Below are 144,179 nucleotides of genomic sequence, written 5' to 3' on the forward strand. Positions count from 1 at the left end.
ACGACCTGAGAGTTATAATTGACCTGTTTGGCATTGCATTACTACTCGGCCCATATTCAATGACACCTCACTGGCCCAAACAAGTGTACATCATCGAAAAGACACTGAGCTCAAATTATAACTTAAAAAAAGGAGATATACTCTGAACACTAGAGAATGGTGATGCCCTCATTTAGCCCACCAGTAGTTCGAGACAATAAATAGTTCAAAACAACGATATATACAACATTCAAACACTGACTAGTGACTACTACTAACATAAACAGCAAGCCATGATTGTTCATAAGAAGTCTTTCTACACCACCAAAACGCACCCATCTACAGCGCTCAGGCTCTTGTGATCCAGAAGAGAATGACATTCTAAATAGAGGCGACTATTACATAGTAAGTGTGACATAGACGAGGATAACAAAAGAGAGAACTACCCATCCAGAACAAGCACCAAAGACAACAAGTCATTTGAAGAAGGATGATCCAACACCATCATAATTTGCAGCCCCGCTTCAGCCACCAGTGATTCGAAGACACCAAAACTCCACCCTTTTGATGCAACATCCCAATTACCTATCAACTTGAAGGCTTGAACCACATCACTTCCTATCGGACTTGAGACATCCAAGGATCAAAGTTAATCCAGATGCCTTTATCATTCTACCTTCTTTTGGCTGTAGGCTATATCGTTGACAATCAGGGGAGTCTGCTCCCAAAGTCCTAGGGCTCACCGTGTACACATAGCTTTCCCTAGAAAAAAGCCTCTCTTCCATCAAGGTCCTTGCCAATGGTGATCTCCTGGTTAATCGGATAATTGAGTTCGAGAAACAAAGAGTGTGAACCAAGGCTGTTTACCCGCCTCCAACTCAAAAATCCTGAAGGCCCCAACAAGCTGGTATCCTGCTCATAGACGTAACAACCACTGCCTGGATACTCACGCATTTCATGGTGCTTGTACATAGTGGTTTTTTTGCAATACTGGCTCATGTGTGCGAATGATCATCAGTCTTTTGTTGTTGTATGATCGAGCGAGGAACCAATTGTGCTTCCCTGTTTTTGGCAAAGGTGGTGTGATTACAAAGGGCAGTAATTGTAGGGACACTGCATCATATCAAAAAGGATGGGCATTTTTAATATAAGATCGGCATTGTTCAAAGCATGAGTAGGATAATGCAAGAAACATCATTGACCTATCCCTATTGGAACTGATAGGAAAATACAGGGAAATGTATATTGGGTTCGAAAATATAGAAGTGACATGCATGGTTATACTCATGTTATCTCGCAATCGATTCTTCACACGAAAAAACCATGTCATGCATGTCATGTAATCATGTTCTGTCCTCACAAACAAATTCTTCAGGGAAACTAACAGACCATGCATTGTTATATACTCATGTTGTGTGGGCAAAATTTTTGTGAGGATATTATTCTAGCCATTGATTGCTGAAGGGCGAATATAGGTATGTACACATGGTAAGCATTGCAGGATTTCACTACTTCCAAATATAGAGTTCTCCATATGCACATTTACTTCCCTAATGTATGGTTAGATGAAACCTACAGTGTGATGCATGTTTCTACATCATGAAAATGAGGAAAATAACATGTCTATTGAACACACTCATATTTAGTACCCCCTCTGTCCCAAAATAAGTGTCTCAACTTTGTACTAGCTCTAATATAAATTTGTACTAAGCTCAAGACACTTATTTTGGGATGGAGGGAGTAGTATATAGATTACTATAAAGTAAGGAGAATATACGTATCTTCCTAACCGTTTGATTATTCAAGGGTACAAATTGGCTGCAATGACATGGTCACAATCACATGAATTAACTCATCCCAAATATAGTTGATTTACGACGTCTCTAATACATTGCCATAGTTCTACTCAAATTCTGCTCAAACAGGGATATGCCAATCATCAGAAAAAGTTCAAGCAATGTCATGGCGTTATCATTAAAATCAGATGAAAACAACTTACACGTGCCATCCCAGCAATACGTGGTGTCATCTGCTTTGTTGATCATGTAGATGATGCCATCGTGTTCAATAGCCTCACAGAAGTGTGTATCAGCTTTGATGATCCACTGCGAGGTGAGTCGTCTCTAGCTAAAGAAGGCACTGATGGAAAGATAGGCGAGTCCGCGGTCGAACAAGGCAATTAGCTTGAAGTCTACGTAATCCACATATCGTGTGGGCACTTGGCAGATGACAATCTTTTGCAAAACAACGTCCGTCCAACTAACGTGGTAATCTAGATGACTTGGACCGCGATGGTAAAACCCTACATAATACAACAGAGGAAGGATAATTTCATGGGAGCTGTGGAAGTTCACGAGCACCAAATTTTTCCCATCTTCTCTGACGGCAGCCATCCAGTGGGAGTTCATGCCGACCTAGTACATACCAGCCAAGAAGTTTCGGGCGATGGTGATCGGATTGAAGTTGAGGGGCATGATGTACAGCGACCCACTACATACCTGTAAAGAAGTTTCGGCTAATAGAGGTTGGATTCAAGTCGAGGGGCATCATGTATGCCTCCATATCATGGTGAGCAAATCTCACTAGACTAGATAGCAGCAAGCAGGGTTTCTTGAAAAGTTGAGGCCTCGCTTCGACGATGGCTGCGTGCATGTCCCTCGAGCATGCAGCCAGCCGCACGACACTCAACATATCCATACACGAACAACGGAGGTCGAGGATGTCACTGGGGAGATTGCTCCAATCGCGACTCATATGGATGCTGCGCGGTTCACGTTCGGCCATGGTGGAGTTTGGAAGGTGGGGTTTTTGGGGGCTTTATTATGAGGGAGAAGGCTCTCGATGTTGGAGCGGCTAGCGAGGGAATAGTGATACTGGGGGAGGCGAGCGAGGCGAGGGTACGTGGGGGCACAGTGAGATGATGAAGAGTGACCTCAGGATCTCTGGTGAGATGGAGATGGAGATGGAGATGGAGTGGTGCTAGGGGAGAGGGAGATGAGGCGAGGCATGCTATACATCGGCAGTGACAGTGACTGCACAATGCACAAGGTGAGGCTGACTTTGGTAACCCAAACACGCTGCCTTGACTAGTGTCACCTCGGGCGCAGGGTCTTGTCATTTCACTGTGAGGACCAGATGAATAATATTTTGACCACCAAGTGTGTCATAGTTGTACTACTACTAGTAGTAACATACGGAGTAGTACTATATAGCGGAAATAGGTCTCCCGTGCTAGCATGCCTCTGGGTTCACTTAATCCTCCAAGTAGCATCCATATTGCAAGCAAAACAAATTATTGTGCATGCGGAAGCGTGAAGAAGGGCTTTTTCTTTTTTAGGATAACCACATATTCCTTAACCAGAAAAGGTTGTGCGTCGCAGGCACGCGCCAATATCAATCTGAACCAGCTATGACACATTTTTTGTGTGCAAAGAGATGGATATGTTTGTATATCTATTCGTCCACCCAAGAGAGTTTTGTGTAGGTCCCACCTGTCAGGAGGGATGCAGAAATAAAAGTTTATCATAAATTGTTTCGCCATGGTGATTCAAAAGAGTGACCTCAATTAACCAGTGGCACATGTAGCGATAGAAGGATGGGCACGTACACGGACATGGCCCACTCCTCAGTATGCTACCCTCATAGTCTTTTCGTTTTGCTGGTTGGTCTACCTAGCCATCTAATCAACTCTCTGCATGCCACTTCTCCCATTTACTTCTCCATCGGGAACCGATTTTCCTCGGCTATTTCACCTCTCCGTCATTTGCATTCAAACCCCACTAGATTCACATCCTCCTGGAGTAATTCTGAAGCCCCTTTAAATAATCATCTTCTTTAGGTAGACTAACCATTCTTTGAACCATAGCCCTCTGTGCCAGCGGTTCCAAATGGCGAAAGAGATCCATATGCAGGTTTTTAGCATCAAAAATGTCTTCATCGAAGGCTCGTTGAGCATAGTTGCCACCGTCACCGACCACCGAAGGGTTTCTCAGGAGTGGATCAACAACGTATCCAACTCCCTTCAAAAGGTGGAGATGACGGTCGTCGGTCTCAATGCAGAGTACACGGAACGTGCCACTGGGAAGATCCAACATGTCGTCGTCCTTCAGTTGTGCCTCAAAGATGAAGTTTTGGTGTATCACCTCATACACGCACCTTCCATACCACGTGAGCCCCACGATTTCATGTCTCGGGAGGACATATACTCCTGTGGGGCAGCCATCAAAGGGTACAAAGAGAAGCTGGCGTCGTACAAACTTGACTTGAAAACATCGCAGACCTGCAAACCAGAATTCATGTAGATGATTGAGATGAAGAAACACCAACCCTATTCGACATAGCAAATTTTGTGCTCAGAACAAATCTTTAGAAGGGTGACGAGACGCTAGGTCGAAATATGCTGCCCTTGACCTATGAGCGGATAAAATATGCTGCCCTCGATGCCTGAGTGGGTTTCGAGATAGCTGCAAGGTCGAAAGAGCCTATTGCAAAGCCGTCTCCCACAGAAAGTGAGAAGAAGAAGAAGAAGAAGACGAAGAATAAGAAGACAAAGAAGAAGAAGAAGAAGAAGACGAAGACGAAGAAGAAGAAGAAGAAGACCAGTAGCAGGGAATTATAGATGGATGAACTATTTCCTCTCTTGTAAAAATTATATTTCCTCTTTGTGTACATTGATACAGATGAACAATTTCGCTGGTGTGCATGTCTTTGGAACAAGTGTACTCTTTGTGCATTGATATAGGTCCGCTTGACTATCATGAACTATTTATCCGCCTAGTTTTCTCTACTACTACTCCTTGTAGTGAGCGGTATGCAATGCATGTGTCAGTAGACATGACAGCTTGTCTATGGAAGTTGAACCAAAATGACCATCATGTTTCTACCACTACCACACGTGATTCCCATGACACGGCTCCAACCCACGGCACCACGTCTCCCGACATGCACGTCACCCCTCTCGGCCCCACTGCTCCTCCACCTTTGTGTGCATGACATGTGGGCCAGCTGAACTGCGGCGACCATCAAGTTTCTACCACAGCCACACACGATTCCCATGACGCCGCTCAAACCCATGACACCACACGTCCGCCAATCTGCGCCTCACCCCTCTCGGTCCCACCGTCCCTTTGCTTTTATGAGAATGACATGTGGGCCAGCCACATTTAGGGTCCACATTTCATTGACTGAAAGGCAGGTCACTAAGCCGCTGAAGCTCGGTCTCGTGGGCCCCGGGAGGGAAATATAACTCCTGCGCCAAGCCTTGTGGTGCTCCTGCAGTACGAACTCGTGCCAAACTCGGAATTGGTTTATTACTACTACCAATGTGTCGGCCCGTGCGTTGCAATGGATCCAAAGTAGTAGAATTATACTTGTTCACAACCTTGAAATATAAACACTCTAGTTTTGATATACATATATCAGTGAAAATAAATTATGCTGCACTGAAGACACATTCCTCGGGTTGTTTTGATGATGTGAGTGGCGGCTGTGGCTGGTTTCACATGGTCTAAGAAGAAAAATAGAAACGGAAGTAGCACAATATGTTGGAACATGTCGGAGGAAAGATGGCAGGAGTAGTACAACAAACATCACATGCGCACCATATTTTGAGAAGGGTTTAATGTAATTTGTGTGAAATGGGTCTGTGTGGATGTACGAGTAGTACATCCATATCATTGACATTCATGCACACAACAAACATTTGTGTGCACGATTTCACCCTATTTTCATATTCTGTTTGGGAGTGGATTTTATTTTTGTAACCAGAGCTCATTTTTGTAGTTGGTTTCAATTTAGACTATGCATGTATTATTGCGAGAGATAGATATAGAGAGAATATTTGTGTGACAAAGAGGGGGGCGAGGGAAGCGATACCTAACGAGAGAGGGGCATATGTGTGTTCAAAAGAGTGTGTGTTGTAGAGAGAGGAGTGTCCGAAAGGGAGAGAGAGGGTGCGTGCATGTGCGTGTGTGTTAGAGAGAGAGAGAGAGGTGCGTGTAACATCGGGATCGACAAGGTTATGAGGTTGCGGATATGGGAGAGCGATAGTGTGTGTGTGTGTGATGAAGGGAAACACAGACAGCGTCTGTTTCCGTGTGAGAGAGCTGGATACACCTCGCAGCATGGCTGGCTACGGGTGGAAGGTTATGTGTGGTAGAAAGAGATAGTAGAGAGAGAGATGAATGCTTGTTTATTGCAAGGAGACCTAACTACATAGATGGGGGTAGCAATAAGACGAAAATGGTGGTGTGCCTTTTTGTCATGGGATGGAAGAGAGACCAAGAGACATGCATCGTGTGGAGAGGTGTGTGTGTTTCAAGAGAGAGAGAGAGAGAGGTAGGTGTGGACTTGAATAATGAGATGGGTGCTCATGTGTATGTTATAGCGAAGGAATTGTCTAGGTGGTGGTCTTATGATGGCGACCCAATCCTTCAATGAGAGTGGGGATAAGTATCTATTTGGTGGATTTTGACGTTGACAATCCAGCTATATCGTACTCGGTGATACAAATCAACAATTGTTACTAAACAAATCTTAGATGGACGATGATCTTTTCGTATGCACAAATCAACCTGAATAACGAGATCGAGGTCCTCCAAGCAACCAAAGAACCGGCTAGAACTAAGGTAATGCAATAATAATTGCCAATGTGAATTAATTAAGGATAATGGTGGGGTTGCTGGTACTGAACAAAACACGGTAGTCCTACACACACCCCGCAAATGCAAATTATAGCAAAGCAAAACAATCTGCACACAAAAACACGAGTTCTAACCTAGAAAAAGGGTAGTAGCCTTATTTATATCTATAGACTATATTGCTATATTTTTAATTTGTATAGTTATATCTATTTCTATTCCACTCCCTCCGTTTGTAATTTACTCTGAACATATATAGCTTTGACTGCAGCCAAATTTCATAAAGCTTGACCGAATTTGGTGAAAACAATATGAACATTCACACTAACAAATTTACACGGTGTGAAAATAAAAGCAATGGCGAATCAAATGATATATATTTGGTGGTGTATATGTTAATACTTTTTCCTACAAATTGTGAAAAGTATACAAAGTTTGACTTTAGAAAACCCAATTTGCGGTATTATGTATTATATATTATATATTTATTATTTTTCCAGAGTCAATGTGTGTATTTGCACGTACACGATATAAACCGTTGACTGATGTTGATCCAATGATCTAGGTGGCTGCGATTCGGATCTACTATAACCTAATTGTACCCATACATGTTCTTCTCGAACAAGCAGCAAGACAGTGTGATCAATCCACACAAGAAGCTCTAAATAAGACCTCCATACGTGCCATGTGGCTTCATGGGTGCCCCCCACATCATATTATTCATACTATGTTGACTGAAAAAAAGATAAATCACCCAAAACAAGATATTCCCATTTTTTGTTCCTACGATGTTGTGTCGTGCACGTACCTAGTTGTATAATGGTAGTAGTAGTACAAACTTCATAGTAGGAGTAGTACGGAGTGCTCCTACTCTATCAACGAGTCCCATATAACACCAAATTTCTTTGCCTTCGTGTTACATCTAGATCTTCCCCTCCCCATTTGTTTTCCAGCGCGACGGGTGGGGTGTGGTTTGCCGATAGTCGGTTTTCTCAACTGGGGTCCCACATGGAAGTGAAAATGCTAGGCTACACACCGTCCCGAGCTATGTGGCGTGCCAGACGGACCGTGGAGTACTCCCGATTCCCGAGCGTGTGGGGGTGCGACGTGAACACGGTAGGCCTTTTCCTTTTAAACACATATAAATTGTAACATTTGGTTCTACGCGTGATTGATAGATAGAAATAACGATTGGAAACACTAGGGCGGAGCTTTTACCGCCCGATAAGAAGGGTAGTAGCTAGGTTGGCGCATCGTCCATTTGGTCACATGCAGTCCCACATGTTGTAGTGATATAAAACCTAGCCAATGCACGCTGACTGGGGGACCAGAACGACAGTGTGGTATGCAATGGGGAAGGGACATGCTTCATGAACGTCTTCCAGTTTCTCGTCTTGAACTTGCGAACATGACAGGCATGTTGCACGAGTAGTTTTGAATTTATAAGTTCGGTCACAGTTTTTGAACTTACGAGTAGTTCGTATGTCAGGACCCCGATCCTAAGTCACACCGATCTAGCCTGTAACACCTCATATCACTTTGCGGCCTCACGCACGGTATTCCCACGGGTGTCGCCTTACCATGGCCCGGAACCGTTGCGCCTTTTGGCTCATGTATATGATAGTGTTGCTAGCATCCATATGACAGAGAACCCGGGCCGACATGACTAGTCGTGAACCCAAAGTGGCACTAACTTGCGGGGACAGGCATACATGAATCAACATCAAGCATGTCGGTCAACAGCATATGAATCTGGGCTGTAACAACCGAGCTAACAGCACTCTGGTAAACCGGGTTGTAGCAGGCTAGCAGGACTCCGGATGTCTCCGCTTGACATTTCCCGGAAGGGACAGACACAGGAACAGAGTGAATCACATGCCGGCCAGTCTAAGTGTTCCGGAGGAGTAGTGCTGGGCTAGCAGGACTCCGATAAACCGGGCTGTAGCAGACTACCAAGGCTTAGTGGAAGCACCAGACTACATTTCCCCGTAAGAGAGGCTACCAAGGATAGACAACTAGGTTGTCGGATCCCACACATACCAAGCATTTCAATAACATACACACAATATGCCCGATATGTGCAAATACAACATGGCATCACAACATGACTCTACAACTCAAAGTATTTATTCATTAGGCTCCGTAGAGCGAGATATTACAAACTTGGGTCTCATGACCCAACATTCAGAGCATACAAGTCAAAGCACATGCGGATTCTTAACATGTCTGAGTACAGACATCTACAAATGAAAAAGGCTAAGAAGCCTGACTATCTACCAGATCCTGCCGAGGGCACAAGATCATAGCTGAGGTATCAAGCTAAACGTTGAAGTCCACACGGAACTACTAGCGAGACTAAAGTCTCTCTGCAAAAACATAAAATAGGCAAACGTGAGTACAAATGTACACAACAAAACTTACATCAGAACGAGCTACATATACATCAGTATCAACAAAGGGGGTGGTGGAGTTTGACTGCAGCAAGTCAGCTTTGACTGAGTGGCTATCCTAAACTATGACTGCAAGTAACTCTTTGAGGTGGCACACACGAGTACACATATTCACCATATCAATACACCACTATGGATCCGCTCCCATCTCCCTACGGGAACGTCATCCATAGCACTCACGCTTATCTTGCGAGTTTTAGAATATCCACTTTCACTTGTCTATGAACTGTATAGGTAACCAAGTAGTCCTTTACCGCGGACGAGGCTATTCGAATAGATGATGTTAACCCTGTAGGGGTGTACTTCTTCACACACGCTCTCACCACTTAACGCCGTTTACACGACATGTACTCGGCAACCTTCAAGCGGAAGCCCAACGAGGGTGTCGGCCACGGCCGACCTAAACACTCAAGTCTTTAGTCTAGGTTTATTGCCTATCCAGGTTCCATCCGCAGGGAGTCCGGCCGAGGTTTCCACATACGGCCCCGAACGATGCGTACAGGCTTCCTGAGACACCAAACGAGCGACTCAGTACACCGTGCCACGGTGTATCTACCGCATCATAGCCCACCCCTAGGGTCAGCGCTACGCACGGCCGCCAACACATATCCTATAAACACCAGAAACTAGTTGCAACACCTAGACAGAGGACTAGGGTGGTTAAGAAGCCGAGAGGGTCCATTGGTTTCGGGCCCAATGCATGGTAGTAACTGATTCTTAAATCACACATATAGATCTCGGTGCTTAAGGACGGTTCCAATGAAACAACCCACCATGTACTCCTACATGACCTCTCATCGATACCTTTACCAAATCGTGTTCAACACACTTAGCTCACACACAGTAGGACATGTTCACAACTTTCCAATTCATCCCCGAGGAATCAGACCTGACACAACTCTAAGCAATAGCAGGCATGACAAACAAGCATGAATGAGTAGGCACATCAGGGCTCAAACAATTCCTACTCATGCTAGTGGGTTTCATCTATTTACTGTTGCAATGACAGGTCATGCAGAGGAAAGGGGTTCAACTACCGCATCATGTAATAGTTGAATCTTTGTTGTCCTAATGCAGTAAAAGAGAGCAAGAGCGAGAGAGTGCGATTGTATCGGAATGAACAAGGGGGTTTTGCTTGCCTGGCACTTCTAAAGATAGTATAGTTCTTCATCGGTGTCATCGAACTCATCGTCGGAAGCACGTCTATCGAGAGGGGAGAAATACCAGCAACAGAGAAGGAAAACACAATCAATGCAATGCACAATATGATGCATGATCATGACATGTCAATATGATGTGTCTTGAGCTAATGCAACTAAAACCAGGGTGGTTTGAGCTTATTTGAATCAAAGATTCAAATACAAGCCTAAACTATGAACTCATATAAGTGCATTATCATGTTTCATCTAGAAAGCAAGGTTAGGTTGCTCTAACATGCATGAAACTAGTACAGATGGATAGATTGGATTTTTCTGATCATTTTTCATATATAACTTATTTCATTTGGAGTTATGGTTGATTTATAGGATTTTTAGAAGTTTATAACATTTTCTGAAATAAATAAACCATTTAAGATTTATTTAAATTCCAGAAAAGAATTACCGCGTCAGCATGACATCACTATGACGTCAGCGAGTCAACAGGGGCAGTCCTGGTCAAACCTAACCAGTGGAGGCCGCATGTCAGTGGCTGTGGCTTTAATTAAGAAGGTTAGGCATAAACCATGGATTAACTGGGTAGTGGGTCCTAGTGTCAGTGGCACAGTTTTTAGTTAGCGGGAGATTAACCTCTAACAGTGGCAATTAGCACTAATCATAACCCTACACTAATTCAGTCAAAGGCCGGCCCCACATGTCATGGACACGGGGGGTCCCGCCGTGGTCAAAGTGGGTCAAACCCACTGGCAGTTCGCCGTCGGCAAGGTCAAACGCGATGAGGAGCTGCGGTTTTCGTGCTCCGGCGACCTAAAGGGCGGTCGAGGCCATCTACGTGTTGCTGATGATCTTGCGCGTCGAACGGTGCAGGCGGGGTGTGCTGGGGTGGCCGGGAATGACACTGGCATCGAGCCAGGCAGCGGCCGGAGTTCGGGCGAGCTCAGGAGGGTGGCTGTAGGGCACGTGGGGAGGAGCTGGTGGTGGCTACGGGCTCCTGGGGAGTAGGGGAAAACGATGACTCATGCGGGAGCGGCTTGTTCGGGCTCTGGCCACGGTGGCGCCATGGCTGGGCAGCGGTTAGCTTTGGCTTCGGTTGAGACGACGGCTACGGAGATCAGGAGGCATGGGGAGGAGGAGCAAACGACGGCGGAGCTACAAGCGGTTGCAGCAGGCGTTGAAGCGGGCTCGGGGGAGTCCGGGTTGCTGCGAATCGACGAGGATGGTGGCCGGAGCCCGAGGTGGAAGACGACGGCGATGACGATGTTGCTAGCCTCCCAGGAGCGCGTGCTTTAGTGTGCGACTCTACGGCGTCGAGGCGGAGCTCGTGGGGGCATTGGCCGGGCGTGGGGATGCTGGTGGCCACGGTAACGACGAGCGGCGGCGACGGCTCCGCTCGGCTTCGGAAGAGAGAGCGAGAGCAGAGGAGAGGAAGGCCACGAGGAAGAGTGAGAGGGGTCAGGGGGTTGCGTGGCGTCTCCCAGAGGCGTCTAGTGGCGAGTAGGAAGCAGGAGGTGGCCGGCGCGTGCGTGCGGGGCGGGCACACGCCTTCGTCCTCCTGGCAAGAGGAAGAAGACGAAAGGGGAGGTAGAGGTGGGTTAGGCCGGCTAGCTACAGTGCTCGGCCGGTTGGTGGGCTGCACAGGTGAGGCCAGGTACGATTCCCTCTCTCTCTTTTATTTTATGTTTCCTATTTTCTTTAACTCTCTTTTGATTTGATTTTTAACCCAAATTTTCTGAGCTTCTGTAAATTGTTGTATGGACTAGTGACATTAATATAAAGCCCCACAACAATTTCCAGAATTATTGGATCATATTTGAAATATATCAAATATAAATCCAATGCAAATAATTATTGAATTAATTCCTAATGCCGAAAATAAATATTTATGAGCTCCTGAAAATATTGGTTTGAATTTTAGCTCTGGCCAATATTTTCAAAGAGAAACGTGAACATTTTCTTAGACATATTTGAAGCAATTTTTATCTTGGTCATTTTCAGAAATGATTTCTGAGGCTTTCACATGTCCCCATTTCAAATTCATTGAAATTTAAACATGATGCACACATGACTAGCTAGTCTAGGTCATAACAGAACTAGGGATGTGACAACTCACCCCATTGTCTTGCTTTGAGAACTCCAGTCAACATGGCAACAAGAGGAAAAGGAAACTATATAAGGATCGATCTTCTCGAAGATTGAACAACTCAGGATCAACTCGCGGAATGAGACATATCAACATCTCTCGAGCTGAGACATTCAAACACACCTCGGAAGGGATGGAAGAACAGATGACAGGGTTGAATTTGGTAGGCAACAATTCCACGCTTGAGAAGATGGTGAATGGGGTCAAGTAACGAGGAGATAATTGCCATGATTCCATAACGGGACACCTCGGGGGAGGTGACTCATAGAATTATTCCCTTAAGTGGCAAAAAGAATTACTTTTGATATTTAGATCATTGAAACTTTTCACACCAGCCTAGGGAAAATCACAATTGATCGTTTCAGAAAGTTCGAAGAATTGACATACTCAGACTAGGATGGATGATGTGGACTACCTTGTTGAAGACAACGCAATGGATGACTTTTGCCTATATCGGAAATGGATGGGACCCATGGTAGGACCACTTTTGAAGGTGATCCTGACCAGAAATTATGGAGAAGGGTAGTCCATGGTTGAATGGCACAATGACGGTGCAAGCTAGGAACAAAATGCTAATGCTGGGAATGATTCTAATAATTGGGAGAAACTCAACAGTAGAGAGTGATTCCACTGTTTGAAAGGTTATGGCATAATCGAAGAAACTGAGAGTGGATCCCAATTCATGCCGATGATAAATCTTAGTGCTTGCGCGTGCTCTCAAGAACTTGAGCATTTCCTTATTCATCAAGGTTTTACCAATATCCGTGTCAAGGATCCTGGCAACACAACATACTGCCATGATGAATAGTGATGGACGATGCAGATGCAAAGGGAGATAACACCTTCTCAGATTTCTCCTTAGCGAGGCCAGGGAAACAAAATATGATGATCGACCGCGAGACATTTAGCACTTTGCTTCTAATGTTCTCCTTGATGTGCTAGCGTAACCCATTTATTGATATGGCTTGGTATCTAGAACATCAGGTAGACGGTCGGACTTCGGGAGCGCTAGAATCCAAATGGAATAACTATGGAAGTAAATCCAACGGAATCCTTATGGAAGGTGGCCAAATTTCTCAATCAAGATACTACAATAATGGGTCTTTCGGCTGGGTGTGTTGGCCAAGACATCCACTTTACCGGGTTACAAAGAGACCAATATTATAGTTCTTGGGAAACGTTCCAACCATCACACCTGCCTGAGATTCAGATCTGGTTGGTGTCAGGATATTCCAGACTCATCATGTCTGAAAGGAAGGATTGCAACAAAAATCGATGAGATGACGTTGCAAGATTCTTAGGAAATGAACTACGATAGCAAGCTCCGAAACATGAGCGGTTTTGCTATAACAGGTGAACACGCTGTCCTAGACAAGCATGACCACGTAGTAGTCTTATAATAAAATCCTACCAAGTTCAGGTTGGGAACCATCATCGAGGATAATGAAGTCCTAGCATAAGTCATGATTCTTAAGAAGGAACTTCTTCTCCTTGAGAAAATCAATCAGTGGCTTGGTGTGCTAGGGATACATATAGAATGAAGGTTGCAAGTCTCCAAACCACATAATACTTTGCACGTGTGCATGACCGGTTTGGGATGACTCCAGAGGAAGCAACATTGACTTTCTCGAATTCATGGCGGCAACTTGCATCAAATGCACATGAATTATAGGAACTCACTTCTTTCATCCAAACATATACTTCATGAACGGAACACGAAGGCATTGCTTACAAAGTTTTCAACACTAGGTTGATGTTCAACATGAATCATGGGGGAGACAAAATGTTGCTGATGGGTTCAACAACAAATCATAAAGATTTCCATGAAGATGGAATTCCATAACTATGTGAGCAAAGTGATAGAATTGGTCAGACCAAAAGATATAATGGTGTATGCTCAAGGGATCAACCACGAGTAAGACAACATTATGAACATCATTGGTTCTGATTTGATTTGACGATAGCCCATACTCAAGTCAAAGTTTTGACAAGATAATAGATTCAACAACTGATCACGAGGACCAATCGATGAAGATATCATATTTCTTCAATACACACACACGCACAAAAGATATCCCTTAACATGAACTAAGTCAGACAAGCTTTTATCTTCCAACTCTCCAAGTTGTTGTTTGGCTTAACCAACTCGCTCAGGGGTATCCAACACAGATTCTTGGATAATGTGTGGTTTGGAGGAAAACCAACATGACAACGAACTCAACATAACGGTTAGGTGACAACCTGGTAATACTTCCGAGAAGATATTCGGAACATCACGAACCACCGATATGTTACTAAGCTCGAGAAGAATCTTGCTTTTCAGAGCAAGACGATATGATCAAATAAGCAAGGGATTGAATAATCCTAACATATTGATCGAAGAGTGCACCAGAAATAAGGACTAGGTAGCACAATCTATCTTAGAATGATGATTCATTAACCAACATGCTAAGAATGAGAATATTGTCCCTTTACTACCAAGCAACAAGTTGCTCGGAGTATTGATTTCACACATCACAATTCACTTGTCGGCATTCTGGTTGCAACAACACAGAGATCGAGGAATGAAGAATGGTGGCGAGAAGTATCACTTCGTCAAGAATTCATAAGAGGTGGTGCAATTCTCATGACAATCCCGATGTAAAGAGGGTAACACTCCAAGGTGGAACAGAACCAAAAGCTGGATTGGCATTTTGATCTGCAATACAAAACTATTTTGACCCAACCTTGGATATGGATGAGGTACTGGAGTTTGTTTCTCCTAGTCATTCCGGAATAGAATGGCTTGACATACCACAAGAGTAATAGGCATCGATGAACGAATGCACGCATACTCTTGACTATCAATTGATAGACGAAGGTCAGAAGACAACTAAAGAGGGACAACTCAAAGGAAGATATAACTTTCTGAGTTGTGGATTCATGGATTAGCATGTCGAGCAAAGTTCAACATGTTTCTTCCGGATAACCCATGCAGAAGGTAGAACTGGCAGAGTCACAATAGAATGGAGAACTCATCAAGAGCACTCTTGTTGTGACCTCTTGGTTCAAAAGAACTTCTGCCAAGAATGGTGCATGGTATTTGGAAGAATGATATAACACGGACCTCGAGGACTATCGCAAAGGTTACTAATATCCTAAAGGTACGAGCAACACTATCAACACGAGTTAAGTAGAGTGAGTCTTGGGTCCAGAACCCAGGAGTAGAATACCTACTACTAAATGGCATCCCGGGATGCTTTCGAGAATGACGGCCAGAATCATCACACTAGGAATATAAAACATGGCTCGATTACTAAGTGGTTCTCTAAGACACCTAGGGTCATAATATTAGCTCCAACATATATGTCGAGGTAGTGGAGTACCTCAACTCACCGATTAGTGTGGTTGAACTGGCCCAAAGGGACATCGGGAATGGAAAGAAGGGATCTGCATATGCATCGGACTACTTAGAAACCTGGGATGACTCGGACAACATAACAGCTGTAAATACTCAAAAAGATTTGAGACATCCTGCAAGATGGTGGCATGACCACTCGACATCACAATATCAAGGTTCTGAGACCGGCTATGAACATACGGAAGTAGTAGAAACTGAGCTGAGACTTGAATCCATCAATCCTATAAGTCTATGGATTAGTAACACATCATCCTGATAGATAGATGAGAAGGCCTAGTTCTTAATCCCCGTAGAAAAGAAGAAGCTGACTCAGATCAGAAGGCACAAGGTATAAGGAGTAAAAAGAGCCTTACGTTCCCTTCCCAAATCAACTCCCTTACATAACTAAAGCATTTCTAGACACAACTTCGACCGGTTTGGCTTGGTAATCCTATAGCCAGTCAGGCTCTGATACCAAAGCTGTCAGGACCCCGATCCTAAGTCACACCGATCTAGCCTGTAACACCTCATATCACTTTGCGGCCGCACGCATGGTATTCCCACGGGTGTCTCCTTACCATGGCCCGGAACCGTTGCGCCTTTTGGCTCACGTATATGATAGTGTCACTAGCATCCATATGACAGAGAACTCGGGCCGACATGACTAGTCGTGAACCCAAAGTGGCACTAACTTACGGGGACAGTCATACATGAATCAACATCGAGCATGTCAGTCGACAACATATGAATCCGGGTTGTAGCAATCGAGCTAACAGGACTCCGGTAAACCGGGCTGTAGCAGGCTAGCAGGACTCCGGATGTCTCCGCTTGACATTTCCCTGAAGGGACAGACACAGGAATGAAGTGAATCACACGCCGGCCAGTCTAAGTGTTCCGGAGCAGTAGTGCTGGGCTAGCAAGACTCCGGTAAACCGGGCTGTAGCAGACTACCAAGGCTCAGTGGAAGCACCAGACTACATTTCCCCATAAGAGAGGCTACCAAGCATAGACAACTAGGTTGTCGGATCCCACACATACCAAGCATTTCAATAGCATACACACAATATACCCGATATGTGCAAATACAACATGGCATCACAACATGACTCTACAACTCAAATATTTATTCATTAGGCTCCGTAGAGCGAGATATTACAAACATGGGTCTCATGACCCAACATTCAGAGCATACAAGTCAAAGCACATGCGGAAGCTTAACATGTCTGAGTACAGACATCTACAAATGAAAAAGGCTAAGAAGACTAACTATCTACCAGATCTTGCCGAGGGCACAAGATCGTAGCTGAGGTATCAAGCTAAACGTCGAAGTCCACACAGAAATACTAGCAAGACTGAAGTCTCTCTGCAAAAACATAAAATAGGCAAACATGAGTACAAATGTACCCAACAAGACTTACATTAGTATCAACAAAGGGGGTGATGGAGTTTGACTACAGCAAACCAGCTTTGACTCAGTGGCTATCCTAAACTATGAATGAAAGTAACTCTTGAGGTGGCGCACACGAGTCCACATATTCAGCATATCAATACACCACTATGGATCCGCTCCCGTCTCCCTACGAGAATGCCATCCATAGCACTCACGCTTATCTTGCGAGTTCTAGAGTATCCACTTTCACTTGTCTATGAACTGTATAGGCAACCAAGTAGTCCTTTACCGTGGACGCGGCTATTCGAATAGATGATGTTAACCTGCAGGAGTGTACTTCTTCACACACGCTCTACCACTTACCGCCATTTACACGACATGTACTCGGCAACCTTCAAGCGGAAGCGCAACAAGGGTGTTGACCACGGCCTACCTAAACACTCAAGTCTCTAGTCCAGGTTTATCTCCTATCTAGGTTCCATTGGCAGGGAGTCCGGCCGAGGTTTCCACATACGGCCCCGAATGATGTGTACAGGGTTCCCGAGACACCAAACGAGCGACTCGGTACACCGTGCCACGGTGTATCTACCGCATCATAGCCCACCCCTAGGGTCAGCGCTACGCACGGCCGCCAACACATATCCTATAAACACCAGAAACTAGTTGCAACTCCTGGACAAAGGACTAGGGTGGTTAAGAAGCCGAGAGGGTCCATTAGTTTCGGGCCCAATGCATGGTAGTAACAGATTCTTAAATCACACATACAGATCCCGGTGCTTAAGAACGGTTCCAATGAAACAACCCACCATGTACTCCTACATGGCCTCTCATCGATACCTTTACCAAATCATGTTCAACACACTTAGCTCACACACAGTAGGACATGTTCACAACTTTCCAATTCATCCCCGATGAATCAGAACTGACACAACTCTAAGTAATAGCAGGCATGACAAACAAGCATGAATGAGTAGGCACATCAGGGCTCAAACAACTCCTACTCATGCTAATGGGTTTCATCTATTTACTGTTGCAATGACAGGTAATGCAGAGGAAAGGGGTTCAACTACCGCATCATGCAACAGTTGAATCGTTGTTGTCCTAATGTAGTAAAAGAGAGCGGGAGCGAGAGAGTGGGATTGTATCGGAATGAACAAGGGGGTTTTGCTTGCCTGGCACTTCTGAAGATAGTATAGTTCTTCATCGGTGTCATCGAACTCATCGTCGAAAGCACGTCTATCGAGAGGGGACAAATACCGGCAACAGAGAAGGAAAACACAATCCACACCATGCACAATATGATGCATGATCATCACATGTCAATATGATGTGTTTTGAGCTAATGCAACTAAAACCATGGTGGTTTGAGCTTAGTTGAATCAAAGATTCAAACACAAGCCTAAACTATGAAGTCATATAAGTGCATTATCATGTTTCATCTAGACAGCAAGTTTAGGTTGCTCTAACATGCATGAAACCAGTACAGATGGATAGATTGGATTTTTCTGATCATTTTTCATATATAACTTATTTCATTTGGCGTTACGGTAGATTTTATATGATTTTTAGAAGTTTATAACATTTTCTGAAATAAATAAACCATTTAAGATTTATTTAAATTCCAGAAAAGAATTACCACGTCAGCATGACATCACTGTGACATCAGCGAGTCAACAGGGGCGGTCCTGGTCAAACCTGACCAGTGGGGCCCGCATGTCAGTGGCTGTGGCTTTAATTAAGAAGGTTTAGGCATAAACCATGGATTAACTGGGTAGTGGGTCCCATTGTCAGTGGCACAGTGTTTAGTTAGCGGGAGATTTACCTCTAACAGTGGCAATTAGTACTATTATAACCCTACACTAATTCAGTGAAAGGCCGGCCCCACATGTCATGGACACGGGGGGTCCCGCCATGGTCAAAGTGGGTCAAACCCACCGGCAGTTCGCCGCCGGCGAGGTCAAACGCGGTGAGGAGCTGCGGTTTTCGTGCTCCGGCAACCAAAAGGGTGGCCGAGGCCATCTACGTGCTGCTGATGATCTTGCGCGTTGAACGGTGCAGGCGGCGTGTGCTGGGGTGGCCGGGAATGACGCCGGCGTCGAGCCAGGCGGCGGCCGAAGTTCGGGCTAGCCCAGGCGGGTGGCTGTAGGGCACGTGGGGAGGAGCTGGTTGTGGCTATGGGCTCCCGGGGAGGAGGGGAGAATGATGATGCGTGCGGGAGCGGCTGGTTCGGGCTCTGGCCACGGCGGCGCCATGGCTGGGCGGCGGTAAGCTTCGGCTTCGGTCGAGACGACGACTATGAAGATCGAGAAGCATGGGGAGGAGGGGCAAACAATGGCGGACCTCATAGCGGTTGCAGCAGGCGTCGAAGCGGGGTCGGGGGAGGCTAGGTTGCTGCGAATCGACGATGATGGTGGCCGGAGCCCGAGGTGGAAGACGATGGTGATGACGACGTTGCTGGCCTCCCGGGGGTGCGTTATTTGGTGTGCGGCTCTACGGCGTCGAGGAGGAGCTCGTGGGGGCGCTTTTCGGGCATGGGGATGCTGGTGGCCACGGTAACGATGAGCGGCGGCGATGGCTCCGCTCGGGTTCGGAAGAGAGAGCGAGAGGAGAGGAGAGGAGGGCCACGGGGAAGAGTGAGAGGGGTCAGGGGGTTGCATGGCGTCTCGTAGAGGCGTCCAGCGGCGAGTAGGCAAGCAGGAGGTGGTCGGGGCGTGCGCGCGCGCGTCGGGCACGCGCCCTTCGTCCTCCTGGCAAGTGGAGGAATACAACAGGGGAGGTAGAGATGGGTTGGGCCAGCTAGCTACAGTGCTGGGCCGGTTGGTGGGCTGTGCTGGTGAGGCCAGGTATGATTCCCTCTCTCTCTCTTTTATTTTCTGTTTCCTATTTTCTTTAACTCTGTTTTGATTTGATTTTTAACCCAAATCATTTTATAAGATTCTGTAAATTGTTGTATGGACTAGTGACATTAATATAAAGCCCCACAACAATTTCCAGAATTATTGGATCATATTTGAAATATATCAAATATAAATCCAATGCATATAATTATTGAATTAATTCCAAATGCCCAAAATAAATATTTATGAGCTCCTGAAAATATTGGTTTGAATTTTAGCTCTGGCCAATATTTTCAAAGAGAAACATGAACATTTTCTTGGACATATTTGAAGCAATTTTTATCTTCGCCCTTTTCAAAAATGATTTATGAGGCTTTCACATGTCCCCATTTCAAATTCATTGAAATTTAAACATGATGCACACATGACTAGCTAGTCTAGGTCATACTAGAACTAGGGATGTGACATCGTAGGTTGGCTCGAGCATCATACAGAAATTACGAAGTTGATGCAAAAGGGAAGCACAACTTATAAATTGACGGAGGGAGTACTAGTTACAGACTTACAGTGATGCATATAATTGACGCCGAATGTGGGCAAAGGGAATAGACATGTCTTTATCGACTAGAATGACAATGCAATAGTACAATAAGAATTAAGGCCATGACGACGTGATCGCAATGGTGATTATTACAGGAGGCAAGAAGAAAGATGCATCCATCAATGACGTCCTCCTCCTAGACTTAGTGCGCCAGGCCACCGACCGGTGGCTGAGGAGCGGCAGTTTTTGTGGCGAGGTCAAGGTGCTTCTCAACAAAGGCGTCCAAGGCTTCCAGCCGGTTGACGAAGGCCAACGTCGTAGCATCCTCAATGGCCTTGTAGATGCCTATGTACACGGTTTCCTCGTACACGTGGATGTGTGCATTGATGAATTTTTGCAGGGCGAGGGTCCTAGCGGGGAGCACGACCTCGAGGTGGACATTCTTCATTGCGTCGGCGGACAGTCGCAGGGCCACCAGTGCTTGAAAATTTTTCTCACCATGCAGGCCGATTAGGGCAGCAGGAAATGAGGATCCTATGCATGCAAGCTAGAGGAGTACAACAATGTCGTCCACGAGCTTCTTCATGATGGTGAACTTTTTGATGGTGACAACGATCATCTTGTCCAACTCAGAGTCGTAGCTGGCGTCGATGATGGCCATGAACCAGCCGATCGCCAGCACCCTTTGGAGATGGTCCTCGGTGCCATGTCGTAGGCCGGTGTCATGGACCATCTGGCACGGACCCTGGCCGGTCAATTTGCATCGCCGCCATGGTTATGAAGTGAGTACTGCTACACTTAGTGTACGTGCGTAGGTGCGTACAATGTGGTGGATGCATTGGAATGGAGGGCGCCTTTATATGAGTGCAAACTGCATTGCATTCACATCGTGCTACCTCCTTTCCACGTCCTCCTCCCTACTTCCGTCAGCATGATACTAATTGAAGGAGGATGCATCATTGGTCGTTCAATATTACGGGAACCACTATCCTCTCCCTTGTCTGCATTAAAGCCGTATCGGGAACTGTCCTGGTTTACTCAATATATTTTTACAATCCTGGTTTACTAGTAGCTGTCAAATCTAATAGTACTGTGCCACTTGTTGCACGCCCGGCTGAACACGCCTCCTCGCCTCCATCAAACGCTCCCGTTAAACCCGCATGCAAACCGAGAAACCTACTCCGGCCACACGTCCGTTCATGAGCGGGCCGGAATTAAATGCAATGCCGGCCGAGCTCCTCCCGTTGTCCCTTCCAAGTGCTCCACCATGGAAAGGTGCTAAGAATGCCACATAAGCGAAAAAATGACATGGCATAACAATTAAGAAGGAGAGAGAGCACGTTGGTGACCCTAGGAAGAACCAATGCAAGCACGTGAACCTAGGCAAACCACTTAAATGAGACAACTTGACCAATGCATGAAAGACTTTAGGTGCTAACACATTAAATAAAGTGAGCTTAGCAACAACAAGTTAAGCACCTATGGATTGAGTAGTTAAGTTGCTAAGATATTTAATGCACACCTCATCTAAGCACCTTTACATTGGAAGAGGCCTCGCCGGCCAAGCTCCCACCGTCCACCATCTATTTAAATGAGGCCAGCGGGCAAGAATCGCATCCCTCCGTCGCTCCCCCATTTCTGATATGTCTCCAACGTATCTATAAATTTTTATTGTTCCATGCTATTATATTATCTGTTTTGGATGTTTTATATGCATTAATATGCTATTTCATATTATTTTTGGGACTAACTTATTAACCTAGAGCCAAGTACCAGTTTCTATTTTTTTCCTTGTTTTTGAGTTTTACAGAAAAGGAATATCACATAGAGTACTAACGCAATAAAATTTCACGATGATTTTTCTTGGACCACAAGACATCCATGGAGCTTGGAGGCCAGGTCAGAAGAGTCCCAAGGACTCCACAAGCCTCTAGGGTGCGCCCTAGGGGGCGCCCCCTAGCTTGTGGGCCCCTCTAGAGTCCACCGACCTCCCTCTAAGTTCTATAAATCCTCAAATATTCCATTATCAACAGAAGCGTCCACCAAAATACATTTCCGCTATCGTAACCTTCTGTTCCCGTGAGATCCCATGTTGGGGCCTTTTTTGGCATCCTGCCGGAGGGGGATTTGATCACTGAGGGAATCTACATCAACCCTATTGCCATTTCGATGAAGCGTGAGTAGTTTACCATAGACCTACGGGTCCATAGCTAGTAGCTAGATGGCTTCTTCTCTCTCTTTGATTCTCAATACCATGTTCTACTCAATGTTCTTGGAGATCTATCCAATGTAATCTTCTTTTGCGGTGTGTTTGTCAAGATCGATGAATTATGGATTTATGATCAGCTTATCTATGAATATTATTTGAATCATCTCTGAATTCTTATATGCATGATTTGGTATCTTCGTATTTCTCTTCGAATTATCGGTTTGGTATGGCCAACTACATTGGTTTTTCTTGCAATGGGAGAGGTGCTTAGTTTTGGGTTCAATCTTGTGTGATTTCACCCAGTGTCAAAGTAGGGTAGTGAGACATGTATTGTATTGTTGCCATCAAGGGTAAAAAGATGGGGTTTTCATCACATTGCTTGAGTTTATCCCTCTACATCACGTCATCTTACTTAAGGCGTTACTCCATTCTTTATGAACTTAATACTCTAGATGCATGCAGGATAGCGGTTGATGTGTGGAGTAATAGTAGTAGATGCAGGCAGGAGTCGGCCTACTTGACATGGACGGGGTGCCTATATTCATAATCATTTCCTTGTATATCGTCATAACTTTGCGCTTTTCTATGAATTGCTCGACAGTAATTTGTTCACCCACCGTATTATTTGCCTTCAAGAGAGAAGCCTCTAGTGAAACCTATGGCCCCCAGGTCTATTTTCCTTCATATATTTTCAGATCTATATACCAAAAATACCTTGCTGCAATTTATTTGCTTTTATGTTTTAGTAATATTTTATATCTATCTCTAACAAAAAATACCTTGGTGCAATTTACAACCCCTTTTTCGCGTTGGGTGCAAGTGTTTGATTGTTTGTGTACGTGCATATATTGGGGACTTGCGTGTTTCTCCTACTGGATTGATACCTTGGTTCTTAACTAAGGGAAATACTTATCTATATTTTGTTGCATCACCCTTTCCTCTTCAAGGGAAAAACCAACACAAGCTCAAGAAGTAGCAATCTCCTCCTTCACCATTTTCTCCACTCTTCCGATGGCTTTCGAGGAGTCGTTCTCTGGCATACTAGCCGACTGGGTGGCCTGCCGAGCCCTGCAGATACGAGCAAGGCCGCTCAGTGCTTCACCTACCATGCCTAGCTCGACGGAGCCATTTTCCGCCACAAGCCGATGCGTGGTTCAGCAACTCGATGCTCCAGTTCAGCTCGATGAGGAGTGGCGAGTTGCTCCATCCCGGCACGACGGCATGGGCGTCATCGCTGCCGCGTCATACCGTGCCACCAGTGTCTGTGGCCGCGCCTCCCGTGTCGGTGGTGGCCGCGCCTCCCATGCCTGCAGCAGCGCCATGCAGTCAGAGACAGAAGCCAGGTGCGCAGAGAGCGATGAGTCGGTGGCCAACTTCTCCGTGTCCGCCGCCATCATCGAGGAGAAGTAGAACACGGGAGGCCGCCGCTGCTTGGGTCCCATGAAGGCCATCGCTATGGCGACATTTGCGTATGCAGGTGGTCTCTTGGCTGCTTCGTCTCTTGCGAGGACCTTCGTCGACCCCGCAAGCATCTGCCGGACATGAGAAAGACAAAGGGATCCACGAGCATCAATTTAGATTAGGTATTAATTATACCACAAGAGTCGGATTAGCACCGCTTAGTTCATGTAAATGTAATGAAATCCATCATGTTTATATGAAGATCTGGCTTTTTTATACGAAATCCTTCATGCTTATATGAAACTAGTCCTTGTTTGGACGAATTTATTCTAGTTGGTTAGAGTTGTGAAAATGTATGCCTCTCGTGTTGGATGTCGTCCTCTGCGGAAGGAAGCGGCAGGAAATTTGCCGGTTGTCGTAGGAGATGCTCTTATGTTGGAAATAATAGATTCACATCCAATCTCTTAGTGTTCTGGGAACGAGAGTACCTAGACTTGCCTGCCTGCGGCCCAGGGTGTGGCTCGCTCGACGGCCTAGTCTGGCCCATCTGCAAGACCGCTAAGACAAGACCCTCGCGAGGGGATGATGTCTACTACGCAACCTTCTTCTTGTAGACTCGTGTTGGGCCTCCAAGCGCAGAGTTTTGTAGGACAGTTGCAAATTTCCCTCAAGTGGATGACCTAAGGTTTATCAATCTGTGGGAGGCGTAGGATGAAGATAGTCTCTCTCAAACAACCCTACAACCAAATAACAAAGAGTCTCTTATGTTCCCAACACATCCAATACATTGGTAAATTGTATAGGTGCACTAGTTCGACGAAGAGATGGTGATCCAAGCCTAATATGGATAGTACATATAGGTTTTTGTTATCAGAAAATATAAAAACAGAAAGGTAACTAGTAACAAAAGTGAGCGAAAACGGTATTGCAATGCTTGAAAACAAGGCCTAGGGTTCATACTTTCACTAGTGCAAGTTCTCTCAACAATGATAACATAATTAGATCATATAACAATCTCTCAACGTGCAACAAAGAGTCACTCCAAAGTCATTAATAGCGGAGAATAAACGAAGAGATTATTGTAGGGTACGAAACCACCTCAGAGTTATTCTTTCTAATCGATCTATTTGGCTATTCCTATAAGTGTCACAAACAGCCCTAGAATTCAAGTAAAATAACACCTCAAGACACAAATCAACCAAAACCCTAATGTCACCTAGATACTCCAATGTCACCTCAAGTATCTGCGGGTATGATTATAAGATATGCATCAGACAATCTAAAATTCATCTATTCAACCAACACAAAGAACTTCAAAGAGTGCCCCAAAGTTTCTACCAGAGAGTCAAGACAAAAACGTGTGCCAACCCCTATGCATAAGTTCACAAGGTCATAGAACTCGCAAGTTGATCACCAAAACATACATCAAGTGGATCATGTGAATATCCCATTGTCACCACAGATAAGCACATGCAAGACATAAATCAAGTGTTCTCAAATCCTTAAAGACTCAATCCGATAAGATAACTTCAAAGGGAAAACTCAATTCATCACAAGGAGATAGTGGGGGAGAAACATCATAAGATCCAACTATAATAGCAAAGCTCGTGGTACATCAAGATCGTGCCAAATCAAGAACACGAGAGAGAGAGAGAGAGAGATCAAACACATAGCTACTAGTACATACCCTCTGCCCCGAGGGTGAACTACTCCCTCCTCGTCATGGAGAGCGCCGGGATTATGAAGATGGCCACTGGTGATGGTTTCCCCCTCCGGCGGGGTGCCGGAACAGGCTCCCGATTGGTTTTTTGTGGCTACAGAGGCTTGTGGCGGCGGAACTCCCAATCTAGGTTTTGTTCTGGGGTTTTTGGGATTTATAAGAGGTGTTGGCGTAGGGGACAAGTCAAGGGGGCCCATGAGGCGACGACAAGGACGAGGGGTGCCCTCCACCCTTGTGGTGGCCTCGGGACTCCTCTCTGATATCTTTTCGTTTTAGTATTTTTTATATTTTCCAAAAATAATCTCCGTAAATTTTCAGGTCAATTGGACTCCGTTTGATATTCTTTTTTTGCGAAACTCAAAAACAAGGAAAAACACAAACTGGCACTGGGCTCTAGGTTAATAGGTTAGTCCCAGAAATCATATAAAATAGCATATAAATGCTTATAAAACATCCAAGATAGATAATATAATAGCATGGAACAATCAAATATTATAGATATGTTGGAGACGTATCAGGGGCCAAGCCTCGTGAGGCAGATGACACCAAGACCTCCCGAAGGAGCAGCCTCCCCACGTGGCCTCTCGAGGAGCGGAGATTTCTATGCAGGTAACCGGCCTCATGAGGCCACGATGACGCAAGCCATGACGACCAAGGTAGGCAGGCGCCAGCGAGCGCAGAGGAGGCAGTTTCCTCTTTGGTGTTAAGAAGGCAAGGACAGGCGTGGGTTCCCAAGGAATCTGGCAAAGGTCTCCATTCCGGTGCAACAAGACCAAGACCGCCAGCACGGCAGGACGGATGTCATTGTCGAGCCCACCACTACGTCATGACCAGAAGCTTTGCAGGCGAAGACCACCTGTCATCAGGATAAGATTTATTACTTGTCCCCTTTTAAATTGGCCACTGTGGGATTCCCTCCCACCTACATTTTGGGGGAAGAGGACCGATGCCACTATAAATATAAGTTAGCCACCACCGTAGAAGGGGTTGACTCATTCCTCACCCCTGAACCTCGCGAGGTTGATCATCCCTTGTACCAGTTCATCCTCAGCCCCTCGTGAGGCCAATCCACCACAAAGCAGGAGTAGGGTCATACACCGAAAGGTGGCCCGAACCTGGGTAAACTACCGTGTCATCTTCTCCCTTGCTCATGCGAATCGGGCTAGGCTATGGGGCAACGAGCTGGTAGGCTGGATAGGTTGAGTTCTTTGCACACACCCCAGAGTTTGAACCATTCTTGGGTCTGTAGAGCCCTGAATCCTACATGTGGCGCGCCATGTAGGGGCGTGTCGTAGTCCTTCTTCCACCATTCGTTTCCACTCCATTCCGTCGCTCCCTTGGCCGACGCCCACCATGTCCGCGCCAAGCACCGGGCCACCCGTGTCGGCCAAACAACACCCACAGGCAACAGCGCTCCTCGCCACTCTGCCTCCCCCATGGATAACACCGCCAGTGACTCGGCTGCTCGCGAGCAGTAGGATTCGTCGATGCCACCTTCTGTGCGGCGTGATGGCCGCACCGCGACTCCGTCGCCCACTCCAGCCATGGCATCATCCTCCCATGCTCGTCGTGGGCCAGCGAACGCGCAGGCTATGCTGCTCATGGAACGCGAGCTCCTGTGTTATCGTCCCGCCAACAACCTCCACAACAACTGGCTCGGACGCATCACTGAGCACGTCAACGGCACCAGCGAGGCTCCTACGCCGCCCTGCTTGCTGCCTTCCCTACCGTCCCAGGTGGGCGACGTGGCTCATGGTGCGCCTCCTCCTCCTCGGCACAACGCTGACCCGGAGCCCAGGCGTGACATGCCCCCACGCGACCCATGGCGCGTGGTGCCGGCGGGAGATGAAGCAAGCAGCCAGGTGGTGCAGCAGTCGCAGGCCGATGCACGCGCTCCCATTGCCTCAGCGCCAGCACCAAGACCTTGCACCGCCGGAGCCTGTGGCTTGTGGGTGTCAGGACCGAGCTCCCCCAGTGCGCGCCGTGCTTGTGAGCACGACGGCCTGCCGTGCCTTCACCCCGGAGCTGCGCCATGTCATGTGGCCCGGCAAGTTCAGGCCATATCTGCCTCAATGCTATGATGGCACCCCCGACCACACAGAGTTCGTCCAACTTTACGCGCTGAGCATCGAAGTGGCGAGCAGTGATGAGAAAGTTATGGCCAATTGGTTCCCCATGGCCCTCAAGGACGGCGCACGCTCCTGGTTCCTGAACCTCCCGGAGAGGTCGATCTCCTCCTGGAATGAGCTTCACAAGCGCTTCATCTCCATCTTCCAGGGAACTTGCAACCACGCTCCTGTAGTGACCGACCTACGGCGCGTGAAGTAGCAGCCATGGGAAACTTTGCACAAATACATCCAGTGCTTTACGAGCGTTCACCTCAAGATCCCGAAGGCGTCAGATGAGGCCATCATCTTGGCATTCACTAATGGCGTATGGGCTGTCAAGATGAAGGAGGAGCTCGCCATCCACGAGGACCTATGTTCTGCTCTGGACATGTTCAACCTGGCGACCAAGTGCGCAAGGGCCGAAAAAGGGTGCCTCTCCCTCCTTGACCTCCCAAAGCTAGATCCTGAAGACATGAAGGCTAAGGCCAAAGAGGCAAAGCGTAAGGGCCCCGCCGTGCTGGCTGCGGAGCCCGAGATGAAGCATGGTCATGACCACAATGAGCCTCCTAGGGGCAACCGCCCATTCTGCGTGTTCCACAACGTCCACGGCCACAACACCAACGACTGCCAGGAGCTCAGGGCAATCCGAGATGAGCGCCTTGACCACCGCCCCGAATGCAGCGACCATGGCTACGGCCACGGTGGGGACCATTGGGACAACCGCGACTCTCGTCAGGACTGGCATGACCAGCCCCGCGAGAACCACTGTCAAGGCCAGCCTCGTGACGGCCCATGGCGGGACCGTCCTCAAGGAAACACCGGCCTCCCTCCGCTATCGTCGCCGCGAAGGAGAAATGACAACAACCAGCAAGACGATGGGTCTGTGGGCTTCCAAGAGCCTCACGCAATCGCCTGCATCCTGGGTGGTGCTCAGGCTCCCGCCTCCCAGCGCATCTTCAAGCAGTTCGCTCGTGTGTTCAACGCGGCCCTTCTCAAGCTTCAGGCATCGCGTCCCCTCAGGTGGTCCAAGCATGCCATCACCTTTGACTCCATGGACCAGTTCAAGTGCTCAACCGCCGCTGGCGTACTCCCGATGCTCTGCACGCCAACCATCAGTAATGTCCTCATCACCAAAACCCTCATTGACTGTGGCGTGGGGCTCAATGTTCTCTTCGTCGAGACGTTTGAGACGCTCCAGGTGCCCTATGACCAGCTCCTCCCCACCAAGCCTTTCTCAGGAGTGACCGATGGATCCATCGTTCCCCTCGGGCAGGTGCGCCTCCCAGTCACCTTCGTCAAGCGTGAAAACTACCACACCGAGCACATCGACTTTGACATCGCTCACATACGCCTCCCGTACAATGCCATCCTCGGGTACCCGACCCTCATGAGCACATTGTTCTTGTGAACCACGATGAGGACACGCAGTCGGAGCGCTGGGTCGCATTGTGCAGCCACAAAGAGAAGAAGTGCCGGAGGAGGGGCACAGAGGGCCTCACGCCCATGAAGGCCTCGCAGTAAAAGGAAAAGATGGACAGGAGGAGGATGGAGAGGGGCTGAAAATGCAAGGCCTGGACCTGGTAGTGGTTGACGATGGCGGTGAAGAACTCGGAAAGAGGGGGCACGAGCGCCGCAAAGATGTTGTGGAGGACGAAGGGGTAAAATGTCCGCGCCAGAGTCCGCTGCTCGGTGGAGTAGGCCCAGATTATGGTCTGCTTCCACTCATTCTCGTCGCCCGCCGTGTACAGGAGCACAAGGGCGAGGTTCCCCTCCTCGGTGATGGAGGAGACATTGAGTGCATGCGCAGGAGAAGAGGAAGAGCTTGCGGCATGCGCCATGGGCTGCGACTTCTTGGGAGCCATCAGCGATAGTCGCCGGCACCAGAGTTGGAGAAGGAAAGGGGAAGCCGAGCTTGATTGGATCTAGATAGGTCCTTGGCAGAGGACAGGGGGTCTAAGGCGAGGCAAGTAGGAGTAATGATGGCCTCGCGGGGCGAGCTAGTCTTTTGACAGTTTGGACAGTTGTTGAGGCGGCGTGGGGGAGCGGAGGTGTCCGCATCCTGCCGAGCGCCATGCATTAGCATGGCCCGCGGGCAATTGGGGCCCATGGCGCTTCGCCCTTGCCCTTTGGCTTCGCCTTGAAGCCAAGTCCGAGTGCGCCTTGGGCCCAGGGGCTACTGTTGGCATTCTAGGAACTAGGGTACCCAAACTTGCCTGCCTGTGGCCCATGGTGTGGCTCGCTCGAGGGCCTGGTCCGACCCATCTGCAAGACAGCCAAGAAAAGACCCTTGCGAGGGGCCAAGACAAGACCCTCGCAAGGGGCCAAGCCTCGCGAGGCGGACGACACCAAGACCTCCCGAAGGAGCGGCCTCCCGAGGAGCAGAGATTTCTATGCAGGTAAGGCCTCATGAGACCACGATGACACAAGCCATGACGACCAAGGCAGACGGGCGCCAGTGGGCACAGAAGAGGCAGCTTCCACTTTGGTGCTAAGGAGGCAAGGACAGGCGTGGGTTCCCGAGGAATCTGGCAAAGGTTTCCATTCCGGTGCAATGAGACCAAGACCGCCCACACGGCAGGACGGATGTCATCGCCGAGCCCATCGCTACGTCACGACTAGAAGCTTTGCACGTGAAGACCACCTTTCATCAGGATAAGATGTACTACTTGTCCCCTTTCAAATTGGCCACTGTGGTATCCCTTGCCACCTATGTTTTTGTGGAAGAGGACCGAGGCCACTATAAATATAGGTTAGCCACCATCGTAGAAGGGTCGACTCATTCCTCACCCCTGAGCCTCGCGAGGTTGTTCATCCCTTGTACTAGTTCATCCGTAGTCCCTCGTGAGGCCAATCCACCACAAAGCAGGAGTAGGGTCTTACACCGCAAGGTGGCCCGAACCTGGGTAAACTAATGTGTCATCTTCTCCCTTGCTCATGCGAATCGGGAAAGGCTTGGGGCGATGAGCTGGTAGGTTGTTTAGGTTGAGTTCTTCGCACAGGCCCCAGAGTTCAAACCTTTCTTTGGTCTGCAGAGCCCTGAATCAAACACAATCCATTTGAGTTAATTGCATGTATGATTCTCCCTCTATAAAAACTTAATTGCATGTACAGTGTACATGACTTTCAGGGTGTCTACAGATTCATACAGAAAGTTAAATATAAACAAATCCATCCTTAATCTTGTATTCTAAGTACACTGTGGGTTCCACTGTCAGTATAGTAGCGAAAGAAGTATATATTGAAAAAAATCTAAAAATCTAAAGTTTAAGAAAAAATTCGAACTCAGGTCAGCGTGTTGCCAGCATCCGGCGCTAACCAGTCCAATAGATGTTCATTGTGGACGATGCAAGAGATATATCACTCCTCTTTCTCTACTCTTATAAAAAATAGAGTTGGTGATGATGGTGTGCCTGCCATCCTGCAATATAGGCCGCCAATTTATATCTGGTGGATAGGAAGGAAACTATGGCAATTTTGCAAAAATATACCCACACCCCTGTCCACATTTGCAAATAAGGCCTTCCCTCATTCATCGTTTTCTCCCAAAAGATAAACTACTCATACAAATGCATCTTGATGTTCCGTGCAACACACGGGCATCTTGCTTGTTTCTTTTTAAATAGTTACTACGATAATTGGGTTGAAGTGGTATATTTTCTGTCTTTCCCGAATGATCTCAAATTCACTAGTAGTAACAAAGAAAAGATTGCCTTGTTAATTAACAGAAAACAGGGTGAAAACTATCACATGAGGCCGGTAAAAACAAGGCAGACCGGGTTCAACATCATCGTCACTCCTGCTGTGCGCACGCGAGAAATCTACATATCGAGCTACGGAGAGAAAGAAGTATCGAGTGTGTATGAGAGAGGCACAGAGGCACAACTAGTTAGTGTGTGTGTGTTTGAGAGAGAAGCCAATTGATAGATTAAGATCAAGATCGAGGTGTCGCCATTCTACTGTCATTGTTGGGGGAGGGGGAGGGAGAGAAAGATGTATCGAGAGTGTGCGCGTGGTAGGCACAGAGGCACAACTAGCGAGTGTGTGTGTGTTTGAGAGAGAAGCCAGTAGATATATTAGTATCAAGATCGAGGTGTCACCCTACTCCTTCAGTGCCGGGAAGTGTGTGTGTGTGTGTTTGAGAGAGAAGCTAGTTGATAGATTAGTATCAAGATCGAGGTGTCACCCTACTCCTTCGATGTCGGGAAGTGTGTGTGGGGGGGGGGGGCAGTGACACTGAGATGTAGGGAGAAGGAATTTGTGTGATACATATCTATATTAAGGGATAGGTAGATAGCATGTATCCGAGGCATACTTAAAGCATCACAGAGATAAACAAGTGGTGTGCATGCAAGTGCCAGAAAATATGAAGAGAGAAACAATGTGTGTGTGTGAGAGAGAGAGAGAGAGAGCGAAATCTCAAAACAAAAGGTGCTTTGCTAGAATCCCATTGTATGTATTCATATGGTTCCGGGACTTGAGTTAACCTTATGCATATGTGTGCGAGACATAGTTATACTTCGAGACATTGGTGGCGGTGGGTGGGCAGAATTAAAGGGGTGGACATGTTCGATAAAGAGAGAGTGTGTGTTTGTGTGTGAGAGACTTGTAGGACAGGGTAGAAAGACATATTCTAACCTTGACATTAGGAGATAAATACACGAAGTGTGCGTGTGTGATTCCGATGCCAATGGAGAAATGAGATATGTATGCGTGTGAGAGAGATTGCACAATTCATTCATGTATCACTATCTAGCAATCATGGACGTGCATCCCTTGAACATAATCAATATGTACTTCATATCGTGGCCAAATATACAATATCGATTCAACGCTATAAAGATTGGACACTCACATATCACATTTTTTCCAAATAGTCCTTTTTAATTGTGCATGCCAAAGTTATAGTGATGTTTCTTCAAACAACCACTATAGTTATCATGTACATGCACCATTGTTAGTTTTGCATTCAAATTCATTAGTCTTGGATGATTTAAGGTTCTGTTATGAAGTAATACATGTAATATTCATATATGAATTCAACGGGTACGCAATTTATGAAATGGAGGCCATGTAATCATATGAGGTAACACTTTTAAGTAACTGACTACAATGTCCATTTCTTTTGTGCATCTATATTATCCATTCGTTACTCTCAAGTATAATTAAAATTAAAACGTCAATGCATTGTGTTTAAAATAAATAACCAATGGCACTAAATTATATATTTACACGAGAAATACATACGCTGAGCATTCGATCCGTTTTTTTGTGAACGGGCCTCTACAACCGTACGATTGGGTGCACCCGTGTGAACGTCCAAGTTATAGGTGCATCATCCTGAGTTATTGTCTTTTTTCTAGGGTGGACTTCACACCTGTTATTAACTGCTGACCTGTGCCCCGTGTACACAGTCTCGCATGACCTTCCCGCTGGCACTGTCCAAAATTAGTTGAAACTGGCTACGAATGATCCCGCGGGCGGCAAAATTTCCTGCCTCCTTCTTAAATTTCCGCCACCTAGTCTTTAGCATGCGAAATTCCCCTTTTGTCCTTGGTGCACAGAGAACAATAGTTACAATACGACCCTCATTTACATAATAGGTTGGGGTTGCTTTGGTAACTTCCGGTTCCCCCACCACACGACACCCCCACTTTGATGCGGAGCATCCCAAGATCATCACCATGGACCTACCTATGTCTCCCATGACACCACTTGGACCAATGACAAGGGCACGAGCAAAGGCTATTGAAGATAAGGTGAACTCACTCCTCTCCAAACTACCATTTCCCATACATGAAACATGGCTACTACCATGTGTGATCAGGTACTTGGAGGAGGGCCATGGAGCGGCTACACCCAATGGACAAGATGGTAAGAATACCGACCGTGAAGTACAAGAAGAAGAGCTGCAGAAGAAGCACCAGCCACCGGATGACCGCACGGGACCGGACGTCCAACGCCTGAAGCCCCAGCCACTGGACGACCGCTCGGGACCGGATGTCCGGCGCCTGAAGCCCCAACCGAGCTATGGCAAGCGGACGTCCGGCCTAGACGGGACGACTGGCGACCACGCACCTGAGCCAAACGAGCGGAAGTCCGACGCCACTGGACGTCTGGCGACCGGACGACCGGCCACTTCCGGAAATCCGCTACTCCAGCATCTGAACCAGAATGAGCGGGAGACCAGCGACTACCAGACGTTCGGCCGCCCACGAGCCACCGGACCGGCCCCCAGCGGACGTCCGGTACCTGTATGTGCACAGGATTCGGGCCCGAGGTCCATGTACCCCCTCACTTCGTCCCTAGTTGCACTAAGACTATAAATAAACCTCCTATTTCTCCTAGCTAGGGTTAGCAAAGGATTAGCTCATTTTTTGTGTGAGAGCTTTGCTCATCCACTTGGTTACCTTCTCCTCGGAGATAGCGCCTCCTGAGAGAAGATCCGCCAACCGGATTCAAGACCCCTTCAGGGGAAGAACCTCAAGACCTCCTCACGGAGAAGATCGTGCTACTTGTATCGTCCTTAGTTGACCGTGGACCGTGTGATCTCTTGTGTACTTGAGGACCTAGCATATGTGTGACAATTTATTGTTGGTTTAGTGATTCTCTCGTGTTTCCCTTTGTGTTTCCCCTCATGTTCTTCGTGTTCATCACGGGATCCGCTTCTTTCATGAAAGATCGGATTCTAGGGTTCCTACCCTACATCATCTTGGTATCCGAGCCACGTTGATCATGATTTCGGAGCCTCCCCGTTGTGTTTCTAGCCTTGTGTTTTGTTGATTTTGTCCCTAATTCAAAAAATTCCCCACAAAAATAGCCCCAATTTTTTTTTGATTTGTTGGTGTGATGAATTTTTTTTGGATTTGATCCATGGATTTGCTTTGCCTTGTGTGGATCTAGCTTTTCCCCTTCGTTCCCACCTTTTTCATCCATCAAATCGCCCAAATTCGATGAATTTGGACCTCCCCATTCACGAACCCTTGTTGTTCATACCATTCCCGAAGTTGCCCAGGCATCGGACATCCGCAAGCTACCGGACATCTGACGACCGGATGACCGCTCCTCCACCAATGTCCGGTGTTCCCTGTGGAAACTGAATTTTTTCAGTTTGGTCTCCACCACCGCCACACCTCCGCATATGCACTCCCACCACCTCTACACCATCACCACTTCCGCATAGCACCACCATTGCTTATCCGTTTCGCACTCCGACTCGTTTTGCAACTTTGTGCTTTGAGAATTTGAGTTGTGGTTCCGTGTCCTATTGTGTTTTGGCTATTTAGGTACGGTTCGACATCAACATCACCGCCGCTCATCTTCACCACGTACGCGTCATCGACAACAACTGCTACACCATTTGGACACCATACCGTAAGCGAGAACGTTAACATCATCTTGGTATTGGATACATCATTCTTGCCATTACATTGGTAGCCATCATAGCCTTACTCCTTTGCGTCGCTTACCCATCGAGGCTAGCCTTTGAGTATTGCCGGCAACGTGACTTCTGCACATTATTGATCATACTTCCCATAGCATACATACATCATTGGTGCATATCTTGGTATCATCTCTTGTGTCACAAGGTTGTCATCACATACACAATTGCTATCTTGGTTCGTGAAGCATTGCATGAGAAAAGAGCTCAAACAACAAAGAGCCAAACAAGCTTTTAAGCAAAAGGGAAAGATAAGCAAAGAGCTTTTAAGAAAGAACCATAGCATCATACAACATTAAGATTGTCATACTAGATCATCTTGGATCATATCATAAAAACACCATACATATATCATACTTGGGATAGAAGTCATTGCATTTTTGCTTAGTAGGTTGTGCACAAGTCTTTGTATCCGCCTATGGTGCAATCGTGCTAGCGTCTCTCTAGTATTGTGCGACAAGAGCATTTTCATGGATTCCACATTTTGGCTCATCCTTGGTTGCACGATCCCACTTATCGCTTTGTGTGTGTGTTTCTGTGTACCTTATATTGCTTGGTCTACTTGTTGCATTGCAAACTTGCGAATCTTTTCCAACATTATTGAAGCTTACTAACAATTGCATCAAATTTTGTGCCACCCATCCTAACCAAGCTCCACCATAAGCTTTTACTTGTGTAGGTGTGAGAAACTGACAAGAATTGGTACCAATTGTGCTATTTCCTTGTTCCACATTCGAGTGATCATTGATCCACCTTCAACTTCAGTCAAGGTACATTTGGTATACGTTCTTCTCTTTCTCCCACTCACATATTTCTCTTGGAATGATGGATAGGCCAAGTACTTCTACCAACCCACTCTTCACCGGCAAGACGACGACATGAACTCCTACGTCACCAAGAGCCACCTCTTTGGTGCACAACGTGCTTTGCATCAAGAGCAACAAGCAATGAGTGAACGCATCGACAACCTTGCCACCGACTTGCGACTCTCCTAGCAACATACAAGAGACTACTTCGACCACAAGCTCGACGATCACAAGCAAGAGAACAACGCAAGAATGGACGAGATTCATGCTTTGTTGCTCAACCGCTCTTCTTGCACTTCGTCCTCATCAAGATAGAGCCGCTCAAGTCGACACTCCGACTTCACCCTCTCCGGCTCACGTACACTGACATCGCGCGTGCAACGATCGTCAAGCAAGCCTCAATCCTCTAAGCGACACCAACTCTCAAGAGCACCGACACCGTCAAAACCAAGCTACCTTTGTGCAAGCACGATAACGACAACGACAATGCCAACACGAAGAGGAAGAGCAAGCGCGTCTACACCAAGATGCACAAGATGCCGAGGCACAACGCCAAGAACAACAACTATGTGAAGCTCAAGCACTTGAGGTGCAACGTGCCCTTTGAGTGGGGATGAAAATGGAGTGGAAACTTTCTGATACATCCATTTTGCATCATGGTTTCATATCAATATTTATTGCATTATGGGCTATTATTACACGTTATGTCACAATACTTATGCCTATTCTCTCTTATTTTACAAGGTTTACATAAAGAGGGAGAATGCCGGCAGCTGCGATTCTGGGCTGGAAAAGGAGCAAATATTGGAGACCTATTCTGCACAGCTCCAAAAGTCCTGAAACTTCACGGGAGTTATTTCCATAATATATAAAAAATATTGAGTGCAAGAACTACTAGAGGGGGGCCACCCACCAGCCACGAGGGTGGGGGCGCACCCCCTGCCTCGTGGGCCCCCTGGTGGCCCTCTAATGCCCATCTTCTACTATATGGAGTATTTCGTCGAGGAAAAAATCATAAGCAAGCTTTCAGGATGTGACGCCCCGAGACCGATGCGCCAGGTGTCTTCCAGTTATTCGCCGTCGTTGCCATGTCATTCGCTTGCGTGTTGCATCTTGCCATGTCATCATCCGCATTGCATCTGCATGTTTCCGAAAACTTGCATCCGTCCCGGTCTCCTTGTTCCGTCTGTTGTCCGTTCTGAGCCCAGACACACTTGCACGCGCCCGCGGCATGTCCGAAATAGTATTTTATAAGTGGCCAGAAAATGTTCTCGGGTTGGTTTGAAAGTTGGCATGCGGTGTTGTTATAGTGTTAGTAGGTCGCCTGCCAAGTTTCATCGCATTCGGAGTTCGTTTGATATCCCAACCGTTAAACTATAGCGGCAGTATAGCCGGTCTATCGTTGGACGTTTTCGGTCTCCGGAAACTGCTGTCGGGCCCTCTCTCTCTCTCTTCTCTCCTCTCAACCTCGCCACAGTCCACCTAGTCCATCCACCTACCCCTCTTCGCGTCCGGAGCCGTCCGATGCGATCGCACGGTCCGAAAACCCCTCTTTGCATAGTGCACCGATCCCTCACGTGCGCGTCCGAAACTTTTCCGGACCCGACCCGGACAGTCGTCACCGTTGAATCCGGATCATCCCCAAACATCTACAAAACATCACCGTTTTCTTATTTGGGTTCCCTAGCCTATTTTTCCCGACCGTCCGATTTTGATCGGAGGGACGAGTTAGCCCCTAACCTAAACTCATCTGATATAAATATCAGATCAAACCCTAGCCTATACTGTCCCATCCTCTGAATCCCTCCACTGTCACTCTCTCTGGTTCCCCTCGGGATCACCAGCGAACCAACCAGAGCCTCCACCTTCTCCTCGGTCTCCCCACCAGCCCAAATGAAGCTCTCGAACAAGTCTCCTCCTTCCTCGGGAGCGATCCAGATCCCACCTGGCCAAATCCTCTCGCCCGATCTTCCTAGATCCAAACCGCAGCCAACCACTGCCCGAGCTTCCCCTTCCCCGAGCAGCACCCGTCCCGGCCAGCTTCCAGATCGAGAAAACTCGAACTCGACCAGCAGCCAGAGTCCACGGCCTCCTCTGCTTCTTCTCAAGCACTTCCATGGAGCCAGCCGTCCCTGCATAACTCCACTTAACTTGTAGTTTTGTTTGTGCCCTTTGCCATGCCATGCATATTTAAACCGGACATGCATCATACTTGTTTGCGCATCATGCCATGTTTATGTGATGGTTGTTTACTATGTTGTTTGCTTCTTTCCGGGTTGCTTCTGGCATTAGCTTCGGTTTCGTTCCGGAGTTGTGAGGATCCGTTCGACTACGTCTGTTTGTCTTCTTCATGGACCCGCTCTTCTTCCTTGCGGGATCTCAGGCAAGATGACCATACCCTCGAAATCACTTCTATCTTTTCTTGCTAGTTTCTCGCTCTACTACTATGCCTATGTCGCGATACCTACCACTTGCTATATCATGCCTCCCACATTGCCATGTCAAACCTCTAACCCACCTTGTCCTAGCAAACCGTTGTTTGGCTATGTTACCGCTTTGCTCAGCCCCTCTTATAGTGTTTCTAGTTGCAGGTGAAGATTGGAGTTGTTCCTTGTTGGAACATGTTTATTGTTGGGAGATCACAATATCTCTTATTTAATTAATGCATCTTATATACTTGGTAAAGGGTGGAAGGCTCGGCCTTATGCCTGGTGTTTTGTTCCACTCTTGCCGCCCTAGTTTCCGTCATACCGGTGTTATGTTCCTTGATTTTGCGTTCCTTACATGGTTGGCTTATAATGGGAACCCCTTGACAGTTCGCCTTGAATAAAACTCCTCCAGCAAGGCCCAACATTGGTTTTACCATTTTCCACCTAGCCTTTTTCCCTTGGGTTCTGCAGACTCAAGGGTCATCTTTATTTTAACCCCCGGGCCAGTGCTCCTCTGAGTGTTGGTCCAACCTGTCAGCTGCCGGTGGCCACCAGGGGCAACTCTGGGCTGGCCTACCGGAACCTTGGACAATCCGGTCTGCCCTGAGAACGAGATATGTGCAGCTCCTATCGGGATTTGTCGGCACATTCGGGTGGCTTTGCTAGTCTTGTTTTACCATTGTTGAGATGTCTTGTAACCGGGATTCCGAGTCTTATCGGGCCGTCCTAGGAGAAGGAATATCCTTCGTTGACCGTGAGAGCTTGTGATGGGCTAAGTTAGGACACCCCTGCAGGGTTTTGAACTTTCGAAAGCCATGCCCGCGGTTATGGGCAGATGGGAATTTGTTAATGTCCGATTGTAGAAAACTTGACACTTAACTTAATTAAAATGCATCAACCGCGTGTGTAGCCGTGATGGTCTCTTCTCGGCGGAGTCCGGGAAGTGAACATGGTGCTGGAGTTATGCTTGAACGTAAGTAGTTTCAGGATCACTTCTAGTTCACGGCCGTGCTTTGCTTCTCTTCTCGCTCTCATTTGCGTAAGTTGGCCACCATATATGCTAGTTCTTGCTGCAGCTCCACCTCACATACCTTTTCCCTACCCATAAGCGTAAATAGTCTTGATCACGAGGGTGTGAGATTGCTGAGTCCCTGTGACTCACAGATTACTTCCAAAACCAGTTTGCAGGTGCCGATGAAACCGTGCAGGTGACGCAACCGAGCTCAAGGAGGAGCTCGATGAAGATCGCGTTCTTTGTGTTGTTTCATTTCAGTTGATCAGTAGTGGAGCCCAGTCGGGGCGATCGGGGATCTTTTGCATTAGGGGTAGTCTTCTTTTATTTTGGTTCCGTAGTCGGACCTTGATTGTATTCTGGATGTTGTAATGCTTTTCATGTATTGTGTGAAGTGGCGATTGTAAGCCAACTATGTATCTCTTTCTTATTCAGTACATGGGTTGTGTAAAGATTACCCCTCTTGCGACATGCCTACAATGCGATTATGCCTCTAAGTCGTGCTCCGACACGTGGGAGATATAGCCGCATCGTGGGTGTTACACGGGACGAGACTCCGCCGCCATGAGGCGGAACCTTAGCAGAACCAATCTAGGGCTCTGGCGGAGCTGTTCTGTCGATGAAGCTTCCCTCTGGGAAGGGGAAATCATCACCGTCATCATCACCAACGATCCTCTCATCGGGAGGGGGTCAATCTCCATCAACATCTTCACCAGCACCATCTCATCTCAAACCCTAGTTCATCTCTTGTATCCAATCTTTGTATCCAAACCTCAAATTAGTACCCGTGGGTTGCTAGTAGTGTTGATTACTCCTTGTAGTTGATGCAAGTTGGTTTACTTGGTGGAAGATCATATGTTCAGATCCATTATGCATATTAATACCCCTCTGATTATGAACATGAATATGCTTTCTGAGTAGTTACGTTTGTTCCTGAGGACATGGGAGAAGTCTTGCTATTAGTAGTCATGTGAATTTGGTATTCGTTCGATATTTTGATATGATGTATGTTGTCATCCCTCTAGTGGTGTCATGTGAACGTCGACTACATGACACTTCACCATTGTTTGGGCCCATAGGGAGGCATTGGGAAGTAATTAGTAGATGATGGGTTGCTAGAGTGACAGAAGCTTAAACCCTAGTTTATGCATTGCTTCGTAAGGGGCTGATTTGGATCCATATGTTTCATGCTATGGTTAGGTTTACCTTAATACTTCTGTTGTAGTTGCGGATGCTTGCAATAGGGGTTAATCATAAGTGGGATGCTTGTCCAAGTAAGGACAGCACCCAAGCACCGGTCCACCCACATATCAAATTATCAAAGTACCGAACGCGAATCATATGATCGTGATGAAAACTAGCTTGATGATAATTCCCACGTGTCCTCGGGAGCGCTTTCTGTCATATAAGAGTTTGTCCAGGCTTGTCCTTTGCTACAAAAAGGATTGGGCCTGATACGTCTCCAACGTATCTATAATTTTTTATTGTTCCATGCTATATTATTTTCTGTTTCGGACATTATTGGGCTTTATTATACACTTTTATATTATTTTTAGGACTAACCTATTAACCGGAGGACCAGCCCGGAATTGTTGTTTTTTGCCTATTTCAGAGTTTCGCAGAAAAAGAATATCAAACGGAGTCCAAACGGAATGAAACCTTCGGGAACGTGATTTTTGGAACGAACGCGATCTAGTGGACTTGGACCCTACGTCAAGAAAGCAACCAGGAAGGCATGAGGTAGGGGGCGCGCCTACCCCCCAGGCGCTCCCTCCACCCTCGTGGGGCCCACATTGCTCCACCGACGTACTTCTTCCTCCGATATATACCTACGTACCCCCAAACTACCAGATACGGAGCCAAAAACCTAATTCCACCACCGCAACCTTCTGTACCCGTGAGATTCCATCTTGGGGCCTTTTCCGATCACGGAGGGCTTCTACATCAACACCATAGCATCTCTGATGATGTGTGGGTAGTTTACTTCAGACCTTCCGGTCCATAGTTATTAGCTAGATGGCTTCTTGTCTCTTTTTGGATCTCAATACAAGGTTCTCCCCCTCTCTTGTGGAGATCTATTCGATGTAATCTTCTTTTGCGGTGTGTTTGTTGAGATCGGTGAATTGTGGGTTTATGATCAAGTTTATCTATGAGCAATATTTGAATCTTCTCTGAATTCTTTTATGTATGATTGGTTATCTTTGCAAGTCTCTTCGAATTATCAGTTTGGTTTGGCCTACTAGATTGATCTTTCTTGCAATGGGAGAAGTGCTTAGCTTTGGGTTCAATCTTGCGGTGTCCTTTCCCAGTGACAGTAGGGGCAGCAAGGCACATATTGTATTGTTGCCATCGAGGATAACAAGATGGGGTTTATATCATATTGCATGAGTTTATCCCTCTACACCATGTCATCTTGCTTAAAGTGTTTCTCTGTTCCTTTGAACTTAATACTCTAGATGCATGCTGGATAGCGGTCGATGTGTGGAGTAATAGTAGTAGATGCAGGCAGGAGTCGGTCTACTTGTCTCGGACGTGATGCCTATATACATGATCATACCTAGATATTCTCATAACTATGCTCAATTCTGTCAATTGCTCAACAGTAATTTGTTTACCCACCGTAATACTTATGCTCTCGAGAGAAGCCACTAGTGAAACCTATGGCCCCCAGGTCTATTTTCCATCATATTAATCTCCCTTTAACAAGCTATTTCTTGCGCCGTTTTTATTTTGCTTTATTTACTTTGCATCTTTATCATAAAAATACCAAAAATATTATCTTATCATATCTATCAGATCTATCTTTCGTAAGTGATCGTGAAGGGATTGACAACCCCTTTATTGCATTGTCACAAGGATTTTATTTGTTTGTGTAGGTGCGACGGACTCGTGCGTGGCCTCCTACTGGATTGATACCTTGGTTCTAAAAAACTGAGGGAAATACTTACGATACTTTGCTGCATCACCCTTTCCTCTTCAAGGGAAAACCAATGCAGTGCTCAAGAGGTAGCAGGAAGGATTTCTGGTGCCGTTGCCGGGGAGTCTACGCAAAAGTCAGCATACCAAGTACCCATCACAAACCCTTATCTCCTTAATTACATTATTTGCCATTTGCCTCACGTTTTCCTCTCCCCCACTTCACCCTTGCTGTTTTATTTGCCCTCTCTCTCTCCGTCCTCCTTCTCTTTCCCTATCTGCCTCTTTTTCGTCTGCTTCTTGTTTGCCCGTGTGTTGGATCGCTTGTTTGTCGTTATGGCTAGTCCCCTATCTTCTCCGTTGTCTCCTGAAAATGAAGTTCTTAATTTTAAGTAGAGGGAAGGAGAAAATCTAAAAGACGCTTGGTATAGAATTTTCAATGCTCAAAATAGATCTACCAAGAAGCAATCTACTTCCGTTCTTCTCCGCAATTTTTATGTAGGTGCTACTCCTTGGCACAGATATATTCTTGATACCATTACCGGAGGGAATTTCTTGGGTAGCCATACTTTTGATTCTTATGATGCTATGATAGCTTTGTTTGGCTCACCCCCTCTTTTGGTTAATGGAACTATGTTAGCTTTGGAGCATGTAATGCAAAGACTTGAAATTATTGAAAATAAAGTTATTACCGTAGAGTTAATTGAAAATTTGTATAAAAATATCCACAACCAAATTACTCAATATGGATCTAAAGTAGGAGTCACTTTGAAAAATATTAAGGAGAAGGAACCCATAGTTAATGAAAGAATAAATCAGGATTCCACTAGAATCGGTAAACTTGAGGGTATCATTACTAACTTGGGAACCGCTTTTTCTTACATAAAGAATACTCCAAGTCCCGCAACTAAAATTGCCAAGCTTATGTATGTTCCTAAAAATAAGCGTGAATCCTCTAGCAAGGAAACTGCGGATCTCAAATCTATAAGTATTCATCCCAATCTTTTTGCTATCATTAAGGAACCATTTGCTACAAATGATTTTTTTTATTTTGTTCCTAGAATTTTGATAATTAATAAAAATAAAGAAACTCCTAAGGGTGATAGATGTCTCATTAAAGAATTACCCACTAAAGATACCTAGATCTATCTTCGCTTTTATGCCTAGCTAGGGGCGTTAAACGATAACGCTTGTTGGGAGGCAACCCAATTTTATTTTCATTCATTGCTTTTTGCTCCTGTTTAGTAATAAATAATTTATCTATCCTCTGTTTTGGTTGTGTTTTTGTGTTTAATTAGTGTTTGTGCCAAGTAGAACCGTTAGGAAGACTTGGGGAAAGTCTTTTTGATCTTGCTGTAAAAAACAGAAACTTTAGCGCTCACGAGAATTGCTGCCATTTTTATTTGGAAAGTGCTATTTAGTAAATTATTTTTGAATATGATTAATAGATAAATTAATCACGTCCAGCAGTTTATCTTAGAATTTTTGGTGTTCCAGAAGTTTGCGTTAGCTACAGATTACTACATACTGTTCTGTTTTTGGCAGATTCTGTTTTTCGTGTGTTGTTTGCTTATTTTGATGAATCTATGGATAGTAAAATAGTTTATAAACCATAGAGAAGTTGGAATACATTAGGTTTAACACAAATATAAATAAAGAATGAGTTCATTATAGTACCTTGAAGTGGTGTTTTGTTTTCTTTCGCTAACGGAGCTCACGAGATTTTCTACTTTAAGTTTTGTGTTGTGAAGTTTTCATGTTTTGGGTAAAAGATTTGATGGATTATGGAACAAGGAGTGGCAAGAGCCTAAGCCTGGGGATGCCCATGGCACCCCAAGGTAAAATTCAAGGAAACCCAAAAGCCTAAGCTGGGGATGCCCCGGAAGTCACCCCCTGTTTCGTCTTCGTCTATCGGTAACTTTACTTGGAGCTATATTTTTATTCACCACATGATATGTGTTTTGCTTGGAGCGTCTTGTAGTATTTGAGCCTTTATTTGTTAGTTTATCACAATAATCCTTGCTGTACACACCTTTTGAGAGAGACTCACATGATTTGAAAATTATTAGAATACTCTATGTGCTTCACTTATATCTTTTGAGCTATATAGTTTTTGCTCTAGTGCTTCACTTATACCTTTTAGAGCACGGTGGTGGATTTGTTTTATATAAACTATTGTTCTCTCATGCTTCAGTTAGATCATTTTGAGAGTCCTACAAAACAGCGTGGTAATTTTCTTTAATTATGATAGGCATTCAAGATTAGTAAAAAAATTCTTATGAGTGTGTTGAATACTATGAGAAGTTTGATACTTGATAATTGTTTTCATATATGGAGATGGTGATATTAGAGTCATGCTAGTTGAGTAGTTGTGAATTTGAGAAATACTTGTGTTGAAGTTTGTGATTCTCGTAGCATGCACGTATGGTGAACCGTTATGTGATGAAGTCGGAGCATGATTTATTTATTGATTGTCTTCCTTATGAGTGGCGGTCGGGGACGAGCGATGGTCTTTTCCTACCAATCTATCCCCCTATGAGCATGCGCGTAATACTTTGCTTTGATAACTAATAGATTTTTGCAATAAGTATGTGAGTTCTTTATGACTAATGTTGAGTCCATGGATTATACACACTCTCACCTTTCCACCATTGCTAGCCTTTCTAATACCGCGCACTTTTCACCGGTATCATACACCCACCATATACCTTCCTCAAAACAGCCACCATACCTACCTATCATGGCATTTCCATAGCCATTCCGAGATATATTGCCATGCAACTTTCCACCATTCCGTTTACTATGACACGCTCCATCATTGTCATATTGCTTTGCATGATCATGTAGTTGACATTGTATTTGTGGCAAAGTCACCGTTCATAATTCTTTCATACATGTCACTCTTGATTCATTGCATATCCCAGTATACCGCCGGAGGCATTCACATAGAGTCATATTTTGTTCTAAGTATTGAGTTGTAATTGTTGAGTTGTAAGTAAATAAAAGTGTGATGATCATCATTTTTAGAGCATTGTCCCAAGTGAGGAAAGGATGATGGAGAATATGATTCCCCCACAAGTCGGGATGAGACTCCGGACTAAATAAAAAAAAGAGGCCATAAAAAAAGAGAAGAGGCCCAAATAAAAAAATGAGAGAAAAAGGGAGAAGGGACAATGCTACTATCCTTTTACCACACTTGTGCTTCAAAGTAGCACCATGATCTTCATGATAGAGAGTCTCCTATGATAGCACTTTCATATACTAGTGGTAATTTTTCATTATAGAACTTGGCTTGTATATTCCAATGATGGGCTTCCTCAAAATGCCCTAGGTCTTCATGAGCAAGCGAGTTGGATGCACACCCACTTAGTTCCTTTTGTTGAGCTTTCATATACTTATAGCTCTAGTGCATCCGTTGCATGGCAATCCCTACTCACTCACATTGATATCTATTAATGGGCATCTCCATAGCCCTTTGATACGCCTAGTTGATGTGAGACTATCTTCTCCTTTTTTGTCTTCTACAAAACCACCATTCTATTCCACATATAGTGCTATGTCCAAGGCTCACGCTCATGTATTGCGTGAAGATTGAAAAAGTTTGAGAACACCACAAGTATGAAACAATTTCTTGGCTTGTCAACGGGGTTGTGCATGATTTAAATACTTTGTGTGGTGAAGATAGAGCATAGCCAGACTATATGATTTTGTAGGGATAACTTTCTTTGGCCATGTTATTTTGAGAAGACATAATTGCTTAGCTAGTATGCTTGAAGTATTATTATTTCTATGTCAATATTAAAGTTTTGTCTTGAATCTTTCGGATCTGAATATTCATACCACAATTAAGAGAATTACATTAAAATTATGCCAAGTAGCATTCCACATCAAAAATTCTGTTTTTATCATTTACCTACTCGAGGACGAGCAGGAATTAAGCTTGGGGATGCTTGATACGTCTCCAACTGTAACGCCCCATATTTAACCTGCCATATTTGTATTCCAACTCTTGTCATTTCTGGCACTAAGTTACGTATTTCCTCGTTGTTGAGTTTTGTCGTCGTGTTGCTTTTGTCTTTGTCATGCATCTCATATCATGCCATCATGTGCATCGCATTTGCATACGTGTTCGTCTCATGCATCCAAGCATTTTCCCCGTTGTCTGTTTTGCATTTCGGCGCTCCTATGTCCTCCGGTGTCCCCTTTTGCCTGTTTTCGTGTGCGGGTGTTAAACATTCTCGGATTGGACCGAGACTTGCCAAGCGGCCTTGGTTTACTACCGGTAGACCACCTGTCAAGTTTCGTGCCATTTGGACTTCGTTTGTAACTCCAACGGTTAACCGAGGAACCGAAAAGGCCTCGTGTGTGTTGCAGCCCAACACCTCCCCAAAGTGGCCCAAAGCCCACCTAAACACCCTCCATCATCTCGGTCATTCGATCACGATCGCGTGGCCGAAAACCGTGCTCAATTTGGAGCCTCCTGGCTCCTTCTTTGTATATAAAGGCACCTCCACCAAAAATCCCAGATCCATTCTACCCTAACCCTAGCTCCCTCTCCCATCCGCGCGGCCGCGTGTCCGCCCACCGCCGGACAGAATCCCGCCGCCGCCACGTGTTGCCTTCCCACTCGTCCACCGCGCGCCCCACATCGCCGGCCCGTCCGGGCCCAGGGCAGGCCCTCCCCGAGCCCGCGCGCGCGCCCCGCCGCTCGCGTTGACTCCTCACCGCCCTGCTCAGCCTTCGCCGCTCGGCCGCCGCCTCGCCATTGTCACCGGCCGCCGCGCCACCGTGTTGTCCTGCCGTCCATCGCCGCCCCGGCGAGCTCCCTGGCCGGATCCCGCTTCTCCGGCGACCCCCAAGCCCCGGTCGGCCTCCTCCTCGACGCCGGCGTCTTCTCTGGCGACTCCCCGGCGAACTTCGATCCACGTGCACGAACCCTAGATCTAGATGTGGGAGGTTGACCTCGTTTTTTCCCTAAGTCCCAGTAATTTTTAGCATACTTCATCACATCATAACTTTGCACCCGTGGCTCCGTTTTGGGCGTGTAGCATATCAAATTATTCGTCTCGATGTGTACTTCCTTTCATCCCATTGCACCATGTTCATTTGAGTTCATCTTGATGCCCTAAATGATGTTGCAAGAGTGCTATGTAATGTTAGTTTCAGATTCTTATCAGAGTTTGGACATTTGTCATTTTTGCCATGTTTAATGTGTGCCTCCTATGAACTTGAGCCCTACATGTGTTTTGAAGTATGTCATGCCATCCTTACGGGGGTGTATGCCATGTATTTTTGGGATCTTTGTGGTGACTAGCACAAGCATGCAAAGTAGCTCACGTAATGTTGCTGATTTCAGGAACTTAGAATTCTTCTAAGTTTTTTCCCTGTTAATGTTTTTATGCCATGTATTCTTGTTACTACAGGGTGATCCATGCCTCTTTTGAGCATGTTCAATAAGGATGTTTTTGAGATATTGTTATGCTCTATCCATCTATGTCTTTGTTTGCAATTATGGAGTGCCCTAGCATGACTCAATCTTGCTCTACTTTTGCTATAAAATGTTCCTGGCAGATTGTTTACGTGTTAAGCGATTTTGCCGAGGTTGTTGTAGTTGATCCATGCATGCTATGAGAGTGTTCTTGCCATGGTTAGCTTATTTATCATATCTACTTTCTGGTTGTATGCTTAGTTTGTCATGCAATGCCTTGTGGTGAGTGCATCGAGCTCACAAACATGCCTACGTGAATCTGTTTTGCCATGTTCCAGTTTTCTGCTAAGTCTGAATCTGTTAACGAAACATGCTATGTTTACATGGGTGCCATTGTATTTTCTGATCCCTTTTGGCTTATGGTCAGTAAGGAACTTTTGTTGTATGCTTTGTGTAGTTTCATGCCATGCCTTGCTTTGCCCTGATTTGTTCCTGTAACATGTTGTTATCTTGCTCTAAACATTGCTTCCTGATGTTAAATCCTGCCATGTTGTTATTTTCACTAAGTCTGTAACCTGATATCTTTTGCACTTTTGCCATGCTTGTTTGAACCTGCTATTGTGTGAATTAGCCATAGCTCAGTGTTCATCTTTTGTCAAGCATCCTGGGTGGATCACTGCCATGTGCTTTGTTGTTCTGTTAGAGTGCAGTAGCTTGTTGTTCTTGATGCATTTAGATGGCCTCGTGCTGTTAATTGCAGCTTTGTGCCATTATTGTTTTGCTTGCCATTTGCAAACCATGCATCCGATTCCGGTGATCTTTATATGATTCCGACCGAAATCAACTCATCTTTCCAGCGGCACTCTTGGTTTCCCAAGTTGAGGCCTGGTTCAATCTTTCCTTTCCGAAACATGCATATGCATCGCATATCACATCCCGCATATCATGCCATGTTTTGCATCATGTTGCTTGCGCATTGCACCGTGGTTGATTGTGTCTCCCTTTGCTTGTGTTCTTGCTTTGGATAGAGCCGGGAGACGAGTACATGATCGAGGAACCCGTTGAGTACGCTTACGAGGATCAAGCTAACGTCAACTCGGAGAACTTTGCAGGCAAGATGACCATACCCTACAAATCACTTCTATCTTTGCTTGCTATATGCTCGCTCTATTGCTATGCCTATGCTATGATACCTACCACTTGCTTATCATACCTCCCATATTGCCATGTCAAGCCTCTAACCCACCTTGTCCTAGCAAACCGTTGTTTGGCTATGTTACCGCTTTGCTCAGCCCCTCTTATAGCGTTGCTAGTTGCAAGTGAAGATTGGAGTTTTTTCCTTGTTGGAACATGTTTATTGTTGGGATATCACTATTAGATCTTGTCTACTTTAATGCATCTATACACTTGGTAAAGGGTGGAAGGCTCGGCCTTATGCCTGGTGTTTTGTTCCACTCTAGCTGCCCTAGTTTCCGTCATACCGGTGTTATGTTCCTTGATTTTGTGTTCCTTACACGGTTGGGTTATAATGGGAACCCCTTGACAGTTCGCCTTGAATAAAACTCCTCCAGCAAGGCCCAACCTTGGTTTTACCATTTGCCACCTAGCCTCTTTTTCCCTTGGGTTCCGCGGACTCAAGGGTCATCTTTATTTTAAACCCCCGGGCCAGTGCTCCTCTGAGTGTTGGTCCAACTTGTCAGCCGCCGGTGGCCACCAGGGGCATCTCCGGGCTGGCCTACCGGAAGTTTGGACAATCCGGTGTGCCCTGAGAACGAGATATGTGCAGCTCCTATCGATATTTGTTGGCACATTCGGGTGGTTTTGCTGGTTTAGTTTTACCATTGTCGAGATGTCTTGTAACCGGGATTCCGAGTCTGATCGGGCCGTCCTAGGAGAAGGATTATCCTTCGTTGACCGTGAGAGCTTGTGATGGGCTAAGTTGGGACACCCCTGCAGGGTTTTGAACTTTCGAAAGCCGTGCCTGCAGTTATGGGCAGATGGGAATTGGTTAATGTCCAGTTGTAGAAAACCCGAAACTTAACTTAATTAAAATGAATCAACGGAGTGTGTGGCCATGATGGTCTCTTTTCGGTGGAGTCCAGGAAGAGAACACGGTCTCGTGTTATGCTTGATCGTAGGTTGTTCTAGGATCACTTCTTGATCATAGTTTCTCAACCGTGCCTTGCCTTCTCTTCTCGCTCTCATTTGCGTATGTTAGCCACCATATATGCTAGTGCTTGTTGTAGCTCCACCTCATACCTTTTACCCTACCTATAAGCTTAAATAGTCTTGATCGCGAGGGTGTGAGATTGCTGAGTCCTCGTGACTCACCGATTACTCCCAAAACCAGATGCAGGGACCGATGATACCGTCCCAGGAGATGCGACTGAGCTCAAGTGGGAGTTCGATGAGGACTCAGGGCGATACTATGTTTCCTTTCCAGACGATCAGTAGTGGAGCCCAGTTGGGCCGATCGAGGACATTATGCATTTGGGGTTGTCTTTATTTTGGTTCCGTAGTCGGACCTTGATTGTATCTGGATGATTGTAATGATATATTTATGCTATTGTGTGACGTGGCGATTGTAAGCCAACTATGTACCTCTTTTCTTATTCAGTACATGGGATGTGTAAAGAGTACCCCTCTTGCAACATTGCCTACAATGCGGTTATGCCTCTAAGTCGTGCTCTAACACGTGGGAGATATAGCCGCATCGTGGGTGTTACACCAACGTATTTATAATTTTTGATAGTTCCATGCTATATTGTATTCTGTTTGGACATTACTGAGCTTTATTATACACTTTTATATTATTTTTGGGACTAACCTATTAACCGGAGGGCCAGCCCAGAATTGCTGTTTTTTTGCCTATTTCAGAGTTTCGCAGAAAAAGAATATCAAACGGAGTCCAAACGGAATGAAACCTTCGGGAACGTGATTTTTGGAACGAATGTGATCTAGAGGACTTGGACCCTACATCAAGAAAGCAACCAGGAAGGCACGAGGTAGGGGGGCGCCACCCCCCCCCCGGCGCGCCCTCCACCCTCGTGGGGCCCATGTTGCTCCATCGACATACTTCTTCCTCCTATATATACCTACGTACCCCCAAACTACCAGATACGGAGCCAAAAACATAATTCCACCACCGCAACCTTCTGTACCCATGAGATTCCATCCTGGGGCCTTTTCCAGCTCCACCGGAGGGGGCGTCGATCACGGAGGGCTGCTACATCAACATCATAGCCTCTCCGATGATGTGTGAGTAGTTTACTTCAGACCTTCGGGTCCATAGTTATTAGCTAGATGGCTTCTTCTCTCTTTTTGGATTTCAATACAATGTTCTCCCCCTCTCCTGTGGAGATCTATTCTATATAATCTTCTTTTGCGGTGTGTTTGTTGAGATTGATGAATTGTGGGTTTATGATCAAGTTTATCTATGAGCAATATTTGAATCTTCTCTGAATTCTTTTATGTGCGATTGGTTATCTTTGCAAGTCTCTTCGAATTATCAGTTTGGTTTGGCCTACTAGATTGATCTTTCTTGCAATGGGAGAAGTGCTTAGCTTTGGGTTCAATATTGTGGTGTCCTTTCCCAGTGCCAGTAGGGGCAGTAAGGCACATATTCTACTGTTGCCATCGAGGATAACAAGATGGGGTTTATATCATATTGCATGAGTTTATCCCTCTACATAATGTCATCTTGCTTAAAGTGTTACTTTGTTCCTTTGAATACTCTAGATGCATGCTGGATAGCGGTCGATGTGTGGAGTAATAGTAGTAGATGCAGGCAGGAGTTGGTCTACTTATCTCGGACGTGATGCCTATATACATGATCATACCTAGATAATCTCATAACTATGCTCAATTCTGCCAATTGCTCAACAGTAATTTGTTTACCCACCGTGATAATTATGCTCTCGAGAGAAGCCACTAGTGAAACCTATGGCCCCCAGGTCTATTTTCCATCATATTAATCTCCCTTTAACAAGCTATTTCTTGCACCGTTTTTATCTTGCTTTATTTACTTTGCATCTTTATCATAAAAATACCAAAATATTATCTTATCATATCTATCAGATCTCACTTTCGTAAGTGACCATGAAGGGATTGACAACCCCTTTATTGCGTTGGTTGCGAGGATTTTATTTGTTTGTGTAGGTGCGAGGGACTCGTGCATGGCCTCCTACTGGATTGATACATTGGTTCTAAAAAACTGAGGGAAATACTTACACTACTTTGCTGCATCACCCTTTCCTCTTCAAGGGAAAACCAACACATTGCTCAAGAGGTAGCAGGGCCATCTTGTTGCACCTTATTTAGTTTTATTACTTGCTACTCCTTATCAATTACCTTATCGCAAAACTATCTGTTACCGATAATTTCAGTGCTTGTAGAGAATACCTTGTTGAAAACCGCTTATCATTTCCTTCCGCTCCTCATTGGATTTGACACTCTTACTTATCGAAAGGACTACGATAGATCCCCTATACTTGTGGGTCATCAAGACTCTTTTCTGGCGCTGTTGCCGGGGAGTGAAGCGCCTTTGGTAGGTGGAATTTGGTAAGGAAAATTTTATATAGTGTGCTAAAATTTACTGTCACTTTTTACTATGGAACATAATCCTTTGAGGGGTTTGTTCGGGGTATATTCACTTCGTCCGGAACCACAATTAGTTACTCCTAAACCTACTGAACCTACTGAAAATGTTTACTTTGAAATTCCTTCGGGTATGATAGAGAACTGCTAGCTAATCCTTTTGCAGGAGATGGAACATTGCATCCCGACTTACACTTAATCTATGTGGATGAAGTTTGTGGATTATTTAAGCTTGCAGGTATGCCTGATGATGTTATCAAGAAGAAGGTCTTCCCTTTATCTTTGAAGGGAGATGCATTGACATGGTATAGGCTATGTGATGATATGGAATCCTGGGACTACAAACGGTTGAAATTGGAATTCCATCAGAGGTTTTATCCTATGCATCTCGTTCATCGTGATCGTAATTATATATATAATTTTTGGCCTCGCGAAGGAGAAAGCATCGCTCAAGCTTGGGGGAGGCTCAAGTCAATGTTATATTCATGCCCCAATCATGAGCTCTTAAGAGAAATGATTATTCAAAACTTTTATGCTTGGCTTTCTGACAACAATCGCTCCATGCTCGATACTTCTTGTACTGCTTCCTTTATGATGAAGACTACTGAATTCAAATGGAATTTATTGGAGAGAATTAAACGCAACTCTGAAGATTGGGATCTCGAAGAAGTTAAGGAGTCAGGTATAACACCTAAGTTTGATTGTGTTAAATCTTTTATGGATACCGATGTTTTCTATAAATTTAGCACTAAATATGGACTTGACTCTAAGACAGTAGCTTCTTTCTGTGAATCTTTTGCTACTCATGTTGATCTCCCCAAGGAGAAGTGGTTTAAATATAATCCTCCCATTTAAACAAAAGTATTTGCACCTATTAAAGTTGAAGAAAAGACTATCACTTATAATGATCCTATTGTTCCTACTGCTTATGTTGAGAAACCACCTTTCCCTGTTAGAATAAAGGATCACACTAAAGCTTCAACTATGGTCAACAAAAGTAATAAGAGCAAATTAAAGTTGAACCTAAAATTGCTATGGTTAAAGATCTCTTGGCTAATAATATTCATGGGCATGTTATTTACTTTTGTGATGAATCTGCTAGAATTGCTAGACCTGATACTAAAATAAAATAGACATGTTGTAGGCATGCCTATTATTTCTGTTAAAATAGGAGATCATTGTTATCATGGCTTATGTGATATGGGTGCTAGTGCTAGTGTAATACCTATTTCCTTATACAATGAAATTATGCATGATATTGCACCAGCTGAGATAGAAGATATTGATGTTACCATTAAGCTTGCCAATAGAGATACTATTTCACCAGTTGGGATTGTTAGAGATGTTGAAGTCTTGTGTGGGAAGGTTAAATATCCTGCTGATTTTCTTGTTCTTGGTTCCCCACAAGACAGCTTTTGTCCCATTATATTTGGTAGACCCTTCTTGAACACTGTCAATGCTAAGATAGACTGCAATAAGGATATTGTTTCTGTTGGTCTAGGGGATATGTCTCATGAGTTTAATTTTGCTAAATTTCGTAGACAACCCCATGATAAATAATTGCCTAGTAAAGATGAAATTATTGGTCTTGCTTCTATTGCTGTGCCTCCTAATGATCCTTTAGAACAATATTTGCTAGACCATGAGAATGATATGTTTATGAATGAAAGAAGGGAAATAGATTAAGTATTCTTTAAACAGGGACCTATTCTGAAACACAACTTGCATGTTGAAAATCTAGGGGATCCTCCTCCACCCAAGGGTGATCCCGTGTTTGAACTTAAACCATTACCTGATACTCTTAAATATGCTTATCTTGATGAAAATAAAATATATCATGTTATTATTAGTGCTAACCTTTCAGAGAAGGAGGAAGAGAAATTATTGAAAACTCTAAAGAAGCACCATGCTGCTATTGGATATACTCTTGATGATCTTAAGGGCATTAGTCCCACTCTATGTCAACACAAAATAAATTTGGAGGAAGATGCCAAACCAGTTATTGATCACCAACGACGGCTGAATCCTAAGATGAAAGAAGTGATAAGAAAGGAAATATTAAATCTCCTTGAGGCAGGTATAATTTATCCCGTTGCTGATAGTCAGTGGGTAAGTCCTGTCCATTGTGTCCCTAAGAAGGGAGGTATTACTGTTGTTCCTAATGATAAATATGAATTGATCCCGCAAAGAATTATTACAGGTTATAGGATGGTAATTGATTTCCACAAATTAAATAAGGCTACTAAAAAAGATTATTACCCCTTACCTTTTATTGATCAAATGCTAGAAAGATTATCCAAACATACACATTTTTTTTCTAGATGGTTACTCTGGCTTCTCTCAAATACCTGTGTCAGCTGATGATCAATCAAAGACCACTTTTACTTTCCCTTTCGGTACTTTTGCTTATAGACGTATGCCTTTTGGTTTATGTAATGCACCTGCTACCTTTCAAAGATGTGCGATGGCTATATTCTCTGACTTTTGTGAAAAGATATGTGAGGTTTTCATGGAAGATTTCTCCCTTTATGGATCCTATTTTGATGATTGCTTAAGCAACCTTGATCGAGTTTGGCAGAGATGTGAAGAAACTAATCTTGTCTTGAATTGGGAGAAGTGCCACTTTATGGTTAACGAAGGTATTGTCTTGGGGCATAAAATTTCTAAAAGAGGCATTGAAGTTGATAAAGCTAAAGTTTATGCTATTGAAAATATGCCATGTCCCGAGGACATTAAAGGTATAAGAAGCTTCCTCGGTCACGCCGATTTTTATAGGAGGTTCATTAAGGACTTCTCAAAAATTTCTCGGCCTCTGACTAATCTATTACAAGAATATATTCCTTTTGTCTTTGATGATGATTGCGTAGAAGCATTTGAAATACTTAATAAAGCATTGATTTCTGCACCTATTGTTCAGCCACCTGATTGGAATTTACCCTTCGAAATTATGTGTGATGCTAGTGATTATGCTGTAGGTGTTGTCCTACGGCAAAGAGTTGATAAGAAATTAAATGTTATTCAATATGCTAGTAAAACTCTAGACAATGCCAGAGAAATTATGCTACCACTGAAAAGGAATTCTTAGCAGTTGTATTTGCTTGTGATAAGTTCAGACCTTATATTATTGATTCTAAAGTAACTATTCACACTGATCATGCTGCTATTAAATACCTTATGGAAAAGAAAGATGCTAAACCTAGACTTATTAGATGGGTTCTCTTGCTACAAGAATTTGATTTGCATCTTATCGATAGAAAGGGAGCTGAGAACCCCGTTGCAGACAACTTGTCTAGGTTAGGAAATGGTCTTGATGACCCACTACCTATTGATGATAGCTTTCCTGATGAACAATTAAATGTCGTAAATGCTTCTCGAACTGCTCCATGGTATGCTGATTATGCTAATTATATTGTTGCTAAATTTATACCACCTAGTTTCACATACCAGTAAAAGAAAACGTTCTTCTATGATTTGAGACATTACTTTTGGGATGACCCACATATTTATAAAGAAGGAGTAGATGGTATCATTAGACGTTGTGTACCTGAGCATGAACAGGAACAGATCCTACGCAAGTGTCACTCCGAGACTTATGGAGGACACCATGCTGGAGATAGAACTACACACAAGGTATTGCAATCCGGTTTTTATTGGCCTACTCTCTTGAAGGATGCCCGTATGTTTGTCTTGTCTTATGATGAATGTCAAAGAATTGGTAATATTAGTAGACGTCAAGAAATGCCTATGAATTATTCACTTGTTTGGGGCTTTGATTATATGGGACCCTTTCCTTCCTCTAATGAGTATACACATATTTTAGTTGCTGTTGATTACGTTACTAAGTGGGTAGAAGTTATTCCAACTAGTAGTGTTGATCATAACACCTCTATTAAGATGCTTAAAGAAGTTATTTTCCCGAGGTTTGGAGTCCCTAGATACTTAATGACTGATGGTGGTTCACACTTTATTCATGGTGCTTTTCGTAAAATGCTTGCTAAGTATGATGTTAATCATAGAATTGCATCTCCATATCACCCACAGTCTAGTGGTCAAGTAGAATTAAGTAACAAAGAGCTCAAATTAATTTTGCAAAAGACTGTTAATAGATCTAGAAAGAATTGGTCCAAGAAACTTGATGATGCATTATGGTCCTATAGAACTGCATATAAAAATCCTATGGGTATGGCTCCTTATAAAATGGTTTATGGTAAAGCATGTCACTTACCTCTTGAGTTAGAACATAAGGCATATTGGGCCATTAAAGAGCTCAACTATGACTTCAAACTTGTTGGTGAGAAGAGGTGATTTGACATTAGCTCATTTGATGAATGGAGAACCCAGGCTTATGAAAATGCCAAACTATTTAAAGAAAAGGTTAAAAGATGCATGATAAAAGGATACAAAAGCGTGAGTTCAATGTAGGTGATTATGTATTGTTATACAACTCTATTTTAAGATTTTTTTGCAGGCAAACTCCTCTCTAAATGGGAAGGTCCTTACGTTATCGAGGAGTTCTATCGTTTCGGTGCCAAATCAACAACTTCGAGGGTACAAATATGAAGATGGTGAACAGCCAAAGAATTAAACATCATATCTCAGGTAATCCCATAAATGTTGAAACCAATGTTATTGAAACCGTAACCCCAGAGGAATTCATAAGGGACACTTTCCAGAATGTTTCAGACTCCAAAAAGGAATAGGTATGTGGTACGGTAAGTAAACCGACTCCAAAACAGTTCTAATGGCAATATTTCTCCGTTTTGGAATATTTAGAAAAATAGGAAAATAAGAAGCAGACCGGAAAGGACACGAGGCTTCCACGAGGGTGGGAGGCATGCCCTACCCCCTGGGCGCGCCCCCTGCCTCGTGGGCACCTCGTGCGCTCTCCGAACTCCGTTTTCTTGCATGATACTTCTTTTGGTCGGTAAAAATTCGTTATATAATCTTCCGAAGGTTTTGACCACCGTAGCATGCAAAAATCTCCTATTCTTGTTTCGAGCTGTTTTCTGTCAGGGTTGTCAAGGCCAAGCATCATGTCGTCTCCCTCCTCCAACAATGAGGGCAACGATGCTTGGCTAATGAAGATAGAACTGAAAAGGGAAGAACCTATGGAGATCAACAAGGATGAAGGGATCAAGAAGGCCATGGAGGACCAAGTTCCGGCAACAGAAGACATCCTTCAACTTGATCACAATCTTCTTACCCCAACTGACATCGAAGCTTTCAAGATGATTGAGTTGGCTCGTATACAAAACAAGTATCTCACACCTGAGAATATTTTGTTGAAGGAGCATATCATCACACTCAAGGGCATTATCCACAAGTTGGAGGACCTCCTATGCTCGATGTGCGACTATCCATCATCAACAACTCCACCTTCTTCACTAACAAAGAAGAACTGAGTATCTGGCATGGGCAGTCCCCTTGGCAACTGCCAAGCTTGGGGGAGTGCCCCGGTATCGTATCACCATCACTTTTACCTTTACCATTTTCTTAGTTCGATCCTTTTGATAATATCTTGATCTAGTAGAATAAAGTTTTAGTATGATCTAGTTGTGAGTTTTGCTTTATGATCCCTCTATGTAATCGAGTCCATGAGCTATATATAATAAAGATTAGTGTTGAGTCAAGGGCTTGATTATTTTGCTATGATCTTGAGGGAATAAAATAAAAGGAGAAAGGATAAAAAGAAACAAAGAGATCATATGGATCTTATGGAGAGTAATGACTTCACATATAAAGAGTATGACGAATAAAAGTTGTTGAGAGTTGACAAACATAGTTTTGGTCATCCTTGCAATTAATAAGAAGTAATAAAGAAAGAGAGGTTCACATATAAATATACTATCTTGGACATCTTTTATGATTGTGAGCACTCATTAAAGTATGACATGCTAAGAGTTGACATTGGACAAGGAAGACAACGTAATGGGTTATGTTTTCTTACATCTGAGATAAATTATATTGTCATGGATCATCCAACATGTTGAGCTTGCCTTTCCCTCTCATGCTAGCCAATTTCTTTGCACCAAGTAGAGATATTACTTGTGCTTCCAAATATCCCTAAACCCGTTTCTGCCATGAGAGTCCACCATATCTACCTATGGATTGAGTAAGATCCTTCAAGTAAGTTGTCATCGGTGCAAGCAATAAAAATTGCTCTCTAAATATGTATAACTTATTAGTGCGGAGAAAATAAGCTTTATACGATCTTGTGATATGGAAGAAATAAAAGCGACAGACTGCATATAAAAGGTCCATATCACAAGTGGCAATATAAAGTGACGTTCTTTTGCATTAAGATTTTGCGCATCCAACCATAAAAACGCATGACAACCTCTACTTCCCTCTGCGAAGGGCCTATCTTTTACTTTTATCTTCTACCTTATATAAGAGTCATGGTGATCTTCACCTTTCCTTTTCATATTTTATCCTTTGGCAAGCACAATGTGTTGGAAAGATCCTGATATATATAGCTAATTGGATGTGAGTCTTCATGAACTATTATTGTTGACATTACCCTTGAGGTAAAACGTTGGGAGGCAAAACCATAAGCCCCTATCTTTCTCTTGTCCGATTAAAACTTCATACCCATAAATATTGCCTGAGTGTTAGCAATTGTGAAAGACTAAAAGATGGTTGAGTATGTGGACTTGCTGAAAAGCTCTTATATTGACTCTTTCCTATGTTATGATAAATTGCAATTGCCTCAATGACTGAGATTAGAGTTTGTTGGTTCTCAATGAAGTTTATGATTCATATTTGAAATTGTGATTGAATTGTTACTTTAGAATAAGAGATCATATGACAATATATATATATATATATATATATATATATTGTTCTAAGAATGATCATGATGCCCTCATGTCCGTATTTTATTTTTATCGACACCTCTATCTCTAAACATGTGGACATATCTTTCGATTTCGGCTTTCGCTTGAGGACAAGCGAGGTCTAAGCTTGGGGGAGTTGATACGTCCATTTTGCATCATGCTTTTATATCGATTTTTCTTGCATTATGGGATGTTATTACACATTATGTCACAATACTTATGCCTATTCTCTCTTATTTTACAAGGTTTACATAAAGAGGGAGAATGCCGGCAACTGGGATTCTGGGCTGGAAAAGGAGCAAATATTGGAGACCTATTCTGCACAGCTCCAAAAGTCCTGAAACTTCACGGAAGTTATTTCCAGAATATATAAAAAATACTGAGCGCAAGAAGTACCAGAGGGGGCCACCCACCAGCCACGAGGGTGGGGGCGCGCCCTACCCCCTGGGCACGCCCCCTGCCTCGTGGGCCTCCTGGTGGACCTCCGATGCCCATCTTCTGCTATATGGAGTCTTTCATCGAGGAAAAAATCATAAGCAAGCTTTCGAGACGAGACTCCGCCGCCATGAGGCGGACCCTTGGCGGAACCAATCTAGGGCTCTGGCGGAGCTGTTCTGCCGGGGAAACTTCCCTCTGGGAGGGGGAAATCATCATCATCGTCATCACCAATGATCCTCTCATCGAGAGGGGGTCAATCTCCATCAACATCTTCACCAGCACCATCTCATCTCAAACCCTAGTTCATCTCTTGTATCCAATCTTTGTATCCAAACCTCAGATTAGTACCTGTGGGTTGCTAGTAGTGTTTATTACTCCTTGTGGTTGATGCTAGTTGGTTTACTTGGTGGAAGATAATATGTTCAGATCCATTATGCATATTAATACCCCTATGATTATGAACATGAATATGCTTTGTGAGTAGTTATGTTTGTTCCTAAGGACATGGTAGAAGTCTTGCTATTAGTAGTCATGTGAATTTGGTATTCGTTCGATATTTTGATAAGATGTATGTTGTCATCCCTCTAGTGGTGTCATGTGAACGTCGACTACATGACACTTCACCATTATTTGGTCCTAGAGGGAGGCATTAGTAATAAGTAGATGATGGGTTGCTAGAGTGACAGAAGCTTAAACCCTAGTTTATGCGTTGCTTTGTAAGGGGCTGATTTGGATCCATATGTTTCATGCTATGGTTAGGTTTACCTTAATACTTCTGTTGTAGTTGAGGATTCTTGCAATAGGGGTTAATCATAAGTGGGATGCTTGTCCAATTAAGGACAGCACCCAAGCACCGGTCCACCCACATATCAAATTATCAAAGTACCGAACGCGAATCATATGATCGTGATGAAAACTAGCTTGACGATATTTCCCATGTGTCCTCGGGAGCGCTTTCCTTCATATAAGAGTTTGTCCAGGCTTGTCCTTTGCTACAAAAAGTATTGGGACATCTTGTTGCACCTTGTTTACTTTTATTACTTGCTACTCGTTATCAATTACCTTATCACAAAACTATCTGTTACCGATAATTTCAGTGCTTGCAGAGAATACCTTGCTAAAAACCGCTTATCATTTCCTTCTGCTCATCATTGGGTTCGACACTCTTACTTATCGAAAGGACTAGATAGATCCCCTATACTTGTGGGTCATCACTTTTCGCTTTTCTGGAGGAATAATGGAAACAGAGAGGAAATATGAAAGCAAAAATGGAAATTTGCAAAACGAAAGTGGAAGTGGAATTTTTTATGTGGTAACGGAAACAAAAATGGAACGGTGTTGTAACACCCCGGATATGGTTTTCCTAATATGTAATCCAACTCTTGCCGTTTCCGGTGTTAAGTTATTTTATTTTCTCGGGTTCGGGTTTTTGTCTCCGTGTGTTGTTATCGTTGTCATGCATCTCATATCATGTCATCATGTGCATTGCATTTGCATACGTGTTCATCTCATGCATCCGAGCATTTTCCCCTTTGTCTGTTTTGCATTCCGGCGCTTCGTTCTCCTCCGGTGGTCATTTCTACCTTTCTTTCGTGTGTGGGGATTAAACTTTTCCGGATTGGACCGAGACTTGCCAAGCGGCCTTGGTTTACTACCGGTAGACCGCCTATCAAGTTTCGTACCATTTGGACTTCGTTTGATGCTCCAACGGTTAACCGAGGGACCGAAAAGGCCTCGTGTGTGTTGCAGCCCAACACCCCTCCAAGTTGTCCCAAAACCCACCAAAACCTTCTCCATCATCTAGAGCGTTCGATCATGATCGCGTGGCCGAAAACTGCACCTCATTTGGACTCTCCTAGCTCCTCCTATGCCTATTTAAAGACCCCCCCCCCCCCCGAAAATCTCCTTCTCCTTCCCCCCGAAAACCCTAGATCCATCTCCGCCCGCCGCCGCCGGACAAAATCGCCGGGCCGAACATTGTCCGACCCGCACCGCCACCGCCACGTGTCGCATGTTGGGTTGTTCTTTTATTTTGGCGCCGTAGCCGGGCCATAAGTGTTTGAATGTTGTAATGCTATTTATGTACTTTGATTGACGTGGCGAGTGTAAGCCAACTATGTATCTCCCCTTTTATTATTTACATTACATGGGATGTTGTGAAGATTGCCTAACTTGCGACATTGCTTTCAATGCGGTTATGTCTCTAAGTCGTGCCTCGACACGTGGGAGCTATAGCCACATCGAGGGCGTTATAAGTTGGTAATCAGAGCCTTCGCCGACCTTAGGAGCCCCCATTGCTTGAACGTTTTTAGCAGTCGTTGTTGAGTCTAGAAAAATGTTTTGAGTCATTTAAGAATTATATATCGGAGAGTTTAGGAATTCTTTTTACTTCCCAGTCTCCTCATCGCTCTGGTAAGGCATCCTGATGTAGAGTTTTGACTCTTCTCTTCTCAAATTTCACTAAAAAAATTTAGGATCACGCGGGTATCTTGGAATCGTTCCGATGGTTTTGTGACGAGAACATTGTTATTGGTGCCACCTGTCTTTAGGGATTGTGGCAGTGTCCCGGGGAGTTGAGCTCCGAGGTGTTGTCGTCACAATTTTATCGTTGCAATTCTGGAATACCTGAGTTTAGTACGCCGACATTGAAAATCTCTTTTATGTAGTTCGTTGGTGAGATAACCTCGACGCCACCCAGTACTGGGGCGGGAGTTCGGGAGTATCGCCATAACTTGTATAACGGATGCTTTTCGAAGGTTGAGGTAGATGGTTTCCGAAGTTTTCTCTCGGTTATGTGTTGAAGGATGGATACAGCTGGATGTAGGATTTGCTAGATTTGGGTGAGATATTATGCTTCCCCTGTATCCCCAACACCTGATTGCATAACCGGAAATGTTCGGGAGTTTCATAGGTGGGAATTCTTGTAGCTCTAGTCCTTTCTTCCACGGATATTTGGTTTGAGATTGGGATTTCTTACCGAGTATTCGTTCTTGATCCATACCTTGTTGATTTATTTCTCTACCTAAATTCTAAGTGGCTTCTCAATTTATGGATATGTGACCATTTCAAGAGGAATGCATTCGTTCTTATGTTCGAATGTGAAGACTTTATGTTGCAATTTTCATTCCGTTGGATTCAGCTTCATTTTATCTGTCAATGTGCTAATGGATGTCACCCTCTTTAGGATGGCTCCCGCTAAGAGCACCAATCAGAATCAGAATCAGGATCCGCCACCACCTCCACCTCCTCCGGATGCATGGCAAGCTGTGATGGCAGCAACCAATGCAAACACGCAGTTGATCACGCAAATTCTTCAAGAGCGCAATCAAGCGAACCAAGGCAACCAAGGCAACAATCAGAATCACTTTGCTACACTCAACCAGTTCCTTGCTAACGGGCCAACGACTTTCAGCAATTGTGTTGAGGCAACTGATGCTGACGATTGGCTCGTGGATCTGTGCAAGCATTTCGAGTGCAGTAACGTCAGGCCTAAGGACTTTGTCAAGTTTGCTTCCTTCCAACACAAAGATCAAGCTGCAGAATGGTTCCAGCAGTACAAGGATTCCAGAGGAGGCCGTGTGATTACCTGGGATGAATTCCGTCAAGACTTCAAAGCTCATCATATCCCTCAAAGCGTGGTTGAAAGCAAGCGTGAGGAATTCCGCAACCTGAAGCAAGGCTCTTTGTCTGTCTATGACTACAACAAGTTGTTTCAGAAGGTCGCCCGCTTTGCTAAGCAGGATGTCCCTGATGAGAAGAGCATGATATACCAGTTCAGGGGTGGTCTCAGAGAATAAATCCAGCTAGCTCTTGTTCTCTATGAGCCCTTGAGGTACGATGAGTTCTACAACATGGCATTGAAGCAAGAGGCTGCTCAACTGAGGTATGATGCTTCCAAGAAGCGAGTCAGAGACACTACTCCTTCTTCCTCTACTCAAGTGGCCAAGCAGCAGAAGTATTGGCTTCCTCCTCCTCCGTTCCGTCAGCCGTATCAGCAGAAGAGCAAAGGTGGCAGTGGATCTTCCCACCCACCCAACCCTGGATTTCAGAACAAGACTTCGTCTCAAGCTCCAAGATCGAGTGCTCCGTATCACCGTCCGCTTTCAGAGGTCACGTGCAACAAGTGCCAACAGAAGGGTCACTATACCAACAAATGCTTCAATCAGAGGCGTCTCCCTCCTCCTCCTCCTCCTGTGAGATCGACAAGTACAGCTGTGGTCAAGCATAACCCCAAGCACGCCAAGGTCAACTTGATGAACGCAGCTCAGGCAGAGGACTCGTCAGATGTCATCATGGGTAACCTTCCTGTTAACGATATTTCGGCTAAAGTTCTTTTTGACATGGGTGCATCACATTGTTTCATCTCGAGACCGTTTACATCTAGGCATGAATTGACTTCGCAAGTTTTGCCTAGTCCGTTAGCAGTTGTCTCTCCCGGTAAGCACATGCATGCTAACTCCATTGTTCCGGATGTTACTATCACTTTGGGTGACTACAAGTTCCTTTCTTCCCCAATGGTTCTTGGTAACTCGGATATTGATCTTATTCTCGGGATGGATTGGCTTTCTAAGCACAAGGCACATCTTGATTGTGCAGCCAGGCAGATTCAATTGACTCATTTGTCTGAGGATGTAATTGTCTTTGCCGCTCGTGATGATACCATTCGTCTGTTTTCTCTCAATGAGAAGGGTGAACTGGATGCTATCTCGCAAATTCCAGTCATTTGTGAATATCAAGACGTCTTTCCAGAAGAGCTTCCAGGAATGCCTTCGCACCGGCCAGTTGAATTCGTCATTGATCTTGAGCCTGGCATGGAACCAGTGTGCAAGCATCCTTACAAGCTCGGACCTGAAGAGTTGAAGGAGAGAAGAAGCAACTCAATATTCAAGAGAAAATGGGTCTCATCCGGCCTAGTTCTTCTCCGTGGGGTTGTGGTGTTCTTTTTGTGAAGAAGAAGGATGGAACGGACCGACTTTGTGTTGATTACCGGCCATTGAACAAGAAGACCATCAAGAACAAATACCCACTTCCCAACATCAACGAGCTGTTCGAACAACTCAAAGGTGCCCAAGTATTCTCCAAGCTTGATCTCCATATGGGTTATCATCAGATTCGAATCCGTGAGCAAGATATTCCCAAGACGGCTTTCAGGACAAGCTATGGGTCATATGAATACACTGTCATGTCTTTTGGCCTCGTCAACGCTCCTCTGATTTTCTCTCGCATGATGAACTTCATCTTCAACGCCTACACCAATGACTTCGTTTTGGTCTATCTCGACGACATTCTGGTCTTTTCGAAGAACAAGGAAGATCATGCCAAGCACTTGCGTTTGGTACTCGATAAGCTGAGGGAACACCAGTTCTACGTAAAGTTCTCCAAGTGCGAATTTTGGCTCGATGAGGTTCTTTATCTTGGTCATATCATCTCTGCCAAGGGCATTGCGGTGAATCCTGAGAAGGTGTCTGCAATTGTGAATTGGGAACCACCTCAGAACGTGAAGCAACTCCGTAGCTTCCTCGGTCTCGCAAGCTACTATCGAAGATTCGTTGAAAACTTTTCTATGATCGCGAAGCCTCTCTCAAATCTTCTCCAGAAGCACGTAAAGTATGTTTGGTCTCCGGAGTGTGACATTGCTTTCAACACTTTGAAAGAGAAATTGGTCATCGTTCCAGTTTTGACTCCGCCTGATGAATCCAAACCGTATGAGGTCTTTTGTGATGCCTCTCTCCAAGGTCTTGGCGTAGTGTTGATGCAAGAGAAGAAAGTTGTGGCTTATACCTCTCGCCAGTTGAAGCCCAACGAGAAGAACTACCCCACTCATGACCTCGAGTTGGCGGCAGTTGTGCATGCTCTTTTGACTTGGAGACATCTCTTATTGGGAAGAAAAGTGGACATCTTCACTGACCACAAGAGTCTCAAGTACATCGTCACTCAACCTAATTTCAACCTCAGGCAGACTCGATGGGTCGAAATGATTCAAGAGTAAAATCCAAGTATTGAGTATACTCCAGGCAAGGCCACTGTGATTGCTGACGCATTGAGCAGGAAGGCTTATTGCAACAGTCTTATTCTCAAGCCTTATCAACCCGAGCTTTGTGAAGCTTTCCACAAACTTAATCTGCAAGTTGTTCCTCAAGGTTTCCTCGCCAACCTTCAAGTCTCTCCTACCTTGGAAGACCAGATTCGCCAAGCCCAGCTTCTTGATGCTATGGTGAAAAAGGTGAAGATTGGGATTGCCAAGAGTCAACCCAAGTACAAGTGCTACCGCCTTGATGACAAGGATACTCTCTTCTTCGAGGATCGTATTGTTGTGCCCAAAGGTGATCTTTGTAAAGTTATCTTGAACGAGGCTCAAAATTCTCTCCTCTCCATCCACCCTGGGAGCACGAAGATGTATTAGGACCTCAAGCAGGCTTATTGGTGGACTCGAATGAAGCGCGAGATTGCTCAGTTCGTGAATGAATGTGATGTGTGCAGAAGAGTGAAGGCAGAACACCAAAGGCCAGCTGGTCTCCTCCAACCTCTTGCCATTCCAGAATGGAAGTTTGACCGCATTGAGATGGACTTCGTGAGTGGGTTTCCAAAGTCCAAGCGTGGCAATGATGCTATATTTGTTGTCATCGACAAACTCACTAAAGTGGCTCACTTTCTGCCTATCAAAGAGTTAATCACTGCAGCTCAATTGGCGGAGCTCTATACCTATCGAATTGTCTCTCTGCACGGTATTCCACAAGTGATCTCTTCAGACCATGGCAGCATCTTTACCTCCAAGTTTTGGGATTCTTTTCAGAAGGCCATGGGCACCAACATCCGCTTCAGCACAACTTTCCATCCTCAAACTAGCGGTCAAGTCGAGCGTGTCAACCAGATTCTTGAAGATATGCTCAGGGCTTGTGTGATCTCCTTCAGCATGAAGTGGGAGGATTGTCTTCCTTATGCTGAATTCTCCTACAACAACAGTTTTCTACAACAACAGCAAGGCCCCATTTGAAATTCTGTATGGTAGGAACTGCCGTACCCCTCTCAACTGGTCTGAAACCGGTGAACGTCAGCTTTTGGGTAATGACTTAATCACAGAGGCAGACGAAATGTGCAAAGTCATTCGACATAACCTCAAAGCAGCCCAATCCCGCCAGAAGAGCTACTATGATAGTAAGCACCGTGATTTCGCTTTCGAGATCGGAGATCATGTTTACCTCCGCGTCTCTCCAATGAAAGGTACTCGTCGCTTTGGTATCAAAGGGAAGCTTGCCCCCAGATACGTGGGACCTTTCAAGATTGTCAGCAAGAGAGGCGACCTCACCTATCAACTCGAGCTTCCTTCAAACTTTGCAAATGTGCATGACGTGTTCCATGTCTCTCAGCTCTGAAAGTGTTTCAAGACTCCTGACCGCACCGTCAACTTTGAGGACATTGAGCTCCAAGAAGATCTCTCTTATCGTGAGCACCCCGTTGCTATTCTTGAAGAGACTGAACGCAAGACTCGCAACAAGTCAATCAAATTCCTCAAAGTCAAGTGGTCACACCATTCCGACCGTGAAGCTACCTGGGAACGCGAGGATCACCTCCGTTCTGAGTACCCGGCGTTCTTTCAATCCTAGATCTCGGGACGAGATCCTTTCGTAGTGGTGGAGTGTTGTAACACCCTGGATATGGTTTTCCTAATATGTAATCCAACTCTTGCCGTTTCCGGTGTTAAGTTATTTTATTTTCTCGGGTTTGGGTTTTTGTCTCCGTGTGTTGTTATCGTTGTCATGCATCTCATATCATGTCATCATGTGCATTGCATTTGCATACGTGTTCATCTCATGCATCCGAGCATTTTCCCCTTTGTCCGTTTTGCATTCTGGCGCTTCGTTCTCCTCTTGTAGTCATTTCTACCTTTCTTTCATGTGTGGGGATTAAACTTTTCTGGATTGGACCGAGACTTGCCAAGCAGCCTTGGTTTACTACCGGTAGACCACCTGTCAAGTTTCGTACCATTTGGACTTCGTTTGGTGCTCCAACGGTTAACCGAGGGACCGAAAAGGCCTCATGTGTGTTGCAGCCCGACACCCCTCCAAGTTGTCCCAAAACCCACCAAAACCTTCTCCATCATCTAGAGCGTTCGATCACGATCACGTGGCCGAAAACCGCACCTCATTTGGACTCTCCTAGCTCCTCCTATGCCTATTTAAAGACCCCCCCCCCCGAAAATCTCCTTCTCCTTCCCCCCGAAAACCCTAGATCCATCTCCACCCGCCGCCGCTGAACAAAATCACCGGGCCGGACATTGTCCGACCTGCGCCGCCACCGCCACGTGTCGCATGTTGGGTTGTTCTTCTATTTTGGCGCCGTAGCCGGGCCATGAGTGTTTCAATGTTGTAATACTATTTATGTACTTCGATTGACGTGGCGAATGTAAGCCAACTATGTATCTCCCCTTTTATTATTTATATTACATGGATGTTGTGAAGATTGCCTAACTTGCGACATTGCCTTCAATGCGGTTATGTCTCTAAATCGTGCCTCGACACGTGGGAGCTATAGCCGCATCGAGGGCGTTACAGGTGTTTTCCGGTGGAACAGGCGTGGAAACGGAACTTTCCGTTTCCGTGAATATGGAATTTCCGTTTTTACTATAGGCCTATGGCTACTTTGTAGTCCAACCACTAAACAACACACAATTATACAATGAGTAGAATGAATCATTTCAGCCCAACTTTTACTACTATACATGTACTCAACTTGACCATATATGTAACTGTCTAGTACTACAACAATACTAGGCTAAGTTGCTAACATAATGATATTTTTTGTAGCCATGTTAACAATTCATTAAAATTGCTTGTGTTTTGTGTGTATTTCTCTAAGGTTCAAGGGTTTTATTAGGTTCCGATCAAGTGCCCACTTATGTTTCCGTGTCCGCTTTGTATTTGCTCTGTGTCCGTTTTCGGTAGTATCTATTTCCGTATTCATTTTCGGGGTTTCTATATTGATTTACGTTTCTTCAAACATATATGAAAGCAAATATGGTAGCACTCAGTTCTGTCCGTTTCCGCTCCGTTTTCATCCCTACCTTCGAGATTCAAGTCACGCTGTCGCCACACGCAATTGCCATCGGCATGAACAAGAAGAAGCACTTCGCGAAGAAGTTCAAGAGAGGATTTTCCAATCACGTGCGCATCGTCAAGTTCCTCAAGTTCGTCCTCGATCTCAATAAGCCCCCCCCCACAAGCTCCACAAGAACCTCAAGTTCACGAAGAGCATGAAGACAATGGAAATCCTCCACGACAAGAACAACATGAGTTCGACAACCCTCCTCGCCAAGAGCAACACGAGTTTGACAATCCTCAACAACATGGGCATCATCATCCCCGACCCCAACACAATGAAGAGCAACGCTACGGCAAGCTAAAGTTCACCATGCCCAAGTTCAATGGAAGCAACGATCCCGAAGAGTACCATTCATGGGCATTGAAGGTCGACAAAATCTTCCACTTGCACAACTATGAAGAAGAGAAGAAGATCGCGATGTCATCCCCTGAGTTCCAAGACTATGTCCTCATTTGGTGGGAACAAGTCATCGAGCGCTGTGAGGCAAGAGGTGAACCACCCATCACTACTTGGGCGCAAATGAAGGATGTCATGAGAGCACGCTTCGTGCCTACCTACTACAACCGCGACCTCTTCAAGAAACTCCAACTGCTCAAGCAAGGAACCAAGAGCGTTGAAGAGTACTACAAGGAAATGGAGATTGCCATGATACAAGCCAATGTCATGGAAGATGATGAGTAAACTATGGCACGTTTCTTGAATGGACTCAACCATCCTATCAAGAAGATCGCCGACTTCCAACCATAGTCGAACCTCATCGAGCTAGTGCATCAAGCTACCAAAGAGGAATGCCAACTCCAAGATGATTACAAGTATGCCAAGTTCTCATCCAAGTCATATGGTTTCTCCAACATCCAAGCTTCAATGACTCCAACACCGCCTTCGTCAACAAAGCCTTCTACAAGCAACGTCTACAAGTCGAGTTACAAGAATGCTTCGTCAACCCCAAGTCATCCTGCTACAACGAGCAACTTCAAGCCGAGAGCTTCATCATCATCTACCCCACCCGATGAGACCGTCAAGACGAGTTCCTTCAAATGCTTCACATGCGGAGGCCAAGGCCACAAGTCCTATGAGTGCACCAACAAGCGGACCATGATCCTCAATGACGACAGTACTTATGACTCAATGAGTGAAGGAGAAATGGAAGCCCTTGAGCAAGTGGCCATACACCGGCAAGTGAACAAAGAATACACGGAACAAGTCTTTTGTGATGAAGATTCAAGTCCCGCCGAGGGAGTCCTGGATTAGGGGGTCTCCGAACAACCGGGCTATATCTTTCGGCCGTACTGTTAGACTATGAAGATACAAGATTGAAGACTTCGTCTCGTGTCCGGATGAGACTCTACTTGGCGTGGAAGGCAAGCTAGGCAATACGGATATGTGTATCTCCTCTTTTGTAACCGACCATGTGTAACCCTAACCCTCTCCAGTGTCTATATAAACCGGAGGGTTTTTGTCCGTAGGACAACATACAATCATACCATAGGCTAGCTTCTAGGGTTTAGCCTCTCTGATATCGTGGTAGATCTACTCTTGTACTACCCATATCATCAATATTAATCAAGTAGGACGTAGGGTTTTACCTCCATCAAGAGGGCCCGAACCTGGGTAAAACATCGTGTCCCCTGCCTCCTGTTACCATCCACCTTAGACGCACAATTCAGGACCCCCTACCCGAGATCCGTCGGTTTTGACACCGACATTGGTGCTTTCATTGAGAGTTCCTCTGTGTCGTCGCCGTTAGGCTTGATGGCTCCTACTATCATCGATAGCAATGCAGTCTAGGGTGAGACTTTTCTCCCCGGACAAATCTTTGTGTTCGGCGGCTTTGCACTGCGGGCCAATTCGCTTGGCCATCTGGAGCAGATTGAAAGTTACGCCCCTGGCCACCAGGTCAGGTTTGGAAGCTTAAACTACACGGCCGATATCCAGGAGACTTGATCTTCGACGGATTCGAGCCTCTGCCTTGTGCGTCACGCGGTCACGATGAGTACGATTTAGCTCTACCATGAGACAGTGTTAAGGAGATCGCACCGGCAGCCGCTCCGACCCTCAATTCGGGGCCAGTTGCGCCGTCCATGGACGGGTGGATGGACCCCGCCACGGAGGCCTTACTCTCAGCGGTGATCGAGCCTAACATAGACCTTACCTTGCACGAGAGGCGTGTTATCAAACTGCCGGATCCTTCTCCGGCCACGGACTCCGAACTGCCTATGCCCGTTCCTATCGAATCTGGCTGGGTGCCGATCATGGAGTTTACCTCCGCGGATATCTTTCAGCACTCGCCCTTCGGTGATATACTGAACTCCTTAAGGTCTCCCTCCTTATCAGGAGGATCCTGGCCAAACTATGTCCGGCAGGACTGGGATGCGGACGACGAAGAAATTCACGGCCCACCCACCACCCACTTACTAGCCACTGTCGATGACTTAACCAACATTCTCGACTTCGACTCTGAAGACATCGACGGTATGGACGACGATGCGGGAGACGAAGAGGAACCACTGCCCACAGGGCACTAGACAGCCACGTCATCATACGATATATACATGGTGGATACACCCAAAGAAGGCAATGGCGACGAGACAGCGGAGGATGACCCCTCCAAGAAGCAACCCAAGCGCTGACGTCAGCGGCGCCGCTCTAAGTCCTGCCAAAGCAAAAGTGGTGATACCGGCACAGGAGGTAATAACACTCCGGATAGTGCCAAAGACAACAACAACCCCCTCCAGCAAGAGTTAGAGCAGGAGGATGGAGGGGCCAGCCCTCCTGAGAGAGTGGCAGATGGAGAGGCAGAGGACGATAATTACATGCCCCCCTCCGAAGACAAGTTAAGCCTCAGCGATGATGAATTCGCCGTGCCAGAGGATCCCGTCGAACAAGAGCGCTTCAAGCGCCGGCTTATGGCCACGGCAAATAGCCTTAAGAAAAAGCAGCAACAGCTTCAAGCTGATCAAGATCTGCTAGCTGACAGATGGACTGAAGTCCTCGCGGCCAAGGAATATAATCTCAAGCGCCCCTCCAAGAGTTACCCAAAATGCAGGTTGCTACCTCGACTGGAGGAAGAAGCGTATGACGCGGCTGATCGGCCACCTCGTGGCCGTGATAGAGAGGCATTCCAGCCAAAATCTCAACTTGCACCCCAACGCCATTCAAACAAAAAAGCATGGGGAAACACACGAGACCCGCGACACGTATTGGAGGACAAAGCAAAACGTGCAAGATCAATCTACGGATCACGAGGGCGTGCCACTATGTGAGATGATAAACGTCACGCCGGATACAGTAAAAGTAAATCCGGCCAGGCCGAACACAGCGGGCAAGACCCATTCGAGCTGCGTCGCGATATAGCCCAATACAGAGGCACCGCACACCCCTTATGCTTCACAGACGAAGTAATGGATCATCAAATCCCAGAAGGTTTCAAACCCGTAAATATTGAATCATACGACGGCACAACAGATCCTCCAGTATAGATCGACCACATCCACATGGCCCATGGTGATGACTTACACGCCATCAAATACCTCCCACTAAAGCTCAAAGGACCAGCGCGGCATTGGCTTAACAGCTTGCCAGCAAAGTCCATTAGCTGTTGGGAAGATCTGGAAGCCGCATTCCTCGACAACTTTCAGGGCACTTATGTGCGACCACCAGATGCCGATGACTTGAGCCACATAATTCAGCAGCCAGAAGAATCGGCCAGGCAATTCTGGACTCGGTTCCTAACAAAGAAAAATCAAATCGTCGACTGTCTGGATGCAAAGGCCCTAGCAGCTTTCAAATACAACATCCGCGACGAGTGGCTAGCCCGGCACCTTGGTCAGGAAAAGCTGAAATCTATGGCAACCCTCACGACACTCGTGACCTGCTTTTGTGCGGGAGAAGACAGCTAGCTGGCTCGCAGTAACAATATGTCAAATAACCATGGTACTTTGGATACCAAGGACGGCAATAGCAGGTCACGTCGCAACAAACATAAGTGTCGCATTAATAGTGATAATACTGAAGATACGGCAGTCAATGCCAGATTCAAAGGCTCTAAACCCGGTCAGCGGAAAAAGCCATTCAAAAGAAGCACTCCGGGCCCGTCCAGTTTGGACTGTATACTCGATCGCTCGTGTCAGATACATGGCACCCCCGACAAGCCAGCCAACCACACCAACAGGGATTGTTGGGTGTTCAAGCAGGCCGGCAAGTTAATTGCCGAAGACAAAGATAAGGGGCCACATAGCAATGACGAGGAAGAGCCCAGGCAGCCAAACACTGGAGGACAGAAGAGGTTCCCCCCACAAGTGCGGATGGTGAACATGATATACACAACCCACATCCCCAAGAGGGAGCGAAAGCGTGCGCTCAGGGACGTATATGTGTTGGATCCAATCGCCCCAAAGTTCAACCCATGGTCCTCCTGTCCGATCACCTTCGATCGCAGGGACCACCCCACTAGTATCCGTCATGGCGGATTTGCCGCACTGGTCCTAGACCCAATCATTGACGGATTTCACCTCACTCGAGTCCTTATGGATGGCGGTAGCAGCCTGAACCTGCTTTATCAGGACACAGTGCGCAAAATGGGTATAGACCCCTCAAGGATCAAACCCACAAAAAACGACCTTTAAAGGCGCCATTCCAGGTGTAGAGGCCCATTGCACAGGCTCAATTACACTGGAAGTGGTCTTCGGATCCCCGGATAACTTCCGAAGCGAAGAATTAATCTTCTATATAGTCCCGTTCCGCAGTGGTTATCATGCACTGCTCAGGCGAACTGCATTTGCGAGATTCAATGCGGTACTGCGTTATGCATAACTCAATCTCAAGATGCCAAGACCTCGTGGGGTTATTACAGTTAATGGTGTCACAGCCGTAGAATTTTTTGGTAATTAGTTGCATCAGCACCCATGCATCATGTCTAAAATGAATTTGAAATGGGGGATGATCAAACCCTAGCACCAAGTCAAATCAAACAGGTTCAACCTAAAAATATTTTCAATGAACCCAAAATTGCCTTCATTAATGTTTGATAATTTTGGCAAGGGTTTTGATCCAAACCAAAAATATTGAACATTTTTAGGGAATTATTTGGGCTTTGATTTAATTTACTAGTGTATTTGAGTTGGAGCAAATAAATCCTATAAATATTGTATTGCTCCAATAATTCTGAGACTTTTTGTGGAGCTCTAGGATAAACCAATTTGCATCCACAATTTTTTCCAGAAGCTGCAAAATAATTTGGTCAGCAAACCAAATTCAAAACAGAAGCAGAAAATAGAAAACATAAATAAAAGGAAAAAGGGGATAACTTACCTGGACGTACCAGGCAGCCCATCAGCCGGCCTTGCACTATGCAGCCCACCGGGCCCAACTCCTGCTGGCCCAGCCACCAGGCCCCTCCACCGTCTTCAACCTCCTGCCAGTGGGCAGGAGGGCATGTGGCCGCCGTACACGCACACGCGCGCGCCACCTCCTGCTTGGTTGGCCCTCCCCGACCCCCTTGGACGACGCCACACACCTCCCTGCCTCCCTCTCCCCCTCCGTGCTCAGTTTCTCCTCCCCTGGTTCTCTTCCTCCCCCACGACCGTCGATGCCGTCACCGTCTGACGCGGCCACAACCACCCCCTCGCTCCTGTGAAGTGCCCAGAAGCTCCGGCTCGCCATCCTCTTCGTCTTCACCAAGCTACGCAACCGCGGGCATGCTGCAACGGCGGCTACGTCGTCGTCTTCAACCTCCGGCCGCCGGCAACCTCACCTTCGATTCGCCGCCGTCTCTGCGTCCCCGAGCTCGCTAACCTACTCGTCCGACTCACCGTGAGCCACTGACCCGAACCCCCCTCCTTTGCGCTATATTTGCACACTGTAGCCGTTGCTCCGCCGGATACCGAACCGCTCCGCCGCCCGAGATTCTCACCGCCGTGGCCACAGTTGTCGTAGCTCCCAACCGAGCACACCCACGTGCTCACCGCGCCGCGTAGGTGCCGTAGGAGCTAAGGACGCCACTCCATGGCCACCGCAGCCCCGTTCCTGAGTGCGCCCGAACTCCGGCCGCCACCGAGGTCAATGCCGCACTCAACCCCGGCCACCCTAGCTACTGCTGCTTGCTGCACTGGATGCGGGAGAGCTCCAGCTCCCCGTGGGTGCCCTCCGCCGCTCGTTTGGGCACCAGGAGTATGAACCCGACGGCCTCCACCGTCTCTGGCTCCGCCGGCAACGAGGCGCGGTTCAACTCCGGCGAGTTGACCTGGGTTTGACCCCAGTTTGACTCCCAGAGCCACTGACATGCGGGCCCGGACCGGCTAATTAAGTTAGGTTAGTATGAACTAAGCTAGGTTAGTCTAGTTAGACGCTGACGTATGGGTCCCACAGGTCAGGTTTGACCTGGCGGGCCCAGTTGACCTGCTGACATCGCAGCTATGTCATGTTGATGCAGTTAACATTTTCTGGATTTAAAATAATTCAGAAAATTGCAGAAAATATCCAAAACTTCAAAAATTCATTATAATTCAACCGTAACTCCAAATCAAACAAATTATATATGAAAAATGATCAGAAAAATCTAATCTATCCATCTGTACCGTTTTCATGCATGTTTGAACAACTTAAAGTTACTATATGGCATTTGAAATGTCTTACTTGGAGTTTGAATTTGAACCTTGGGTTCAAACCAACTTCATTTAAATCGTTGCTAGCTGCATTAGCTCAAGTCACATCATATTGCCATGTCTTGATCATGCATCATATTGTTGCATTGCATTGATTGTGTTCTTTCTCTGTTGCCGGTGACTGTCCCCTCTTAGTAGACGACGTTCCGACGATTATTCGATGACACCGATGAAGAACTATATTATCTTCAGAAGTGCCAGGCAAGCAAAACCCCCTTGGTCATTCGGATACAATCCCACTCCCTCGCTCCTGCTCTCTTTTACTGCATTAGGACAACAACGTTCCAACTGTTACATGCTGCGGTAGCTGAACCCCTTTCCTCTGCATGACCTGTCATTGCCATAGTAAATAGATGAAACCCACTAGCATGAGTAGGAATTGTTTGAGCCCTGATGTGCCTACTCATTCATGCTTGTTGTCATGCCTGCTACTGCTTAGAGCTGAGTTAGGTCTGATTCATCGGGAATGAATTGGAACGTGGTGAACATGTCCTACCGTTGAGAGCTAAGTGTGGGAACATGATTTGGTAAAGGTAGCGGTGAGAGGCCATGTAGGACTACATGGTGGGTTGTCTCATTGCAGCCGTCCTCAGGAACTGAGTTCTGTGTTTGTGATCCATGAACAGTTACTACCACACATTGGGCTCCGGGCGCTCCAAGCTCTCTCGACTTATTAATCAACTAGTTTCTGGTGTTTGTAGGTAGTGTTAGTAGTCTACCAAGTGGCACCCGGTACAGGTGGGCTTGGGATAGACTAGGCACAGTGGCACAGTGTACCAAGTGGCACCCGGATGGTGGGCTTGGGAACCCTGCACACATCGTTTGGGGCTGTGAGCGACACCCCGGCCGGATCTCCTTGCGGATGGAACCCAAATAGGCGATAAACCTGGACTAGAGGCTTGTCGGTTAGTCAGGTCATGGCCGACTCCCTCGCCAGGCTTCTGCTTGAAGGTTGCCGAGATACGTGATGTGTACATGGTGGTAAGTGGCGAGAGCGTGTGTGAAGAAGTACACCCCTGCAGGGCTATCAGTATCTATTCGAATAGCTGGATTCCTCGGATATGGAAACTTGGACCCCTTGCATAGTTCATAGACAAGTGGAAGTGGATACTCTAAAATGCGCAAGATAAGCGTGAGTGCTATGGATGGCATTCTCGTAGGGAGACGGGAGCGGATCCATTGTGGAGTATTGATATGGTGAATATGTGGACTCGTGTGCGCCACCACAAAAGAGTTACTTGCAGTCGTAGTTCAGGATAGCCACCGTGTCAAAGCTGGCTTGCTGCAGTCAAACTCCACCACCCCTTTGTTGATACCGAAGCATATGTAGTTAGTTCTGATGTAAGTCTTCTTGGGTACATTTGTACTCACGTTTGCTTATTCTATGTTTTGCAGAGAGACGTTAGTCTCGCTAGTAGTTCCATGTGGACTTCGACGTTTAGCTAGTTACCTTAGCTACGATCTTGTGCCCTCGGCAGGATCTGGTAGATAGTCAGGCTTCTCAGCCTTTTTCATTTATAGATGTCTGTACTCAGACATGTTAAGCTTCCGCATGTGCTTTGATTGTATGCTATGATTGTTGGGTCATGAGACCCAGGTTTGTGATATCTCGCTCCTCGGAGCCTAATGAATAAATACTCTGAGTCGTAGAGTCTTGTTGTGATGCCATGTTGTATTGCACATATTGAGCATATTGTGTGTATGATTGAAATGCTTGGTATGTGTTGGATCCGACAACCTAGTTGTTTATCCTTGGTAGCCTCTCTTATGGGGAAATGTAGTCTTGTGCTTCCATGAGCCATAGTAGTCTGCTACTGCCCGGTTCACCGGAGTCCTGTTAGCCCAGTGCTACAGCCCGGATTCACACGCTGCTGACCAACATGCTCGATGTTGATTCATGTATGCCTGTCCACGTAAGTTAGTGCCACTTTGGGTTCACGACTAGTCATGTCGGCCCGGGTTCTCTGTCATATGGATGCTAGCGACACTATCATATACGTGAGCCAAAAGGCACAAACGGTCCCGGACCATGGTAAGGCGACACCCGTGGGAATACCGTGTGTGAGGCCGCAAAGTGATATGAGGTGTTACCGGCTAGATCGATGTGACTTGGAATCGGGGTCCTGACAGCTTTGGTATCAGAGCCTGACTGCCTGTAGGATTACCAAGCCCAACTGGTCGAAGTTGTGTCTAGAAATGCTTCAGTTATGTAAGGGAATTGATTGTGGAAGGGAACGTAAGGCTCTTTTTACTCCTTGTACCTCATGCCCTCTGATCTGAGTCATCCTCTTCTCTTCTACGGGGATTAAGAACTAGGCCTTCTCATCTATCTATTAGGATGTCGAGTTACTATGTTAGAGACTTATCAGATTATTGAGTTCAAGCCTCAGTTCAGTTCCTACTACTTCCATATGTTCATAGCTGGCCTCAGAACCTTGAGTTTGTGATGTTGAGTGGCTATGCCACCATTTTTGCAGGTTGTCTCAAATCTTTTGAGCAATTACAGCCGTTATGCTGTCCGAGTCATCCCAGGTTTCTAAGTAGCCTGATGCATTTGCAAATCCCTTCTTTCCGTTCCCGATGTCCCGTTGGGCCAGTTCAACTACACTAATCGTTCTGTTGAGGTACTCCATTGCCTTTACATATATGTTGGAGCTATTATTACGACCCTAGGTGTTTTAGGGAGTCACCTAGTGTCGGTGTACTAGAATAGGGGTACTCAGGTGTACTAGAATAGGGGTACCCTAGTACCCCGAACTTGTGCACGGGCAGTTGCAGCACCCCGCGGCAAGGCTTGCCGGGCTAACACCAAGATCCTCTGTGGTTCCCTTGGAGCCATTCAAGAATAAAGTATTTAAGCTCAGGAGACAAGGCCCCGGCAAGAGGAGCTTGCCGGGAAGGCCAACCGAGGCACTCCAAGGAACTTGCCGCGACGCGCCACGCGCTCCGGCAAGGCAACAAGGCCCCGGCAAGAGGAGCTTGCCGGGAAGACCAACCAAGGTACCTCGAGGCCCGGTGAGCGACAAGCCTCCGGACCCGACAAGATAACAGCAGCGGCAAGGCGCTTGCCGCGGTAGGCGGCCACTCTGTGCCCACGCTCCAGCGCATCCACCAACGTGTCACTCTGGGGGCCTCTCCAGGCGCGCGTGGCGGGAGGCTATGCAGCCAGCGGTGCACAGTGGCATGCGAAGCTGACAAGATCGCCATCGTGGCGAACGGTGGCGCCCCTATCGGTCCTTTTCTGCACTGTTTGGGTGACCCAGACGGGCATTTAATGCCCTTGTCCCCTGCCGTTAGGGTTAGGTAGGGTGCATTGTACAAGTAACTATACCAACCACCCCACTTTTTACATTTGTACCCTTCTCTACGTTGCCACCTGTCGGTGACCCCTTGAGCATATAAAAGGAGGCCCATGCGCAACGTAGGGGGGGTTCGATTCATTGGAGAGCCAGAAAACACTTAGCTCTCGCGAGCAAGAACATAATAGAACCAGACAAGCAGCAGTAGGAGTGTTATCTCTCCGGAGAGCTCTGAAGCTGGGTAAACTGCTCGTGTGCTTCGCCTCGATCTGCTCTTTGTGCGATCTCCGCCCCCCGCCAAACCGAAAGGGGCCCGGTCCGCCGGCCCCATAGGTGTTCGTGGATCAGTTTCCCCGACATCTTTGGCGCGCCAGGTAGGGGGCGTCGAGATTGTGCGAACCTGATCCGGTGTTCACACGAGCTAGATCTTCATTCCCTTCATCAACATGCCACCGAAGAAGAAGACTTCGGCGGCAGCCGCTCCGTCCACGTCACTTCCGCCACCGTTGGAGCAAACGGGTGGTGGAATGGACGCCGGCGGAAGAATGGACGTCGACGAGGAAGCTTATGATGCTGCCAGGTCCAAGGACAAGGCTGCACAAACCTCGACGACTGTACATGTTCCGCGCCACTCTCAGGAGGCGCAAGACCAACAGCGTCATGACGCTCGCAGTGCCATACGCATGATAGGCCAAGACCAAGCTGGTGGATCTCGGGGCGCTCAAGACCAGCATGCACGCCAACATGCTGGCACGAGCGGGGCACGGTCGCCTGGACGGGATACTGCTCCTTCTAACATAGTTAGAAGTCCGAGCATGTCCCGCTCCTCGCGCCGTCCGCCACTGCCACCCACCACTCCAGCAGAAGCTTTGGCGCGAGCTCAACTGCTCCTAGATTACCCTTCGACGTCGGACAAGATTGACGAATGGAGGGCCACCATTCAGAGTCTCATCGGCTACGCCAACGGTGACACTCCACGGCGGCCGAGCGCATCGCCGCCGCGGCAGGGTTGCCGGGCGCGAGCCAGTGGCGACGAAACGGGTGGAGGTGCAACTACCATGCAATCACCACCCCGAAGGCCAAGATCGCCGACTCGCCGGATCCACCTCGACAGCGACTCTACTGCATCGTCGGATCCACGAGCTCGTCGCAATCAGCGCCAAGTTCTTCATGATCGACAACAAGAAGACGCTCGAACTCGCATCGAGCGCCGAAGAGAAGCGCGACGTCAATCCGACAAGCGCGCTGGGCCCTCTGTTGACATGCATGCGCCAGGGGAACCAGGCGATCTGCCATACGCGGTAGGTTGCCCTGCGTTCACTCATGAGCTGCGGCAAGTCCAGTGGCCCAGCACGAAGAACTTCAAGCCAGATGTACCGGAGAAGTACGACGGCAAGACGTATCCGTCGGAGTTCCTCAGCATCTACACCATTGCGGTGCAGGCTGCCGGGGGACGGGATGACAAGATCCTTGCCAACTACTTCCCACTGGTGCTCAAGCCCAACGTCAGATCCTGGCTCATGCACTTGCCGGACAACTCCATATCCTCTTGGGCTGATCTGTGCCATCAGTTTGTCGGCGCCTTCACAGGCGGACACAAGCCTCATGGCCAGGAGAGTGATCTTCATCTGCTCGCCCAGAAGGAAGGAGAGCCCCTGCGCAAGTACATTCAGAGATTCAGCAGTGTGCAGCACAACATCCCAGACGTCCACCCTGCCGCGGTGATCAGCGCGTTCCATCAGAATGTGCGAAACCGCAGGATGCGGGAGGAAATGGCGATGTGCAAGATCAGGGACGTCAGTGAGTTATATGCACTGGCCGACAAGTGTGCACGTGCTGAGGAAGGGAGGAGACTCCCCGGAGAGAATGTAGGAGCGGGAGGATCTGACAGTGAAGATGCTGCCCCGGCAAGGAAAAACCAGCGGCGGAACAACAGGAAGAGGAAAGGCAAAGAGGTGCTAGTTGTTGAGAAGTCCGGCAACGGTGGTGGCGCCAAGGAAGCCAAAGCTGGTGACTCCGGCAAGGAGGTTGCCGTGGAGGTGGCGGTCGCCGACAAGCAGGACGGCACCAACAAGCAGTATTGCTAGATCCACCGCACCAAGGGCCATGATCTCCAGAGCTGCAGGAAAGTCGAGCAGCTCGTTGAGCAACAGAAAGCTGAATACGAGCGGCGCGACAAGGAGAAGGCCCAGGAAGGTGCTGGGGGATCCGGCAAGAGACGTCCCGGCCGAGGAGGACGCCGCGGCAAGTCCAAGCAGCGGCAAGGAGACAGACCTCCTCGCGGCCGCGACAAGGATGAAGATGACGACAACGATGAAGACATGGATGATGAGGAGACTGATGAGCAGGAGTTCCAGAAGGCCACAGAGGTCCTGTGCGTTGACGGTGGTGCTTCTCTACATACCTTGCACCGTCAGCTCAAGCAGTGGGTGCGGGAAGTTAATGCAGCAGAACCACCCGTCGAGTCACGCAAGCCTCTGAAATGGTCCAGCACGCCTATCATCTTTGATATTGAGGACCACCCTGATCGCATAACTGCGGTCGGGTGCTTGCCGATGTTGGTTTCACCAACAATCCGCAACCTCAAGGTCACTAAGATGCTAGTTGACGGCGGGGCCGGCTTGAACCTGATCTCCTCCGCGGTGCTCCAGAAACTCCAGATCCCTGACAGCGAGCTCAAAGAGACCGATACATTTCAAGGAATCAACCCGGGAAGGAGCAAGCCGAAGGGAAAGATCACGTTGCCGGTAACATTTGGCAGTGAGCTGAACTTCAGGACTGAGAGGGTCACATTTGATGTTGCTGACTTTCCATTACCTTACAATTGAATCCTTGGCCGTCCGGCACTCGCCAAGTTGATGGCAGCCTCTCACTATGCGTACAACATACTGAAAATGCCAGGCCCGATAAGTGTCATCTCTGTCCCTGCCGACAAGAAGGATGCTCTTATCTGTGCCGACAAGATCTACCGGGAAGCAGCAGCCGCAGCAGAACACAAGACACTTGCCGCTGAAGCTCCCGAGGGGAAGAAGAAGACCAAGTCTGGCAAGAGCTCTGATGCCCACTCCGGCAAGCGCACCTCTTCGGAGTGCTGCGCTACCGTCGAGGACGCACCATCGAGCTCCACCGGCAAGTGTAAGAAGGCAATGGCAGCTCCACCTGAGACCAAGAAGGTGTCCGCCAAGGAGGACGGCACTGGTGGTACCTTCACCATCAGCGCCCTCTTGACCCCAAATAGGAAAGCGCGCTCGTTGCTTCCCTGCGGGCGAATGTCGACGTGTTTGCGTGGCAACCGTCTGACATCCCCGGTGTTCCTAGGAAAGTAATTGAGCACCACCTTGCCGTCTGTCCTCATGCGCAGCCCGTCAAGCAGAAAGTCAGGAAACAGGCAGTGGAGTGCCAAGAATTCATCGCAGAAGAAATCAAGAAGTTGGAAGCAGCAGGCCTTGTCAGAGGAGTGCTCCATCCCACATGGTTGGCCAATCCTGTTGTCGTGCGCAAGGCTAACGGGAAATGGAGGCTTTGTATTGACTTCACTGATGTTAATAAAGCTTGTCCCAAAGACCCATTTCCCTTGCCGCGCATTGACCAGATTGTTGACTCCACAGCCGGATGTGATTTGCTTTCATTTCTTGATGCATACTCAGGATACCATCAGATCTTCATGGCAGAAGATGATGAAGAGAAAACCGCATTTATCACCCCGTGTGGCACGTACTGCTTCATACGGATGCCTTTCGGTTTGAAGAATGCTGGTTCAACATTCGCAAGGGTAGTCCACCACGCTTTTGAGCCGCAGATGCACAGAAATGTGGAAGCCTACATGGATGACATAGTGGTCAAAAGCAAGAACAGGGCGACCCTGATTCAAGATTTAGACGAGACATTTGCAAATCTGCGCAGGATCAACCTCAAGCTTAACCCCGAGAAGTGCGTGTTTGGAGTCCCATCCAGCAAGCTTCTCGGGTTCTTTGTGTCTCAGCGGGGAATTGAAGCCAATCCCGACAAGATCAAGGCCATTGAGCAGATTGAAGCACCAAAGCGCGTCAAGGATGTACGAAGGCTTGCCGGTTGTGTGGCTGCTCTCAGCAGGTTTATCTCTAGATCTGCTGAGCGCGCCCTGCCATTTTTCATAATTTTGAAAAAGGCAGGTCCAATGAAATGGACTCCGGAGGCGGAGGCTACGCTGCAGGACTTGAAGAGATACCTGTCCTCCACTCCAATACTTGTCGCACCTAAGCCGCAAGAGAAGTTGCTGCTGTATATAGCGGCAACCAATCAAGTGGTTAGTGTTGCGTTAGTGGCGGAGAGGGAGGCAGATGATGAGCCAGCAACCACGGCAGATGCATCCAGCGACAAGCAGGAGGCTTTGCCGACAAGCTCTGGTCCCGACAGAGATGGATCTGCGCAGGAGCATGATAAGATGCAGAAGAGAATGGTGCAGCGTCCAGTTTACTTTGTCAGTTCCCTTCTACAGGGGGCTAGATCAAGGTACTCTGGTGTGCAGAAGTTGCTTTTCGGCCTCCTCATGGCCTCGAGAAAGCTGCGCCATTACTTCCAAGCACATGAGATCACAGTCGTCACTCGCTTTCCGCTGAAGAGGATACTGCAAAATCCAGAAGCGACAGGCAGGATTGTCGAGTGGGTGCTGGAACTATCAAGCTTTGGTCTCAAGTTTGAGAGCACTTCAACTATCCAAAGCAGGGCATTGGCAGAGTTCATAGCAGAATGGACGCCAACACCAGATGAAGAAATTCCAGAGATGAGCATCCCCGTCAAAGAGGCAAGCAAAGAGTGGCTGATGTACTTTGATGGTGCCTTCTCGCTGCAAGGCGCCGGTGCGGGCGTGCTGCTTGTCGCGCCCACCGAAGAGCACCTCAAGTACGTAGTCCAGATGCACTTTCCCAAGGAGCAAGCAACCAACAATACTGCAGAGTATGAAGGATTGCTTGCCGGTCTCAGAATTGCAGCAGACCTTGGGATCAAGAAGCTCATTGTCAGGGGTGACTCACAGCTTGTCATCCGCCAAGTGAACAAGAACTACCAGAGTCCATTGATGGAAGCATATGTTGATGAAGTGAGGAAGCTAGAAGAGCACTTTGACGGCCTACAGATGGAGCATATCCCAAGAGCTCAGAATGACATTGCTGATGGCCTGTCAAAGTGCGCCGCACTAAAGTTACCTGTGGAACCAGGGATCTTTGTGCTCAAGTTGACTTGACCATCCGTAACACCATCAACTGGACAAAACAAGAAGAGGAAGTTGATTTCTGGTGACTACTTTCCGGCAGAGCTCCCCGAAGCCGCCGCCAAGAAAGTCCCCAAGATCAACACCAAGGTTGCTGAGGGGCAGTCTGCTCCGGCAAGCCTTATGGTTTGTTCCGTTGAAGCAGACGCTCCCGACAAGTTTTGCTCTGGCAAGCTTGCCGGGGAAAATCAAGGTCCGGCAGGGCCGCAAGTCCTTGCCGTGGAAGCAGATGTTCCCGCAGCAGCAGATGTGCCTTTAGTCCTTGTTGTCGAGCCACAAGCTCCAGCATGGGCACAGCAGATTGTCCATTTCCTTCAGACAGGAGAACTTCCCGAAGAGCAAGAAGAAGCGGAAAAGGTAGCCCGGCAGTCAAGTATGTACCAGTTTGTCGATAGCATACTATACAGAAGAAGACTCAACGGTGTGAAATTGAAGTGTATTTGCCGGGAGGATGGACAAAAGTTGTTGGCAGAGATACATGGAGGCATAGCACTTGCCGGCAAAGCTTTCCGGCAAGGTTTCTTTTGGCCGACAGCCCTCCAGGATGCAACTGCACAAGTAACCAAGTGTGAAGCGTGCTAGTTCCACTCCAAACAGATACACCAGCCAGCTCAAGCTCTCCAGACGATCCCTTTATCCTGGCGATTTTCGGTCTGGGGGCTCGATATCATCGGCCCTTTTCCCCGAGCTGTCGGGGGCTTTGAGTACTTGTACGTCGCAATCGACAAGTTCACAAAGTGGCCGGAAGTGCAGCCAGTGAGGAAGGTGACAACACAGTCAGCAGTCAAGTTCTTCAGGTCAATTGTTTGTCGTTTCGGGATCCCTAACAGGATCATCACCGACAACGGCACGCAATTCACGAGCCGCACCTTCATGCAGTACGTCCAAGACCTTGGCGCCAAGGTCTGCTTTGCTTCTGTTGCTCATCCAAGAAGCAACGGTCAAGCAGAGAGGGCAAATGCTGAAGTGCTGCGCGGGCTCAAGACCAGAACTTTCGACAGGCTGCGCAAGTGCGGAAGAAACTGGATCGAGGAGCTGCCGGTGGTTCTTTGGTCGATCAGAACGACGCCAAATCGAGCCACTGGCCAGATGCCTTTCGCTCTAGTCAATGGAGCAGAGGCAGTTCTCCCCACGGAACTCGTATACGGATCGCCTCGAGTGCTCGCTTATGATGAGCTTGAGCAAGAACAGTTGCGACAAGACGACGCGCTGCTCCTTGAGGAAGATCGTCTTCAGGCTGTTGTACGAGCTGCTCGATACCAGCAAGCTTTGCACCGCTACCATAGCCGCAAAGTTAAAGCCAGAAGCTTCGAGGAAGGCGACCTTGTTCTTCGGCGCGTTCAGTCCGCCAAGAATTCCAACAAGTTGACGCCGAAGTGGGAAGGCCCTTATCGGATGAAACGAGTCACAAGGCCCGTCGCTGTCCGCCTTGAGACCGAAGATGGCATTCCGGTGAGCAACTCCTGGAACATAGAACATCTTCGTAAGTTTTTCCCGTAAGGCGCGGCTGCCGGAACCCGTTCTGGCAACCACCTATTGTACAAGTCTTGCCGCTGTTGCATGTAATCCTTTGTACAAAGCCGGGCGCAGATCCCGTGCATAAATAGAACCCCATGTGCTCCGCACAACTTGTCCATTTCATGCATTAGTTTCTTTCTTGCATGCGTTATCTGACACTTTGTGCAGCACCTACATCCGGTAAGCAATAACGAGCCGAAGGGCTCCATATCATTATTTTCTCTTCTTTCTTCTTTTTCAACAAAGGAAAAGAAGGTTCCCTCACACACAAGTTTGCCGGGGGGAAGGAGAAGATTGTGGTATGGACCAGGCGTCGTTCAAGCAAAGTTTTGCCTTGCCGGGAAGCAAACGACAGAAAAGCTAAGTTGCCAAAGTTTGAGCAATCAATTTTTAAATTTTTTGAGTTATCTTCCTTGAACGACCCTGCTTTGTATGGAAAACCTGTGCGCGGAGGAACCAACTCGTGGCTAGTTGCGCCCTTACTTTGTTTCGAGTCCGCTCAACAACTTAAGTGTGCTGCATCTAGTCGCGACAAGGTTTCTTGTCGGAAGCAGCGCCGCCAGCAGGCTGCTGAAGTTCCGCACTCAGCGCTCGCGGCTCGGGTTCCTGCGGCGACAAGTTCCCTAGAAGCGTAGGGTAAAAACATACAAAGGAAGGAATCTAGTAGAGGAAATAACATAGCAATTGATAACAGAAATAAAGTCATATTACAAGATAACCTGTCGCAGCTCTAACAGACTGCTTTCATAACATGATTAGCAGCGACAAGGGAAAAGAAGAAATGGGCGGCCTAGTCTACGCGGCCGCCCTCAACCCTCTTGATCTCGCTCACCTTGTCCACAATGGGTGCGACAAGGGCCTTGAGTGCGTCCCGATCGGCGTCTGGCGGCAAGGACTTCAGGACGTTGGTGAAGCTGAGGCCTGGATTGCGGAAGGCCACCTTCATCAGCACCTTCTGGAGAACCCCGGCGCAGATTTTGCGCGACTCGTCGGCCAGCTGCTTTGGGATCCTTTCCCGGAGCCGCTGGAGTGCCGTCGCCACGCCCTTGAAGAACAGGCTGAGCTTGATGCTGGGTTGGAGATTCTCGTCGGAGGGATACCCAAAGTCCTCCATCCCCAGCTGCGCCAGCTCCTCGTTGATGACTGCGGCAATATTCACCAGACCCTCGGTCCAGTGCTCCATAGTATCTCTGAACGAGTTCTGGGTAACTGCGATGCTCTCCAGCAGCGCCTTGTCAGCTTTGACCTTCTCCGACAAGGTCTTCTCCCGCTCCTTGGCGGCCTCCAGCGTCTGCATCAGCGTGGCCAGCTTCAACTCCAGGTCCACATTGGAATCCTTGGCGGCGCTGAGCTCCTTGCCCCTCTCAGCGAGAAGACCTTGCAGCTCACCGTGGGCGGCAGCATCCTTCTCATGCTCACGCTTGAGCGCGGCAAGCTCCTCGCCGCTCTTCCCAATGTTGGCCTCCAGCTACGCCACCTTCTCCTCCAGCTCTTTCTTGGCAGCCTCTGCGATTCCGGCAGCGTCCTTTGCCTCCTTGAGCGCCCCGCCAAGTGCTTGCTCGCGCTCGGCGAGCTCCTCCTCGTAGCTGTCGAGGTTGGCCTTCCGCTGCACCAATTCGCCTTCTCGCGCGGACTGCTTCTCGGCGGCCAGCCTTTGTTCCTCCTCAGCTTTGGCCTTCTCGAGAAGGAAGGCCGTGCGCTCCTCGTCGAGTCGCTCCCGCTCCTGTGCCAGGGACCGGAGAGCTTCTTGATTGTGGCCCCGGAGCTCCTTCGCGCGCTTCTCCATGTCAACTCCCGCCTTCGCGACAAGCGCTTCCCGGGAAGCCAGCTTGGCTTGCCGTGCGCGGTAGAGTGACAGCAGCTTCCGCAGCAGCTGCTCCTCCTCAGACTCGCCACTACTGCTGCTGGGCGCGTCAACCAACGACAGTCCAGCAGAGGCGAGCACCTCCTCATCAAAAGTTTCCCCCTCGACTGGCGCCCTGGAGCTCGACGCCCAGGGTAGCTTGATGAAGATATCATCGTCGGCCTTCAAGTAGGCGCCGGGCTGGGGCTCCTCGGAGCCCGGCTCCGCAGCAGCGGCAGAGGGATCGGCGGTCGGCGCAGCGCCTGGCGCTCCTGCGGCCTCAGGGTCGTCAGTGCGATCGCCCGACCCCTCGCCGGCTTCTGCGGCGGCAGCCTTGGCGGCCTCCTCGCCGGCGGTCTCATCAGCACCGGCCCCTTCCTCGCCGGCGCCCTCTGTCTCCATTGGCTCAGCAGCAGATGGGTCTGAAGAACGAAGAAGGGAGAAAAATCAATCAAAAATCCGAGAGAAGAAAATCAAAAGAAGAAGAACCCAGGGGAAAGTTTTTGGACAAGTGAATTACCTGTGCCAAGATCGGCAGTTGCGGTCCCGGCCACCGCAGGATCGACGGTGCTGCCCCTTGCCGGAGAGTTCTTCCTTGCCGAAGAGCGCTCCCTTACCGGGAACCCCTCCCTTGGCGGCGTAGTCGAAGCAGATGGCACTTCGGGACCAGCTTCCGGGCACTCCTGATGTGGCTGATCTGCTCCTACACAAATCAACAAGCAAGATATCAACAAAGGAAAAAGCACTCATGCGCGCCCGACAGCAGAAAGCTAACTATGAACTTACGTTGGGGGCTGCGCTGGGGGCTGCTTTGAGGAGTGATTGCCGGGTCCGTCAAGGTGGTCTCTGACCCACCCCCTGCTGACACGGTGGGGTCATCTTCGATGACAATCACCGCGGCCTTGGCCCTCCTCGCCGCTCTCTGGGCCAGCGTCCTGAAAAGAAAGGAGTCCAGATCGAAGCAAGTCAGATACAAGATAAAAACAGCAAAATTGGAGAACTAGAAGCTTACTCTTCTTCCTCCTCGTCGGAGCTGAGCGCGGAAAGATCAAAGTCCGGCTCCCCTCCGGTGCGGCGAGGCGGAGGAGTAGGATCCCTTGCCCGCTTGGCGGGGGCGGTGGCGGTGGCCTGGGAAGATCCCGCTCTAGTTGCCGCTGCTGCGTGAGCCGCTCCCGCGGCAACATTGCTTGCCGCGGTAGACCGTGTCGCATGGCTCGGCGGCTATTGACCCGGCTGCCGCCCCGCTACATCTGCGGCCCTGCGAAGACGCCTTCTTGGCGGGGCCGGGGGCTCCGCCTGCGGCAAGCTTTCTGAAGGCTCGGGCTCTTCCTCGTCGGCCTCGCTCGGCTCAGCTTCAGAGCCGGCAGGCTCTTCCTCGCCAATGAACTCCGCGCGCTCGGCGAGGTTTGCCGCCTCTGCAGCCTCCGCCTCCTCCACAGTGAACCCGAACGCGCCCGCGGCAGCTGCGGCCGCAACCTCTTCCGCCCTAGTGGCGATGCGCTGCAGCTCCTCGTCGGTGGTGTCACAGGTGAGGCTCTTCTGCTCGTCAGCGTGGACCGGCACTTCTTCCAAGTTGTCGAAGACGCTTGCACGATGTCATCCGCAGGCTCTTGCCAAGTTGGAACGATTCCGTGTGAATCGCACAACGGCATCATGGCGCGGATCCGGTCAAGCAAAGAATTGTTGCACAATGGAACGACGCCCCTCGGCAGCGTGAATGGGTGCTGGGGGTCGCGTTTGAACAACTCCAGGAGCATTGCATCCAGCTCCAAGACGGTGAAGTTGTAGTTGAGGCCCGGCCGCAGCCTCATGATGTCCGCCAAGTTCTTGAATTCCCAAGCGGGCCTCCCCCTCTCCTGCAGGGGGGCGATGCGGCGGCGGAGGAAATCTGCACCTACAGCGCCTACAGTGAGCCCGGCAAGCCTGAGGCGAAGGATCCTAGCAATGGCGATCTTTAGCCTCTCGTCTTCCGGGGCCATGTTGCTCCAGTCATTGCCGCGCACTATTGGAGCTTGGCGCACGACGGTGAAGGGCTGCGGATTCTCCTCGACGATGCAGCACCACTCCGCTCTCCACTCCTCCCACTTGCTGCGGAGCTCACCCTCCAAGTACGCCTCCTTCTTGCTGACTCTCGAGATCCAGGCGAACCCTCCGGCAAGCGGCTCTCCTCTCTCTACCCGAGGTATGAAGAAGTGGCGGAAAAGGGCAACATTGGGGTGAACTCCGACAAAGTTTTCGCACAAATGTGCGAAAACTGCCATGGTCAAAACGGCGTTGGGGGTGAAGTCAAGGAGGCGGAAGCCGTAGGTGTTCATGATATCGCAGAAGAACTCCAAGAAGGGCGGGCAGAGCCCGCAATAGAAGAACAATGCGAAGAATGGGTACCCATTTGGAGCAGTACCCGATGCGCCCGCGTCTCCGTCGCCCAAAAGAGGTAGAAGTACTCCCTCAGCTCCTTCACGCCGAGCTGGAGGGAGAAGATCGCCCGCTCCTTCCGCAGCGCCGCGAGCCGCTGCGCCTCGGCCGACTTCACGCCCTTTCCCTTGTCGGCTTTCGGAGCCATGGCGGAGGTGGTGGGGGAGGTCGACGGCGTTGGTGATGCTGGTGGCAATGGGGGGCGGAGCGCTGCTCTCTCGGCTTCGAGAAGAAGGGGGGGCGGCGGAGGTTCGTGAAGATGGAGTAGTAGCAACTAGCGAGGGGGAACGAACTGCCCCTGTTTCCTCTGCTTATAAAGAGGGACGGGGCGGGCGTTTCGCCCTTCCGAATAAAGAACCACCCACGATCTCTCCCACGATGCCGCATTCAACGCGTGCCGTTAGGGGAGAGCGCGGTGGATACGGAGCGAGATTCGGCGTGGCCCAGTCCACATGTGCCCGTGCCCTGTCTTGGGCCTGGCCCAACAGCGCTCGGCACCGTGTCTGGCCCAGGCCCGGGGGCTCCTGTCGGTGTACTAGAATAGGGGTACCCTAGTACCCCGAACTTGTGCACGGGCATTTGCAGCACCCCGCGGCAAGGCTTGCCGGGCTAACACCAAGATCCTCCGTGGTTCCCTTGGAGCCATTCAAGAACAAAGTATTTAAGCTCAGGAGACAAGGCCCCGGCAAGAGGAGCTCGCCGGGAAGGCCAACCGAGGCACTCCAAGGAACTTGCCGCGACGCGCCACGCGCTCCGGCATGGCAACAAGGCCCTGGCAAGAGGAGCTTGCCGGGAAGACCAACCAAGGTACCTCGAGGCCCGGTGAGCGACAAGCCTCCGAACCCGACAAGATAACAGCAGCGGCAAGGCGCTTGCCGCGGCAGGCGGCCACTCTGTGCCCAGGCTCCAGCGCATCCACCAACGTGTCACTCTGGGGGCCTCTCCAGGCGCGCGTGGCGGGAGGCTGTGCAGCCAGCGGTGCGCAGTGGCATGCGAAGCTGACAAGATCGCCATCGTGGCGAACGGTGGCGCCCCTAACGGTCCTTTTCTGCACTATTTGGGCGACCCAGATGGGCATTTAATGCCCTTGTCCCCTGCCGTCAGGGTTAGGTAGGGTGCACTGTACAAGTAACTGTACCAACCACCCCACTTTTTACATTTGTACCCTTCTCTGCGTTGCCACCTGTCGGTGACCCCTTGAGCATATAAAAGGAGGCCCATGCGCAACGTAGGGGGGGTTCGATTCATTGGAGAGCCAGAAAACACTTAGCTCTCGCGAGCAAGAACATAATAGAACCAGACAAGCAGCAGTAGGAGTGTTATCTCTCCGGAGAGCTCCGAAGCTGGGTAAACTGCTCGTGTGCTTCGCCTCGATCTGCTCTTCGTGCGATCTCCGCCCCCCGCCGAACCGAAAGGGGCCCGGTCCGCCGGCCCCATAGGTGTTCGTGGATCAGTTTCCCCGACACCTAGTGTGATGATTCTGGCCACCATTCTCGAAAGCATCCCATGATGCCATTTAGTGGTAGGCATTCTATTTCTGGGTTTTTGAACCCGAGATTCACCCTACTTATGTCATGTTGATAGTGTTGCTAGTTCCTTTAGGGTATTAGTAGCCTTTGCGATAGTCCTCGAAGTTCATGGTACATCCTTCTTCCAATTACCATGAACCATTCCTAGCAGGAGTTCTTTTGAACCCAAAGGTCACGTCCAGAGTGCTCTTGACGAGTTCTCGATTCTATGATGTGACTCTGCCAACTCTACCTTCTTTGCATGGGTTATCCGGAAGAAATATGTTGAACTTGGTTCGACATACTAATCTATGCATCCACAACTCAGAAAGTTATATGTTCCTTTGAGTTGTACCTATCTTTAGTTGTATCATGATCTCCATCTATCATTTGATAGTTAAGAGCATGTCTTGCATTCATGCTCATCGATAGCTCTTATTCTTGTGGTCTGTCAAGCCATTCTATTCTGGAATGACTAGGAGAAACAAACTCTAGTACCTCATCCATATTTAGGATTGGGTCAAAGCAGTTGTATTCCGCATGTCAAAATGCCAATCCATCTTTTGATTATGTCCTACCCTGAAGTATTGCCCTCTTGATGTCAGGAATGTCATGAGAATTGCACCAACTCTTATGAATTCTTGATGAAGTGATACTTCTCGCCATCATCATTTGTTCCTCGGTTCCGTGTTGTTGCAACCGGAATACCGACAAGTGAATCATGATGTGTGAAATCAATACTCCTAGCAACCCCGTTGCTTGGTGGTTAATGGACGATAATCTCATTCTTGGTGTGTTGATTATGGAATCATCATTCTAAGATTGATCGTGCTACCTAGTCCATATTTTCGGGTGCACTCATCGACCGATGAGTTAGGATTGTGACAATCCCTCGCTTCTTGATCATATAGTCTTGCCCTGAAAAGCAAGGTTGTGCTCAAGCTAAATAACATATCGATGGTTCGTGATTTTCCGAGTATCTTCTCAGAAGTATTACCAGGTTGTTCGCTGATCACTATGTTGAGTTCGTGATCATGTTGGTTTTTCTCTAAACCATCCATTCTCCAAGAATCTGTGTTCGATACCCCCGAGCTAGTTGGTTAAGCTAAACAACAACTTGGAGAGTTGGAAGATGGAAGCTTGTCTGACTTAGTTCATGATAAGGGATATCTTTGTGTGTGTGTGTGTGTGTGTGTTGAAGAAAGATGATATCTTCATCGATTGGTCCCTTTGATCAGTTGTTGGACCTATTGTCTTATCAACTTTGATTTGAGTATGGGCTATTGTCAAATCAAATCAGAACCAATGATGTTCGTAATGTTGTCTTACTCATGGTTGATCCCTCGAGCATACCCCATTACATCTTTTGGTTTGACCAATGCTATCACCGTGTTCGCATGATGGTGGAAGTCCAGTGATATGGAAATCCCGATGAGTTGTTGTTGAGCCCATCAGCAGCATTTTGTCTCCGCCATGATTCATGTTGAACATCAACCTAGTGTTGAAAACTATGTAAGCAATGCCTTCGTGTTCCGTTCATGAAGCTTATGCCTGCATGGAAGAAGTGACTTTCTCCAAGTTCACGTGCATTAGGTGTAAGTTGCCGCCATGGATTTTAGAAAGGTTTGTTTTGTTTCCCTTGGAATCATCCCAAATCAGTCATGCATACGTGTGAAACACTCTATGGGTTGGTAGATTAATTACCTCCACTCCATATGTGTTCCTAGCACACCAAGCCACTGATTGACTTGTTCGTGAAACACGGAGTCTGTTCTAAGGTTAATCCTTTGGACTTCCATGCGTGGAGACTTCAATATCCTTGATGATGGTTCCCCACCTGAGCTCGATAGTGTTTCATTATAAGACTTATACATGGTCATGCTTGTCGTGAACAATGTGTTCACATGTATGTAGCAGAACTAGCTCATGTTTTGGAGCTTGCTATCGTAGCTCATTTCCCGAGAATCTCGCAACGTCATCTCGTCGATTTGTGTTACAAACTTTCTTTTCCAGGCATGCTGTCTGAAATATCCTGTTGCCAACCAGGTCTGAATCTCAGGCAGATATGATGGTTGGAACTTTTCCAGGATCTATGATGTAGGTCCCGACAAGGTTGATGTTCTGGCCGACGCACCTAGCCGGAAGATCTATCATTGTAGTATCTTTGACCATCTTTCCATGAGGATTTCGTGCGACTTATTATAGAAGTTATTCCTTAGAGATCCTTGTGTTGTCAGTCTCTTTGATGATTCTATAACCATTGAAATGTTGGAAACACTCTCGACTGTTTAGTTTTTCCCCAGTCACCAGAATCATTTCCAGCATTTGCATTTTGTTCCCAGCTTGCACCTCAGTAGTTGTTGTCCAGGATCATCTTCAAAAGCGGTCCTACCATGGGTCCCATCCATCTCCGATGATAAGCAAAAATCATCCCTTGCGTTGTCTCAACAAGGTAGTCCACATCATCCATTCTAGTCCGAGTATACCATCCCTTAGTACTCTGCCAAACGATTGTTGTGATTGCCTTAGGCTGGTATAAAGAGTTCCAATGATCTCATAATCAAAAGCAATTCTTTTTGCCACTTAAGGGAATGTTTCTGCGAGTCACCTTCCCCGAGGTGTCCCGTTATGGAATCATGGCAATTATCTCCTCACTACCTTGAAAACCATGCACTATCCTACTCCAGCATGGAATTGTCGCCTACCAATTTGAACCTTTGTCATATGTTTCTCATCCATCATCTCTGATGTGTGTTCTGCGCCTTAGCTCAAGGGATGTTTCTACGTCTCATTCATTGATTTGATCTTGTGTTCATTAAGATAGATGATCCATCCTTATAGAGTTATCTCGCTCTTTTGTCCTCGTGTTGGGTGAGGATCTCGCAAGCAAAAATGTCAAAGATCAATATGAAGCAATTAATCAATGTCTTTGAGATGGCAATTGGATCATGGAGATCGTGTTAGCTTCGTGTCCCCTCTGTCTTCTTACCTCACGTCTTGAATCTCGGGACGAGATTCTTGTTTAGTGGGGGTGAGTTGTCACAGCCCTAGAATTTGTTTGTAATTAGTTGCATCAGCACCCATGCAACATGTCTAAAATGAATTTGAAATGGGGGATGATCAAACCCTAGCACCAAGTCAAATCAAACTAGTTCAACCTAAAAATATTTTCAATGAACCCAAAATTGCCTTCATTAATGTTTGATAATTTTGGCAAGTGTTTTGATCCAAACCAAAAGTATTCAACATTTTTAGGGAATTATTTGGGCTTTGATTTAATTTACTAGTGTATTTGAGTTGGAGCAAATAAATCCTATAAATATTTTATTGCTCCAATAATTCTGAGACTTTTTATGGTGCTCTGGGATAAACCAATTTGCACACACAAATATTTCCACAAGCTGCAAAATAATTTGGTCAGCAAACCAAATTCAAAACAGAAGCAGAAAATAGAAAACATAAATGAAAGGAAAAAGGGGATAACTTACCTGGACGTACCAGGCAGCCCATCAGTCGGCCTTGCACTATGCAGCCCACCGGGCCCAACTCCTACTGGCCCAGCCACCAGGCCCCTCCACTTTCTTCAACCTCCTACTAGTGGGCAGGAGGGCGTGTGGCTGCCGTACACGCACACGCGCGCGCCACCTCCTCCTTGGTTGTCCCTCCCCGACCCCCTTGGACGACGCCACGCACATCCCTGCCTCCCTCTCCCCTTCCGTGCTCACTTTCTCCTCCCCTGGTTCTCTTCCTCCCCCACAGCCGTCACTTCCGTCACCGTCCGACGCGGCCACAGCCACCCCCTCGCTCCTCTGAAGTGCCCAGAAGCTCCGGCTCGCCGTCCTCTTCATCTTCACCAAGCTACGCAACCGCGGGCATGCTGCAACAACGGCTACGTCGTCGTCTTCAACCTCCGGCCGCCGGCAACCTCACCTTCGATTCGCCGCCGTCTCCGCGTCCCCGAGCTCGCCGACCTGCTCGTCCGACTCGCCTTGAGCCACTGACCCGAACCCCCCTCCTTTGTGCTCCATTTGCACGCTATAGCCGTTGCTCCGCTGGAGACCGAATCGCTCCATCGCCCAAGCTTCTCGCCGCTGTGGCCACAGTCGTCGTAGCTCCCAACCGAGCACACCCACGTGCTCACCGCGCCGCGTAGGTGCCGTAGGAGCTAAGCACGCCACTCCACGGCCACTGCAGCCCCGTTCCCGAGTGTGCCCTGTAACATCCCAAATTTTCAATTTGGAATGTTATACACTAGATCATCATGCATAGCATATTTTCTTGCATTTTGGTTGATCCTAGAAATTTCACGCAACTCAAGGACCTTCGGAGAGAGTTGGAGATTCCGTTATTTTCATATTTGAGAGTTTTCTCGAATTTTGAAAAGAGGATCATTTGATTTATTTATTTAATCTTCAATTATTTTTCCTATATCAAAAATATAAGAGAGGGAATAATATGACTTTCCCAAAATTGAGGGAAAATGAAGATTTAATAAATAGATCAATTTTTGTTTGCCGGGGTTTATTTGCATTTTATTTGGATAGGGAAAAATGCGCGTTTTCGAAAATTGCATTTTAGGCCCGAAGAAACTTCATTTTGTTCGACTCATTTTTAGGAGTCGGGGAAAATTTACTTTAGGTTTTTCGGAGTTCGTTTAGTTCTCTTTTTGTTTTTTTGTTTTTTTTCTGCGCGCGGAATCTATTTAAAAAACCAAAAAAAGAGAGCCAGGCCAGCCGGGCCTAAAGCCCAGACAGCCGGACCCAGCCTCCCCTCGCGCGCGCGCAGCCAGGCGCCAGGCAGGCAGGCCGCCGCCTCGCCTCTTGCCTCAAGCCGAGTCCCGACGGGACTTAGGCCCGCCCTTTCCTTGTTCCATTTTCTTTCTTTTCTTCTAGGACTCTTTTTCCTAATCCTAGTCTATTTCTTGTCCCCTACCCCAAGTAAACCCCCCCTCCCCAATATAAATACCCCAACACCCCCCCCCCTCTAAAATCATCAAATCAAAGCCCCAAGCCTCCACCGCACCTCACCCGCGCCACCCTTAGCCGCCGCCGCACCACCCCACACCCGCGCCGCCGCACCTTACCCACGCCGCCGCCGCCCTACGCCACGCCGCTGGAGCCCCTCGCCGGAGACCTCGCTGGAGGTTGCCCCACGTCTCTTTTCCTCGGATCGTTTTCTTCTAATCGTTCCGATTCTTTTCTTCTCTTCTAATTCGTTTTCTTTCTGGTTCTTCTCTAAACCGTTCCGGTTTTCTAGATCGGTTTTTCGTTTCGGTTTTCTTCTCCGAAACCCTAGATCGGATTCGTTTTCTTTTCCGATTTAGTTGCCTTTGGACCGTTCGCCGGACCGTTCGTCCTAACGAACGTGATCACCGAATTCTTCTAGGTTAACACGTCCGTTCGTTTAACTCTTCTCGTCGGATTTATTCCGCGATCGCGATCTCAGATCCGATCTTCGTTCTAGTTTATCTTCTCGCTCGTTTATCGGAATCAGGTGATTCAAGCGCCTGGAGTTTCGTTTCGAAACCGTCGTTCCGTCTAATCAACTTAAACAAGTTTTTGCCCCGGTAAAATTTGACCTAGATTCAACTTCCTAGAACCGAGTTGTTTTCTTCCGCCGTTTGTTTTCCGTTTCTTTGTTCGGTTCGTTTTTCTTTGCAACCGGAGTTCTTAAGTTGAACTATCTGGTTCGTTCTCTTGTTCGAGTTTTACCTGTGCATTAGATGAGTACTTATTGTATGCTTGTTGTTTGTCTGCGATAGATCACCCGGATTGCGCCGCCTGTTACTTCGAAACCCTAGGTCTCGCGGATCATCAGCAAGGCAAGTAACACTTTGATCATACTTTTCTACAACCCATGTTTTATTGCATTAGATCAATCCTCTCACATTGCATGATTAGGATCTAATTAAATTGTGGGATGGGAAGTAGATGAGGTAGTACCTATCACCTGTATTACTATGAAACCTTTGGGAGTTACTTCTACGTTTTCTTTTTATGCCATGCTATGCTAGTAGACGTGGATTGGGTGAGTGATATCCATGACAGATGTGAGTTGATAATTTCAATGGTTTATCTAAGGTGGCAACTTAAACACACATCTGGGTGGATTGAGGCACCTGATGTCTATCAGGAATTGCCTGTTTTTTTGGACCGCCACCCAGGCTCAAAGGGATCATAAGATCTTTCATGCTAGAAACTTCCGTGTGCAGCCACAAGCCATTATGGGCTCTGGCATAGTTGATTAAGTAATGCGAACTCTTATAGGGGTAGACTAGCAGATGTAGGGTTGTAGGTGGTACGGTCTACTCCATCGTAAGGTGCTAGCGCTTCTGAAAGACTATGTCTCGGTCATCCGTCTTCTCAAACACCATGTAGTGCGAGAAACCAAACGGAGGCGATCGAGTCTTGTGGGGAAAAGTGCGCAAACCTCTGCAGAGTGTACAAACTAATCATGATTAGCCGTGTCCCCAGTTATGGACAACTTGAGTATCTAGTACTTGAATATCATGTGAATCTCATCACGTTACTTCTAATTAATGTTGTTGGGTTTTAATTATTTTTAATTGGGATTGAGAATGCTATCAACCATTCTCAATGTTCAACAACCACCATGATAGTTAAATAAACTTATTCCTTTGCAGTAGGGAAAATTGGCTTTACGCAAGAACCTTAACCATAGAGCTTTTCCACCAGCCAAATATGCATGTAGTGATAGTCATTATTCATTATTCTCTATGGTGTGAATTTGCCAGTGCATTCAATGTACTGACCCGTTTCGGGCTGCAACGTCTTATGTTGCAGGATTCTTACGACGAGTAAGTGATACGTTAGGGTTACGATTTCTACACTAAACTTTGCCGTTGGTGTTGATGGGAATCCACAACCTTGTTGCTTCCGCTATATTGGATTGAGGTAATAGTATTTATGTTACTTTATACATGTGATTACCTCTGTTATAAATCCTTCAAGTACTGTGTGTGTCAGCATACTGATCCAGGGATGACACATAAGCACAGAGACTTGATCCATTCGGGTTGGGTTGCTACATGCCTGAACTCCGGCCACCGCCGAGGTCAACGCCGCGCTCAACCCCGGCCACCCTAGCTACTGTTGCTTGCTGCACTGGATGCGGGAGCGATCCAGCTCCCCGTAGGTGCCCTCTGCCGCTCGTTTGGGCACCGAGAGTATGAACCCGACACCCTCCGCCGTCTCTGGCTCCGCCGGCGATGAGCCGCGGGCCAACTCCGGCGAGTTGACCCGGGTCTGACCCCAGTTTGACTCCCCAGAGCCACTGACATGCGGTCACGGCCCGACTAATTAAGTTAGGTTAGTATTAACTAAGCTAGGTTAGTTTAGTTAGACACTGACGTATGGGTCCCACAGGTCAGGTTTGACCTGGCCGGCCCAATTGACCTGCTGACGTCACAGCTATGTCATGCTGACGCAGTTAACATTTTCTAGATTTAAAATAATTCAGAAAATTGCAGAAAATATCCAAAACTTCAAAAATTCATAGTAATTCAACCGTAACTCCAAATCAAACAAATTATATATGAAAAATGATCAGAAAAATCTAATCTATCCATCTGTACCATTTTCATGCATGTTTGAGCAACTTAAAGTTACTGTATAAGACAATTTGAATTAATGGCATTTGAAATGTCTTACATGGAGTTTGAATTTGAACCTTGGGTTCAAACCAACTTCATTTAAATCGTTGCTAGCTGCATTAGCTCAAGTCACATCATATTGCCATGTCTTGATCATGCATCATATTGTCGCATTGCATTGATTGTGTTCTTTCTCTGTTGCCGGTGACTGTCCCCTCTCAGTAGACGACGTTTCGACGATTATTCGATGACACTGATGAAGAACTATATTATCTTCAGAAGTGCCAGGCAAGCAAAACCCCCTTGGTCATTCTGATACAATCCCACTCTCTCGCTCCTGCTCTCTTTTACTGCATTAGGACAACAACGTTTCAACTGTTACATGCTGCGGTAGCAGAACCCCTTTCCTCTGCATGACCTGTCATTGCCACAGTAAATAGATGAAACCCACTAGCATGAGTAGGAATTGTTTGAGCCCTGATGTGCCTACTCATTCATGCTTGTTGTCATGCCTGCTACTGCTTAGAGTTGAGTCAGGTATGATTCATCAGGAATGAATTGGAACGTGGTGAACATGTCCTACCGTTGAGAGCTATGTGTGTGAACACGATTTGGTAAAGGTAGCGGTGAGAGGCCATGTAGGAGTACATGGTGGGTTGTCTCATTGCAGCCGTCCTTAGGAACTGAGTTTGTTGTTTGTGATCCATGAACAGTTACTACCACATATTGGGCTCCATGCGCTCCAAGCTCACTCGACTTATTAATCAACTCGATCTCTGTCCAGGAGTTGCAACTAGTTTCTGGTGCTTGTAGGTAGTGTTAGTAGTCTACCAAGTGGCACCCGGTACAGGTGGGCTTGGGACAGACTAGGCACAGTGGCACGGTGTACCAAGTGGCACCCAGATGGTGGGCTTGGGAACCCTGCACACATCGTTTGGGGCCGTGAGCGACACCCCGGCCGGATCTCCTTGCGGATGGAACGCGAATAGGCGATAAACCTGGACTAGAGACTTGTCGGTTAGTCAGGTCGTGGCCAACTCCCTCGCCAGGCTTCCGCTTGAAGGTTACCGAGATACACGATGTGTACATGGTGGTAAGTGGCGAGAGCGTGTGTGAAGAAGTACACCCCTGCAGGGCTATCATTATCTATTCGAATAGCCGGATTCCTCGGATATGGAAACTTGGACCCCTTGCATAGTTCATAGACAAGTGGAAGTGGATACTCTAAAATGTGCAAGATAAGCGTGAGTGCTATGGATGGCGTTCTCGTACGGAAACGGGGGCGGATCCATAGTGGAGTATTGATATGGTGAATATGTGGACTCGTGTGCCCCACCACAAAAGAGTTACTTGCAGTCGTAGTTCAGGATAGCCACCGAGTCAAAGCTGGCTTGCTGCAGTCAAACTCCACCACCCCGTTGTTGATACCGAAGCATGTGTAGTTAGTTCTGATGTAAGTCTTGTTGGGTACATTTGTACTCACGTTTGCTTATTCTATGTTTTGCAGAGAGATGTCAGTCTCGCTAGTAGTTCCATGTGGACTTCGACGTTTAGCTTGTTACCTCAGCTACGATCTTGTGCCCTCGGCAGGATCTGGTAGATAGTCAGGCTTCTCAGCCTTTTTCATTTATAGATGTTTGTACTCAGACATGTTAAGCTTCCACATGTGCTTTGATTGTATGCTGTGATTGTTGGGTCATGAGACCCATGTTTGTAATATCTCGCTCCTCGGAGCCTAATGAATAAATACTCTGAGTCGTAGAGTCTTGTTGTGATGCCATGTTGTATTGCTCATATTGAGCATATTGTGTGTATGATTGAAATGCTTGGTATGTGTGGGATCCGACAACCTAGTTGTTTATCCTTGGTAGCCTCTCTTATGGGGAAATGTAGTCTTGTGCTTCCATGAGCCATAGTAGTCTGCTACAGCCCGGTTCACCGGAGTCCTACTAGCCCAGCACTACTGCTCCGGAACACTTGACTAGCCGGCCTGTGATTCACTTTGTTCCTGTGTCTGTCCCTTCGGGGAAATGTCATGCGGTGACATTCGGAGTCCTGCCTAGCCTGCTACAGCCCGGTTCACCGGAGTCCTGTTAGCCCATTGCTACAACCCGGATTCACACGTTGCTGACCGACATGCTCGATGTTGATTCATGTATGCATGTCCCCGTAAGTTAGTGCCACTTTAGGTTCACGACTAGTCATGTCGGCCCGGGTTCTCTGTCATATGGATGCTAGCGACACTATCATATACGTGAGCCAAAAGGCGCAAACGGTCCTGGGCCATGGTAAGGCGACACCCGTGGGAATACCGTGCGTGAGGCCGCAAAGTGATATGAGGTGTTACTGGCTAGATCGATGTGACTTGGAATCGGGGTCCTGACAATGGAAACATAGAGCGCTCTCTCCGAACGGAGGAGCACACTGCGGCCCTCGCAGCAGAAGCGCAAAGAAGCCTCTCAAGGCAATCCACCGGTTCGGCGTTTCAAGACCCGAACACCTTCAAGCACGCTCGGAGTAATCGGCAACTAGACCGCCTGGCACGATCTGAGCTCACGTAGCAATGCGACCCCCACCCAGTCCCAGCCGAATGGCGAAATCCATGCCACGCGTACATAATTACGCATTAAAAATACCATGGGCACAGGTGGGGAGGGGGGCACAACTATGGCACGCCCCAAGACGCGGCTTAAACCGCACTAGGGGCTTCCCGCTTTGTTATTTTTCTCTTTTCAGGACTTTAATCTCTGGAAACCCTGTCCGGTAGCATGATTGCCGAACACATGATGCAGCAACCAAGGAGGCAAAAAGCTACGTCACACCACGGAATTCCCAGGTGGATTACGATAACGAGCGAAATATTTGCTTTAATACTATTCCTCAGCTTGCCCTTGGAAGGGACATAGCCCTACTTTTTGCTTATCACACTATCTGTATCATTCTGCTTTAGCGCACCTTTTTGAATAATCAATGCATAACATTCCGACTATTATTGCATTCTTGTTATATATATATATATATATATATATATGTGCTCATTAATAACGCCTTGCAACCGTACACTTTGGTACGGCCAATACACCAGGGGCTTAAGTACCCCACAATATGGTGTGAGAAGTCCGAACACTTTCACAAGTGCGGCACCCCGAACTTATAGCATTATATGCATCAGCTCCGAATCATGTCTTTGGTCAAATGTTGGGTTTACTCGGCTCCTATGTTTTGGTACCTTACGTTCCGCTCTATCGGCTAAGGTAGCGCTAGGAGAACTACTGCGATTGTACCCTGGTTCTGCTGGGCTAAGCACCTCAGTAGAGAAAGCTAAAACTGACTGTCATGATAAGGCGAGAGACTAGTCGCTGTTCGGCAAGGTTTTGAGTCCCTAAAGACTTATGCCGCTTAGAGCGAGGGGCCGGTCCTGTCCGGCTTAAAGGTGTGTATCGCGCCCCGAATTCGGCCTTCCGAATACCAGGGGCTTCACCGAAATTTAAAATTATAGAATTCTATGGCTAAGTGAGAGTGATAAAGCATTATTAGTCCAGTTGCCTTGTTCGTTGTGCTGAGCACCTCCCTCAAAGGACCCAAATATGGGAACAGGAGTGCTCAGGTTTATCCCGAACACCCCAGCACTCATGGCATGGGGCAGAAGCCGAGGGCTGGCCATCTCTCAGATTGGATAAACAGCCAAATAGAAGGTAATATTTTAAATTCAAACAAGCGTTGCATAGCGCATATGAAACAAGTTTTCATCATACAGGATCACACAAGCAAGTTTATTCAAATATTACATCCTTGGAACATTCGTCCGCTACAAGATGGGCACCCTTCAGGACACCCTCGTAATAAATTTCGGGGGTGCGATGCTCCTTGCCCTGCGGCGGTCCTTCCTTGATCAGCTTCACGGCGTCTAGCTTGGCCCATTGCACCTTCACACGGGTGAAAGCTCGGCGTGCACCATCGATGCAGACGGACCGCTTGACGACTTCCAGCCGTGGGCAGGCATCCACAAGCCGCCTCACTAGGCCAAAGTAGCTGTTCGGAAGGGCGTCGCCAGGCCACAGCCGGACTATAAAGCCCTTCATGGCCTGTTCGGCCACCTTGTGTAGCTCGACCAGCTGCTTTAGCTGGTCGCTCACAGACACTGGGTGATCGGTCCTAGTATACTGGGACCAGAACAGCTTCTCCGTTGAGCTTCCCTCCTCGGCCTGGTAAAACTGTGCAGCATCCGACACGCTGCCGGGAAAATCTGCGAAAGCTCCTGGAGAGCTCCGGATTCGGGTAAGTAATCAGTAATTTACTTTTACATGCTTACTTTGCATATAGAATGCCTTACCCGCCGCTATTTTCTTCATCAAGTCGATCTCCTGTAGGGCCTTTTGGGCTTCAGCCTTGGCACTCTTTGCGCTCTCGAGGGCCGCGGCAAGCTCAGACTCTCGCGTCTTCAAGTCAAGCTCCAATGCCTCGTGCTTTGTCACGAGGGCCTGGAGCTCTTGCTGCACCTCGCCCACCCGAGCCTCTTGCCTTTCCCGCTCGGTGCGCTCCTTAGCCGCTTTATCTTCGGCCTCGGACAATGCTTGCTTTAAGTTCACCACTTCGGTCGTGGCCCCTAGCAAATTCATGATGATCCTGTCATTTTGCAATCGCATTCTTTTTATACATATCCATAGACTAGGTACTACTTACCTTTGTTCTCCTCGAGCTGCCTCTTGGCAAGGCCGAGCTCGTCCTGGGACCCTTTAAGGTCCTGCTTCAGTACAGCGACCTCCACAGTCAGTGCGGCAGATGCCAGCAGCGAAGCCTGCATATGCATATTGACATACTTATATTAGACTCCTGCGATATTGTTTGATCCTCTGTTCGGCTTTTCTTTGTGAACATCGAATAGAGCATCAGGGGCTACTGTCTATGCGGTAATATTTTTCCTATATTTTAAACACTTACCTCAAAGCCTGTTAGAAGGCTGGCACAGGCTTCAGTCAGTCCGCTCTTGGCGAACTGAACCTTCTGGACCACCGCACTCATAATAGTACGGTGCTCCTCGTCGATGGAAGCGCTGCGAAGCGCTTCCAGCAGATTATCTGGCGCCTCTGGATGGATAGAGGTCACCGGTACAGGCATCTTGCTCCTCTTGGAAGGAGGCTGCCTGCCCGAGTCCGGAACCACTAGAGGTTCCGGTGCGGTGTTCGGCTGAGGGCCGAACTCAGAGCCCTCAGGGGCCTTGTCCCCTCTGCTCCCGGAGTCCGGAAGGTCGCCTTGAGGCGCCTCCGGGACTGTCTCCCCTCGACCTGGTGCCTCATGAGACAATACCTCTGCGTCATCCGCAGGGTAAGGGGAGGTGGCGGTCGGAAGTGGATCGCTATCCATATCCGACGAGCCCAGGGAGCCATCCGACGATACATTGATACGGGCTCGTGGTGGCCTGCATAATCATATTCGGTGTTAGGGGAAGCAGTGCAATAGAGGAATGCTATGAGTCACTCTAGTATCTGAATACTTACGACTTCCCTAGGGGCTTGGCCCTGGGCAGCCACTCGTCTTCGCCGTCAGCGGCGGTGGTAGAACTGTCTGGAAGGAGAGTCCTTCCCTTCTTGGACCCTTCGGCCTCCCCAGTTGGGGCGGCCTTCCTCTTCTTGTCTCCCCCATCTGGAGGGGGAGCATCTTCTTCTGCCTCCTCGTCTTCGGGGGAGGAGTGTGTCGTAGAGTCATCAGATGGTGAGTCCGATGACGCCTGGCGTCGGGAACTCTTTCGGGTTCCCTTGGCCTTCTTGGTCTTCTCCGGCACCGTATAAAGAGCTGGAGTCAGCATCTTCACCAGAAGAGCGTCTGCTGGGCCTTTGGGCAAAGGAGCCCGACAGTCGATCTGTCCGGCCATGTCCTGCCAGCCCTGTCAAAGGTACGGGAGCTTAGATCCCGCATAGAGTCAAACTATGGAAAACAAGTATCCTGTGAGAGGTAAAACAGCTTACCGCGCTGGCTTGGCGCTTCGCGCAGAATCCGCGGTCCTCGGTAGTGGGAGGGGGAACCTCGGCGCTCTTGAATGGCACCTTCCAGGCATCTTCGTGAGTTGTGTCGAAGAGCCTGTTTAGAGTTCGATGCTGGGCCGGGTCGAACTCCCACAAGTTGAAAGCCCGTTGTTGGCACGGGAGGATCCGGCGGATGAGCGTGACCTGGACTATGTTGACGAGTTTGAGCTTCTTATTCACCATGTTTTGAATACATGTTTGGAGTCCGGTTAGCTCTCCCGAACTACCCCAGGACCGGCCCTTCTCTTGCTAGGAGGTGAGCCGCATGGGGATGCCAGATCGGAACTCGGGGGTCGCTGCCCATTTAGGGTCACGTGGCTCGGTGATGTAGAACCACCCCGATTGCCACCCCTTTATGGTCTCCACGAAGGAGCCCTCGAGCCATGTGACGTTGGGCATCTTGCCCACCATGGCGCCTCCGCACTCCGCCTGGCGGCCGCTCACTACCTTCGTCTTGACATTGAAGGTCTTCAGCCATAAGCCGAAGTGGGGCTTGATGCGGAGGAAGGCCTCGCACACGAAGATAAACGCCGAGATGTTCAGGATGAAGTTCGGGGCCAGATCGTGGAAATCCAGGCCGTAGTAGAACATGATCCCCCGGACGAATGGGTGGAGAGGGAATCCCAGTCCACGGAGGAAATGGGTAAGGAACACTACCCTCTCATGGGGCCTGGGGGTGGGGATGAGCTGCCCCTCTTTTGGGAGCCGGTGCGCGATGTCGTCGGGCAGGTATCCGGCTCTCCTCGGCTTCTTGATGTGTCCCTCCATGATGGAGGAGACCATCCACCTGCCTCCCACTCCTTACATGGTTGGAGAGGGTTGAGGTTGGAAATGCGGACTTGGGCGCTGGAGCTCGAGTGTGCAAAAATGGATGAGCAAAGGAGGAAGAAGGCGTGGATGAAAAGGTAAATCCTTATCCCTTTATATGGGCGGACGAAACTATGTGTCACCACTAGCCTGGTAAAACTCGCTTATCCCCGAAGCGCCGTAATCGATGGTGCGGTTGGGTTACCCACACCCGTATTGATGAGAATCCCGTGATAAGGGGACATGATCTCTGCTTTGACGAGACGTGTCAAAAAACTGCCTCGCGTTATGTGCGGGGCTAGTTAAAGGAAACGGTTCGAATAATCACCAGGCCATGACATAATGTCGTGTTGCCAAAACAAGTCAGTAAATTATATTTGCGGAAATATTATTCTCTCTGCAGTGGTATGTGGAACTTATTTTGCAGGGTCGGACACTATCCGTGTATTCAAATTCTTCCGTGGTGTATTCGGAGGAGGAACCCGCCTTGCAATGCCGAAGACAATACTGCGCGTCGGACTCATCGTCATTGAAATCCTGGTTCAGGGGCTACTGAGGGAGTCCTGGATTATGGGGTCTCCGGACAGCCGGACTATATCTTTCGGCCGGACTGTTAGACTATGAAGATACAAGATTGAAGACTTCGTCTCGTGTCCGGATGAGACTCTACTTGGGGTGGAAGGCAAGCTAGGCAATACGGATATGTGTATCTCCTCTTTTGTAACCGACCTTGTGTAAGCCTTAGCCTCTCCGGTGTCTATATAAACCGGAGGGTTTTAGTCCATAGGACAACATACAATCATACCATAGGCTAGCTTCTAGGGTTTAGCCTCTCTGATCTCGTGGTAGATCTACTCTTGTACTACCCATATCATCAATATTAATCAAGCAGGACATAGGTTTTTACCTCCATCAAGAGGGCCCGAACCTGGGTAAAACGTCGTGTCCCCTGCCTCCTAATCGATGGAGAGAGTTGTCATAACCTCGCAAGTGAAGAACTTTGCTCCAAGCTCCAATTGCCCAAGACAAAGCACCCACATGCCTACAAACTTCAATGGCTAAGTGACTCCGGCACTATTCAAGTCGAGCATCAAGTACAAGTCTCCTTCAAAATTGGCGCCTACGAAGACACTTTGGAGTGTGATGTCGTTCCAGTGACCGTTTGCCACCTTCTTCTTGGAAGCCCATGGCAATTTGATAGAGGTGTCCTCCACAACGGCCGAACGAACCACTACATCTTCAAGATGAAAGGAAAGGAGTACGTACTTCACCCTGTGTCTCCAAGCCAAATGATCGCCGACAAGAAAGCCACCCATCGTGGAGAGAATAGTGAGAGAGCGACCCACCAAAAAGAGAGTGAGCACCACAAGCCCAAATTGAGTGCCTCCACGATGAGCGAAAAGAAGAACCTAGTTCTATTTTCCACCAAACGTGAGATAAGAGAATGCGTGAGAACCCATCTAGTGTGATACACTACATCCTTTTGTGCAAGGATGATGCACCACAAGCTAACACCTCTCATACTCTACCTTTAGTGTTGTCTTCTCTTTTGCAGGAATTCCAAGATGTTTTCCCCGATGAGCTACCTTCGGAACTACCTACACTGCGAGGCATCGAGCACCGCATCGACCTCATCCCCGGAGCACCACTTCTGAACAAAGCTCCCTATCGCGTCAACCCCAAAGAAACCAAAGAAATACAAAGGCAAGTAAAGCATATCATAGACCATGGACATGTGCGTGAAAGTTTGAGTCCTTGTGCCGTTCTAGTCATTCTTGTGCCAAAAAGAGACAGTAGCTTTCACATGTGTTCCGATTGTAGACCTATCAACGTTATCACCATTCGCTATAGGTATCCCATTCCACGCCTTGATGATATTCTTGATGAACTTAGTGGTGCCACTATATTTTCCAAGATCGATCTTAAAAGTGGTTACTATTAAATCCGCATACAAGAGGGTGATGAATGGAAAACTGCTTTCAAAACAAAGTTTAGTTTGTATGAGTGGTTAGTCATGCCTATGGGTTTATCGGAAGCACCGGGTACTTTCATGCGTCTTATGAATCATGTCTTTCGCCCTTACATTGGTGAGTTTGTTGTGGTCTACTTCGATGATATCCTTGTTTATAGCAAATCTCTTCAAGATCATGTCACCCATGTTCGAACCGTTTTGCAAACTCTTCGAAAAGAGCGTCTCTATGCTAACATGGAAAAGTGCCTTTTCGGCATTGATAAGCTCGTTTTCTTGGGTTTTGTTGTTTCCTCTAAGGGTGTTCATGTTGATGACTCTAATATCAATGCTATTAAAACTTGGCCCCAACCAACCAATTTGCAACAAGTGTGTAGTTTCCTTAGTTTAGTCGGTTTCTACCGTAGATTCGTGAAGGACTTTAGCACCATTGCTTCACCTTTGCATGCTTTGAGCAAGAAAAATGCGCCTTTTGTTTGGGGACCATCCTAAGACACTGCTTTCAATGAGCTTAAGAATTTGCTTACTCATGCTCCCATGCTTGCATTACCCAACTTTGACAAGCCCTTTGAGATTCATTACGATGCTAGTGGTAATGGCATAGGAGGTGTTTTAACGCAAGAGAAGCGCCCCATAGCTTACTTCAGTGAGAAACTTTTCAGAGTGCAACTCAATTACTCCATCTATGACAAAGAGTTATATGCTTTAGTGCGAGTCTTGCATGAATGGGAACACTATCTTCTCCCTCATGAATTCATCATTCATACCGATCATGAAATGCTATAATACCTTAAGGGTCAAACTAAGTTGAACAAGCGTCATGCTAAATGGAGTGAATTCATTGAGTCATTTCCTTACATCATCAAGTACATCAAAGGTAAGGAAAATGTTGTGGCGGACGCTCGTTCCCGCATATGCATGCTTGTTACTCAACTTGAATGGGATGTCATTGGCTTTGAGCACATAAAAGACTTGTATGAGCATGATCCTACTTTTGCTATTCCTCATGCAAAGTGTTTGACGCGTACCTCTTGGGAACGCTATTACATCAAAGATGGATATCTTATGAGAGCTAACAAGCTTTGCGTCCCCGAGTCTTCTCTTCGTTTGTTGCTTTTGTAGGAATCTCATGGAGGAGGACTAATGGGACATTTTGGACATGACAAGACTTTTGCTACACTCTCCAAGAACTATTATTGGCCCAAGATGTTTCGCGACGTCAACCGCTTCACCAACCGATGCTCTACATGTCGCAAAGCTAAGTCTAAATCTCAATCCTATGACCTTTACAGGCCTCTCCCAATTCCATATCAACCATGGGAAGATATTAGCATGGATTTTGTACTTGGATTGCCTAGAACTAGAAATGGAAAGGATTCGGTATTCGTTGTTGTGGACTGATTCTCTAAGATGGCACATTTCATTCCTTGCAACAAGATAGACGATGCTTCACATGTTGCCAATCTCTTTTGTAGGGAAATATTACGTCTACATGGAGTGCCAAAGACGATTGTCTCGGTCCGTGACGTCAAGTTCCTAAGCTACTTTTGGAAGACCCTATGCGCCAAGCTCGGAATCAAGCTACTCTTCTCCACGGCGTACCATCCACAAACCGACGGCCAAATGGAGGTGACCAACCGCACACTCTCCACTCTACTTCGCGTGCTCATCAAGAAAAACATCAAGGAGTGGGAGGAGTGTCTGCCGATCACCGAGTTCGCCTACAACCACGCAAGACACTCAACTACCGGCAAGTCCCCCTTCGAGGTCGTCTATGGATTCAACCCATTGTAACCATTGGACATTCTTCCTCTACCACTCCAAGAGCGCATTAATATGGACACAAGTGCACGTGTGAATCATCTCAAGAAGGTGCATGAAGATACAAGGCACACCATCAAGTGCCAAGTACAACGTCTTGCGACCAAGCTCAACATCAACAAGCACCCCATGGTATTCAACATTGGTAATCTTGTGTGGCTACACCTTCACAAGGACCGCTTCCCTACCGAACGCAAGTCCGAACTCCTACCACGAGCGGATGGACCCTTCAAGGTGCTTGCACGCTACAACAACAACGCTTTCAAGATCGACCTGCCACGTGACAAGTACAATGTGAGCGACATCTTCAATGTCAAGGACCTCTCACCCTACCATGGTGATGAAGAATTTGATCCAAGGTCAGATCTTCCCCAGGGGAGGGGAGATGATGCGGAGCATCCCAAGATCATCACCATGGACCTATACCTACGTCTCCCACGACACCACTTGGACCAATCACAAGGGCACGAGCAAAGTCTATTTAAGATAAGGTGAACTCGCTCCTCTCCGAACTACCATTTCCTATACATGAAACATGGCTACTACCTCAAGTGGAGATGCTATGTGTGATCAGGTACTTGGAGGAGGGCCACAGAGAGACTACACCCAATGGACAAGACGGCAAGAATACCGTCCGTGAAGTATAAGAAGAAGAGTTGCGGAAGAAGCCCCAGCCACCGGACGACCGCTCGGGCCCGGACGACCGGCGCCTGAAGCACCAGCCACCAGACGACCACTCGGGACCGGACGTCCGGCGCCTGAAGCCCCAGCCAAGCTACAGCGAGCGGAAGTCCGGCCCAGACCGGACGACCGACGACCACGCACCTGAGCCAAACGAGCAGAAGTCCGACGCCACCGGACGTCTGGCGATTGGACGACCAGCCACTTCCAGAATTCCGCTACTCCAGCATCCGAGCCAGAGTGAGCAGACGACCAGCGATTACAGGACGTCCGGCCGCCCGTGAGCCACCAGATGACCGGCCCCTAGCGGACGTCCGGTACCTTTCTATGCATAGGATTCGGGCCCGGGGCCCATGTACCCCCTCACTTCGTCCCTAGTTACACTAAGACTATAAATGAACCTCATATTCCTCCTAGCTCGGGTTAGCAAAGGATTAGCTCATATTTTGTGTGAGAGCTTTGCCCATCCACTTGGTTACCTTCTCTTCGGAGATAGCGCCTCCTCGGAGAAGATCCCCCAAGCGGATTCAAGACCCCTTCATGGGAAGAACCTTAATACCTCCTCACGGAGAAGATCATGCTACTTGTATCGTCCTTAGTTGACCGTGGATCGTGTGATCTCTTGTGTACTCGAGGACCTAGCATATGTGTGACTATTTCTTGTTGGTTTAGTGATTCTCTTGTGTTTCCCTTTGTGTTTCCCCTCGTGTTCTTCGTGTTCATCGCGGGATCCGCTCCTTTCGTAAAAGATCGGCCTCTAGGGTTCCTACCCTACATCACACTTCCTCTCCCCCTCCCACAAAAACGACTACTCCACAGCACCAGAGCATCTTACATCACGCTATCCATACTTCATCGGCCTTTCTACCCCTTCCCTCTCGAAACCCTAGACTGCTCATCCATCGGCATACCAGAGCCCATTCACTACCAGCATCGTCCACCTCACTGGATCTACTTCAGCGACCGCATCTATCCCCCCCCACCTCCCCTAGAAACAAGTAGACTGCTCATCCACCACTATACCATAGCCCATTTAGTGTCGGCCTTGTCCACGGCACTGAATCTGCTTTGTTGGTACTCTCGTCAACCGCAGCACATCTGTAGCAGCTCCTTCGTACTCCCCACCAGAGACGCTTCGTCCATAGCCCGGAGCCGCCCCATTGACGCCCCCGTCGATGGCCTCTGATCCTCTTTGCCGACACCTTCCTCAACCCTACCGGAGCCACTCTGCCAACACCATCCTCTACCCCACCGGAGTAGCTTCGCCTACACCATTCTCAACCCTACTGGGGCCGCTTTGCCAACGCCCAAGTCCACGGCCTTAGATCCGCTTCGTCGCACCCTTGTCAAACTTACTGGAGCAGCTTCTGATGCCTCGTCCACGACCGCAGATCCGCATCGTCGACACCATCCTAAACCAAACCACTGGAACAACTTCACTGATGCCCTCATCCACGGCCTCATATCCGCTTCGCCCACACCATAGTCCACCCTACTAGAACCGCTCCGCAAACACCCTACTCAACTGTTCTAGATCTCCTTACGGACCCTGACGGCCAGCACAGCGTCATCACCCTTGACGTTTCTAACCTGATTCCCACCGTCTAGCAAGATGCCAAGCACCTACCGCGGCCTAGGTACTTGTCACCTTTAAACCCGTCTAGCATCACCTGCCCGATGTACTTCAAATATACTAACAGGTCGCTGTTACATGTTATGTAGCTGGCAAGAACTACAAGGACGATGTTTCTTCTGGATCTAATAGCTTGGCCAACCAAGATCTTGTACAGAGGCATTGCTATGATCTTGGTGTGTGCCTGCCAGCGTGCTTTGCTAGGATTTTTGACCAATAATCCCTTTGTGCAAACAATGATTTCCACTACTGGCTGCTAAATTAGAGATGTAGATGTCATACATGATACTCCATCCATTCCTAAATATAAGTCTTTCTGTAGATTCCACTATAGACTACATACAGAGCAAAATGAGTGACTCTACACTCTAAAATTCATCTATATACATCTGCATGTGGTCCATAGTGGAATCTCTACAAAGACATATATTTAGGAACAGAGGTAGTACATTACACAAAATCGTAGGTGGCATGTAGGAATTCCAGTGCACTACATTAGGCTCCCATAGAGTGCCTATTGATGAGTGTAAAGAAAGAACCGCTAGGATGCGTGCTAAGCGAGATTGGTTTGTAAAAGTGTGTTCTTCTAGTTTTTGTGAAAATAATGATGAAGATCTTAAAGTGATTGGTGTGACTCGCATTGAATATTTGTTTTCTAATATAAATCTTGATAAATATGGGACTGGAGATGAGTGAACTTTAGCTAGAAGGCATCCCAATGATTCGGAGTTTAAAGATCTTAACGAAAAAATTGATAAAAGTGGGATTGGAGAGGCCAAAACTTTAAGTAGCGATGAACCCACTCTTTTCGGTTTCAAGTATTTTAATTACGATAATTGTTATTTGATAGATTGTATTTCCTTGTTGCAATCCATGTTGAATTCACCTCATGCTTATAATCAAAATAAAGCTTTTACTAAACATATCATTGATGTTATGATGAAATATTTTGAAGAAAAACTTGAGTTGGAAGTTTTGATCCCTATAAATCTTTATGATGAGTGTGAACCTACTATTAATATTAAAACTAAAGATTATGAGTTTAATGCTTTGTGTGATTTGGGTGCTAGTGTTTCCACTATTCTGAAAACTTTATGTGATGTGCTAGGTTTCCATAAACTTGATGATTGTTCTTTGAATTTGTATCTAGCAAATTCCACTATTAAGAAACCTATGGGAAAGATTAATGATGTTCTTATTGTTGCAAATAGGAATTATGTGCCCGTAGATTTTATTATGCTTGATATAGATTGCAATTCTACATGTCCTATTATTCTTGGTAGACCTTTCCATAGAACAATTGGTGCAATTATTTATATGAAAGAAGGAAACATTAGATTTCAATTTCCGTTAAGGAAGGGCATAGAACACTTTCCAAGAAAGGAAATTAAGTTTCCATATGAATCTATTATGAGGGCTACTTATGGATTTAATACCAAAGATGAAAATACCTAGATCTATGTTTTATACCTAGCTAGGGGCGTTAAACAACAGCGCTTGTTGGGAGGCAACCCAATTTCACTTTTATGTTTTTGATTTTTGGTTCTATTTTTCAATAATTAAACATTATTACCTCTATAGTAATTGTTTTTTTCTGTTTTAATTAGTGTTTGATCCAAGTAAGACCTTTGGGATACTTTGGTATATCGTTGATTTGGTTTTGCTGAAAAACAGAAACTTTTGTGTCCAGTAACAGAATTGTTTAAATTCATTGGAGTGTGGAACAATTCTGAATTTTTTACAAAAAATTGAAATATTAATTTACTTTGCTTTCCTAATTTTTCATAATTTTTGGAGTTACGTAAGTATACAAAGTTTACAGATTATTACAGACTATTTTGTTTTTGACAGATTCTGTTTTCTATGTGTTGTTTGCTTATTTTGATGAATCTATGGGTAGTATCGGAGGGTATGTACCATGGAGAAGTTGGAATACATTAGATATTACACCAATATAAATTTAGAATGAGTTCACAACAGTACCTAAAGTGGTAATTTATTTTATTATACTAATGGATCTCATGAGTTTTCTGTTGAGTTTTGTGTTGTGAAGTTTTCAAGTTTTGGGTAAAGATTTGATGGACTATGGAATAAGGAGTGGCAAGAGCCTAAGCTTGGGGATGCCCAAGGCACCGCAAGGTAATATTCAAGGAAAACCAAGCATCTGAGCATGGGGATTCCCTAGATGGTATCCCCTCTTTCGTCTTTTTTTACGGGTCCCCTCTTTCGTCTTCGTTCCATCGGTAAATTTACTTGAGGCTATATTTTATTCACCACATGATATGTGTTTTTCTTCGAGCGTCTTGTATGATATGATTATTTGCTTTTTAGTTTGCCACAATCATCCTTGCTATGCACATATTTTGAGAGGGACACGCATGAATCGTGAATTTATTAGAATATTCTATGTACTTCACTTATATCTTTTGAGCTAGGCAGTTTGCTCTAGTGCTTCACTTATATATTTTTAGAGCACAGTGGTGGCTTTATTTTATAGAAATTGTTGAACTCTCATGCTTCACTTATGTTATTTTGAGAGTCTCTAAACAGCATGGTAATTTTCGTAGGTTATGAATTTAGTCCTAATATGATGGGCATCCAATAGGGAAATAATAAAAACTTTCATATAAAGAGCATTGGATACAATGAGAAGTTTGATTCCTTGCATTTGTTTTGAGATATAAAGATGGTGATATTAGAGTCATGCTGGTGAGTAATTGTAGATTGGTAGAAATACTTGTGTTGAAGTTTGTGATTCACGTAGCATGCACGTATGGTGAACCGTTATGTGATGAAGTCGGAGCATGATTTATTTTTTTGATTGTTTTCCTTATGAGTGGTGGTCGGGGATGAGCAATGGTCTTTTCCTACCAATCTATCCCCCTAGAATCATGAGTGTAGTACTTTGTTTCGATAGCTAATAAATTTTTGCAATAAGTATGTGAGTTCTTTATGACTAATGTTAAGTCCATGGATTATACGCACTCTCACCCTTCCACCATTGCTAGCCTCTCTAGTAACATGCAACTCTTGCCGGTCCATTAAACCCACCATATACCTTCCTCAAAACAGCCACCATACCTACCTATTATAGCATTTCCATAGCCATACTAAGATATATTGCCATGCAACTTCCACCATTCCATTTTATTATGACACATACCATCATTATAATATTGCTCTGCATGATCATGTAGTTGGCATAGTATTTGTGGCAAGTCCACCATTCATATTTTTTTATAAATGTCACTCTTGATCATTGCACATCCCGGTACACCACCGGAGGCATTCATATAGAGTCATATCTTGTTCTAGTATCAAGTTGTAATTCTTGAGTTGTAAGTAAATAAAAGTGTGATGATCATCATTATTAGAGGATTGTCCCATGTGAGGAAAGGATGATGGAAGCTATGATTCCCTTACAAGTTGGGATGAGTCTCTGGACTTTTATAAAAAATAAAAGAGGCCAAATAAGCCCAAATAAAATAAAATAGGCCAAAGAATCCCAAACAAAAAATGAGAGAAAAGAGAGAAGGGACAATGTTACTATCCTTTTTTCCACACTTGTGCTTCAAAGTAGCACCATGTTCTTCATGATAGAGAGTCTCCTATTTTGTCACTTTCATATTCTAGTGGGAATTTTTCATTATATAACTTGGCTTGTATATTCCAATGATGGGCTTCCTCAAATTGCCCTAGGTCTTCGTGAGCAAGAAAGTTGGATGCACACCCACTTAGTTTCTTTTTTGAGATTTCATACACTTATATCTCTAGTGCATCCGTTGCATGGCAATCCCTACTCACTCACATTGATATATATTGATGGGCATCTCTATAGCCTGTTAATACGCCTAGCTGATGTGAGACTTTCTCCTTCTTTTTGTCTTATCCACAACCACCATATTCTATTCCACCTATAGTGCTATATCCATGGCTCATAGTCATGTATTGCGTTAAAGATGAAAAAGTTTGAGAACACCAAAAGTATGAAAAAAATGCTTGGCTTGTCATCGGGGTTGTGTGTGATGAAATACTTTTTGTGATGAAGATGGAGCATAGCCAGACTATATGATTTTGTGGCGATAACTTTCTTTTGCCATCTTATTTTGAGAAGACATGATTGCTTTATTAGTATGCTTGAAGTATTATTGTTTTTATGTCAATATTAAACTTTTGTTTTGAATCTTATGGATCTGAATATTCATGCCACAATAAAGAATATTACATGGATAAATATGTTAGGTAGCATTCCACATCAAAAATTCTGTTTTTATCATTTACCTAGTCGAGGACGAGTAGGAATTAAGCTTGGGGATGCTTGATATGTCTCCAATGTATCTATAATTTTTTATTGTTCCATGCTATTATATTATCTATTTTGGATGTTTTATATGCTATTTTATATTATTTTTGGGACTAACCTATTAACCTATAGCCTAGTGCCAGTTTCTGTTTTTCCTTGTTTTTGAGTATTACATAAAAGGAATATCAAACGGAATAAAACTTTACGATGATTTTTCTTGGACCACAAGACATCCATGAAGCTTGGAGAGGTGGTCAGAAGATGCCCGAGGAGGCCACAAGCCTGCCAGGGGCGCGCCTTGAGGGCTTGTGGGCCCCTCAGGTGTCCTCCAAGCTATAAATTCCCAAAATACTTTTACGTTGGTACACTATAAATTCCCAAATATTCCCAACCCACCAGAAGCGTCCACCAAAATACTTTTTCACCATTGCAAGCCTCTGTTCCCATGAGATCCCATCTTGGGCCTTTTTCAGCACCCTGCTGGAGGGGGATTCAATCATGAAGGGCATCTACATCAACCTTCCTACCATTTCGATGAAGCGTGAGTAGTTTACCACAGACCTACAGGTCCATAGCTAGTAGCTAGATGGCTTCTTCTCTCTCTTTGATCTTCAATACAATGTTCTCCTTGATGTTCTTGGAGTTCTATCCAATGTAATATTCTTTTGCAGTGTGTTTTTTGTGATCCTATGAGTTGTGGATTTATGATCAGATTATCTATGAATATTATTTGAGTCTTTTCTGAACTCTTTTATGCATGATTAAATACCTTTGCATTTCTCTTCAAATTATCGGTTTGGGTTGGCCAACTAGATTGGTTCTTCTTGCAATGGGAGAGGTGCTTAGTTTTGGGTTCAATCTTGCGGTGTCCTCACCCAGTGACAAAGTAGGGGTAGCGAGGCATGTATTGTATTGTTGCCATCAAGTGTAAAAATATGGGGTTCTGTGACACCCTGGTTTTTGCCATCATGAGTTTCCCTTGCCTTTTTGCTTTTATTTTGATTTTGAGTTAATTCATTTGGACTAAACACTTGGGCATTGTTTTGATTTTCACCCAAGTGACTCCAATCACCTCCCAAAACCTCTCTTGACATCTCATTAATCCTCACATTGCTTTGGAAAAAATTTCTTCTAAAGAAAATATGCGTTTTCACCCTGAAAAATGGAATATTTTCACTTTCCCTCCAAATCAACCCCTGTGTTTCTTGCCCATAAAAATCTGTGAAAATTCACACACACCCTTTGGACAGTGCCTCATCATCCTATGCCAAAATATAAAGTGGTCATGTGGCCAAATTTTGCTAGGAAAATTCATTTGTATTCTGGCCAGAGAATGCAGTTTGTACAGCAAGTGCATTATTCCTTGATCTTTTGGAGCTGAATTTTCTTGAGCATCATCACCTTAGTAACCTAACACTAAACCCCAAAGCTCATCTCCCAACTCTTTCTGGTTTGATCACAAATTAAGCCACACGTTTCTATCCAGAAACTTTCAGTCAAAGTTGTGATCAACTCACTCATCTTGGTGGTTTGCTAAATCCTTTCCTAGCCTAAACACTCCACGGTCGACAGCCTAGACATAGTTTGGCATCGCCTGGGCGTCACGTTGCCACAGTGCGCATGGTGACCGCGTGAGGACACGGGCTCATACACGCTATCGACATGCTCTCAGCTGCGCCCGAGCCTTTGTTGAGCTCATGCTCGTCTCAACATCAAGCCCAGCATGCCGCATCGCGCCACCAGCCTCGCTTCACCTCCCCAGCACCCTCGTTGTCGCTCGCCAACGCCGGAGACGCCGCAACGATCATGCGTGCGCCGCGCTAGAGGAGCATAGTGCCCTCGTGCTCGAAGTTGTGCCCTCCCGTGCATCATGTGCTCGTCCCCGAGCTCGTACAGTGGCCGTGTGAGCCCTTACCACTTCTCCCTCTCTCACTGACACCCCTCGTCACCGTGTGTCGCATCTAGAGACTCCGGTGATCTCCTTTCTCGTCACCTCTCCACCCACTCAACCTCCACAACCCCGTAGGAAGCCGTAGCCCGGCCGGGCTGGCCTCTGGCCGCCGTCCCCGATCCGAGCTCCCCGGCGATCCCCTTTCTCTATCCCCCACCTCCCCATTGCTCCTCGAGCTCAACCCACTTCTCCAGCGACTCCCTAGTGAACCACTAGAGCTAGCCAACCCCCCTGGAGCCCCTGGAGCCGCTTGTTCTCGCCAGCGTCTTATTCTCCGACGAGCTCCGCCTATTGTAGCCGTTGGAGACGACCACGCCGACCTCGTTCGTCCACCTCTCACCAAGCAACGGGTACGTGCGGGTGCGATGTAATCTTGCACATCGATTTATCCCTTCCACGACAGCCGTCGACCTCTCCTCGCTGGAGAAACACCGGCAACGCACCGCCCCTCCTTTGCTCCCCTCTCTCTCTCCCTAGATCTGACGTGTGGGGCTCGCTGTCAACCTCTCCACTTGCACCCGAAGTGGTACGAGTGGAAGCATATTCCCTGGTATACGTCTTGGACGTCACCCCCTGGATTTTCTTTTTATTCAAATTTAATTCAAATTTGACCCAAAAATTTGACTAGCCATAACTCCTAATATATAAGTCCAAATGAGTTGATTCTTTTTGCATTAGTTTTGTATTGAAATATTCTAGCAACACACCAAATTTGAGATTTTTCCTTGTTTTCTACAATTTTTGGTGAATTTTAGAGTGGTCCTTGATATTTTATTTTGTTGTTTTTAATTATTTTCAGAAGGAGAAACTTGCCTTTAGGAGAACTAGGAGGAGTGTGACCCTCCTCTGTGCTAAGGCAAGCCACACAAATATTTGCATGGTGTCATTTCAATAACTATGATTTTTCCAACTTGAATATGACTTATTTCATGCATTAAATCATTTAAATAATATTGCTTAGATTACTTCATTTGTTATGCTTGTATTGTTTAGCTTGATGTGGTACTTGAGTCCATGAACTAGTTGGATGCAGTGGTATGATCTTGATAGCATGACTATGGTTTGGTAATGGTCGGGATTATTTGCATGTGATGGTTGATCATTTTCACCTTGCTAAAGTCCTAACTAAAAATGATTGGGTTAAAACGAGAAAACTAAAACCAGTGTCTCTAAAGTGATTAGTAGTGTTGGGGAACATAGTAATTTCAAAAAAATTCCTATGCACACGAAAGATCATGGTGATACATAGCAATGATAGGGGAGAGTATGTCTATGTACCCTCGTAGACTGAAAGCGAAAGCGTTTATCAATGCGGTTGATGTAGTCGTACACCTTCATGATCCGTCCCGATCAAGTACCGAACGTACGACACCTCCGCGTTCAGCACACGTTCATCTAGATGACGTCCTCGCCTTCTTGATCTAGCAAGAGGGCGAAGTAGTATATGAGTTCCGGCAACACGACGGCGTGGTGACGGTGTTGGTGAAGAGCAATCTCCCCAGGGCTTCGTCTAAGCACTACGAAAACTATTACAAAGGATAAACTAGAGGGGACGGGGTTGCCGGCACACAGCTTGGTGTTTCTTGATGTCTTGGGTGCTAGCCCTAGCCCTCTATTTATATGTTGAGCCTTGGGGTCGAAACTTGGAGTAAAAGCCTCCACAAAGTCGCTTTCACCCGAAAGTCAAGAGTCCTTCTCAGACTCCAGGGCCAGACGCCAGGGTTCCCGACGTCTAGACCCAGATGCCAGGGACCCTGGCGTCTGGCCCCTGGACTCCGCAAAACTTCCTTTTGCGCTTTCCAAAAACCTTGTGGGGTTTCCACTTTGGCCCAAATAAAGTTTTCTCGTACTCAAACATTTCGGGAAACATCCGGAACTCCTTCCGGTGAATTCCGGAACCCTCCCGGAGACCAAACAATATTATCCCATATATCAAACTTTATCTCCGGACCATTCCGAAGTTCCTCGTCATGTCCGTGATCTTATTCGGAACTCCAAACAACATTCGGTTACCATCATACATAACTCATAAATACTATATCGTCAACGAACGTTAAGCGTGCGGACTCTACGGGTTCGAGAACTATGTAGACATGACCAAGACACTTCTCTGGTCAATAACCAATAGCGGAACCTGGATGCCCATATTGGCTCCTACATATTCTACGAAGATCTATATCGGTCGAACCGCATAAAAATATACGTTGTTCCCTTTGTCATATGTATGTTACTTGCTCGAGATTCGATCGTCGGTATCTCAATACCTAGTTCAATCTCGTTACCGGCAAGTCTCTTTACTCGTTCCGTAATGCATCATCCCGTAACTAACTCATTAGTCACATTGCTTGCAAGGCTTGTAGTGATGTGCATTACCGAGAGGGCCCAGTGATACCTCTCCGACAATCGGAGTGACAAATCCTAATTTCGATCTACGCCAACTGAACAAGTACCATTCGAGACACCTATAGAGCACCGTTATAATCACCCAGTTACATTGTGACGTTTGGTAGCACACAAAGTGTTCCTCCGGTAATTGGGAGTTGCATAATCTCATAGTCATAGGAACATGTATAAGTCATGAAGAAAGCAATAGCAGTAAACTAAAATGATCAAGTGCTAAGCTAACGGAATGGGTCAAGTCAATCACATCATTCTCCTAATGATGTGATCCCGTTTATCAAATGACAACTCATGTCTATGGTTAGGAAACATAACCATCTTTGATCAACGAGCTAGTCAAGTAGAGGCATACTAGTGACACTATGTTTTTCTATGTATTCACACATGTATTATGTTTCCGGTTAATACAATTCTAGCATGAATAATAAACATTTATCATGATATGAGGAAATAAATAATAACTTTATTATTGCCTCTAGGGCATATTTCCTTCAATTAGTGTTTGCAGAATGATTCTATGATGTTGATCCATTTCATTTCAGTGATGTGTGAATATAGTTGCATGTCAGATATTTGCATGTTCATGGCATACTATGGGTCCAGTTCTTTTATTTCAAGTTAAACCTGATGATAAATTCAACTTGAACATAATGTTGATCGAGTCATGGTGCCACCGAATTGAGCTTCCCAATGCAACCACATTTGCCTTTATGGGAACGCCTTTATTCGGTCCGTTGTCATGCCTCTGGTCGGTGCCTCCAACAAGGGAAGGTTATGGGCATGCGATACCCTGGCCCGGTAAGCAGACATAACCTTCTGTGCCCATTGTTGTTGTTTTGGTACTGGGTCCCCGTTTGGGATCGTTTAAGTTTGGCCACGACGGTGGCGTTGGATGTTACGGGTTGACATCGGGGCCACCCATGGCTTAGCTCAAAGGGGAGTTGGTCAGAGTGGCCAGGAGAGTGTCATGGCAATGGGTTGGTTCTGTCGGAATGTTGTTGGTCCACCCAAATGGGAGTTCGAGGCCATGGATTCCATTGTGTGGGTACAGTGTGCTAACCTCTGCAGAGTGTGTGTCAAATCTTTCGATAGCCATGTCCTTGGTTACGTGCCCAGTTCCTAGTAGGTCACACCATGGATCAACATAAATAATTTAATCTAGTAGACTAAAGTTATATGGTTGGCACTTGTTATGTGATGAGATTGTTGAACCATGAAGATGGTTGTTGTTGGGACCAAAGAGTTGGTTTCCGATGTTGTTGTGGTTCGAACCAGAGAGTTGGTTTCAGTTGTGATCCGGGAGTGATCACCGTATTGATAAGATCGGTTATGAGGTCACCCGTATGGTAAGGAGTCCGAGGGACTCGGTGCACAAGCACGTTCACTTCATGAATAGTATGTTGAAGCATTGCATTTAACCAACTTAATTGTCATATTATTGTTTGTCATTATGCTTTTACTTGTTGTGAGCTTGCAAGTACATTCAATCTACTGACCTGGCATGTCATGCCAGCTTTCAGGAAAGTCTTACCGGATTGGAGTGCTTCCCGTGTCTAGACCGTGTCCACATCAGTGTCCCTGTGCTATGGAGTTCTGCTTCGTCGTCGTTCTGGTGTCGCGTAGTTGTTGTGATCGAGGCCCCTTTCATGTTCATTAAATAATGTACACACTGTTTAGCCGCACCGTGTGTGCCGCTTGGCCTCGCTACCTAATGTAATATCGAACCTATGTTTCCTCTAGCATCAATAAAGTGGTTGTTTTATGTACCAAGTTGTTGTGTGTTGCTAGAAGACTAGATCTCTGGGCTGGCAATGCAAGGTAAATCGGTTGCTCTGAGCTGGGGTGCCACAGGTTTTCATCATATTGCTTGAGTCTATCACTCTACATCATGTCATCTTACTTAAGGCGTTACTCCGTTCTTATGAACTTAATACTCCAGATGCATGCTGGATAGCAGTTGATGTGTGAAGTAATAGTAGTAGATGCAGGGCGGATTCGGTCTACTTGACACGGTCGTGATGCCTATATTCATAATCATTGCCTTGGATATCGTCATAACTTTGCGCTTTTCTATCAATTGCTCGATAGTAATTTGTTTACCCACCGTATGTTTTCTTTCAAGAGAGAAGCCTCTAGTGAAACCTATGGCCCCAGGTCTATTTTCCATCATATATTTTCAGATCTATAAACCAAAAAAACCAAAAATACCTTGTTGCAATTTATTTATATTTACTATAGTTTGCCTTTTTATTTATCTTTTATACCTATCTGTATTAGATCTCACTCTTGTTCGAGACCATGAAGGGATTGACAACCCCTTTTTCGTGTTGAGTGCAAGTGTTTGTTAGTTTATGCAGGTACATATATTGGGGACTTGCTTGTGCCTCCTATTGGATTGATACCTTGGTTCTTAACTGAGGGAAATACTTATCTCTACTTTGCTGCATCACCCTGTCCTCCTCAAGGGAAAAATCAACGCAAGCTCAAGAAGTAGCAACTGCCTGTAGGAACCCCCCTTTCCAACTCCTTGGCCGAAGTTGAGTCTAGTCTTTGCAAATTGTTTTACTAACATGGTTGTGTGGCTTACGAGCCCACGTCACCATTGGGTGGTATTAGGATCTTTTATTCCTCGTCTATGCTCTGGGACTCTGGTCTCTCTTCTATTGAGGTTAAATGACTTTGCTAACTCTAACATTAGGATCTCGTGATCACATCCACCCGGAGATTTGTATTACACCTTTTCTTGAATTGAAGGCCAAGATCTGCTTCACATTGTCCACTAACCACAGGATCCTGATATCAAGGGCACCTTGTGTCGACACTTACAATCCCTTGCTCCAGTGGTTAACTCCGAGGATGATGTAGCTTTTTCTATGTCCCATTGTTCTACCCCTCCATCACGTTCCTGCGTGCCACTTAGTATGTATAGGATGTTTCTCTTGTCCGAACTCATACGAAACGGTGTGTACTTGGCTCAAAATATGTAGATGTATGTCTTCAATGACTACTGCTTTGTACATACTGCGCCTTTGCTCACTGTTCAGGTTACATCATGAATGACATCAAACACTTGTTCCACCCCTTTGCTAAACTAACCCCTGTTACTTTTAAGGAGGATGGTTAGAACCGCTGGTCATGATCGTGGTGGCGACAATCCGCCACCTCTGAATACATGGTCGGAATGATACAACAGTTGAGCTGAATCACCAGTTCATGGAAGGAGTCATGGCTCAGTTTCCGCGCCCCAATATGAATCACCAACCAACCTTGTCATCTACCGCCGCTCAGCTTAGCCCCTTGATGCTGACGACTGGCTCCGTGACATCACTTTTGAGTTGGAATTTGCTGATATAGCCCCTGCCAACTATGTCACCTTCGTGGCTTACTACCTGAAAAGTCATGTTGTTCTATGGTGGGACATCCACTGGCGTTCCTTACCTGTTGGAACCGCCATCACTTCCCCAGACTTCCAAACTGCATTCCACGGGCCAATGTCGAACCACCGTGGTTAGTCGCAACATCATTGTTGAAATTGAAGGCTTGGAATTCCATTTTCCCCAATTGTTTTGAAGCGTCCAATATCGACCTCATTCTGGGAATGGAATGGTTGAGAACAACATACCGCTTCTATCATTTGCACCACGAAGACCATTGAAAGTGCAACTATCCCTAGGTGGTTTTGGTAATTCCTAAAAACATATAGCTCATTGAGCTAATGCTATTTCAAGATTAATATTTCAGGAAAGCTCAATGATTGGCATGGCATGGATGAGAAAAATGGACCCCTCAAAATGCTAAGGAAAAAAGGATTGGCTCAAGCTCAAATCTCAAAACTCTACATTTTCTATTTTAGTGATCCAAGATCACATTGAGTCTATAGGAAAAGCCAATACTATCAAGGAGGGATGAGGTGTTTCTTAACGAGGCTCTTGCTCAAAATGCTTAGTGATATGCTCCAAAGCCCTCAACTACTTTCTCACATCCACATATGACCTAAACCAAAAGTCAACCTTGGCCCCACCGATTCTTTCTATCCGGCGCCACCGAGTTCAGATGTCATAGCCACTGCTACAAACCCTAGGCAAATCGGTCTCACCAATAGGGATCTCGGTTTCACCGAGATGGGATTGTAATCTCTCTGTTTCTCTTCGTAACGTTTCGGTCCCACCAAGATTGCAATGTAAACTTTCTGTTTCCCTTTCGTAACATTTCGGTCTCACCGAAATGAGAGAATCGGTCCCACCGAGTTTACCTGGCCAACTCTCTGGTTAGCTTATTACCAAAATCGGTCGCACCGAGTTTGTGTAATCGGTCTCACCGAGATTATATTATGCCCTAACCCTAACCATATCGGTCCTACCGAGTTGCATGTCGGTCCCACCGAAAATCCTAATGGTCACTAGATTTGCTGAATCGGTCCGACCGAGTTTATCAATTCGGTCCCACCGAGATTGGCAAGTTGTGTGTAACGGTTAGATTTTGTGTGGAGGCTATATATACCCCTCCACCTCCTCTTCATTCATGGAGAGAGCCATCAGGACGAACCTACACTTCCAACTTACATTTTTTTGAGAGAGAACCACCTACACTTGTGTTGAGGCCAAGATATTTCTTACCATATGAATCTTGATCTCTAGCCTTCCCCAAGTTGCTTTCCACTCAAATCTTCATTCCACCAAATCCATATCCTGTGAGAGAGAGTTGAGTGTTGGGGAGACTATCATTTGAAGCACAAGAGCAAGGAGTTCACCATCAACACACCATTTGTTACTTCTTGTAGAGTGGTGTCTCCTAGATTGGCTAGGTGTCACTTGGGAGCCTCCGACAAGATTGTGGAGTTGAACCAAGGAGTTTGTAAGGGCAAGAGATCGCCTACTTTGTGAAGATCTACCGCTAGTGAGGCAAGTCCTTCGTGGGCGACGGCCATGGTGGGATAGACAATGTTGCTTCTTCGTGGACCCTTCGTGGGTGGAGCCCTCCATGGACTCGCGCAGCTGTTACCCTTCGTGGGTTGAAGTCTCCATCAACGTGGATGTATGATAGCACCACCTATCGGAACCATGACAAAAACATATGTGTCTCCTATTGCGTTTGAATCCTCCAAACCCTTCCCTTTACATTCTTGCAAGTTGCATGCTTTACTTTCCGTTGCTCATATACTCTTTGCATGCTTTCTTGAATTGTGTTAAGATTGCTTGACTTATCCAAAGTTGCTAAAATCTGCCAGGAACTAAACTTGGGAAAAGGATAAGTTTCATTTGGTCAAGTAGTCTAATCACTCACCTTCTAGACATACTTTCGATCCTACAATTGGTATCAGAGCTTTGGTCTCCATTTGTGTTGATTTCCATAGCTTTTGGTAGTCATAGCCTTGGTTTCACAACCTAGGAGAGTATGGCGTCTAGTGAGGGAAATTACCACCGTAGAGGTCCTTACTTTGATGGTACTAATTTTGCTAGTTGGAAGCATAAGATGAAAATGCATATTCTTGGACATAACCCCGCCATATGGGCTATTGTGTGTATTGGCTTGCAAGGTGAATTCTTTGATGGGAGAGAACCGAACCGTGAAGCTACCGCGGAAGAGTTGAAGATGCTGCAATACAATGCTCAAGCTTGTGATATCCTCTTCAACGGATTGTGCCCCGAAGAATTCAAAAAAATCAGCCATCTTGAGAATGCAAAGGAAATTTGGGATACTTTGATTGATATGCACGAAGGTACCGACTCCGTCAACGAATCCAAGTTGGATGTGCTTCAAAGTTAGCTTGACAAGTTCAAAATGAAGGATGGTGAAGGTGTCGCTAAAATGTACTCTAGGCTTGCTCTTATCACTAATGAGATCGCCGGCTTAGGAAGTGAAGAGATGACCGACAAATTCATCATCAATAAGATCCTAAGAGCTTTGGACAGAAAATATGATAACGTATGCACATTGATCCAAATGATGCCCAATTACAAAGATCTCAAACCAACGGAAGTCATTGGAAGAATTGTTGCTCATGAGATGTCACTCAAGGATAAGGAGGAGCTCCATAACAAGTCAATTGGTGCTTACAAAGCCTCACGTGAAGCTCCCACATCATCAAGTGAGAAACAAACCTTCAATGAAGAATTGAGCCTAATGGTGAAGAACTTCAACAAGTTCTACAAGAGTAGAAGCAAAGAGAGAAGTTCCAAGTCAAGGTCCTACAATGACAAAAGATCTTCTAGTCGAGAGCGAAATTGCTACAATTGTGGAAGACCCGGACACTATTCCAATGAGTGTACGGCACCCTACAAGAGAAGAGAAGATTCTCCAAAAAGAAGAGGTAGAAGAGAAGAATCACCATCAAGAGAGAGGAGTAGAGATGATCGTTATGAACGAAGAACATCCCGGAGAAGCAAGGATTCGGAAAGAAAGGACACGTCATCAAGGAGCTACACAAAACGAAGACATCAAGCTCATGTTGGTGAATGGGTATCCGGCTCCGACTCCGACAATCACTCCGAGAGAATCTATCACTCCGACTCTGAATATACTCAAGATGAAGGTGTTGCCGGTCTAGCACTTGTGTCAACCAACTCCTATGACATATTTGATTCACCAAATGAAGGACTTGGAAGACGCTTCATGGCTAAAGGCCCAAAGGTATCACACCCCGAGTATGTTGATTTCAATAGTGATGAAGATGACTTGTTAGGTGATGATGATTTACTTGTTGACAACTCTAGTGATGAATACTATGATGAAACGTCAATTAATCATGCTAATCAAGATAAAACGAATGACAATGATAAGGAGAAGATTGAGTTTCTAACTAAAGAACTAAACACTCTTATGTTAGCTCATGAAACTATCTTAGGAGATCATCGAGAACTTTTAAGGACTCATGAGAAATTATGTTTTGAAAAGCTCAACCTTGAGCAAGAGCATGAGTTCTTAAAGGCAATCAATGATGATCTTCGCAAGAAAAGTTCTTCTTACATTGCCAAGCGTTTACTCTTATCCACTTACATGCCTCAAGTCAAGTCTAGTAACAAGAACAAGAAAGATTCTTCCTCTAGTAGTAACAATAATCATGCTAAATCCAATGTTGTTGCTTCTAGTAGTTCTCTTGATTCCACTAATGATTCTCTTAGCCAAGTCACACTTGAGCAAGAAAATAGCTTATTGAAGGAAATTATAGAGAAAGGTGTTTACAAGAGCCTTGCTGGGAGTAAGCAATTCGAGGAAATTGTACGCAAGCAAGGAAGGCACCGGAAGAACCAAGGTGTTGGTTTTGAACAAAGGTTTAATGCCAATAGAGTTGAGTGGGAAGAAGATCAATACCCCGAGACGAAGTTTGTTCCTCAACAAAAGAGGTATGATCCTACTTCCTTCAAAGGGACACAAGCTCAAGATGATCTTCCACCACAAGACCATGAGCAAAAAGGCAAGGATAATCTTCAAGAGGAAATTGATGCAATTGAAGAAGCACCCAAGGCCTTGGTCAAGTGGGTTCCCAAGACTACATCAAGTTCTAATTCATCAAGTATGACTACAACTCCAAGGATTCCCATCAAGATGATGTGGATCCCGAAGAAGAGGAACTAGAGAGTTCTTGAGGGTAACTCCACCAACATACTTCACTCTTATCATTTTGGCAAGAACAAGTGCAATCAACTTCCACATCTTGCACTAGTTCAAGGAGTCACAAACCCTCTTGTTGGTAAGACAAGGGACAAGGTAACCTAATGCTTACATAGACATCATCTTGTGTGCGCATCACTCTATGTCTATGGATATCCTTGTTTGTTCCTTATGGGACTAACCCGTGTAGGTATTGAAAGTGCAACTCACTCCAAAGGTTTGCTCCAAATGATCTACATCAACATTGAGCATCCACATCTTAAACACCTACATGAAGTCATCATCGACAAAACCCGAGGTTAGTTCATGCCTCTTAGGGGGATCTCACATCTAGGGGAGCTTTTCTCTAAAATTGAGCTAAAAGCAACTCTAATGGTGTGAACACAACAACGCTTTATGTAAAAGTGGCAACCCCACTTGTGCTTAAACGATGAGTATGACCTATGATCAAATGTTCTCATTTGACTCCTAAGTCAATATACTCATATATAGATGACCTAGTCATCGCCAATTGCTTGATAGATGCTAGAATTGGTTGTGCATGCTTTGCCACATATTTCATTTGCCATTTTATTGTGTGAGCATGTTGGTTGCATAATTTACTCATTCGAGGACATCCACTTATTGTTTTGCTTGCTTGGTTCCTTTTTCTTCTGCCAAGTGGATGGACAAGAATGCCTAAGAACCTTCTCTAGCTATCTATGCTTTTCTTGTCTCAAACTCTATTCATGCTACATCACAAAGTTTGATCAAGTTAGATTCGAACCACTCTGTGTGAGGAGCACTCGGAGTCCCCGATTCATCATAGTAAACTTCCAAAACTTCTTTGTGTGTTTCGGTCTGACCGATTCATCCATTCGGTCATACCGAGATCACTAAGTCGATCTAGGTTTTCAATCTCGGTGCAACCGATTTGAACTTTTCGGTCACACCGAGTTGCAGTAACTACTTGCAGTTATGCATCTCAGTGCCCCGAGTTGTTCCACTCGGTCACACCGACAGGGTCAGGCTATATATATCCCCAGGACAAAATTTGGAAAATTCTCCGAACCCCTTCGCCTGCGCTCAGCCTGCTCTGCCTTCCTGGGTCTCCGGGTCGTCCTCCTCATCGCCAGCTGCCTCCCTCCGCTGGTCTACACCGCCGTCAACGGAAATCATCTCCATCGTTGCCGCCGTAGCAGGTCCATTGCCGCACTTAGGGTATGGACTTGATCCTTGTGCTAATGTCACTCCGATTCCTAGCACATTGTTTTGCCATGTATCTTTCCACGATTGAGATCACTCTATCCAGCGAAATCACTCCGTAGTTTAGTTGTGGATTGAAAATTTAGGGTTAGGTTTCCACCGAAATCATCTCGGACCAACCGAGTTGTTGAAATCGGTTCCATCGATTTGGCTAAGGCCATTGCACATGTGATTCTTGGTCTGACCGAGAATTGCAAATCGGTGTGACCGAGTTCAATTCTTTTTGAAACCCTAGCAGTCTCGGTGCCACCGAACTGTGACTCGGTCTGACCAAGTTCACTAGTTTAGGTTCCAAAAGCTGCTTCGGTATCACCGAGTTTTCAAATTGGTAGATCTGAAATGCTTTCTGTGGAAAACTAAAACTAAGTTTTTAACTCATTCTTGTGCAAAAACCCCTGTACTTTGTGATGCTCATCTACTCTACCTCATCTATAATCTATTCACAGGGTATGCTGTCAGTGTTTGCATCATGTCAGATCAGAGTGATAGTCAGAACAAGTCTGAGGAGCAAGTTAACATGAGTGAGGGCACTAGTCCCTCTAGCAGCTTTGATGAGGGAAGCAGGAGTACACCCAGCAACTTGCCTAAGGCAGCCACCAGGACCAGAAAGAAGAGAACCTCGGATTCTGAGGATGAGGACTATGTGGATGTTGAGGAAGAGGCCACCTCAAAGAGGAAAGTCCTGAAAAAGGAATATGGCACAGCTGCTGCCACTAAGCCAGGAATGAAGACAAAGATTCCTGCCAAGAGAGTTCCTATGTCAAAGCCCAGAACATCTCAAGAAACTTTGGGATCTGCACCCAAAGAACAGGTTGTGGCAGAGAAGAAAGGGAAGTAAAGGGTCAAGAAGACCACTGCCAGAGTGCTTGGCAGATCATCAATTATGAGAGATGAAGAGGAAGAGGAAGAGGATGCAGCACCAGCACCCAAAGCTCAAAAGCTTATGGGAGATGCAATTAAGGTAGGGGCTGCTCCATCTAAGACCAAAACTGCTCCTAAGACTGCTGCTCCAGCTCCAAAGCCAAAACCCAAGAGGAGCACCAAGAACATCCCTGCTGAGGAGAAGAACAAGGCCCCAGTGCCTCAAGCTGCTGAAGAAGAAGAGGATTCTGTTGTTTTGAGGAAGTTGAAGCCCAAGATCCCTGATCACAATGATGCACACCCAGTTGCAGAGAATATGAAAATCAGGAAGGATTCGGGATTGAGGCTATCGAGAGAGTCTGATCCATATGCCACCAGGAGAAGGACTGTTGTGGACTACAGATTCCACACTAAGGAACAACAAGACTTCTATGAGACTGTTTTACTTGACAGGAAGCCCATAGTGTGTGACATGAGATGGGTTGATTGGAAATTCATTGAGGAAAATGAGGATCACTTCCTTGGTGTATATGACAGCTTCAAGGCATGTGGAGTTGATGAGTTTGTGGCTCAGAAGCTCACAAAGTGGAATGATGAGCTTATTATGCAGTTCTACTCCATAGCTCATTTCTACCCAGATGGAAGGATTGTCTGGATGTCTGAAGGTACTAGGTACCAGTCAAAAGTTGAAGAATGGGCAAAATTGATCAATGCTCCTAAGGAGAATGAAGATGACTTGGATGTCTATGCCAAGAAGAAGAAGGATCACAACACCATGGCACATATGTACAGAGAGATCCCAGATGCTGCTCTTGAGACACAAATTTGGATCAGTACATTACCTTCTGTTAGGTTTGCCAACAATCAACTGGATCCTCAGGCACACTCTATTGCCAAAGTCAGGTGATCACAAGATGGTCAGAGGCCATGTAATTAACCTGCTTCACATATTTGATGTGCCTCAAAAGTTCAAAGTCATGAGCCTAATTGTGGAAACTATAAAGAGAACAGCTGCAGATCAGAAGAGAAGTTGTGTCTATGCCCCACAGATCCAGGAGATAATCAACTCCAAGATGGGCACTGGCACATATCTCTTGGACAAGGAACATATGCCCATCTACCCAGACTTTGAGGAAAACACTGTGGTGATTGATGAGAATGAACCATCTTCTGTGCAAGCACAAGCAAAGAGGGAGAAGGCAAGGACTGAAAAGGCTGCAAAGATGCCAACCATTGATGAGGCATCTTAGTATCTTCTAAAAAGCAAGCAAGATCAGCTTGGCTACTTGATTGCCTCCACTCTGAGGATTGAGAAGGGATTGGCCACCCTGACTCAAAACCAGGAGAGCTTGGAGAGGATCATGGAGAAGAAGTTCTATGATTTAGATGTGAAGGTCACTAAGATACAGACAGTTGTTGAGCAACTTCAGGATGAAGTGTAGGATAAGAAGGGCAATTCTACCACTGATGCTTTTGCTAGAGTGCCCAGAGGACAGAGATCTGCTGCAGTGCCAGTTACAGACACCAGAGCAACTTCATCTGCACCAGCTACAGCTTCAGTGCCACCAGCTCCAGCACCCACTCCACCAGCTCCATCTACATCAACTGATGCCTTCGTCCTTGGAGTTTTATCTACACCACCACCTGAAGACCAAGCCTGAGAGTTGATCTAGCACCATCCATTTTTTATGAACTTTTTGGTAACTTGTTGCCAAAGGGGGGATGTATAGATCATAGGCTTCGAGAGAGAGTGTTGCTCTTTGTTCTCTCTTGTTTTTGGTGGTTGAACTTTGTCATTTGCTTGTTTGAGATACTTTATGCTTTTGTGTGATACTCGGATGATCATGTGTTTGATCATATGCTATCTTAATGCTTGTTGGATGAAATTATCCTTTTATATCCCCATACGATCATTCACTTTGCTTGGTGATGAGTGCATGTATTTAATTATTATCATTTTGAGCGCTCCACCAAGATGTATGTGACATGGAACAGTAACCCATGATCCTAACTCATTGTGCATTTGCAGTCCAAAGCAAATCTTAAACTATGCACAAATTTAGGGGGAGCTCTTGCTTTTCACAAACTTCTCAAAGCGACAATGTTTTTCACTCTTATTATCATTTGTCGAAGCTTTGAACTATATGTTGTCATCAATTACCAAAAAGGGGGAGATTGAAAGTGCAACTATCCCTAGGTGGTTTTGGTAATTCCTAACAACATATAGCTCATTGAGCTAATGCTATTTCAAGATTAATATCTCAGGAAAGCTCAATGATTGGCATGACATGGATGAGAAAAGTGGACCCCTAAAAATGCTAACGACAAAAGGATTGGCTCAAGCTCAAAGCTCAAGACTCTACATTTTCTATTTTAGTGATCCAAGATCACATTGAGTCTATAGGAAAAGACAATACTATCAAGGAGGGGTGAGGTGTTGCTTAATGAGGCTCTTCCTCAAAATGCTTAGTGATATGCTCCAAAGCCCTCAACTACTTTACATACACATATGACCTAAACCAAAATTCAAACTCGGCCCCACCGATTCTTTCTATCTGGCGCCACCGAGTTCAGATGTCATAGCCACTGCCACAAACCCTAGGCAAATCGGTCTCACCGATAGGGATCTTGGTTTCACCGAGATGGGATTGTAATCTCTCTGTTTCCCTTCGTAATGTTTTGGTCCCACCGAGATGAGCGATCGGTCCCACTGAGATTGCAATGTAAACTCTCTATTTCCCTTTCTTAACATTTCGGTCTCACCGAAGTGAGCGAATCGGTCCCACCGAGTTTACCTGACCAACTCTCTGGTTAGCTTATTACCAAAATTGGTCTCACCGAGTTTGTGTAATCGGTCTCACTGAGATTACGTTAAGCCCTAACCCTAACCATATCGGTCCTACCAAGTTGCATGTCGGTCCCACCAAAAATCCTAACGGTCACTAGATTTGCTGAATCGGTCCGACCGAGTTTATCAATTCAGTCCCACCGAGATTGGCAAGTTGTGTGTAACGGTTAGATTTTGTGTGGAGGCTATATATACCCCTCCACCTCCTCTTCATTTGTGGAGAGAGCCATCAGAATGAACCTACACTTCCAGCTTACATTTTTCTGAGAGAGAACCACCTACACTTGTGTTGAGGCCAAGATATTCCATTCTTACCATATGAATCTTGATCTCTAGCCTTCCCCAAGTTGCTTTCCACTCAAATATTCTTTCCACCAAATACATATCCTGTGAGAGAGAGTTGAGTGTTGGGGAGACTATCATTTGAAGCACATGAGCAAGGAGTTCATCATCAACACACCATTTGTTACTTCTTGGAGAGTGGTGTCTCCTAGATTGGCTAGGTGTCACTTGGGAGCCTCCGACAAGATTGTGGCGTTGAACCAGGAGTTTGTAAGGGCAAGGAGATCACCTACTTCGTGAAGATCTACCACTAGTGAGGCAAGTCCTTCGTGGGCGACGGCCATGGTGGGATAGACAAGGTTGCTTCTTCATGGACCCTTCGTGGGTGGAGCCCTCTGTGGACTCGCGCAGCCGTTACCCTTTGTGGGTTGAAGTCTCCATCAACTTGGATGTACGATAGCACCACCTATCGGAACCACGACAAAAACATATGTGTCTCCTATTGCGTTTGAATCCTCCAAACCCTTCCCTTTACATTCTTGCAAGTTGCATGCTTTACTTTCCGTTGCTCATATACTCTTTGCATGCTTGCTTGAATTGTGTTAAGATTGCTTGACTTGTCCAAAGTTGCTAAAATCTGCCAAGAACTAAAATTGGGAAAAGGATAAGTTTCATTTGGTCAAGTAGTCTAATCACCCCCCCCCTCTAGACATACTTTTGATCCTAAAACCGTCCATCTACTACATCCTTCAAGTGAGATAGTAGGCTACCATGCTCATCTTGTTCGAAATGCCCAAGCATAGATTTATTCCTTGAATGCGTTAAATTCTTCTCCTCTTGTGAGAATTGGAAATGCTCAAGTCATTTGTGAATTCCAAGATGCCTTTCCAGAAGAACTACCCAGCCCATGACCTTGAACTTGCTGCAGTTAAATTTGCACTAAAGTTGTGGCGGCATTATCTTCCTGATAATCATTGTGAGATCTTCGCCGATCATCAACGTGTGAAGTAATTGTTTACTTAGCTAGATATGGATGTCCGTCAGTAGGGATGTATGGAAACAATCAAATACTATGACTATGGTATTTCTTATAGCCCTGGCAAGGCTAATGTCAAGGCTGATGCCCTCAGTCATAAGACTTATTGCAACAACCACATGTCTTATAAAGATCAACCCCTGAAGGATGATCTCGCTTACAGAGAGCATCCAATCTGCGTTCACATTCAAGCTGAACATCGCACTTGTCCGAGGGCCATCAAATTCTTAAATTCCATGGTCAAATCATTCTGAAGATGAAGCCACTTGGGAACGCGAGGATCGTCTTCCTGATGAATACCCCGTTTTTTTTCCTTCTACCTCCTAAATCTCGGGACGAGATTTCTTGTACTGGAGGAGAATTATGACACCTGGATAATTAAGCTACAGTAATCCCCTGCTAATGTTGCCAGGTCATCACTCCTACTGTTGCTAATCCTCACTTGCATTCAAACACCGTTCAAATTTAAATTCAAATTAAAGACCAAAATTCAAATTTCTCAAACATGAAAACTAAAATGTTCAAAGTTTTGAAAATATTCCATAATTAATTATGGTGGTGAAGCAACATTTTTTATAAAGTGGTTCAATGCTCTTACATAATTAAAAGAGCCACTGAAAATTAATTAAATGCATTTTATAAATATTAAAATATTAAACTATTTTATTTAAGTGCCAAATTGTTTGTGGCGGTGGCATAATTAATAATACTAATTTAGGGTCTACTTATATATTTTATAAATCTAAAAATAAAATGAAACTAAAAGAAAAATAGAAGCTATTTAAAAGAAAAGAAAAGGCAAATAACAAAAATGGAAAAGGCCCCTACCCCCTGGCCTAACTCCCACCTGGGCCGGCCCAGCCAGGCCACCCACCCCATCGGGTCGCCTCCCCCTTCACTGCTCCTCCAACCCATGCCGCTATAGGGTGCGGTCACCGCCGGACCACCTCGTTGGTGACGCCCCAACGAGGATAAGGGTGCCAGCACCCCCCACCTCGGACTCTCCTCCCCACTCGCCCAAAATATCTCCTCTCCCATCTACCTCTCGCTCTACGGCATCTTGGAGCCGAGCCCGGTGAGGTCGTCGCCTCCGCCCCTACTGTCCGAGGCCATCGCTCCCACCTCGCCGTCGCCCTCCCCCGCCTCGCTGGACCACCTAACACTTGGCCGCCCTCTTGATATATCTCCAACGTATCTATAATTTTTGCTTGTTCCATGTTGCTACATTATCATTCTTGGATGTTTTACAATCATTTTATAGCAACTTCATAACATTTTTTGGGACTAACCTATTGACATAGTGCCCAGTGCCGGTTGTTTTTTTGCTTGTTTTTTACTTCGTGGAAAATCAATACCAAACAGAGTCCAAATGCAGCAAAAACTTTTTGGAGATTTTTTTGGACCAAAAGACATCTAGTGGGCCAAATAAGTACCAGAGGGGAGCTCCGAGGGGGTCACACCCCACCAGGGTGCGCCTAGAGGCCCAGGCGCACCCAAGTGGGCTGTGCCCACCTAAGTGACCTCCCGCACTGCCTATTTGCCCTATAAATTCCAAATATTCCAAAAAACCTAGAGGAGTCGATAGACTAGAAGTTCCGCCGCCGCAAGCCTCTATAGCCACGGAAAACCAATGTAGACCTCGCTCCGGCACCCCCGACGTAATATTCAAGTAAGATCCAAGCAACTGAGCTTGGGGATGCACTGGAAGGCATCCCCTCTTTCGTCTTCAACATTATCGGTAACCTCACTTGGAGCTATATTTTTATTCGTCACATGACATGTGTTTTTCTTGGAGCGTCATTTACTTTTCTTTTGATTTGCTTTCTGTTATTTATAATAATGTTTTGCTTCTTTAACTTCAATAAAAGTGTCAAGTATAGCCTTTTCCATGCTTATTTTGCAAGTCTATATATGGTTGTTTGAAAACAGAAAGTTGCATGCTAGTGCGTGAATTGTTGAAAAATGACAGAATGCGATAAAATGTTTAATTTTTTTCACAATAAGCTATGAAAAATTTTCTACAGTGTGGTAATCTTTCAGATTTTTCGGAGGTAGAGAAGTATGAATCCTCTTGCACTCTTTACAGACTGTCCTGTTTTGACAGATTGTTGTTATGTTTGCATTGTTTGCATATGTTTGCCTATTTAATGACTCTATTTGAGGATAGGAGTATTAAATACGCAAAGTCATTTAGTATGCAATGTTAAATAATAATTTTAGTGATGTGCTACAGTAGAGAATGATAAGGTTTTGCATTGGTTTATACTAACTTATCTCATGATTTCTTGTTGAGTTTTGTGTGGATGAAGTTTTTAAGATTTAGGGAAACTGTATTATGAGAAGGAATTAAGGAGACACAAAAGCTCAAGCTTGGGATGCCCAAGGCATCCCAAATTAATATTTCAAGAAGTGTCAAGCATCGAAGCTTGGGCATGCCCTGGTAGGCATTCCACCTTTCTTCATTAACAATTATTGGTTAGTATCGCTTGATCCTAAGTTTTTGCTTCTTCACATGATGTGTGTTATTCTTGGAATGTCATTTTATTTTGTTTTGCTTGCTGCTATAATAAATACTTAGATCTGAAAGTTTTTAAATAAGAGAGAGTCCTCAAATAGATACCAATTTACTTAACTACTCACTTGATCTTCACTTATATATTTTTGGAGTTGTTTGTTATTTTCTCTCATGCTTCACTTATATTATTTTGAGGGATCAAAAATTTTATGCTCATGTTCTTCACTTAGATTTGTTTGGGCTTGTCAAACGCAACTTATGAAACTAGTCCCAAAGTGATAGATATTCAAGAGGGGTATCTAAAAACTTTCATGAAGATCATTGGACAAATTAAACTTGATGATTTGTAATAGTTTTGAGATATGATGATAGTGATATGTGAGTCATGTTGGTGAGTAATTATGATTTAGTAAGAATACTAGTGTTAGGGTTTGTGATTCCCTATGCAAGCACAAAAGTCAATAGTTATGCAATGAAATTACACCCTACTTGTGGGATGTGGTGCATTATTCGGTGTTAGTTATGCTTAATGCTCGCTTATGTGATTTTTTGTTTCTTGGTTGGTTGCTTCCCAATCTATTAGCTAGCCTCCACTTGGACTAAGTAGAAATACTACTTGTGCATCCAAAATCTTTAAACCTAGTTTTTCCATATGAGTCCACCATACCTACCTATATGTGGTATTCATGTGCCGTTCTAAGCAAGTTTGTATGTGCCATCTCTAATTTTCAAAATAAATTTTCCTTTTTGTGTGCTCGTACTGCTCATGAAGCGGCAGGGGGTGACCAATATTTTCCACGCTAGATGTGTTATTCTCAAGATGAGTGTTTATTCACTTGTCATTGCACGAGAGTGCGGCGGTCATAGGGATGCCCAGTCCCGAAATGAAAAATGAAATTTAGTTTATGTTGTCAAATAATAAATTCCTTGGAAAGTGTTGGTCTGGATGATATCCGTGGATACGGCTAGCCATGGAATGTGAAAGGGTGGTGGAAGAGGAATAAACTTTATTTTTTGTTTGGGAACCACCTATGATATGTCTAGCATGGAAAGTGTTGGGAATTACTCGGTCATTTTCGTTGAAGGTAAAAGTATGCCTCTCAAAAAAATTATCTCTCAATTTAAGCTTTGAGCTCTGGCACATCTACAAATCCCTACTTCCCTCTACGAAGGGCCTATATATTTACTTTATGTAATTTTTATTTTTCTTTGAGTCTCCATCTTATCTTATAAACCACCAACTAAGGGGCACTATGGTCATACTTGAGCATTGGATGTAGCTAATATGCGAGTATGTTTCATGAATGGAACAATGATTGATCATCATAGGCTAGGGATAACTTGCTTTAGTGTTGATATTCCGAAAGACATGGTTGCTTGTTGATATGCTTGAGTATTGAAATCTTCATGTCAAAACTAGACTATTACTTTGAACCATATAAAAGTCCAAATGTACATGCTACAAAAGAAAAGAATATGTGATGAACATGTTAGGCAGCATTCCACATCAAAAATTCCGTTTTTATCATTTACCTACTTGAGGACAAGTAGGAATTAAGCTTGGGGATGTCGATACGTCTCCAACGTATCTATAATTTTTGCTTGTCCAATGCTGTTATATTATTATTCTTGGATGTTTTACAATCATTTTATAGCAACTTTATATCATTTTTTGTGACTAACCTATTGACATAGTGCCCAGTGTCAGTTGTTGTTTTTGCTTGTTTTTTACTTCGCAGAAAATCAATACCAAACGGAGTCCAAATGCAGCGAGACTTTTTGGAGATTGTTTTTGGACCAGAAGGCATCCAATGGGCCAAAGAAGTGCCAGAGGGGAGGCCCGAGGGGGTACAACCCACCAGGGCGCACCTGGAGGCCCAGGCGCGCCCAAGTGGGTTGTTCCCACCTCAGTGACCTCCCGCACCGCCTCTTCACCCTATAAATTCCCAAATATTCCAAAAACCCTAGAGGAGTCTATAGATTAGAAATTCTGCCACTGCAAGCCTTTGTAGCCATGAAAAAACCAATGTAGACCCTATTCCGGCACTCCACCGGAGGGGGAAATCATCATTGGTGGCCATCTTCATCATCTCGGCGGCCACCATGATGAGGAGGGAGTAGTCCACCCTCGGGGCTGAGGGTTTGTACTAGTAGCTATGTCTTTAATCTCTCTCTCTCACTCTTGTGTTCTGGAAATGTCACGATCTTGATGTATCACGGGCTTTGTTAATATAGTTGGATCATATGGTGTTTTCCCCTTTGTATCTTGTTGTGAATTGAGTTTTCCCTTTGAGAGTTTGTGATACACACACAATATCACCACACGTATCATCAGTTGATAATGCTATACAAGTTGAACCAGTTAAGGAATCAAGCCATGAAAAGTTGCAAAAAATAATCCTACATGTGCCGCCAAATTTCATCAAGGAAAGGATGGTGTGTTGCGTCAAATATGTGGATCATGGTTCAGCGGTACAAGAAATTAAACCGGGTTTATTTGGTGCCTGCTAGACATGATGAGTTTCGTAAATATATGACACATGATGTACGTAAAATAAATAGTCTGCCGCATGTGAAAGTGCAACGATGGATACACAAGAAATGCAAGAGTCAAGAGGAGCCACAGCCAGATGATGTTATTCCCAGGTTTCGTATGCCTCCACGGAATATTAGGATCGGCAGCTTCCTTTTCAATCTCCAAGCCAATATATTTGATGGAACTGCTAAAGATAAGTTCCCATGTGTTATTTAAATTGGGCTTTATCCCATTAGGTAGTGCTATAGGTGAGTAGCAAAAGTAGTGTTTTTCCTTGTAAAAAGGTCCACGCATGTTATAAACGTGATGACCAAGTCGTATTGATAAGAGTCCAGATTGTGTTGGCTTTCGGCCAGGTGCGTGCGTGAGGGTCGGCTATATAATAGCCAATGTGCGTCAGATGAGAGGGCAGATTAGTTTTGAGTTTTTTTGGGAGTTATGAAATATACACAAAAACGTCCAGGTCGCGGACGACCATATTGTGTGTATTATCTGTGATTTTCCCATCAAGGAAATTACTAGCGACGGAGGGTTGATCATCACATCGACGCCTACGTGCTGATCCGAGGAGATCATTATTTTTTGTTCGTGTATTTTCATACGCGGGTGAGAATTATTCTTGGAGGTTGCGATAAGGAATTGTTGATCGAGCATCGCCGTGAAAGATCGGGCCATCTACGTGCGCGAATTAGCATCTCGCTAGTTGGTGCCTCATCAGTTTGTTTTATCGGATTGAATACTTTTATGGATTTGAGAGCACTTGATGTGTGTCTTGCTATGAATACTCGTGGTGACAATGGGGTATCATATTGATTCACTTGATATGTATTTTGGCACTCAACTTGCGGATTCCCGAGGTGACATTGGGGCAATCTATGCATAGGGGTTGATGCACATTCTTGTCTCTATTTCTCCGGGATTAATCTTGGGGCACTCTTTGAGGTTAGTTGTGTTGGATTGAGTATTATGAATCTGAAATTTTTTGATGCATATCGTATAATCAACTCATGGATACTCGCGGTGACATTGGAGTATCTAGGTGACATTAGAGTTGGTTGATGTGTATCATATGGTGTTATTTTAGTACGAACTCTTGGTTATATCAATCAGAAATAATAGCTTGGTGTTATTTTAGTATGAACTCTAGGATAGATTGATCGGAAAGAATACCTTTGAGGTGGTTTCGTACCCCACAAACAATTTCTTCTTATGTTCTCCGCAAGATTGGAACTTTGGAGTGATTCTTCATTGCATGTTGAGGGATGGTTATATGATCCAATTATATTAGCATTGTTGAGAGATTGCACTAGCGAAAGTACGGACCCTAGGCCTCATTTTCAAGCATGGCAATACCGTTTGTGCTCCGTTTTATCAATTGCTACCTTGCTGTTTTTTATTGTTACTATTACAAAAATCAATATCTACTATCATTACTATGCTTGTATCACCTTTTCTTCGCCGAACTAGTGCACCTATACAAATTACCATTGTATTGGGTGTGTTGGGGACACAAGAGACTTTTTATTATTTGGTTGCAGGGTTGTTTGAGAGAGACCATCTTCATCCTACGCCTCCCATGGATTGATAAACCTTAGGTCATCCACTTGAGGGAAAATTGCTAATGTCCTACAAAACTCTGCGCTTGGAGGCCCAACACAAGTCTACAAGAACAAGTTGTGTAGTAGACGTCACCTCTCCCCTGCAACACAAGTGAGCTCCGATGTCCATTCCACCTCCCTTTTTCCCCGTCGATTTGGCCGCCGGGGATGTTCTTACCCGAGCTGGGTCGCCATGGCCGGAGCTCCACTAGCCGCTCCCCTGGCCGTGTCCACTACACCTGGACCATGCCCTGACTGCCCCGACTGTGTGCCCCACCCACGCCTGTCGATGCAACAAACCCTGGGTTTGTTGCCCAGACTGTGCATAGGCATGGGAGCAAGATTACAACACTAGACCAAGCCAAAGTACAAGAGATCAAGATCTTCAAAGGACCAACAAGCAGATCAAGAGGGCCAAGACCAAGCTAGAGGAGTAAGAAGCCACCAGGAGACAAGCCTCCCTTGCCGGGCAGGCGAGCCTGGCGAGGACGGGGTTACCCCCGAAAGAACCCCCCCACCCCACCCCCCCAAGACGCCCCGGCAAGGCCTGCCGGGACTCGCGGAGACAGAACCACCTCACCACGACGCACATCATCAATCAGTGTGGTGTCAAGATGCAAAGTGACTAAGTGGCAGCCATTTGCCACATGGCAGCCTCCTTCTATAGGAAATACCTATAGGCGACACCCGTCCTGCGACATGTCGAGTGAGCAGGCGCGAAGCTGGCAAAACAGCCCAGCAAGGCTTGTCGGGCAAGCGATGATGTGATGTTGAGCGGCGCATTTAATGCGCCCTGTTAGGCTGCAGAGTTAGGTATGATAGCACTATTTGCTATCTTATCAGTGCATAATGACTGATTTGCCAGTGTGGTGACCCCTTAGCCTATAAAAGGAGGCCCATGACAACCTTAGAAAGGGTTGGACCCTGGATTAGCAAATCCAGCCCCTCACATTTCATACGCACTTAGCCGTTTCGTCCTGAGGCCACCCTGCCGAGAAAATGCGCTACGACCACCACCATCAATCCACCAAAGCAGGAGTAGGGTTTTACGCCTCATGGTGGCCCGAACCTAGGTAAAATTGCTCGTGTGATCTTTGTCGTGCTGCCCCACGCTCTTCTGCTCTTTGTGCAACGTTACATCCCCCCGCCGAACCAGCAAGGGACCCTTGGTCCCATAGGTGGCCTCGGTTTCCCATGACATCTTTGGCACGCCAGGTAGGGGGAATCACTTGCGTGAACCTAAAGGCGTGAACAGCGTGTCATGTTCATCGCCATCTTCATCTTCGACGGCGCCATCGACCATGGCGCCCAAGAAGAAATCCGGTGCTTTAGGTCACCCATCCACCTCGAAGGCTCCGCCGCCAGCAGCCACTAACGCTGCGGGGGATGCAGAGGTGCGCGAGGACGTGAACGTTGTTGGGGATGTGGTCGGAGCAGGCGGCACTGTCACCACCTCCCCCATGGCCGAAGCGGGAGCAGGAGACACGGGAGGAGAGCAGCATCAGCAACATCCCGATGGCCATGCTCCACAAGGTACGGAAGAAGGGGTTATCCCAGTCGCGCCCCTTCCTCTCGCCGATGGGCACAGCCATAGTGATGGCGCTCGGTCCGGGGTGAATCGCCGCCCTCCGGCTGCCCCCACCACAGGAGCGACCGCATCGCGTGCACCTCCCCCAGTGCGAGTCGACCAAGTCGTTGCGCCCAACAGAGCTACTGGCCCTCGAGAGCCTTCACCACATCACCATGTCATCTAAATGGCTGTCTCGCAACAGCAAGGACGTGGTGTTGTCGCCGCTAGCACCGTCAGAAGACGAGCGACGGTGCGGTCTATATCATCATCACACATGCCAAGCACTGCTATGGAAGCCATAGCGCGGGCCCAGCTGCTACTAAGGTTTCCGCCAGCGGCTGAGCAGATGGACGAGTGGCGTGCCATGATACGTCCATTTTGCATCATGTTTTCCGACTGTTACTTATGATGTTTTTATTAATAATAATGCTTTTTGGAGTCATTCGAATGCCTTTTCTCTCATAATATGCAAGGTACACACAAAGAGGGAGAATTCCAGCAGCTGGAAATCTGGACCTGCAAAAGCTATGTTGGGCCACCTATTCTGCACAACTCCAAACAAGCTGAAACTTCACGAAGATTTTTTATCAAATATATGATGAATATTGGAGAAAATAACTACCAGAGGAGGCCCACTAGGTGGGCACAGCCCACCTGGGCGTGCCAAGGAGCTCAGGCGCGCCCTGGTGGGTTGTGCTCACCCAGGCCCACCTCCGGTGCCCATCTTCTGGTATATAAGTCATGTTGACCTAGGAAAAATAAGGGGAGGACTTTCGGGATCTAGCGTCGTCGTCTTGAGGCAAAACTTGGGCAAGAGCATTTTCTCCCTCCGGCGGAGCGATTCCGTCGGGGGAACTTCCCTCCTGGAGGGGGAAATCATCGTCATCATCATCACCAACAACTCTCCCGTCTTGGGGAGGTCAATCTCCATCAACATCTTCAACAGCACCATCTCATCTCAAACCCTAGTTCATCTCTTGTGTTCAATCTTGTTACCGGAACTATAGATTGGTGCTTGTGGCTGACTAGTAGTGTTGATTACATCTTGTAGTTGATTACTATATGGTTTATTTAGTGGAAGATTATATGTTCAGATCCAATATGCTATTTAATAACCCTTTGATCTTGAGCATGATTATCATTTGTGAGTAGTTACTTTTATTCTTGAGGTCACGGGAGAAATCATGTTGCAAGTAATCATGTGAACTTGATATGTGTGCGATATTTTGATAGTATGTATGTTGTTATTCCCCTTAGTGGTGTCATGTGAACGTCGACTACATGACACTTCACCATATTTGGGCCTAATGAAATGCATTATGGAATATCAATTAGATGATGGGTTGCAAGAGTGACAGAAGCTTAAACCATGGTTTATGCACTATTCTGTAAGGGACCGATTGGATCCAAAAGTTTAATGCTATGGTTAGAATTTGT

This window comes from Triticum aestivum, chromosome 1A (assembly GCF_018294505.1).
Source record: "Triticum aestivum cultivar Chinese Spring chromosome 1A, IWGSC CS RefSeq v2.1, whole genome shotgun sequence".
In the NCBI taxonomy this organism is placed as follows: domain Eukaryota; kingdom Viridiplantae; phylum Streptophyta; class Magnoliopsida; order Poales; family Poaceae; genus Triticum; species Triticum aestivum.